Here is a 143,287-nt window from a genome sequence, read left to right on the forward strand (position 1 = left end):
CTTTTGGTGTTGTACATCCTATAGGTTTGGACAAGTATACAATGATATATTCCTCTCGTTATAATACCATATAGAGTATTTTCACTGCCCTGAAAATCCTCTGTGCTCTGCCTATTCATTTACTTTTAATATTAAATAATATTCCACTGGTTGGATGTACCATAGTTATGTATCCATTCACCTACTGAAAAATATCTTGGCTACTTCCAAGTTTTTGGCAATTATAAATAAAGCTGTTATGAACATATGTATACAGGTTTCAGTGTGGATATGTTTCCAACTCCTTTGGGTAAATACCAAGGAACCCAATTGTTGGCTTATATTCACTTTCTGCCATAAGGGTGGTATCATCTGCATATCTGAGGTTATTGATATTTCTCCAGGCAATCTTGATTCCAGCTTGTGCTTCTTCCAGCTCAGCGTTTCTTATGATGTACTGCATATAAGTTAAATAAGCAGGGTAACAATATACAGCCTTGACGTAGCCGCCGCCCCTACCTCAGACGTGGGGATAGCTCCTCCCAGCCGCTGCCCCTGACCTCGGACGTGGGGTAGCTCCTCTTGGCCGCTGCCCCTTGGGCATGGGGTCCTCCCTGCTTCTGCCCCTGACCTCGGACGTGAGGTAGCTCCTCTCGCCCGCCCGCGCTTGTGCGCCGTCGCAGCGACTGAACTGAACTGATGCTTAGTTTTGGAGAAGGGCATGGCAGCTCACTCCAGCACTTTTGCCTGGGGAATTGCATGGACGGAGGAGCCTGGCAGGCTGTAATACCTGGGGTCGTGGAGAGTCGGATGTGACTGAAGTGACTTAGCAAGCACACACTTAGTTTTGTAAGAAACTGCTGAACTGTCTTCCAAAGTGACTGTGCTATTTTGTATTTCTACCAGCAGTAAAGAGTCCCTGTTGTTCCACATCCTCAGCACCATCTGATGTTTTCAGTGTTCTGGATTTGGGCCTACAATTTTAATAGATGTGTGGCGGTTCCTCACTGTCTCAGTGTGTATTTCGCTGCTAACACGTGATGTGGAGCACCTTTTCACAAGCTTATTTTCCCTCTGTGTATCTTTGGTGAAGTGTCTGTTAAAGTTTTTGGCTCATTGTTTAACTGGATTGTTTCCTTATTGTTCAGTTTTAAGAGTTCTTGCACATTTTGGATAACAGTCCTTTATCAGATATGTCTTTTAACATGCTGATTTAAACTTACAAATTTGGGTCTTCTTTATTATTATTTTTTGATTAGACCCATAGCTATTAAGTATCATTTACTCTTTTTTTTTAATTTTTAATTTTTTTTAATTATGAAAGTATGATAACAGTTACAGGAGACTCAGAAAATACAGAACAACGTTACATGTAGTTCCACTGTATATTACAGTTACTTTTTTAAGGAGATAAATTAAGATTTTTAGTTGGAGTTTCAATATCAAACTCTCAAAAATTAATAGAATAAATATATAGAGAAGTAGAAGGATACAGTAGACCTGAAAAGCTCTGGGAACCAATTCAAGTCTCATTTACTCTTAAAGCGTTAATTTATGGTGCTACGTTGATGACTCCCAAGTATCTTTGTCTTAGACTTCTTCTGAGCGCCTCACTTGTGTGTCTCAACCCTTCTTACTTGTCATATCCAAAATGGAGCTCGTCATCTCCTAGATGGCTACTCCTTCAGTCTACCCCTTCTCAGTAAATGTACTCACTTTTCCCATTTGCTCAAGTCAGCTGGCTGGGAGTCCTTCTTGACTCCTTCCTTTACTTCTCCATCTCCCTTTGCTGTTGTTGTTTAGTTGCTAAGTTGTGTCCGAATCTTTTGCACCTCCTTGGACTATAGCCCACCAGGCTCCTCTCTTGATGGGATTTTCCAGGCAAGAGCACTGGAGTAGGTTGCATTTCCTTCTCCAGGGGACCTTCCTGACTCAGAGACTGAACCCACGTCTCTTGCATTGTCAGGCAGATTCTCTACCACTGAACCATCAGGGAAGCCCTCTTCATCTCCCTACCCTCCATCAATCACCAACTGCCGTCTACTGACTTCACCTCCTACAGACTTTTTTGATTTTTAAAAATTCAGATAAAATTCATACAACATAAAATTAATTATTTAAAAGCATACACTTAACTTGTTAATGGATAAACATCAAGGTCCTACAGCATAGCACAGAGAACTATATTCAGTATCCTATGATTTAAAAAAGGATTACATAAAAATAATGTGTGTATATATATACATACATATATGTATAGCTGAAACATTTTTGCTTTATAGCATAAATTAACACAACGTTGTAAATCAACTATACTTCAGTAAATAAAATCAAAGCATACAATTCACTGACATAGAAAAGAAACTTACACTTACTGAAGGGGAAGGTGGAGGGGATAAATTAGGACTTTAGGTTTAAAAGGTATACACGATGTGCGTGTGTGCGTATGAAGTCACTTCAGCAAGAACACTGGAATGGGTTGCCATGCCCTCCTCCAGGGGATCTTCCCAAGCCAGGGATCAAACCTGCATCTCTTATGTCTCCTGCATCGGCACGTGGGTTCTTTACCACTAGTGCCACCTGGGAATCCCCAAAAGATAAACACTGCTATATATAAAATAGATAAACAAGGACCTACTTTATAGCACAGGGTACTATATTCAATATCTTGTAATAACATATAATGGAAAGGAATATGAAAAAGATTCACTTGTGTGTGTGTATATATATATATATATATATATATATATATATGTAAAATTGAGTCACTTTGTTGTACATGTGAAACATTGAAAATCAAATATACTTCAGTTAAGAAAAAACATATAATCTGTTAGCTCTTAGTATATTTACAATGTTGTGCAACTATCACTTCTGTTTATTCTTTATAAGACATTTTCATCACCCCAAAAGGAAATTTCTTAACCATTACTCCTCACTCTCTCCTTCCCCTAGCTCCTGGCAATCACTAACCTGCTTTCTGACTCTATGGATTTTCCTATTCTGCTGCTGCTGCTAAGTCGCTTCAGTCATGTCCAACTCTGTGCGACCCCATAGATGGCAGCCCACCAGGCTCCGCCGTCCCTGGGATTCTCCAGGCAAGAACACTGGAGTGGGTTGCCATTTCCTTCTCCAATGCAGGAAAGTGAAAAGTGAAAGTGAAGTCACTCAGTCGTGTCCGACTCTTAGCGATCCCATGGACTGCAGCCTACCAGGCTCCTCTGTCCATGGGATTTTCCAAGCAAGAGTACTGGAGTGGGGTGCCATTGCCTTCTCCTTTCCTATTCTAGACATTTCATAAAAATGGGGCCGTGTAATATGTGACCTTGTGTGTCTGGCTTCTTTCTCTCTCCACGTGATTAATTCGAGGTTCATCCATGTGGCAGCATGTGTCATTGCTTTCTATGGGTGACTAGTAGGCCATCGTGCAGACACAATGTATTTTCTTTATCCCTTCACCTATTGGTGTCCAGTTGGGTTGTTTCCATCTACTGGCTACTGTGAACAGTGCTGCCAGGAGTGCGAACTTTTGTTTGAATATGTGTTTCAATTCTTTTGAAGGAATGCTTCGGAGTGGAATTGCTGGGGCCTTCCCAGGTGGTGCTAGTGGTAAAGAACCTGCAAAGAGTTTGACAGAACTGAAACAACTTAGCACAGCACACACAGTGACTAACTGGAATATATTTTTAATACACCTACCTTTCTCTGATCCACTGACTGGATCTTTCACCTGTTGCATTGTAACAGCCTACTTCACTGGGTAATTGTCGGTATTAAATGATTATAATTATATAATTGAATGACTATATACACACAAATCTATGTCTATATATCTATTTCTATCTACTGTTTTTGTTTAGTCGCCCAGTCGTGTCTGACCCTTTGCGACCCCGTGTACTGCAGTGAGCCAGGCCTCCCGTCCCTTACCATCTCCAAGAGTTTACCCAAGTTCATGTTCATGGTGATGCCATCCAGCCATCTCATCCTCTGACGCCCTCTTCTCCTCTGCCCTCGAGTTTTCCCAGCATCCGGGACTTTTTAAATGAGTTGTCTATTCACCTCAGATGACCATAATACTGGAGCTTCAGCTTGAGCATCAGTCCTTCCAGTGAATATTCAGGGTTGATCTCCCTCAAGATTGGTTTGATCTCCTTGCTGTCCAAGGGACTTTCAGGAGTCTTCTCCAGCATCACAGTTCGAAGGCATTAATTCTTTGACATTCTGCCTTCTTTACAGTCAAGCTCTCACAATCCTACGTGACCACTGGGAAGACCATAGCCTATGTGGACTACATGGACCTTTGTCGGCAGAGTAATGTCTCTGCTTTTCATCACACTGTCTAGGTTTGTCATTGCTTTCCTGCCAAGAAGCAATTGTCTTCTGATTTCTTGGCTGCAGTCACCATCCGCAGTGCTTTTGGAGCCCAAGAAGAGGAAATCTGCCACTACTTCCACCTTTCCCCCTTCTATTTGCCATGCAGTAATGGGATCAGATGCTATGCTCTTAGTTGTATTTTAATATTTAGTCTTACGGTGGCTTTTTCTACATTCACCCTCATCAAGAGGCTCTTTAGCGCCTCTTGGCTTTCTGCCATTAGAGTGGTATCATCCGCATATCTGAGGTTGTCGATGTTTCTCCCACCTATCTTGATCCCAGCTTGTAACTCACCCAGACTGGCATTTCTTATGATGTGCTCAGCGTGTAGGTTAAACAAACAGGATGATGGCAGACAGCTCTGTCATACTCCCTTCTCAATCTTGAACCAATCAGTTGTTCCATACAGGGTTCTAACTGTTGCTTCTTGACCTGCATACAGGTTTCTCAGGAGACAGGTAAGATGGTCTGGTATTCCCACCTCTCTAAGAGTTTTCTTCAATTTGTCATGATCCATACAGTCAAAGGCTTTAGTGTAGTTGATGAAACAGAGATAGATGTTTTTCTGAAATTCCCTTACTTTCTCTATAATCCATCGAATGTTGGCAGTTTGATCTCTAGTTCCTCTTCCTTTTCTAAACCCATCTTGGACATCTGGAAATTCTTGGTTCGCATAATACTGAAGCCTAGCATGCAAGATTTTAAGCATGACCTTACCAGCATGCGAGATGAGTGCTATTGTCTGATGGTTAGCACATTTTTATCCCTATTTCTATACCTATCCCTTTACCTATATTTATATCTAGGTATAATTATTTAGTACAGTGCCTGGAATATAGCAATCACTGTATGCATATTAGAAAGAAGGAATAAAGTGAAGATGAGAAGGATGGAAAGGTGGAAGTGAGGGAAAGTGTCCTCTCACCTGTTCTGCCCTCTCCCACTCTCATCACGTCAGGCTCCAGAGTTCCTGTCCTGACTCACGAGGCCCATCAAGCCTCTTTCTGGTTTCCTGAAGGCATCAGGCTCTCATTTGCACACTCCCTTCTGTTTGGCACATCCTTTATACCCCCCCTCCCCTATTCTCCCCACTTCTTTGCCTTGTTAACTCTTATCTAATCTTGAAGTCTTAGCTTATTCATGACCTTCTCACCACTAGGGCTTCCTGATTGCCCTGACGAGGCACCATAAAAGTGAAAGTTAAGTCTCTCAGTTGTGTCCAACTCTTTGTGACCCCGTGGACTGTAGCCCTCCAGGCTCCTCCATCCGTGGGATTTTCTAGGCAAAAATACTGGAATGGGTTGCCATTTCTTCCTGCAGGGAATCTTCCTGACCTAGATCGGGAACCTGGGTCTCCTGAATTGCAGGCAGACTCTTTTTACTGTCTGAGGCACCAGGGAACCCTGACCAGGAACCATGGGGCATATAAAATAAGATTTTACCTCCTAGATCTGAGCAAGAGAGCTCCTTACCCCCAGCCTCATGCTTTAGAAGGTACCACAGATTACAGCCACAAAAGAACTAAATCTACTAAAAACCTAGAGGTGCTTCTGTCCCTCGGGGTTCAGCTCTCAGTGCTGGTTCAGAGCATCTGGTCACGCCAAACACGCGTTTCTGAGACGAACACAGTTCGGGTCCCAGAGAACCACTTCTCTACACAAGTTGCTCTATATCTTCGGAAAAGAAAAGTTATATCTGAAATGTCCCAAAGATGTGGCATTGTGGGTTGTGTCAATGTGAACTTTGGAGATGACATAGCTTTGGAGAGCAAGGAGGAATTGAGCTGTCAACGTGTGCTTACCTAAGGGAAAAGAAAATTGACTTGTCAAATCCTTCCTCTCAGATAGCAGGACGGCAATAGATTTCTGTACAGTGTGTTATTTCCCAGGAGTGCTGAGCGACCACTTTCTTGCTTCTCTTTGAGTTCCAATTTCTGGTTCTGGAGGCACTCAAGAATTAGTGTAATTTTGCTGAGGACATTTTGTAGTATTAAATAACTTATAGCATTCTTAAATTTGTAGTGTTGACTTAAAAAGTCATGCACAACATGAGAGTTAAGTTTTATTTGGGGCAAAATAAGGACACTGCAGCCTGGAAGATAGAATCTCAGATAGCTCTGAGAAACTGTTCCAAAGAGGCAGGGAGAAAGGTAAGTATGTATGTGATTTTGGTCAAGGGGGAATACAAGCAATCAAACACATATTTTCTCAGAAGGTTTCTGCTAGTCTCATGAAGCTTTTGCTAGTCATGAGAAATTGTCATCACCATGAAGGGTTTTAGTGCTTTTCTAGATTTGGGAAATATAAGAATTGGGCTCATATCAATAAAATTGGCTCCTGAAAATATCTATCTGAGAACCTGTCCTGCCAGTTCCCGATTCCTCCCTCATACTGGTTGGGGGTGGGGAGTTGAAAGATACCGGGACACATCCATCCAGCATCTAGACACTGGGTGGGGTTTGGTTGGAAGATATCAAGGAATACCTGCCCAGGTGAAAGAAACTGGGGTGGGGGCTGGTTGAAAGGCACCAGGGTTTGCTCAGTTGTGGGAGACTGAGTGGTCTTGCCTGAGTGGTCAGGAAAGGCTGATCTGACACTTTTCCTCAATCCAGCTGCCTTAATAGTAATTTGTTAGGATAAAAGTGAAGATATTACATGAGAGCTCAGCGCTGAAGTAAAAAGATGAGACTCCTCCTGAGCAGTTACAGTTTTCTCAGGTGACTGAGAAATTTATGGGAGTGGTAAAGGCTGAGTCCTCACGCCATTAATGAATGGGTTTCCCTATGGGTCCTATAGGGAAACCCATTCATTAATTAAAGCACTTGCTCTGCTAGCAGAGGGTGGAGGCTAAGAATTGGCAATTCAGTGCTCTGAGTATCCTTGGTGGTCTTAGACTGCTGGAGAGAGAAAACTGAGACATGTAAGAAGAACTTGTTAGGTAGGTAGACTAGGGAAAAGAGTCCAAAATGGCAGTGGCTAAAAGACAAGGAAGGGAAAAGCCCGCGAAAATAGAACAAAGGAAGGTCAAAGGAAGGTCCGAGGACCAGAGTGAAGACTTCAGGTAGAACAAACAGCACTCCTGGCTAAGCCCAATTTGCATAGGGCAGGCCCAGGTGGAGGAAAAAAATATATAAAAGGAGGAGCCAAAGCGCTTTCTCCCTCTCTTTCTCTCCCGCGTGCGTGTGCTCTTTCTCTCTCTCCCCCTCTCTCACTCTCTCTCTCCCTCCCCCGCGCACTCCTCCACTCTTCTTCTCAAGTCTTTGGGTTGGCATGCCCTCACGCTTTGAGGATGGATTCTCCTGCTATCTTCTAAATAAAATAGAGTTGTAACACTGATTTGCCTAAGAGCTATAACACAGTTTGTCCAAGACCCGAAAGCTGTGACGCGCTGAGGGCTTTAATGTCCGTCGTTCCAAATCTTTGTTGTGACGAGACAAAGAACCGAGGAACATACACTCGTGTGACATCTATGGTGCTGTGACTCAGGTTTAACCTGGCTGAAACAACCTCTGCGTGGAAGAGGCCAAGCACAGCAGGAGCCCAACTCAGTGAAGCTCCAGCGCTAGAGGCGGAAGGTGAAGAAACCCAGCGCAGGGGAAGGCCCATCGTGCTGGAAACTGGGACAGCGAAAAATGAACTCAGCAGAAAGCTCACGTGGCCCAGTCTTAGATTCCAGAAGACCTCCGTTTAAGGAAAGAGGTCCTCGTTCCTATGGCTGGAGGGACCTTTACGACCTCTGGTTTCTTGTTTCCTCTAACCTCCCGCGAACAGGCGGGTGGCAGAGGGCACAACTGAGGGACTCTGGAGAGGCTACTCCTCAACATGTCCCAAAGGCGCTATCTGCTGAGCCCCAGTAGCTGTTACCCAAGCCGGTGGGGGTTCTTCTGTCCTTTCTCTTCTCTGTGCCAAGGCTCAGACCAGTGAAACTGAGCACCAGTCAGATATTTACAAATTTTCCGGCGGGCTATGAAGGGGATTCCTTGGCACGGTTTTCCCACTGCTTTTTCCTCCTGTCCTTCAGCCCTCTCCCAGGACTCAAGCCCTGCCAGAACTAATGAAACTCAGGCTCTGATGTCTCATTGCAAACATTCATTGAGAGACAAAGCGTAAGAGGTGGATTTGTTAGGATCCAGAGAGAAGCCACTGTTCAGGGTGTGAACCATTGCCGAGGGCAAGGGCTGGGGCCAAGGAATTAGGCCTGGCTGGGTTTTGTGAGGGGGTGGAATTCATATGCTAATGAGTGGGAGGATCATCCCAGCCATTGGGGAACCACCCACTCCTCCCTCTTTTGACCGTGCCTTGGAGCTGTCCTGCCACCTCTCGGTGTGTCTGTTGGCTTAGAGATGGAGGATCAAGGCTTACTTGAATTTGACTTGTCTTCTTGGATCCAGCTGATTTTAATTGGTTTACATTACACCCTTGTGCTATGTCATTCTTTCAAAGGTTGTGCTCTCCCCTTCCTCCTGTTTCATACTCTTCCTGAGGCCCAGCCAGACCCACAAGTTTGCCTCTGCAATCTTCTGGAGAGACAACCAGAAAATAGCTGGCCTTGGGAGGGAAATACTCTATAATATCCAACCCCCTAATCCTACCCGGTACTGGTCACACTGGAGATCTTGGGGATGCCCAACTTCAGTCCGGGGGTCCCAGGAGGTCATCACGCCTTGACCTGCCTAGGGATCTGGTCCTCGAAAGTTTTTCACGCCTCAACCTGCTCGGGGATCCGCCAGTCCCAGGGGTCCCAGGAGGTCGTCACGCCTCGACCTGCCCAGGGACCCAATTCTCAGGAGGCCGTTACACCTCGACCTGCCCAGGGATTCGATCTCTAAGGAGGCTGTCATGCCTCAGCCTGCCTGGGGATCTGCACCCTGACCCGGGGACGCCTGGTTCTCAGATTGCAACAGTTCTGGGTCGGATAAGCTTCAGAAAGACTCACCCCTAAGGAACTCCACGCATGAAAATCAAAAGAGGTCTTTTTCTTTTTTCCCTGTCACGACTGTCTTTCGGATGGGAAATAACCAATCCACTTCCCGGCAGATGCCCTTGAGATGCATCCTTGGTAACTGGAAGCTGTTCGACCCTCTAGCTCTAAGGAGAAGTTGCTTGAAATTCTTCTGTGCCACTGTGTGGCCACAGTATCCACTGGGGGAAGAGGAACACTGGCCTGAGGATGGAACTTTAAATTACAATACCATCCTGCAATTAGAATTATTCTGCAAAAAACAAGGGAAATGGACAGAGATCCCCTATGTCCAAATTTTCTTCCGACTAAGAGATACGAAGGAACTCTGTCTTAAGTATGGGATTGTTGTATGCCCTAGAAGTGAGCCCACTAGGTGTTAGGCACAGGCAACCAAGAAAAGGAACCCCCTCGTGAAGGCTCACCTCCCACAGCTCTCGAGTTGCCTGGTGCTCCTTCCCTGTATCCAAACGTGCCCCCATATCCGGGAGCACCCCCTCCACAAAAGCCAGCTCGAGTATGTCCCTTAGTTGAAACTGGAGAATTCGGACCAACCCGGGTCCATAAGCCCTTCTCCGTCTTAGAACTAAGACAGATCAAACAAGACCTGGGAAGCTATACAGATGACCCAGGCAAATATTTAGATACATTCCAACATGTTACCTTGGCCTTTGACTTGACGTGGAAAGACATCATGGTCATATTTAGTCAAACTTTATCTGACCCTGAACATACTAGGGTCTTAAAGGAAGCCCAGAGGTATGCAACAGGGCTTCACATGTCCAGTGATAGATACCCAGTAGGGGAAACTGCAGTCCCCTTCTCTGATCCTAATTGGAATTATAATGACCCTGAGCACATCTGGGATAGAGATCATTTTCTAATCTGTGTGAAGGCAGGACTGAAAGCAGCCCAACAAAACGTAATTAGCTATGCCCTGGTCTCAGCAATAACTCAGGAGCCCAATGAGAACCCCATTGCCTTTCTGGAAAGGCTAAAAGAGGCACTCCAAAAGTTTACCAATCTGGACTTAGACTCTTACGAGGGACAGGAGATTTTAAAGGACAAATTCCTGTCCCAATGTGCATCAGATATCAGAATTAAGTTACAACAGCTACAACAGCAGGACCCTGCTGCCTCTTTAGATGAGATGGTCCAGACAGCCACCAATATCTTTTATAACAGAGAACAGGAGAAGGAGGCCAAGGCCCAGGAGAAGGAGAGAAAGAAAGAGACAAGGCATGCCCAGATGCTGGCCGCCCTCCAGAGAAGCCCTATGGCAAACCCCGAGTCCTTGAAGGACAAGGCACGAGACAAATGCCTGATCTGTAGACAGGCGGGGCATTGGGCCAAAGAGTGTCCAAACCGTGACAAGTCTCCTAGAACGGCTTGCCACAAATGCCATCAACAGGGACATTGGGCAGCACTCTGCCCTCGGGACCCAAGAGCCTCAAGGTCAAGCGCCAAGCCTACCCTCACGATGGTTCAAAAGGACTGAAGTGGCCCGCTCCAGCCAGCCCGCCTGTCACAGAGAATCATCACGGGGCTGGAGCCAAGGGTGTGACTGGATGTGGCAGGTAGGTCCGAGAATTTCTTAGTTGACACAGGGGCTACCTACTCTGTCTTGATCTCCTACTCCAGAGCCTTCTCCTCCCAAAGCTGTACCATTTTGGGTGCTACAGGAAAAGCAACTACTAAAAGATTCACCCGAGCACTTCTTTGTTGCTGGGATGGACAAATATTTTCCCACCAGTTTCTGGTGGTCCCTGAGAGTCCTACTCCCTTATTGGGAAGAGATATACTCACTAAACCGGGGACCACCCTTGTGATGGGAAGTTTTTCAGCCTCTAGAGCTCTACAGCTCCTGGTTACTACTGAAGAACCCATTACACCTTCAGTAGAGAGGAACCAAAAACTATGGGAAGACAAAATTAACCCCCAGGTGTGGGACCAGGGGATTCCTGGACGAGCCCACCAAGCTGAACCGGTCATCATTGTCCTCCAAGATCCCACTCGGTTTCCTAACTGGAAACAATACCCTCTCAAAAGAGAGGCTCGGGAGGGACTACAGCCTTTAATAAATAAATTCCTTGCTTGTGGGCTATTGGTCCCCACCAGTTCGCCATGTAACACCCCAATCCTCTCAGTAAAGAAAAAAAGGCAGAACCTGGTGAATGGTTCAAGATCTCTGGATCATAAACGAAGCTGTAGTCCCCCTCCATCCCACAGTACCCAATCCCTATGTAATCTTGGGAGAAATCCCACCCAGTGCCAAGTGGTTTACAGTCTTGGATCTCAAAGATGCATTTTTTTGCATACCACTGGTTAAAGAATCCCAATATCTTTTTGCCTTTGAGTGGGAGGCCCCAGGAGAAAAACACCAACAGATGACTTGGACAGTATTACCTCAGGGGTTCAGAGATAGCCCCCACCTGTTTGGACAGGCCCATAGCCAGGATATCCTAGATCTGGACCTGGGACCTAATGGGAAAATATTACAATACGTAGATGACCTACTAATCTGCTCTCCAGATGAGAAAAGTGCCCAACAACATGCAATTCACGTTCTAAACTTCTTGGCAGAAAGGGGATATAAAGTCTCCCATGCTAAGGCACAGATGGTCGAGACAAAGGTCACTTACCTGGGAGTTCAGATTACACACGGGTCCAGGAGGCTATCCTCTGATCGGGTACAAGGAATCCTCCAGTTGCCCTCCCCCATGACTTGAAAACAATTTCGAGCTTTCCTGGGGCTAACTGGATATTGTAGAATCTGGATACCCAACTATGGTCTAATTGCCAGCCCTTATATGAAAGCTTAAAGGGATGAGATGATTCAATCCCACTGATGTGGGGAACTCCTCAAAAGAAGGCAGTTCAGTTCAGTTCAGTCGCTCAGTCGTGTCCGACTCTTTGCGACCCCATGAATCGCAGCACGCCAGGCCTCCCTGTCCATCACCAACTCCCGGAGTTCACCCAGACTCACATCCATTGAGTCAGTGATGCCATCCAGCCATCTCATTCTCTGTCGTCCCCTTCTCCTCCTGCCCCCAATCCCTCCCAGCATCAGTCTTTCCCAATGAGTCAACTCTTCGCATGAGGTGGCCAAAGTACTGGAGTTTCAGCTTTAGCATCATTCCTTCCAAAGAACACCCAGGGCTGATCTCCTTCAGAATGGACTGGTTGGATCTCCTTGCAGTCCAAGGGACTCTCAAGAGTCTTCTCCAACACCACAGTTCAAAAGCATCAGTTCTTCGCACTCAGCCTTCTTCACAGTCCAACTCTCACATCCATACATGACCACTGGAAAAACCATAGCCTTGACTAGATGGACCTTTGTTGGCAAAGTAATGTCTCTGCTTTTCAATATGCTATCTAGGTTGGTCATAACTTTTATTCCAAGGAGTAAGCGTCTTCTAATTTTATGGCTGCAGTCACCATCTGCAGTGATTTTGGAGCCCCCCAAAATAAAGTCTGACACTGTTTCCACTGTTTCCCCATCTATTTCCCATGAAGTGATGGGACCAGATGCCATGATCTTCGTTTTTTGAATGTTGAGCTTTAAGCCAACTTTTTCACTCTCCACTTTCACTTTCATTAAGAGGCTTTTTAGTTCCTCTTCCCTTTCTACCATAAGGGTGGTGTCATCTGCATATCTGAGGTTATTGATATTTCTCCCAGCAATCTTGATTCCAGCTTGTGCTTCTTCCAGCCCAGCGTTTCTCATGATGTACTTTGCATAGAAGTTAAATAAGCAGGGTGACAATATACAGCCTTGACGAACTCCTTTTCCTATTTGGAACCAGTCTGTTGTTCCATGTCCAGTTCTAACTATTGCTTCCTGACCTGCATACAAATTTCTCAAGAGGCAGATCAGGTGGTCTGGTATCCCCATCTCTTTCAGAAATTTCCACAGTATATTGTGATCCACACAGTCAAAGGCTTTAGCATAGTCAATAAAGCAGAAATGGATGTTTTTCTGGAACTCTCTTGCTTTTTCCATGATCCAGCGGATATTGGCAATTTGATCTCTGGTTCCTCTGCCTTTTCTAAAACCAGCTTGAACATCAGGAAGTTCACAGTTCACATATTGTTGAAGCCTGGCTTGAAGAATTTTGAGCATTACTTTACTAGCATGTGAGATGAGTGCAATTGTGCGGTAGTTTGAGCATTTTTTGGCATTGCCTTTCTTTGGGATTGGAATGAAAGCTGACCTTTTCCAGTCCTGTGGCCACTGCTGAGTTTTCCAAATTTGCTGGCATATTGAGTGCAGCACTTTCACAGCATTATCTTTTAGGATTTGAAATAGCTCAACTGGAATTCCATCACCTCCACTAGCTTTGTTCGTAGTGATGCTTTCTAAGGCCCACTTGACTTCACATTCCAGAATGTCTGGCTCTAGGTCAGTGATCACACCATTGTGATTATCTGGGTCGTGAAGATCTTTTTTGTACAGTTCTGTGTATTCTTGCCACCTCTTCTTAATATCTTCTGCTTCTGTTAGGTCCATACCATTTCTGTCCTTTATCGACCGGCGCACTAAGCTCGGCCGTGAGGAGCTACCCCACGTCCGAGTTCAGGGGCAGAAGCCAGGAGGACCCCATGCCCGAAGGCGGCAGCCAAGAGGAGTTACCCCCATGTCCGAGGTCATGGGGAGCGGCCAAGAGTGCCAGGCTGCGATGGCGCAGGAACGGCCGAGAGGAGCTACCCCGCGTCCAAGGTCAGGGAGGGTGGCTGAGAGGAGTTACCCCCCGTCCGAGGTCAGGGGCCACGGCTGGGAGGAGCTACCCCATGCCCCCACGCCTGAGGCCAGGGGCAGCGGCCGGGAGGAGCAAACCCCATGCCAGAAGCCAGGGGCGGTGGCCGGGAGGACCAACCCCATGTCCAAGGAGCCATGGCTGCCCGGGCGCAGGAGGGCCTAGAGGAGCTATCCCATGTTGAAGGTCAGGAAGGGCGGCAGTGAGGAGATACCCCTCATCCAAGGTAAGGAGCAGCGGCTGCGCTTTGCTGGAGCAGCCTTGAAGAGATACTGCACGACCAAGGTAAGAGAAACCCAAGTAAGACGGTAGGTGTTGCAAGAGGGCATCAGAGGGCATCAGGGCAGACACACTGAAACCATACTCACAGAAAACTAGTCAATCTAATCACACTAGGACCACAGCCTTGTCTAACTCAATGAAACTAAGCCATGCCCATGGGGCAACCCAAGATGGGCAGGTCATGGTGGAGAGATCTGACAGAATGTGGTCCACTGGAGAAGGGAATGGCAAACCACTTCAGTATTCTTGCCTTGAGAACCCCATGAACAGTATGAAAAGGCAAAATGATAGGATACTGAAAGACAAACTCCCCAGGTCAGTAGGTGCCCAGTATGCTACTGGAGATCAGTGGAGAAATAACTCCAGAAAGAATGAAGGGATGGAGCCAAAGCAAAAACAATACCCAGCTGTGGATATGACTGGTGATAGAAGCAAGGGCCGATGCTGTAAAGAGCAATATTGCATAGGAACCTGGAATGTCAGGTCCATGAATCAAGGCAAATTGGAAGTGGTCAAACAGGAGATGGCAAGAGTGCATGTCGACATTCTAGGAATCAGTGAACTGAAATGGACTGGAATGGGTGAATTTAACTCAGATGACCATTATATCTACTACTGCAGGAGGGATCCCTCAGAAGAAATGGAGTGGCCATCATGGTCAACAAAAGAGTCCGAAATGCAGTACTTGAATGCAATCTCAAAAACGACAGAATGATCTCTGTTCGTTTCCAAGGCAAACCATTCAATATCACAGTAATCCAAGTCTATGCCCCAACCAGTAATGCTGAAGAAGCTGAAGTTGAACGGTTCTATGAAGACCTACAAGACCTTTTAGAACTAACACCCAAAAAAGATGTCCTTTTCATTATAGGGGACTGGAATGCAAAAGTAGGAGGTCAAGAAACACCTGGAGTAACAGGCAAATTTGGCCTTGGAATACGGAATGAAGCAGGGAAAAGACTAATAGAGTTTTGCCAAGAAAATGCACTGGTCATAACAAACACCCTCTTCCAACAACACAAGAGAAGACTCTACACATGGACATCACCAGATGGTCAACACCGAAATCAGATTGATAATATTCTTTGCAGCCAAAGATGGACAATCTCTATACAGTCAGCAAAAACAAGACCAGGAGCTGACTGTGGCTCAGATCATGAACTTCTTATTGCCAAATTCAGACTGAAATTGAAGAAAGTAGGGAAAACCACTAGACCATTCAGGTATGACCTAAATCAAATCCCTTATGATTATACAGTGGAAGTGAGAAATAGATTTAAGGGCCTAGATCTGATAGATAGAGTGCCTGATGAACTATGGAATGAGGTTCGTGACATCGTACAGGAGACAGGGATCAAGACCATCCCCATGGAAAAGAAATGCAAAAAAGCAAAATGGCTGTCTGGGGAGGCCTTACAAATAGCTGTGAAAAGAAGAGAAGTGAAAAGCAAAGGAGAAAAGGAAAGATATAAACATCTGAATATGGAGTTCCAAAGAATAGCAAGAAGAGATAAGAAAGCCTTCTTCAGCGATCAATGCAAAGAATAGAGGAAAACAACAGAATGGGAAAGAGTAGAGATCTCTTCAAGAAAATTAGAGATACCAAGGGAACATTTCATGCAAAGATGGGCTCAGAGGCTACACTAAAACACGCCTTAACTCAGGCACCTGCCTTGAGGTTGCCAGACCCAGAAAAAGCATTCCAACTTTATGCCCATGAAAGAGAGGGAATAGCCTTGGGAGTGTTAACTCAAAAGTTAGGATCTGAGCCCCAGCCTTACTTATCCAAGAGGCTCGATCCAACCACCCGAGGCTGGCCCCCCTGCCTTCGAAATCTTGCAGCTATTGCAATCATGATAAAAGATGCTTTAAGACTCTCCTTTGAGGACAAACTATTTTTACCAGCCACCAAGTAAAACAACTCCTAAATGGGAGAAGCCATTTATGTATGTCTGATCAAAGAATCCTCAGATATCAAGTAATGCTGATGGAAAATCCAGGCCTCACTATATCCCCTTGTGAGGTTCTTAACACAGCTACCCTCCTGCCTACCCCCGAGGGCTCTCTCCCCTTTCACTCTTGCCTAGAAACCTTGGACCACTGGACAAAACCCTGAGAGGGATTATCAGAAGATCCTCTGACCAATCCTGAGGAAATCTGGTACACTGATGGAAGCAGCTTTGTCTTGGATGGAAAAAGAAGAGCCGGGTATGCAGTAGTCTCCAATTTTGAGGCCATAGAGGCTAAGCCTCTGCCACCAGGTACTTCAGTCCACTTAGCTGAGCTCATAGCCCTGACTCGAGCTTTAGAGCTGGGAAAAGGAAAAAGAATAGCCATTTACACTGACTCCAAGTATGCCTTTCTGGTGCTACATGCACATGTGGCTATTTGGAAAGAAAGGGGCCAGTTTACCACCCGAGGGTCCCCAGTCAAATATGGTGATCAGATTCTTCAACTCTTGGAGGCAGTCCATCTGCCCACTGAGGTTTCAGTCTCCTACTGTAAAGGACACCAAAAAGGGAGCACAGAAGTGGCACGAGGGAACCAAGCAGCTGATCAGGAAGCTAGGAGAGCAGCATTACAGAACCATGACCTAATAGGGATTGCCACCTTAGTTCCACAGGCTAATTTGCCAGAAACTCCTTCATATACTGAAGGTGAGACTCTTAAAGCTAAGAGCGAGGGCTTTCAAGAAGATCATATGGGGTGGTTCCAAAAGGAGGGACTCCTTTTTCTGCCTGGGAACCTCCAATGGAAGTTGGTTAACTCCTTACATGCCACTACTCATTTAGGAGAAAAGGCCCTCCAAAGATTACTAGAAATCTTTGTTTGTCCTCTGTCCTTCGGAGGAACAGGCTTCCAAACAACTATAAGACAGGTGGTCTCCTCTTGTCCCACTTGCCAATTAAACAACCCCCAAGGAGCTCAAAGACCCCAGCTGGCCCAGCCCGTCCAACGACGTGGGGCCTACCCAGGAGAGGACTGGCAGATGGACTTCACCCAGATGCCAATTTCTCAAGGGTATAAATACCTATTAGTCATGATAGATACATTCACAGGATGGATTGAAGGCTTTCCCACCCAGACAGAGAAGGCTGAGGAGGTGGTGAAAAAACTGCTCCCTGAAATCATTCCAAGATTTGGTCTGCCCAGGTCATTACGAAGTGACAATGGGATATCATTTACTTCTAAGGTCACCCAAGGCGTCTCAAAAGCATTGGGCATTACTTATTATCTCCATTGTGCCTGGAGGCCTCAATCTTCAGGAAAAGTAGAAAGAGCCAATCAATTCCTAAAATCAGCGATAAAAAAGATAACCCAGGAGACCTCCCTGGGATGGAAGGAGGCTTTACCAATAGCTCTCCTCTGCACCTGCATTGCCCCTAAGGAACAGGTTGGTCTTAGTCCTTATGAGATGCTATATGGGAGACCTCTTGTTTATGTCAATGACCTCTTCCTAGATCCAGAGGTTCAGACCCTCCAGTCTTATACCATGGCCATTGGGCAATTCCAACAGGATATATGCTTGTTGGGTATGAACCAGGACCCAAAAGATTCTAAAGAGTCACCACTATATGCTCCAGGGACTCAAGTCCTAATTAAAGTCTGGAAAGATGGGTCCTCAAAGGCTCAACTCCAGCCCACATGGACGGGCCCCTACCCTGTAACACTTTCTACCCCCACAGCAGTCAAGGTACCAGGACGTGACTCCTGGATTCACTACTCACGAGTCAAGCCGTGGAAGAAAACAGAAGAGGACACTCAATACACCTGTGAGCCCCTGGAAGATCTCGGATACCTATTCAGAACTACAAATGAGTGCCATTCCAATGAACACACCAAAAATCTGGTTTCTGGGGATAAGATTTCTCAGAATAACTCTAAAGAGCTAACACAGCTTGACAGAGACCGTACTCCTAAACAGACCCGAGATAGATCTTCTGATCCCTGAACAAGGAGGGACTTGAGCCATCCTGGCCATGTGAATTTAAAATTGACTAATGCCCCTACTAGTCCTTGTTATGCTATATTGATGATGCTTATGATTATTCCATGTACTGTCAATTGTCTAACCTGTTTTGTCTCTGCCCAGGTCAACCAGCTACAACATGCAGTGCCAGTTCAAGAAAGATATAAAACCACAGCCGACCACGGAAAATATCACACACCCTTAGATGGACACCGCTATAAGGACTCTGAGGCTTGAGACTAGCAAGAGGGGGAGGCCCAACATCCCTCGCCGTCCCAGTTCAGCAGGAAGTAGCCAGAAAGACCTTGACACCCCTATTCCCAAATAATTGGGCCTCCCATCTCTTGAGGGGGGAATGTTAGGTAGGTAGAATAAGGAAAAGGAGTCCAAAGTGGCGGTGGCTAAAAGACAAGGAAGGGAAAAGCCCGCGAAAATAGAACAAAGGAAGGTCAAAGAAAGGTCCGAGGATCGGAGTGAAGACTTCAGGTAGAACAAACAGCACTCCTGGCTAAGCCCAATTTGCATAGGGAAGGCCCAGGTGGAGGAAAAAACATATAAAAGGCGGAGCCAAAGCGCTTTCTCCCTCTCTTTCTCTCCCGCGTGCGTGTGCTCTTTCTCTCTCTCTCCCTCTCTCACTCTCTCTCCCTCCCCCGCACGCTCCTCCACTCTCTTCTCTTTGAGTCTTTGGGTTGGCACGCCCTCACGCTTCGAGGATGGATTCTCCTGCTATCTTCTAAATAAAATAGAGCTATAACACTGATTTGCCTAAGAGCTATAACACGGTTTGTCCAAGACCCGAGAGCTGTGACGCGCTGAGGGCTTTAATGTCCATCACTCCAAATCTTTGTTGTGATGAGACAAAGAACCGAGGAACATACAGTCATGTGACAAACTGAAATGTCTGGGGTGACGGCTAGAGGAGCTAAGCTCACAAGCAGCACAAGGGCCCACCACACAATTTCACTGGGGAATTTTACCTCTGACAAACTCAACTTAAAACGGGAAATAGAGGCTCTGAAATACACAAATAAGGCGCATCAGAGAGCCAGCCTTTAACTAACACCATAGCCAGGGTTATGTACATACAAAACTTAAACTTGCAAGTACCTACTTAATTTGGGGAAATTATACTAAAGGAGATCTCAACCTAAAATGACCAAATTGAGGTTCTTTTGATATTCCAAAATTGATAGTTTTGTGCACAAAGAAAATGTTGGCCACAACATCAAACACACTGAATAGAACTTTGATTGGTTCTATTGGTTCTTACTTTGATTGGTATCTAGAAACTTCTTTTGAAACTTCATCAGAATGAAAAAAGGCTGCTAGCAGTACTCTTGCCTGGAAAATCCCATGGACGGGGGAGCCTGGTGGGCTGCAGTCCATGGGGTCGAGAAGAGTCGGACACGACTGAGCGAATTTACTTTCACTTTTCACTTTCATGCATTGGAGAAGGAAATGGCAACCCACTCCAGTGTTCTTGCCTGGAGAATCCCAGGGACGGGGGAGCCTGGTGAGCTGCCATCTATGGGGTCGCACAGAGTCGGACATGACCGAAGTGACTTAGCAGCAGTAGCAGCAGCGGTCTGTCATTGACTTGTTCTTCCTTCAGCCCAGCATTTCGCATGATGTACTCTGCATGTAAGTTAAATAAGCAGAGTGGACAATATACAGCCTTGACGTATTCCTTTCCCAATGTGGAACCATGTCTGGTTCTAACTGTTGCTTCTTGATCTGCATACAGATTTCTCAGGAGACAGGTCAAGTGGTCTGGTATTCTTATCTCTTGAAGAATTGTTCAGGAGAAAGTTAGCCTGAAGGAAAAAGAAAATGTCCTGAGGAAGGAAGTCTGACTTAGGAGAACCTGGTTTTCACTCCCTGTGCCTTGAGACCAGAGCTCTCAGGATCACTTTATCAAGGCCATCTCTAATTCCTGAAACCAAAAAACAAACACCAAAAACAAGGAATGAAGCTAGATCTCTCATTGTGTCTGTCTGAATGTATGTATGTCTCAGCATGTATCTGTCTTTGGATAGAATTTTGAGGTTAATTTGCTAATGAGCTCTAATTTAATTTGCCTGAAGAAAAGTAAGTGCTTACAAATCAAACAATTCTAAATATAAGAAAAATTAAACTAAATGAATTTCACATTCATGTGAACTGGGAAATACTCAGTATTAAATTAGTACCTGTCAATGCACATGAGTTTGAGCAAGCTCTGAGGGATGGTGAAAGACAGGGAAGTCTGGCATGCTGCAGTCCATGGGGACACAAAGAGTTGGACATGACTGAGTGACTGAGCAATGACAACCTGGCATTAATGTTCAAGTCTGTTGATCTGATTAATACCGACATGTCTTAGAGTCATCAGTATAATACTTTCATTGTGCTTAGGTTTAATATAGACTAAATAAGATCTCATTGTATCTGTTACAAATTTGTCAGCAAGGAAAGGAACTTAATGTGAAGAAACTTTAAAGGAAAGAAAATGTAAATGAGATAAGAGCTTTCAGATAAGCTCCATTAAGAGTAATTATGTTTTAGTCTCTCCAGATTTTGAGAAATTGAATTACTAGGGTTGTGCTAAGTTAAGAGATGAAAGCTTATTGAATACCTAAGTCACTCCCAAATAAAATGAGATACTAAAACAGTAATTAATAATCACTGGCTTCCTCTTACAGAGAGACTAAGGATATTTTAGGCTATTCATGAATATGTGTGCTGCCATCTTGAGATATTCTCTATAAGAAAGGAAGTGTTTTTAGAAACTATCATTAGTATTTATGCTCACCAATCTACAGAATGCTAATACAAAGGTCAGCTCATGGTTGCTTAAGGAAAGTAGGATGTGTTTTCAGTAAAAAAGGCATGAAGAATAGAATTGCATTTTATTAAGGGAAAAAGAAGTAGGTCTGACTTACAGATGTCTGTTTCTGAGTGGGAAAATAGTGATGGTATAGAAAGTTATGGCTACAAAGAGGTTTGTGAAAAGTGGGCCCTGAGAAAAGATTTTGTGCATCACAAGTTTTCTTAAGATGCTGAACTGCCTTTGATAACAGATTTTAAGCTCTTTACTTTTAAGTGATCTGCTCTGTATTTGTCTTTGAAATTTGTTACTTTGGCTAAGTGAGTAACTATGGCTTCACAGGGACCTATGATCCTATCTGATTGAGTGTTCTAAATTCTTTTTGATAAAACTTCCTGTATCAAAATTTAATGAAGTCCTTTGACCTCTAGCTAACTTTGGTATGCTTCAAAGGGCCCCAGAAACATACCAAAGAGAGATGTAAAATAGGTTCATTTGATACATTAAATTACATTGGAAGTATTGTCAAATGAGAAATAGATCTTCTCAGGTTATATCGTATGGTAAATGTTACTAATATAGATATTCTGAAATTTATATGGCGTTCCTAAAATTCTGAAATGTCCTGGTAAGATGTTATCAGTCATAATTCTAATTATTATTTGCAAGTGTTATGTCACAGCAGTAACCATGTTACTTTGTCAGTTGCATCGTAATCAGATTTTAAATGAGCCTTGTCATTATAGACAGTTACGGTTTTATGCTGATGCCTTTGCAAAAAAGCTTCCTCTTCAAGAAGATTACAGAATTGGATAAATGTAAGTTTCTGACTTTTAGACCATAATGCTGAACTGGGTAAGAAATTAAAGAATCCTAAGGAGCAACTGAACTGAACTGAACTGACTGAAGGAGAAACCAAATAGGGAAAGGAGTACGTCAAGGCTATATATTGTCACCCTGTTTATTTAATTTCTATGCAGAGTACATCATGAGAAACGCTGGGCTGGAAGAAACACAAGCTGGAATCAGGATTGCCGGGAGAAATATCAATAACCTCAGATATGCAGATGACACCACCCTTATGGCAGAAAGTGAAGAGGAACTAAAAAGCCTCTTGATGAAAGTGAAAGAGGAGAGTGAAAAAGTTGGCTTAAAGCTCAACATTCAGAAAACGAAGATCATGGCATCTGGTCCCATCACTTCATGGCCAATATATGGGGAAACAGTGGAAACAGTGTCAGACTTTATTTTTTGGGGCTCCAAAATCACTGCAGATGGTGACTGCAGCCATGAAATTAAAAGACGCTTACTCCTTGGAAGAAAAGTTATGACCAACCTAGATAGCATATTGAAAAGCAGAGACATTACTTTGCCAACAAAGGTCCGTCTAGTCAAGGCTATGGTTTTTCCAGTGGTCATGTATGGATGTGAGAGTTGGACTGTGAAGAAGGCTGAGCGCCAAAGAATTAATGCTTTTGAACTGTGGTGTTGGAGAAGACTCTTGAGAGTCCCTTGGACTACAAGGAGATCCAGCCAGTCCATTCTGAAGGAGATCAGCCCTGGGTGTTCTTTGGAAGGAATGATGTTAAAAGCTGAAACTCCAGTATTTTGGCCACCTCATGCGAAGAGTTGACCTATTGGAAAAGACTCTGATGCTGGGAGGGACTGGGGGCAGGAGGAAAACGGGATGACAGAGGATGAGATGGCTGGATGGCATCACTGACTCGATGGACGTGAGTCTGAGTGAACTCCGGGAGTTGGTGATGGACAGGGAGGCCTGGCGTGCTGCGATTCATGGGGTCGCAAAGAGTCGGACACGACTGAGCGACTGAACTGAACTGATGTTGAGGTAGGTTCCTCTGTGCCCATTTTTTGAAGAATTCTAATCATAAATGGCTGCTGAATTTTGTCAAAGGCTTTTTCTGCATCTATTGAGATTATCATATGGTTTTTATCTTTCAATTTGTTAATATGGTGTGTCACATTGATTGATTTGCTTATATTGAAGAATCCTGGCATTCTGGAATAAACCCAACTTGATCATGGTGTGTGAGCTTTCTGATGTGTTGCTGAATTCCGTTTGCTAAAATTTTGTTTAGGATTTGTGCATCTGTTTTCATTAGTGATATTGGCCTGTAGTTTTGTGTGTGTATGTTGTCTATGTCTGGCTTTGGTATCAGGGTGATGGTGGCCTAGTAGAATGAGTTTGGAAGTGCTCCTTCCTCCGCAATTTTTTGGAAGAGTTTAGAAGGATAGGCCTTAGCTCTTTTCTAAATGTGTGATAGAATTCTTGTGTAAAGCCATCTGGTCCTGGGCTTTTGATTTGGGGGAGTTTTTTTTTTTTTTTTTTTTTTATCACAGCTTCAATTAGGTTGTAGTTGGGTTGTTCATAATTTCCATTTCTTCCTGGTTCAGTCTTGGAAGATTGAACTTTTCTAAAAATCTGTCCTTAAAAAAAATTATAAAATAAAAATAAAAATCTGTCCTTTTCTTCCAGGTTATCCATTTTATTGCCATATAGTTGTTCATAATAGTCTCTTATAATCCTTTGTATTTCTGCATTATCTGTTGTAACCTCTCCTTTTTCATTTCTAATTTTGTTGATTTGATTCTTCTCTCTTTTTTTCTTGATGAGTCTGGCTAAAGGTTTGTCAATTTTGTTTATCTTCTCAAAGAACCAGCTTTTAGTTTTATTAATCTTTACTATTGTTTCTTTCATTTCTTTTTCACATATTTCTGCTCTGATCTTTATGATTTCTTTCCTTCTACTAATTTTGGGGTTTTTTTTTGTTCTTTTTCCAGTTGTTTTAGGTGTAAAGTTAGGTTGTCTATTTGATGTTTTTCTTGTTTCTTGAGGTAGGGTTGTATTGCTGTAAACTTCCTTCTTAGAACTGCTTTTGCTGAATCCCATAAGTTTTAGTTGTCATGTTTTCATTGTCATTTGTTTCTAGAAATATTTTGATTTTCTTTTGATTTCTTCAGTAACCTGTTGGTTATTTAGAAACGTATTGTTTAATCTCCACGTGTTTGTGTTTCTTATAGTTTTTTTCTTGTAATCGGTATCTAGTCTCATAGTGTTGTGGTCAGAGAATATGCTTGATATGGTTTCAGTTTCCTTACATTTACTGAGGTTTGGTTTGTGACCCAAGATGTGGTCTGTCCTGGAGAATGTTCCATGTGCACTTGAGAAGGTGTATTCTGCATTTGGATGGAATGTCCTGAAGAAATCAATGAGATCCTTCTCCTCTAGTGTATCCTTTAAGACCTGTGTTTCCTTATTAATTTTCTGTTCTGATGGTCTGTCCACTGGTGTGAGTGGGGTGTTAAAGTCTCCTACTACTATTGTGTTATTGTCGATTTCTCCTTTTATGTCTGTTAGTGTTTGTCTTATGTACTGAGGTGCTCCTATGTTGGGTGCATAGACATTTACAATTGTTATGTTTTCCTCTTGGATTGAGCCCTTGATCATTATGTAGTGTCCTTCCTTATCTCTTGTAATCTTTATTTTAAGGTCTATTTTGTCTGATATGATGATTGCTACTCCAGCTTTCCTTTGCTTCTCCTTTGCATGGAATATATTTTTCCATCCTCTCACTTTCAGTCTATGTGTGTCTTGAGGTCTGAAGTGGGTTTCTTGTGGACAGCATATATATGTGTCTTGTTTTTGTATCCATTCAGCCAGTCTATGTCTTTTGGTTGGAGCATTTAATCCATTTACAGTTAAAGTAGTTATTGATATATGTGTTCCTATTGCCATTTTCTTAATTGTTTGGGGTTGATTTTGTAGATCTTTTTCTTCTCTTGTATTTCTTGACTATATAAGCCCCTTTAACATTTGTTGTAAAGGTTGTTTGGTGGTACTGAATTCTCTTAACTTTTGCTTTTCTGAAAAGCTTTTGATTTCTCCATCAATTTTGAATGAGATCCTTGCCAGGTACAGTAATCTTGTACTGTAGTTTTTTTTCCCTTTCAGTACTTTAACTATATCCTGCCATTCCCTTCTGGCCTGCAGAGTTTCTGCTGAAAGACCAGCTGTTAAGCATATGGGGTTTCCTTTGTATGTTACTTGTTGCTTCTCCCTTGCCTCTTTTGATATTCTTTCTTTGTGTTTGGTCTTTGTTAGTTTGATTAGTATGTGTCTTGGCATGTTTCTCCTTGGTGTCCTGTACAGGACTGTTTGTACCTCTTGGACTTGATTGACTATTTCCTTTTCCATATTGGGAAAATTTTGAACTATAATCTCTTCAAAATTTTTCTCATACCCTTTCTTTTCTCTTCGTCTTCTGGGACCCCTATAATTCAAATTTTGGTGTATTTGATATTGTCTCAGAGGTCTCTGAGATTATCCTCAGTTCTTTCCATTCTTTTTACTTTATTCTGCTCTTCAGAAGTTATTTCCACCATTTTATCTTCCAGCTCACTGATCTGTTCTTCTGCTTCAGATATTCTGCTCTTGATTCTTTCCACAGTATTTTTTATTTCAGTACTTGTGTTGTTTGTCTCTGTATGTTTGTTCTTTAATTCTTCTAGGTCTTTGTTAATTGAGTCTTGCATTTTCTCCGTTTTGTTTTTAAGGTTTTTGATCATCTTTACTATCATTATTCTGAATTCTTTTTCAGGTAGTTTGCCTATTTCCTCTTCATTTATTTGGACTTGTGTTTCTAGTTTGTTCCTTCATTTGTGTAGTATTTCTCTGCCTTTTCATTTTTTTTTTTTTTAACTTATTGTGTTTGAGTTCTCCTCTTCCCAGGCTTCAAGGCTGAATTCTTTCTTCCTTTTGGCTTCTGGCCTCTTAAGGTTGGTCCAGTGGTTTGTGTAAGCATCTGTATAGGGTGAGATTTGTTTGTTTGTTTTTCCTCTGATGGGCAAGGCTGAGTGAGGTGGTAATCCTGTCTGCTGATGACTGGGTTTGTATTTTTGTTTCGTTTGTTGTTTAGATGAGGCGCCCTGCACAGGGTGCTACTGGTGGTTGGGTGATGCCAGGTCTTGTATTCAAGTGGTTTCCTTTGTGTGAGTTCTCATATTTGATACTCCCTAGGGTTAGTTCTATAGTAGTTTAGGGTCTTGGAGTCAGTGCTCCCACTCCAAAGGCTCAGGGCTTGATCTCTGGTCAGGAACGAAGATTCCACAAGTGGTTTGTTATGACATTGAGATTAAAGCAAATATCCGAAAATGAGATGCCAAAGATGAACCCCAGGCAAATGGCAGTTACAAAATCAGGGAAATAATAATTAAAATAATGGAATATATACATATACACCCATGAGCAAAGTCAAAACAGTCCAACAAAAATAAAGTACAATATACTGACCCAGTGAACAAAGAAAATCAAAAAGTATATTTACCAGTTAAGAACAAAACTAACTAGAGCACAAACTGGAAAACAAAACTAAAGCAAGGTGCCAAGTGGGCAATAGAGCAATGAAAACAAAACTAACAAATATACCGAGAGGACAGAAAAGAAAGAAAGAATAGATATGCAAAGTTAAATAGAGGTAGATGAAGAAGATTTATACACATTGAAGATTAACTGCAAGGGGAAAAGAACAGTAGGAAGGCAAACAAAGGAATAAATGTAGAACAATAGGTATTAAAAATTAAAATTATAAAGAGAAAAGAAAAAAAAAAAAAAAACAGAAGAAGAAAGAAAAGAGGGGGGAAAAAAGGAAAACTCCACAAAACTACAAAAGCCCAATGTAGAGGCAGAGATTTATAACAATATTAAAAAATGTGACTGAGAAAAAATTTAAAAACTCAGATGTTTAATTAGATTTCATAGTGCCAATAAAATCAGCAACTACTATGGGGGGGGGGGAGTGGGAGGAGGAAAAAAAAGAAAAAATACAAAAGAATCCACAGAACAAGTCAAAACCTAAGAATAATAAATGTTTTTCTTGAGTCACTGCTCTCAGAGTCCTTTCCCTCGCTGGGAGTCACAGTCCACCTCACCACCCTAGGATGCCCTCCAACACTGTGCTGATCTCTAGACCTGCTATAGGGGCAGATCAGGTTCTAATCTGGTTCTACTCCTGTGTGTTCTTGCCTCCAATGTCCACAGCTATCAGAACTAGTGCATTTTCTTTTGTGGGAGCTCTCAATGACTTTTATATGTTCCATAGACACAGAGGCCTGCTAGTTGATTATGTGTATTTAATCTGCAGCTTGTACAGCTGGTGGTAAGGTTTTAGGTCTTCTTCCTTAGCCACACTGCCCCTGGGTTTCAATTGTGGTTTTATTTCCACCTATACATGTGGGTCGTCCACTGGGGTTTGCTCCTGTGGGTGCCCTGGAGGACTTGGGTTTGCCCCTGTGAGGGCCAGGTGTGGAGGTGGTGCAGCTGCTTGGGTCGCAGGGGTTCTGGCAGCACCAGGTACTCAGGGGAGTTGGCGGCTAGGGCAGCAGGAAATACAGTGCTCTAGAAGGGTATGGCAACCAGTAGTGGCCAATACGCTCCAGTATTCTTGCCTAGAGAACCCCCCTCCCTGACAGAGAAGCCTGGCAGGCTGCAGTCTACAGGGTCATAAAGGGTCGGACACAACCAAAATCCTGCACACATAGACACAAGACTTTTTTTGCCTGTGGCAGGTCTGCCCCAGTGAGAGTTGAGTGTAAAGGTGGCACAGCTACTTGGGTCGCAGGGACTCTGGCAGCACCAAATATGCAGGGACACGGACTGCTTCTGCCGCAGGAGTTATGGCCCTATCAGAGTCTTTTTTCGAGCCTCTTATAGCTGGCCATCAGAAGGCCCCTCTGGCCAGTCTTTCTCCATTGCTCTGCCATTCAGGCCCTTAGAGGGCTCCCTTGCCTGGGGTCCTTCTCTATTGTTCAGCACATCAGGCACACAGAAGGGGCCCCTGGCTGGGGTCCTACTCTGTAGTTCGGTGAGTCAGGCATTTGATGGGCCAGCCTCTGTATTGTTCAGCTGTGGATGCTGGCCTGTGGGGAAAGAGAGGCTATGGTGATGGCTCCACCCCCTACGTGTGACTCAGCAGTACTGCCTTGCTTCCATGGCTGCCTGGCTTTCCTCCACAGGCATTTCCCACCACAATCTCCTCCCTCACCTCCCCTCCATCTGTCTCTCCGCAGTCAACAGCAGCCCTCAAACTAGGATTACTCCTCAATCCCTAAACTCCAGCTCCCAACCACTGCCCCTTCCAGGAGACCTGCGTTCCTGCCCAGCATATGTATGGCTGCAACAAGGACTGTCTGATTCTCATTTCATTTATTCTCATTCCATTCTCTATTCCATTCCATTCTCATTTCAATTCCAGATCAGGTGTTTCACTCTCAAGCCTTAAATGTTTCTCCTCTGACCCAGACAATTGCCCTGATGTGGGGATGGGACCCCTGCTTCAGTTCCCCTCCCGCCGAGGGCAGGTCCAGTCCTTCTAACACTCCTGTTTTCCCCCTGATTCCTTCATCCTACCGAGTTTTGCGTGGGTCTATAAATTCTTTTCCTCTGGTCAGGTACTCCTGTCCACTCTCAGCTGGTGTTCTGCTTGCACGTCTGTGTCTGGAGGTGTATTCCTGATGTATCCATGGGGAGAGATGCACTCCACGTCCACCTACTCCTCGGCCATCTTGTTCTCTCCTGAAGTCCCTTGATTTTGATCGTAGATTGCTGTAAACTTGGCTATTCTCAATCCAGTATTCTTTTCTTCCAGAGGAAATAATAGAGACAAAGTTCTTTCTGAAGAGCTGGACACTTCTTTAATTTTTAAAATATTTAAACCTAATTAAATATTTTAATAAAAATGAAGCTATCTGCAATTTCTGTGTTCAGTGTCCATGTGGCTGTTAATAAAAAGCATAAGTATCATGTTTCATATGTGACATCTAGACCTACTATTGACTTTTAAAAATGCACAGCATGGGAGTTGCAAGTTAAATTTTATTTGGAGCAAAGTGAGGACTTCAGCCTGGGAGACAGCACCTCAGATAGCTCTGAGAAACTTCTCCAAAGAGGCAGAGAGAAAGATCAGTACATACGTGATTTTGGTGAAGGGGGAATACATGAAGCCAAGCACATATTTTCCCAGAAGGTTTCTACTAGTCTCATGAAACTTTTGCTAATCACAAGGAACAGTTGTCACCATGAAGGATTTTAGTGTTTTTCTAGATATGGGGGGATACAAGAATTGGACTCATAAAATCAGCTCCTGAAAACAGAAGACCTATCCTATCAGTTTTCCCCCCAAGCACAGAGTGCCTCATTTCTGCTCTCTATCCTGAACTCCTTTCAGTGGGTATTGAAGGTCAGCAATAGCAGCAGCACAATTTTATCACTGTAGAGGTAGATGGTAAGTGCCAATTTGTAGTTGACAGAGTGCCATCACAGCCATAAATTCGACTTTGGGAGGCATTTCATGACTATTTCACTATTTCATGGTGCAAGGAAGGCTCAATCCTAGGTCTGGTGAAGATTTTGAAGATAGGCTACTCACTCAGTGTGCTATTACTGAACTAGGTCTTATCAGTAGCAATCAAAGGACTCTGGACCAACCTGTCTTCATCTGTTATGGTCCAGGAAAAATTCCCTCTTAAGGTACCTTCCCGTATCTAGAGTTACACTATTACAGTCATTGATCATGTACAGAACTATATATTTGATCAACTGCTTCAAATTGCTTAGTTGTTATTATTTTCATTGGAGGTTCAGTCACACATTTGGTAATGCCAAAAACAACTATCTTGTAAAACAAACAAAGTACAAAAAACATAGCTAGCCATATTATTAAAGTCTTAAGTAAGAATGAAGCCAGAACTTACACTAGGTGCATCCCAGTATATTCTCAAGTCATCTGACTTAGACTATTCTGTACCAATTTTTATCTTTCAGGGAAATTTTATGTTGGCACTGTCCATAAGACTCCTAGCCCAGTTTCCTAGTGTGACTAAGCCTGGTTATCCTTAGTATAATTTAATTGTTCCCAAGATAAAGAAGGGGGGCTTAAACCTGAAATGACCACAATCTAGTGTTAATGTCATAAACCCATCCCATAATTGTGGGAGGTTTTATTCCTTGAATTTTTGCTGCTGCTCTGATTGAGCTTGAATAGCTTAGAGGAAAATTCATATTATGGCCAGGGTCAAATAAAGTGTTATTAATTCACCAGGTGAGAGAATTCCACCTAGTAATATCAAGAGTAGCCTAAATAGGACTGAACTTTCTTCCAGTTAGACTCTTGGAGTGGAGAAGTCCACCAAGGTAATCTAGAAATAATAGATGCAGATAACTGACCACAACTCAACAATTGGGGTTGATTTTTAAAACTAGCATAGGATCATATCCATGATAGAAAATTTTTTATTTATATGCAAAAGTCTAAGAAGTCAAGATCACACAAATCAGGTCCAGGATCTTGGTAAGCTGTCTACTTCTCATGTCATTTTCTTCTCTTCCTGGTGTAGGTGTAGTTTCCTCTATTTAAGCATCGTTTTAAGATGAGTTTGAGGTCAGCAGTACTCTCTCTAGGTCAGTCCAGTATAGGGTCTTTACAAGTGGGAATTCAGAGAAGGCAATGGCAACCCACTCCAGTACTCTTACCTGGAAAATCCCATGGACGGAGGAGCCTGGTAGGCTGCGGTCCATGGGGTCTCTAAGAGTCGGCACGACTGAGCGACTTCACTTTCACTTTTCACTTTAATGCATTGGAGAAGGAAATGGCAACCCACTCCAGTGTTCTTGCCTGGAGAATCCCAGGGAAGGCGGAGCCTGGTGGGCTGCCGTCTATGGGGTCACACAGAGTCGGACACAACTGAAGTGATTCAGCAGCAGCAGCAGCAGAAGTTGGGAATTAATCCAAGAGTCAATTTCCCTTCAGTTTCACTGTACATGAACTAGTTAAGAATACTTGATTTAAAAGTCCTTCCATCCAGGTTGGAGACAGCCCTTTAAATTATGTCTTTTCCAGTATATGTAATCCCCTGTTTGCAGGTCATGGAGCATCTGATCTTCATCCAGAGATTACCGAGATAAGCTTCAGAAATAAAACTTAGAGTGTCCTTTTAATAATTTGATTAACTTCATATTAATATAACATAACAATGAGGACCTATCTGGGAAGTGAGTGAGTAAATACAAACCCTCATTTACATAACTGGGATTTAACATTAATTGAAACATAATCATTTTAATCTCTAAAATTACTCTCATTTCTACCAAACATATCCAAATTAAGATTAATTTGTTTGCAAAATAAGCCTGGTCTCAAAAAATATATCCTGGCCTGATAATTTATATAACTATAATTGATCATATAGGCTTTTTGCTTTACTGAAATTGTTATAGGGAGTCTCAAATAACTTTTTTTTCCCCAAACTTAAAACTTCAAACTGAACTTTATAAAAAAACCTCTCAGGGCTAGGAAAATCATGCCAAGGGCTTATTACATGTTTCACCTTACAAATCTAGGTGAACTTCTCCCTTTACAAGGTCCCCAAAATACCTTAAGATTTCTGAACCTGTTGGTGAGGTAGCTTTCCTTTTGTTGAGCCCATCTTTGCATGAAATGTTCCTTTGGTATCTCTAATTTTCTTGAAGAGACCTAGTCTTTCCCATTCTGTTGTTTTCCTCTATTTCTTTGCATTGATCACTGAGGAAGGCTTTCTTATCTCTCCTTGCTATTCTTTGGAACTCTGCATTCAGATGCTTATATCTTTCCTTTTCTCCTTTGCTTTTCACTTCTCTTTTCACAGCTATTTGTAAGGCCTCCCCAGACAGCCATTTTGCATTTCTTTTCCATGGGGATGGTCTTGATCCCTGTCTCCTGTACGATGTCACGAACCTCATTCCATAGTTCATCAGGCACTCTATCTATCAGATCTAGGCCCTTAAATCTATTTCTCACTTCCACTGTATAATCATAAGGGATTTGATTTAGATCATACCTGAATGGTCTAGTGGTTTTCCCTACTTGCTTCAATTTCAGTCTGAATTTGGCAATAAGAAGTTCATGATCTGAGCCACAGTCAGCTCCTGGTCTTGTTTTTGCTGATTATATAGAGCTTCTCCATCTTTGGCTGCAAAGAATATAATCAATCTGATTTCGGTGTTGACCATCTGGTGATGTCCATGTGTAGAGTCTTCTCTTGTGTTGTTGGAAGAGGGTGTTTGTTATGACCAGTGCATTTTCTTGGCAAAACTCTATTAGTCTTTTCCCTGCTTCATTCCGTATTCCAAGGCCAAATTTGCCTGTTACTCCAGGTGTTTCTTGACTTCCTACTTTTGCATTCCAGTCCCCTATAATGAAAAGGACATCTTTTTGGGTGTTAGTTCTAAAAGGTCTTGTAGGTCTTCATAGAACCGTTCAACTTCAGCTTCTTCAGCATTACTGGTTGGGGCATAGACTTGGATTACTGTGATATTGAATGGTTTGCCTTGGAAACGAACAGAGATCATTCTGTCGTTTTTGAGATTGCATTCAAGTACTGCATTTCAGACTCTTTTGTTGACCATGATGGCCACTCCATTTCTTCTGAGGGATTCCTGCCCGCAATAGTAGATATAATGGTCATCTGAGTTAAATTCACCCATTCCAGTCCATTTCAGTTTGCTGATTCCTAGAATGTCGACATTCACTCTTGCCATCTCTTGTTTGACCACTTCCAATTTGCCTTGATTCATGGACCTGACATTCCAGGTTCCTATGCAATATTGCTCTTTACAGCATCGGACCTTGCTTCTATCATCAGTCACATCCACAGCTGGGTATTCTTTTTGCTTTGGCTCCATCCCTTCATTCTTTCTGGAGTTATTTCTCCACTGATCTCCAGTAGCATATTGGGCACCTACTGACCTGGGGAGTTCCTCTTTCAGTATCCTATCATTTTGCCTTTTCATACTGTTCATGGGGTTCTCAAGGCAAGAATACTGAAGTGGTTTGCCATTCCCTTCTCTCTCCAACATGAGAAGAGAAGCCTGCACACGGAAGCATGGGGGATGTTCATCAACCTAATCCTCCCGGACAGACCCACAAATTGTGGGTGGCCCTGTTTCCTGTGGTAACTCCCAGCAAAAGACCTCATTCTGTCAGATCTCTCCAACATGACCTGCCCATCTTGGGTTGCCCCATGGGCATGGCTTAGTTTCACTGAGTTAGACAAGGCTGTGGTCCTAGTGTGATTAGACTGACTAGTTTTCTGTGAGTATGGTTTCAGTGTGTCTGCCCTCTGATGCCCTCTTGCAACACCTACCATCTTACTTGGGTTTCTCTTACCTTGGGTGTGGGGTATCTCTTCATGGCTGCTCCAGCAAAGCGCAGCCGCTGTTCCTTACCTTGATAATCCTACAGCAAACATTATTTTCAGTGGTGAAAAACTGAAAACATTCCCCCTGAGATCAAGACAACAAGACAAGTATGTCCACTTTCACCACTATTATTCAACATAGTTTGGGAAGTCCTATAGCATTTAGAGAAGAAAAAGAAATAAAAGGAATCCAGATTGGAAAAGTAGTAAAACTCTCAGTTTGCAGATGACATGATATCGTACATAGAAAGCCCTAAGTGAAGTCGCTCAGTTGTGTCCGACTGTTTGTGACCCCATGGAATGTAGCCTACCAGGCTCCTCCCTCCATGGGATTCTCCAGGCAAGAGTACTGGAGTGGGTTGCCATTTCCTTCTCCAGGGGATCTTTCCGAGCCATGGATCGAACCACATTCCAGGCAGACGCTTTAACCTCTGAGCCACCAGGGAAGCCAAAACATTACTAGAGCTAATCAGTGAATTTAGCAAAGTTGCAGGATACAAAATCAATACACAGAAATCACTTGCTTTTCTATATACTAGTATGAAAAATCAGAGAAATTAAGAAATAAATCCCATTCATCATTGCAACAAAAAGAATTAAATATCTAGGAATAATCTTACCTAAGGAGGCAAAAGAACTGTACACAGAAAATTATAAGACACTGATGAAAGAAATCAAAGATGACATAAACAGACGGAGAGATATTCCACATTCCTGGGTAGTAAGAATAATATTGTGAAAATGACTTTACTACAAATGCAATCTACAGATTCAATGTGATCCCTATCAAATTACCAATGGCATTTTTCACAGAACTAGAACAAAAAAATTCACAATTCATATGGAAGCACAAAAGACCCTGAATAGCCAAAGCAGTCTTGAGAGAGAAGAATGGAGCTGGAGGAATCAACCTTCCTGACTTCAGATTATACTACAAAGCTACAGTCATCAAGACAGTATGGTACTGGCACAAAAACAGAAAATATTGCCCAATGGAACCAGATAGAAAGCCCAGAAATAAACCCATGCACCGATGGGTACTTTATTTTTGACAAAGGAGGCAAGAATATACAATGGGGCAAAGACAACCTCTTCAATAAATGGTGCTGTGATAACTGGACAGCTACAAGTAAAATACTGAAATTAGGACACTTCCTAACACCATACACAAAGATAAACTCAAAATGGATTAAAGACCCAAATGTAAGACCAGAAACTATAAAACTCTTTGAGGAAAACATAGGCAGAACACTCAATGATATAAATCAAAGCAAGATCCTTTATGACCCACCTCCTAGAGTAACCAAAATGAAAACAAAAGTAAACAAGTGGGACCTGATTAAACTTAAAAGCTTTTGCACAGCAAAGGAAACTATAAGCAAGGTGAAAAGACAATCCTCAGAATGGGAGAAAATAATAGCAAATGAAACAACTGACAAAGGATTGATTTCCCAAATACATAAGCAGTTCATAGAACTCAATGCCAGAAAAAAAAACAACCCAATCAAAAAGTGGGAAAAAGACCTATACAGACATTTCTCCAAAGAAGACATACAGATGGCTAACAAATACATGAAAAGATGCTCAACATTGCTCATTATTAAAGAAACAAATCAAAACTACAATGAGATATCACCTCACACCAGTCAGAATAAAGTGGAGTCACTCAGTCCTGTTGGACTCTTTGCAGCCCCATGGACTGTAACCTACCAGGCTCCTCTGTCCATGGGATTTTCCAGACAAGAGTACTGGAGTGGGTTGCCATTTCCTTCTCCAGGGAATCTTCCCAACCCAGGGATCAAACCTGGGTCTCCTGCATTGCAGGCAGATGCTTTACCATCTGAGCCACCAGGGGAGCCCCTAAAAGTCTACAAACAATAAATGCTGGAGAGGGTGTGGAGAAAAGTCAATGCTTTTGTACTGTTGGTGGGAATGTAAAATGTTGGTGGGAAAGTCACTATGGAAGATGGTATGGAGATTCCTTAAAAAATTAGGAATAAAACCACCATATGACCCAGCAATCCCACTCCTAGGCATATACCCTGAAGAAACCAAAACTGAAAAAGACACAGGTATCCCATTGTTCACTGCAGCACTATTTACAATAGCTAGAACATGGAAGCAACCTAGATGTCCATTGACAGATGATGGATAAAGAAGTTGTGTTACATATACACAATGGAGTATTACTCAGCAATAAAAAGGGATGCATTTGAATCAGCTCTGATGAGGTGGATGAACCTAGAACTTATTATACAGAGTGAAAGAGAAAGATAAATATTGTATTCTAATGCATATATACAGAATCTAGAAAAATGGTACTGAAGTATTTACAGGGCAGTACTGAAGTATTTACAGGGCAGGACTAAAGTATTTTGGAGAAGGCAATGGCACCCCACTCCAGTACTGTTGCCTGAAAAATCCCATGGATGGAAGAGCCTGGTAGGCTGCAGTCCATGGGGTCGCTGAGGGTCGGACATGACTGAGTGACTTCACTTTCACTTTTCACTTTCATGCATTGGAGAAGGAAATGGCAACCCACTCCAGTGTTCTTGCCTGGAGAATCCCATGGACGGAGAAGCCTGGTAGGCTGCAGTCCCTGTGGTTGCACAGAGTCAGACACGACTGAAGCGACTTAGCAGCAGCAGCAGCACTGAAGTATTTACAGGGCAGTACTCAAGTATTTACAGGGCAGAAATGGAGAAACAGACACAGAGAATAGACTTATGGACACGGGGAGTGGAGAGGAAAGGCTGAGATGTATGGAGAGAGTAACATGGAAACTTACATGACCATATGTAAAATAGATAGCCAATGGGAATTTGCTGTATGGCTCAGGAAACTCAAACAGGGGCTCTGTATCAATCTACAGGAGTGGGATGGGGTGGGAGATGGGAGGGAGGTTGGAAAGGGAGGGGGTATATGTGTACCTATGTCTGATTTGTGTTGTTTGACAGAAAACAACAAAATTCTGTAAAGCAATTATCCTTCAATAAAAAAAAATAAATTAATAAAAAAAAATCAAGGGTCTTCAGCCCAAATTTACTCCTTTCCCCTACTCTCTTTGCCTATGAATACTGTGTCTTGCTTCCAACCTTCGGGAGTGAGGTATGAATAAGATACTTGAGCCAAGTCCTTGATGGGAGTGTGCGGTATAACTGTGATTATCTGCTGGATCTCTTTCAGATGGATTTGGGGAGTGATACGTGCATGGAGTAAGGGTGGGGGAAAGTCCCAGGTTCATCGTCCCATCCTGCCCAGCATCATGTTATGTTGTTCTGGCCAGCACGTTCAACTGTTCTTTTCAGAAAACTTCAGAGGCCAAAGGGCTGAAATGTCTGTGTTCTCAGACCCAGGATTTGGAGCAGTTCCCTCTGGACAACTTCCCTCCCTGGGGGCTCGGAAGACTATTGTTCTGATGCTAGAAGAGAGAAGGGAGACCCAACAGGGACAGGGACCCCTTCTCACTTTTCCCCCAGTTATCCCACAGATCATTAGAGGCCTGGCTATCCCCAAACTCAAGAAGGGAGAAGAGCTGAACACAGAAGCTGAGGGTGGGAGTGGCAAGGAATGTTGGCAGACAGTGGGACAAGTGTGAATAGCAAGAGGTCAGCCAGGGGAACAGAGAACTTGAGCTCAGAACCAAATTCAATAGAAGAACTGCCTTTGTCCTTGAGATCTCCCTGAATCAGAATGAATGAGCCACACACCAGAGGTTCTTGGGGGCAGGCAGTGTAGGATGATTGAAAAAGCAGTGGATTTGGGGATTTTTGAGTTGCATTTGAATTCTGAGGCTGCCCCTTCAGAACTGTGTCTTCTTGGGCAAATGACTCTTCTGCACACAAGCTTTGGATTCAGATAGGCTCTGCCCCTAACTCCTGCATGACAAATTAGTTAACCTCTGAGCCTCAGTTGCCTCATTTGTTAAAAACAGGGGCAATAGCACCTTTGGAGTTGTTGTCAGTGTTAAATAATATTTAATCTTGTTAAAGTAGATTTCATCTGTCACATTGGATCATGGAGTAACATTGAGCTTGGGGCCAGAGACATGCATTTGAATCTGCCTCCAGCTAGACGTGTAATCTCTCAGAGAAACAATTTCTCCTCAGTGAGAAGAATGATGCCTCTTCACGTAGCTCTCATGGGGCTCCAGTGAGATAAGTGGGGCTGCCCAGGTGGCTCAGTGGCAAAGAATCCACCTGCCAATGCAGGAGCCGCAGGAGACTCGGGTTTGATTCCTGAGTCAGGAAGATCCCCTGGAGGAAGAAACAGCAACCAGTTCTTGCCTGGGCGATCCCATGGACCGAGGAGCCTGGTGTGCTACAGTCCATGGGGTCCTGAAGACTCGGACACGACAGAGCACAAATTGGGTGATACGGGTGTGTGAAAGTACTTTGTACAGCTCTGTACAGATGTGAAGAATCCTTTTTGTTCTTCAGCTCACACTCTAACAAAGGCTGAATTAAATACAGAATTGGCCAAAAAAAGGAGGGCGAGGGAAGGGATGTGACTCTTAGGGGGAGTAGCAGAGAACCTGAAATAATCCCTGCTGTCCATGTTGAACACTTTCCATTAGGCTCCAGCTCCTGAGGAGCTGCTCACACCCACAGGTGGGTGGGAAGGGGCAGGGGATTGCGAGAAGGGAAAAGAAGCTACTGTCCCACTGCTGTTAAACCCCAGGAAGACGAGGAAGGTCCTGTCTGGACAGGAGAAAAAGAGGGAATGTCGTCTCAAGTCCCAGCTCCGTCTGTGTCTCCCTCTGTGACCTTGACTCCCTTGTGATCCACAAAGCATAGCTCCCAGCCTCGAGCCAAGAAATGCTGCCTTTCAATGCCTTGCACCTGACAGCTACTGAGCAGATTCCAATATGCTCCGGCTTGGACCCCACAGAAAACAGACTGGAGCTTTGTGGTCCCCTAAGGGAGGGCAGCTGGCCCTTGCCCCACCCGTGGAGCAGAGTCTCTGTAGGCAGTCCCCTCCCCACTTGCCCTCCACTTTCCCTCGATAAGTCTGATCCAGGACACGATGGCAGGGCCAGGGCCCTGCTGCTCCTGGGCTCCAGAGAGAGGCTGCCTTTCCCTTGGGAGCTCAGCTCGCAGGATGTGCCAGGGAAATGTTTCCGCAGATTAGTGTCTCCTGGGGTGGGGCGGCAGCAGCAGGTGGCAGGATAGGGCAGGGGAGCGAAACCCAGGGCGCCCTTGGGAGGAGCCCAAGGACGGAGGTTGTCTTCTCCAGGCTCCAACCTCCAGAACCAGGAGGTCTGGGGTTCCCCCAAAGCCCCCAGCCTCAGTTTACCCCCAGTGACCAGACGGTGCTGCACAGACCACTTTATTTGACCAGCTGTTGTGGTAATTGTGGTAGTGACATAGTTACAGTCCTGCTCCAGGTGTAGAATAAATGGGAGGGGAAGAGGTGAGAAGCAGGGGGAGGAGGGGAGAGATGAAGAACCAGATAAACAATCCAAGAAGAGAGGGGGAAAAAAAGGAAAGGAAGTTACGACAAGAACAAATTTATAAGCCGAGGAAAAGGCAGCCCAACAAGCGTGCCTTAAATTAAACTTTTAAAAGGTAAAATCTGGTTGATATTTTTCAAATCTGTATTTGCTCAGTTAGGCCTTAACAAGGAGCAGTGACATGACCAGTGCAAGGCAGACAAGCCAGATACCTTCTATTATAAGAGAGGAAAAAGAAGGCAATAACGGATGGCAAACCAAGGAGGTCGGGAGGGAGGGAGAAGCCAGCTTCCTGCTGGTCCTCCCCTTCTTGGCCATGAGTTTAGGAGTGACCAAGGCAGGGGGGTGAGGTCATTATAACATGATTTTTGACCAAAAGTTTCATCAACACTGGCTTCCCCCCTTGGGTTAGTCCTGGTCCAGCATCAGGCATCCTTAATCCCGCTGGTCCCCAACCTCACAGTTCATGCAGGTGAGGAACTGGCTCCTCGTCTGTGTCACCATTCTGGATAAACTCGAAGACGAATTTCACCTGGGTCTCGTAGGCTTGGACCGAGATTTTCTCATTGATTCCGTGGATGCTGAGGGAGAGAAGTTTTGAGGGAGAGGCCATTGCTTTAGTACAAATGTTATTGCAGAGCACCTACACCCCTGAAGCCACTGGCCTTTGACCCTCCAGGGGTCAAAGTGGGTAGGAAGTGGGCAAGGTGGGAGCAGCCATTTGGAAGAAGTGAGATTTCAGATGACAGGTTGGTCACCTCTCCAGGATCTACATCCATGGCAAAGTGCAGTGGGCGCAGATGATAGTCCTGGGGGGTACAAATCATCACCTGCTCTGGAATCCATTTAATAATTTCTCCTCTGAGGGGAAATTACTAAAGTTATCTTTTAATTCTCTCTCTAAGGCTGGAGTCCCAGCTAGACTTATCCCTATGCCAGCCGCCTCTCCCCACATTATTAGGAGCACAAGTGGATAGGAACCCAGGCTACCTATGGGGTTCTCTGTTTCACCTCAAATTTCACTACCAGATCCGATGCCCACAGCCTGCCTCCACACAACAATACTACCGAAGCATACATGTAACCTTGAAGATGAAAGGAGATAAAGAATAGCTAACCCCACCTACACCCCTTAAAAAAACCAACGAACCCCCTTCCCATGAAATCTGTTCTTAAGTTCAAATTCAAATATATATTCAAACAACTTGACTTATGATGAGGAAATCAGAGCTGGGTATGGTAAGGAGCAGAGAGGTAAATGGAAATCATGCCCCTATATCCCAGGACTAAAAATTTGCTGAAGAACCCACAAAGTAGTAGTTCACACACAGGAGGTGAAACTGGTGAATATGTTTTAGATTCCCAAAGTATGTTTTGAGAATTCAAAGCATGAGTTCATCTTTGACCTCAAATGTGTCTGCAGTTCACTAAGTGGAAGTTGAGAATTCTGGAGTACCCACTTTTGGGGGAAATGAGATCCAGAGGGGAGGGCTTCTCTCAAAGGAAGGAAGAGGTGGGACTCAAGGGCCCTAATTCTACCAGGTTCTTTCCAGTCATCTGATTATCTCCATCCCTGAAAAACAGTCACTGATTCCACCAAATTCTGGGGAGTGGCAAGACTCTGGCACTGAGAAAAGCTGGCCAGTTGGGCTCCGCAGTCTCTTTTAGTTTGTACAAATTCCAGGTTTCCCCCATTCTATGGACTGTCAGGAGAATGAGTGGGAAAGGGACAGGTCAGATGTATCTCCTCTCTCCTCCAAGCTGTCCAAACCTGTTCCACTCACTCACCTACTGAAGTCCTGAGGTTGTAGGTAGATGGGGTTGAACCGGTAGATGCCAGTGGTAAGATTCAGATAGTGTCTGCTGTCTGTGTTGCCAATACAAGTACCTAGAAAGGAAGAATCCAGAGAAACAGAGCTTTATGTAAGCAGCCAAGCCAAGGAAGTGGTGGCAAGTAGGCTACCTAGAAAATTGGGACCCTTGTGTCACCACAGAAGACGTCTGGATCTTCCCTAGGAGACTGCAGCCAAGGATTTTTGTCCTTCAGCCTACCCATTTTCAAAACCTTTCTAAGATACCATTTCAGCCAAGAACATGGACTCAACTCCCAAGGGCATTAGAGAGACATCCCTTACATGGTCCAAGGCTAAGTGCCCTCTCTCCATGATGAACACAGAGGCCAGCGGCTTCATTTCATACTCATGGCCAGGTTATTCTATCAGTAGAAACCTAGATATCCAGAAATCTAAGCACCATTTCTTTATTGCCCAAGCTTTCTTGTGTATCACTCAGGTCAGAAACAAACACTCTCTGGGGGAGTTTTACTGCTGTAGATGGCAACCCTCTTAAAGTAGAACATGCTGTGCTGCTGTGCTTAGCCGCTCAGTTGTGTCTGACTCTTTGCGACCCATGGACTGTAGCCCACCAGGCTCCTCTCTCCATGGGGGTTCTCCAGGCAAGAAGAAAAGCAGAACATAATTTCTGGTTATTCCTGTCTTCTGAAGGAGGACTGTATCTTCCCAGAGTCAAACTTCAGGTCCGTATAGTCCCGGGATACTCTCTAGTGTCCCATTCTCCTGAAGGCAGTAGGTCGTCCCCCTCCCCAGCCGGGGCTGGGACTCCTCCCCATTATGAATGTTCTTTGAAAAAAGACTCCCTAGCTTATCAGTTAAAGTGTGGTGAGATGAATTTGAGATGGCAATTTGTGTTTTATTTTGATTGAGTTAACGCTTTTATTCTAGAAATGTATCCCATTTTTAAGTACTTTCAGGCGGAACAGATTTATCATGAAGCTATTAGGCTTATGCATAAAGATCCAGGGTCATAGCTCTGTATTCATGTAGTTGGATAGGTATTTTTAATAGTTTAAAAGTGACAGAAAAATTTCAAAAATACAACTGGCTGTTGCTTTATAGCAAACCTGGGATGACGTGCCGCACGCGCATTCTGTTTGAGCACCTTTTTAAAATCCAAGTATAGCTGACTTACAGTGTTGTGCCAGTTTCAGGTGGACAGCGAAGTGACCCAGCCATCCATGTTCAGATATACCTGTTCTTTCTCAGATTCTTTTCCATCACAGGTTATACAAGACACTGAATGTAGTTCCCTGTGCCACACAGTGGGTCCCCACCGCTCATCTACTTAATACACAGTAGTGTCTATCTGTTGTTCCCAAGCCCCCAGTCTGTCCTGCCCAACACCTTTCCCACTTGATAACCACACGTCTGTGCTCCGTGTCTTTGAGTCTGTTTCTGTTCTGCAGTAAGTTCACCTGTATCACTGCCCTAGATTTCACACGAGTGACACCATACGGCATTTGCCGTTCTCTGTCTGATTTGCTTCACTTAGTATGATAACCTCTAGGTCCGCTGCTCTACTTTCCACTCCTGGTTTCAAATGGGTCCCTTCACAATTCCTGGAGATTTCTGCCAGTTGATGTCTGCCTATCTTTATTCTGTACAAGCCTAACTGTGTTGATGAGATTATCATAGGTGCCCCACAGGGAGAGGGAAAGGGAGAGAGCCTCTGAGGCCAACAGAGGAGAACCTGGGAGCCTGAAAGCCAGGGTTCCTCGATGGCAGGGGCCCAGGTCCTGCTTTGTGGCAGGAGTCCAAGGAGGCAGGGAATCTCAGAGGTAATGTTCAGGGGAGATCTTGGATCCAGAGCTCTCACCCCCAAGACAGGTCAAGGAATCAGAGGAAATCTGCAACCTGAAGTGACCTTGTGGGCAGGATAATGGATGTCTCAGAGGCAAACACAAGGACTGATGACCACAGACTAAGGGATCCTGACGCTATGCTATTGCATGAGACCCTGAGGCCTGATTCAAGGTGCGGGTGGTGGGGTTGCTTGGAGGCTTCAATAATGCCTGAGGTTGAATTTCTGAGAAATGAGTTAGATTTAAGTTGATTAAAAACTAAGAGTGCTTTTTTTTCCCCCCCCAATACCCAAGGAGTTTATGGTTGTAGAATTTCACTATAATATCTTTAAGGTCCACGCCTAACAGGTCCTAAGAATTAGACTAGAAAAATGAGAGACTCCATGATTGAAGGTATATAAAAGCAAAGTGAACACAAGTCTTCACATTAGAGCATCTTTTCCTCACATCAGACCAGAGATTCTCAAACTGTGGTCAGCCATCAGCTGCTGTCAGAATCCCCTGGGATATTTGTTAAAAAGGCAGATTCCAGGGTGCTCTCCAGAGTTAATATACCTGAATCTTTGGGAGTGGGTCCAGGTAATCTGCATTTTAATAAGTTCCCTAGGTGATCCTCTTGTCCTCTTGAGTTTGAGAACCACCATCCATACAGCATAGATTTGGAAGGCATGCTGGAAGACTGGGGGAGGGGCATAGACGCACTGCTACTGGGAGAGGTGAAGGGGGCTAATTCCAATGGTACAGCCAGGAGAAGCTCCTGGGCTGCAAATTCTGAGCTCTGTTGCTGAGCTTTTACCTTAGAACAGATCAGAACCAGACTGCATAGGTGGAACCCAACCCCCTCTGTGGCTCCTCCAGAGGAAGGGGAATCTGAGCCGATCCTTCCCTCTAGGCCAGAGTGGCCGGCCTAGGTTAAGCCAGGACCCAGGCTTGGCTGACCTAATTTATTGTTTCTGATGCTTTCCTGTTTGCTTTCTCACTTCCACTTGGAGGGGAAAATACAGCTCCAGTCCCATCAGGAGAGGAAGCAGCCAGCTGTTTCCAGGCTGAACAGCTGGCATGGGGGTGGGGCAGTGGATATCAGATAGGATACAGTTCCAGCACACCCCCACTGCCCCCGCCAAACTCCCCCAGCCACAGCTGATGAAGTCATTACCTGGGGCAACAATGTTGACTTCCGGGAAGACAGAGTGTATGGTCTGGCGGAGCAGCTGGTAACCCAAGGCCTGATCATCAGAAGGGCTGATGGGCAGGGGGTCAAAGGCATCCAACACATGGAACTGGATGCGGTCATCAGCCACAATGTCCTTGGCTAATTTTAGAACCTTGAGAGAGGAAACAAAGAAAGTCTGATTTCTTATTGATCTGCTATTCAAATACTTTATGAATCTATACGGTCCTGATTTCTCTCCAGCAAGGCAGAGCCTTTACAGAGGAGATTCACTGTAGCTCTGAGACCTCAATTTCAGCCTACTGGTTGTAGGAGATAGAATGGCTGTTCTTCCTGGAAATCTACAGCATAGTAGATTTAGGTTAGATGCTTGGAAGGCTTGCCTTATAGCCGTGAGGCAGGTCAGGAACTACAAAATCAGGATATTGGGTAATTTCCCTTAGGCTGAGAACCATGGGCTAGGTGAAAATGTAGGAGACAGCACAGTGGAAATCTCAACCATCTCGAGGCAGAGGGGTAGATATGATGACCTCACTTCAGCCTGGGAGAGTCTCAGACAGGTGGTGACAGGTCATACACTTTCTTCCTTCTCTGGGCATCCCTGCTTCCTGTTTGTAACCATCTGCACTGGGGCCAGGAAGATGAGCTCAACAGACAAAAAGTTAGAAGTTGGGGGGCTAGTATTCAAGTTTTCTCTCTGAGCCTCCTTTCCTCAGGAAGGAACATGAGGAAGCTTCTAGAAATTTCAGTCTGAAGTAACTAAAGCTGAACTCAGCAAAAGTCCTGGTCCCAGGCAGGATGTAGACCAGACCCTGAGGATCAGATCACATGAAGCTGTGTGGGAATGGATTAGGATGCTGACAGTCTAGCCCCACAAACCCACCCAGCCATCTAGGGAAAGCTCCAGCACCAGTCTCAAGCTATCTGATAAACACTTGCTTTAGGATGGTCTCTGCCCTAGAAAGGGGAGTGTCTGTCTCATAACTGGGGGGCATTATCTCGGGAGGACCTCTTTTAGGTCAGTGTCAGGTCTGGAAAGGAAATGAGGGTTCCTTCTTCTGACTTAGAAACCATCATTTGAGGCAAAGCAAATTCTGTGCTGCTGGACTGAGGGGAGGGGCAACTCACTTGTCAGAGCTTATTTTCACTCCAGCACAGATGTCTCAAATACTCTGATAGAAGAATTAATATATAGTCTGGATATGTTCTTGACCCTCTGGAAGGCTCCTAAAGTCATCCCCAGAAGTGTCTTCTGTGCCCTACCCCACATTACTTAAAGATTCCTGCCTCCAGAAACTGAAGAAGGCACACAGACTGGACCTCAGTGAGCAAGTGGCTCAGCAGCAAAGGGTCTGCCTGGCGATGCAGGAGACACGCGTTCGATTCCTGGGTGGGGAAGATGCCCTGGAGGAGGAAATGGCAACCCACTCCAGTACTCTCGCCTGGAGAATCCCATGGACAGAGGAGCCTGGCGGGCTACAGTCCATGGGGTCGCAAAGAGTGGGACATGACTGAGCCCACACACCTGCAATGAGCACTACAGAGCTCAGGTTTCCCACCAGCTGCTAGGCTAGGTCCGGACTCAAAGGCCTCATTTCCTTATGTCTAGTACCAAGAATATAAAAGGTACGCAATGAATGTTGCATATATACATTTTACAAGATGTGAAACAATAATAATAATAAAAACAACAGGAGTTGTCTCATTAAGGAATTTGCCCAAGGTTTATAGAGGTGGCATCGCTGGGCTGGGCATCTGACTTCACAAGGATGGTTGTTTACTGTTTCCAAAGTGCCTGCAGGTTGAAATGGCATTGAGTAGAGGAGAAGGCAATGGCACCCCACTCCAGTACTCTTGCCTGGAAAATCCCATGGACGGGGGAGCCATGGGGTCCATGGGGTCACTGAGGGTCGGACACGACTGAGCGACTTCACTTTCACTTTTCACTTTCATGCATTTGAGAAGGAAATGGCAACCCACTCCAGTGTTCTTGCCTGGAGAATCCCAGGGACGGGGGAGCCTTGTGGGCTGCTGTCTATGGGGTCGCACAGAGTCGGACACGACTGAAGTGACAGCAGCAGCAGCAGCAGCAGAGCCAGAAAGAGGGTGGTGCTCATTTAAGACAGATTTCTTAGTGGTATGAATTTTGAGCCAGAATTTGAAGGCAGGATATGAGAATGATGGAGAAGAGGCAAGAGACAGTCTGAGCATGGAGGGGTCATGCACAGAGACTCAGCTCTGTGCTTCGTGGAGCCACTCACAGCTGTGTGACACTCCGTGAGCTCCTTAGCTTTTTGCGTCTCAGCTTGCTCATCTGTTAACAGAAGGATAACAGCAGCACCTACCTGGTAAGGTGCTTGTTACCATGACTGGATGCATGTAATATGCTTAGGCTGGTTCCTGGCACTCAATGTATGTTAGTTGTTATTTGCCTGTTTAGAAGGGAGGGACCACTCTGGGCAACGATCAGAGGCACAAGGACGGGACTAAGAGGAGGGATTCATCAACGGTAACGGGGACCTCAAAGGCAGAGCACATTGATTCCTCATTTCTCTGAGCTCCTACAGTCCGTATTCCCACATTATGTTGTTTTCTATTTTAGGCTAAGCTGTATTTTCTTCTTGAGTGAATAAGTTCGAGGGCAAGGACAGTGGGTACTTAGAGTTAGCAAGACCGGCTTCCACCCTACTGTGAGGCTGGTCATCAAAACAACCACAACAGGCTGTCACTGGCTTGTGCTTCAGTATCTCCAGCGGCAGAAAGCTCACCATCAAGTGTTTCAATCCATCTCATCTTTGAACTCTGCGATGAGCATCTTCTTAATGATGAACTGAGGTACGGCTTCCTGTAGCATCTAACCTGCTCATACTCTTTTATTTATTTTAAAAATATTCTGTAGAGTCCACAGGATAAAGTATCAATAGTACTCGAGCCATCAGCAGGATTTCACCTCTATTGAGAATAGAGGCCTGTGCTCTTGATGCCTGAATGCTGTTCCCAGGTCTTTGCTCCTTTTTGGGTTTTGGTGTAAATGCCTCACGAGAGAGGACTGTGTATGTGCTCAGTCATTTAGTCACGTACGACTCTTTGCGACCCCATGGACTGTAGCCTGCCAGGCTCCTCTGTTCATGGAATTTTTGAGGCAAGAATACTGGAGTGGGTTGCCATTTTCCTCCTCCAGGGGATCTTCCCGACCCAGGGATTGAACCTGCCTCTCCTGTGACTCCTGCATTGCAGGCAGATTCTTAACCTGCTGAGCCATAGGGGAAGCCCCTAAGAGAGGACTGACCATGGATACAAAGCTGCTTACTGCCCCAACCCCACTTCACAACCATTTCGTGACACCTTGTCCTATGATTTTCTTTGTGGTGCCTACTTCTCCCACTTGTTCATATATTTGATTACTTACAGCCACTAGCATGTAAACATCTTTAGAATGGGAATCTTGGCCTGTTCACCATTTTCCCAAGTGCTTGGAAGAATGTCTAGCCCACAGTAGCCATTGAATAAACAGTGAATGAATAAATGAAGGAAGACAGGAATTTTCTGTAAAACACTCTAGTTAGGTGGACATCCAGCCTCTGAGAAGCTCACTATCATGCGCGGTGCCATACTCCAAAACTCTGCTTTAAGTGGGGGCTCCCAGAAACATCTCCCAGTGGCCTTCTCTCTCCCCTTCGAGGGCCACAGGACAAGCCTTCCTTCCCACGTGGCAGTGTGTTACGTTTCTGAAGGCTCTTGTTCCTCACAGATGGGGCCACAAAGTTCATTCAGATCCTTCCTGGAAAAACTTATGGGTGAGACCAGGTAAAGATGGACGAAGAGGGCTCAGGGAGCCATTTAGAATCAGGGCATGAGGAAGAGGCGTGACCAGGACGAAGAGGTACTGTGTGCTCCTGGGGTGATGGGGGCTTTCCATTCCCCATGGGTGCAGGGGAGCAGGGGAGCAGGGTGGGCCTACGGAGCCCAGAGATCTCATCAGATTGGCAGGGAAGGAAAGCCACTGCGGCAGGGGACTGGAGAGGAGGGCAGCGTGCCAGAACCTGGGGAGATGAAAGCCCCAGCTGGTGGAAAACAGCCCTTGGAAAGGGCATGGAGTTGGAATGAGGCTGGAAAAAAACTGGTGGAAAGAAGCTCAGTGAGGGGAATTCAGTGATTTCCTGGCCCCATGAGCCCCCAGGGAGAGGACAAAGGCTGGCACTGGATGAAAAGCAGCAGAGCCCAGGGCTTACACTGTCCCAGCCCCCTGCCAATGCTGGGTAACTCTGGGCAGGCTGCCCCAGCCCCTGCAACGCGGGCACGCCCCCCAGCCTGTGCAAGGACACAGCATCCTCCATAGGGAAGGCCCCAGGCAGAAAGGACCATAGAAATTGAAGCGTGGCAGACCCCTGAGGATCCGCCAGGAGGATCATCAGGAAACACCACCTGGCCCTCACCTTGCTTAACCCTGGAATATAATGCTCATCTCATAGCTGTCAGGTGGGCTTTTTTGATCATTTTTGGAAGGATCAGATTTACCTTCTGAATTATTTTTAGCTCAACCTGATGTTTAAATAAGCTAGTCTTTCCTAGATATGTCAAACGTTCTGTGTATTTCTTCTCACCCTTTAGCTTTCAGCTCAGATATCACGTAGGGAAGTCTTGCCTGACTTGTGGACAGATTCTCATTCCTTCTTAGATTCTTCGATAGCAGCAGCCCCCTTTCCTCATAGCGCTCATCTTGGTTTGCAGTTACACATTCATTTTTCTAACTTTTAAATTGATGTTCATAGCAGAACATCACAAGTCTGTCTGCAACCTCGTCTCTCCAAGGAGTTACACACCCTTCCCATGGTATTTTATTGGCTCTACAGGTTTCAATTAATAATACTCCAGCCTCTGTCTCTATTATCTCTTTGGATCTAAGGAATTTATAACTGTCTATTAATATATTAGAAGCCTCTCAAATTTCTAAACCATTATATTTCTCTGAGAACTTGCTTTCCTCTTGAATTCCCAATCTTGGTTACAGGCACCAGCACCCGACCAACCACCATCACACACTGCGTCCTGACGAGCTGGCCTCTCACTCCTCGGCGGGCACCTACTCTACCCCACGACGAGCTACCATCACACACTGCGTCCTGATGAGCCCACCTCTCACTCCTCTGTGGGCATCTACTCTACCCTACGACCTACTAACATCACACACTGCGTCCTGAGGAGCCCACCTCTCACTCCTCTGCAGGCATCTACTCTACCCTACGACCTACTAACATCACACACTGTGTTGGGGGCCAGAGTGAGGTACTCCGCCCATGGCAAAGGTCATGAGGAAGGAGGCTCGACATACGCAAAGGCGGGATCGAGCCTCAGGAGTCCCCCTGGAAATCCTCAAGCATCTACCCCCATAACCAGAGCCTGCCTACTTTACTACTTTGTGCTCTCACCTACATCTCTGACTTTACGGGGGGCTGTCCCCCACGACCTCTTTGGGAGTTAACCTAGAGCTCCAGTTAATAATAATTCCTGGGTGTGATAAGACTGTTTTAACCTACAAACTCCTCTGAAGGTTCTCTAGCCTGCCTGACAGGCTTGTCCGGCCACATGTGATTGCTCACAGCCTCCCAACCGTGAGAGGCATGAGATGCTTTAAACCCTCTAAAAACAGGTTCTTTAGAGAAGTTAGAAAACTATAAGTATAAGTATAGTGGGCTAATTAGAAATTGTGTTGGTGAAGGGTTTTTCATTTGTTGAGCCAATGTTTGTTGCTAAGTCTCCATATCCCCTGCCCTTACACACATTAATGAATATATAGAAGGAACAAGTATTAACCTTTGATATTAATCACGTTAGACCTTAGGCTAAGTAAATTCTTTCCTTAACTAAAACCCACTACACCCTCACCCTGTAGGAATGTAACTTTATTTGGGTGGCGTCTGTTTTGAGAATAATCAGCCCTGGAGAAATAAGTGTCCTGATTGACTGACCGCTGTCACAAGGAGAGGGTTGTAAATTGTCAGCAGGCCCCCCTGGCCAGAAGATGATGTAACACCCCTAAGACCTCTGTATACATTTGTGTGAAGCACCTGACTTTAATAAAAGTCAGGACTGCTGTCCCCACGTGACTTTTGTATAACATCTCAGTGTATAAAAACAGACTCTGGAAAATAAAGAATTGGGATCAGTTTCTCGAAATACTGGTCTCCCCATGTCGCTCTCTCTCTCACTCTGGTTGAGTCTCCATCTGGAGCGCGGAACCCACCATGCTTACTAATTATGCCTGGGCTTCTAAGATCCGACCGGGGAGGCCTCAGTGTCTCCTCTCCTTCGGGAGAACGGAAGGACGCCTGCGGCCTACGTAAGTGGTGCAAACCTCTTGTCTTGAAGTTTTATTGGTCTCCCGCGTAAACCAAGCTACTCAGCCTCTTTTCTCCACTGAATTTTCCTACTGAGCTATCCTTATTCTATTACTCTTTATATCTTTAATTAATATCTAATTGAAGCTATTGTATCCTGATCCTCGCCTATGCCGTCTCTCCTTCGAATACCCTGGATCAGCCAGGGCAGGACCCCGGCAACACTGCGTCCTGATGAGCCCACCTCTCACTCCTCTGTGGGCACCTACTCTACCCCACGACCAGCTACGATCACACACTGCGTCCTGATGAGCCCACCTCTCACTCCTCTGCGGACACCTACTCTACCCTATGACCTACTAACATCACACACTGCGTCCTGATGAGCCCACCTCTCACTCCTCTGCGGGCATCTACTCTATCCTATGACCTACTAACATCACACACTGCATCCTGATGAGCCCACCTCTCACTCCTCTGTGGGCACCTACTCTACCCCACGACCAGCTACCATCACACACTGCGTCCTGAGGAGCCCACCTCTCACTCCTCTGCGGACACCTACTCTACACAATGACCAACTAACATCAAACACTGTGTCCTGAGGAGCCCACCTCTCACTCCTCTGCGGGCACCTACTCTACCCAACAACCAATCATGAAACACTGCATTCTGATGAAGCCACCTCTCACTCCTCTGCGGGCACCTACTCTACCCTATGACCTACTAACATCACACACTGCATCCTGATGAGCCCACCTCTCACTCCTCTGTGGGCACCTACTCTACCCAACGACCAATCATGAAACACTGCATTCTGATGAAGCCACCTCTCACTCCTCTGCGGGCACCTACTCTACTTAATGACCAACTAACATCAAACACTGCGTCCTGAGGAGCCCACGTCTCACTCCTCAGCGGGCACCTACTCTACCCAACAGCCAATCATGAAACACTGCATTCTGATGAAGCCACCTCTCACTCCTCTGTGGGCACCTACTCTATGCAATGACCATCTAACATCAAACACTGCGTCCTGAGGAGCCCACCTCTCACTCCTCTGCAGACACCTACTCTACCCAACGACCTACTAACATCACACACTGTATCCTGATGAGCCCATCTCTCACTCCTCTGCAGGCACCTACTCTACCCCACGACCAGCTACCATCACACACTGCGTCCTGATGAGCCCACGTCTCACTCCTCAGCGGGCACCTACTCTACCCAACGACCAATCATGAAACACTGCGTTCTGATGAAGCCACCTCTCACTCCTCTGCGGGCACCTACTCTATGCAATGACCATCTAACATCAAACACTGCGTCCTGAGGAGCCCACCTCTCACTCCTCTGCGGACACCTACTCTACCCAACGACCTACTAACATCACACACTGTATCCTGATGAAGCCACCTCTCACTCCTCTGCGGGCACCTACTCTATGCAATGACCAGCTACCATCACACACTGCGTCCTGATGAGCCCACCTCTCACTCCTCTGTGGGCATCTACTCTACCCTACGACCTACTAACATCACACACTGCGTCCTGATGAGCCCACCTCTCACTCCTCTGCGGGCATCTACTCTACCCTACGACCTACTAACATCACACACTGCGTCCTGATGAGCCCACCTCTCACTCCTCTGTGGGCACCTACTCTACCCCACGACCAGCTACCATCACACACTGCGTCCTGATGAGCCCATGTCTCACTCCTCTGCGGGCACCTACTCTACGCAATGACCAACTAACATCAAACACTGCGTCCTGAGGAGCCCACCTCTCACTCCTCAGCGGGCACCTACTCTACCCAACGACCAATCATGAAACACTGCATTCTGATGAAGCCACCTCTCTCTCACTCCTCTGCGGGCACCTACTCTACCCCATGATCATAGCCTCAGTTAAGACCTCCATACGCACTGCCTGAGATGCTGCAACAATTGAATTGTTTCTTCTTACTTCAAGGCTTCCTCAGGATCGCCATCAGCAGTGTTTCTCTAAGAGAACCTGAGTCTCTCACAGCCCTGTTTGAAGACCTCTGACATTTGTCCACAGATTAGAGCCCAAACTCGTTGGCATGCACACAAAGCCTTGAGCCCCAAACTATCAATACAACTCCATTTTCATCTTCCATCACTTTTCCCCAAATTATACTACTCTTTAGATTTCATTTTCCCTGTACCCTGAATGTCCTGCTGCTGCTGCTGCTGCTAAGTCGCTTCAGTCGTGTCCCACTCTGTGAATGGCCAACTTCTAGCAAATCCTATTTGTCCTTTAAGTCCTTTCTAGTGGTTGGAAAAGACTTCCTTTGTTCTTCGAGGTAGCATCAGCCCCCTTTTTTGGCTCAGGTTCTATGGTAATTTGTTTATCCCTAATTGTTATAATCCTAGTATAGTGTGAGGCTGAGAGCACAGACTCTGGAACTGGTCCTGGATGTATAATACTGGGCATGTTACTTACCTGCTGTCGGGATCTGTGCCTCCATTTTCCCTGTTAAATGAGGATAATACATTCCCCACTTCACAGAACGGCTGCAGGGGTTAAATGTGTATGTATAGTATATGTTTACTGTACATGTATATAGTATGTGTGTGTGTGTGTATATATATCCTATGTATATAGTATAGTATATGTATACCTGAGAACAGTGCCAAGAGCACAGCAAACCCACTATCTGTGTTGCTACTATTATCATTTCCTATTTATCATTAATTATCATCATTCATCTCCCACTCCTAAACTCCACGTTCCCTAAAGCCAGAGATCTCCTATCCCAGCCAAGCACCCGGCACATAGGAAGCCTTTGAAAAATCACTGAACAAATAAGGCCCTGGGCCAGGTCCGCCCAGTCCCAACGGACACACTTCAGTGGGGCTGAGCCAGTCCTCGGGAGCACATGGTACGTACCTCCTGAACAGTCTGTGCAGGGTGAAGTCGGAAGTTGATGATGGCCTCGGCCACAGTGGGGATGACATTCACCTGGAGAGAGAACCACAAACCTTGGCCTGAGCTGACCTCTAGTCCCTCACACCTGACCCCTGCCCAGGAAAAGCCAATTACCACCAGTAGAGGGAGAGGAAGCTGATTTGACTGAAGAACTCAAGGCTTAATATTTTTAGCCAGCCACTGTCTTCTCTGGGCCCTTGACATGTGGTTATGTTCAATGCTAGTGGCCTGTCTCTGCTTCAGGCCAGACCTTCATGTTTCTTGGTCCTGGAGGGCTCACAGAGAGCTGCTCAGAGCAAGACCGCTTTCCTGGGGCTGCCAGGATGCCTCTGTTTTGGCCTGTACAGTGCTGCAGGCGGTCTTCCATGTGCGCTCTTTCCCAGGGTGCCTAGGGCAGTTCTGCAGTGGTCAGAGTCAGTTCTCACTCAGGAGGGGCACCCCAGAGCCTCTGAGGCCCCATTAAGCCCTGAGGGGGATGATCACTATAACCGAGGGTGGTAGTGATTTTCCATATCCTACTGTGAACTTTGTTCTCTGTCTGATGAGGAAAAAACTCAGGACTAATTAGAAAAGAGGGTTGAGCTATGGAGGGAATTTCTCCTCAGAGCCCATGAGAGAGGAGATTCCCCAATTGTGTATCTTTCTTTGAACTGCTATGGTGCAAAAAAGCACGAGGCTAGGGCCAGGAGAACTGGGCTGATACAAACTGGCTGTGTGATTTTCAGATATGACAACCTCTTTGTGTCTCTGTCTCTCAGCTGGCTCCTCCTCTGTTAGGAGGACCAAATGGAAAAACAGATGTGAAAGTATTCTGGACAGATAAAAACACCATTCAAATGCAAGGACATAGTACACAGTACTATTATTTTGGTGAATTCTCTAGGCAGCTGGTGAAAACAGCTCAGGTCTGGCTGACATGCCAAACACACCGACCAGCCAGAGCAGAGATGAATTCTGAGGCACCATTCACTTATTCTCAACCTGGGCTGCACGTTAGCAGAGCTCCGCAAGGCTGCATTGGGTGAATGATCCTCCTTGACGTTGCACTGGTGGTACTGGTAGAAACTGGAACGGTCTAACTCCTTTCAAGATTTCAGAAAAGTCTCAGCCCTGGTGAGCTAGTGTGGCTAGTTCAAACAGAAAAGCTCCTTAGCGGCTTGGTCTAGCTGAAAGTAGACTGATTTGCTGAAAAATAGTTCTCAGAAAAAAACTTTATCAAAGTATTGGTTCACCTGAGACTTATTTCTATAAAAGTAAACCTTAGGGGTTCCCTGGTGGTCCAGTGGTTAGGAGTCTACACTCTCACTGTCAAGGGCCAGGGTTCAATCCCTGCTCAGGGAAGTAGGATCCCACAAGCCAAAAAAGTAAATCTCATATAGAATTTATATATTTGAAGGCCACCCAAAATTTACCTTATTTTGGAGAATGACAATGTATGTATTTTAAGGCTGTATACATCACAAATGTTACAGATTTTTAAAATAGTAGGTGAGTTTCTCTAATTCAACTCAGGGAAAGGATATTAATCATTCATTAAATTTGTGAGGTGAATAAAGCTTTCAAAACATGACAAAGAATAATAAAAAGGTGGTAAAGAGGTTGGGAATCTTTAGCCTACATGACCAAAATGCTAGGTGAATATATTACATGTTAAATGAGTACAGGTCACAAAAATTAACTCCCAAATAATGTCTCTTCACATCAGTGTAATGGTTATGTTTTTCAACGGGTACAGTCCCAAAGAACCTGAGGGAGGCCTCTGAAACACACATACATGAAACTTGGCCAGGAACTTCATGGAGTTTGCAGATGTCAGTTAGAACCCTTGCTCCTGAGGTTTACCCATCTGATGACATAGGACAGTTCAGCACTGAGCCTTCCTACTATCCAAACTGTAGCCAGAGAAGGAAGGAGAAGCCAAGAAGATAAAGCCAAGGGATGGAGGGGTGTGTGGGAGGAGTCAGGTGGCGTTACCTTGACCCCGGCATTGAACATGGTGAGCGCCGTGGTGGTCCTGACCAGCGAATTGGTTATGTAATTCCTCTCCATCAACCTAAGGCAAAAGGAAGAGAGGGTTGTAGGATACCCCCTTTCCTGAACCTTGGAGATCTTTAAGACTAGGAGGGATGTCCTGCGTACCAGTTAGATGTAGTGTCTGGTGGCTGAGGGATGGTTAGTCAGGCCTGGTTAAGCCAAAGAGAGGAGATGGGGAAGTGGGTAGGTTTGGGGTGGGGATGTGAGGAATGGAAAGATAAAACTTTACCTGCTTACAAGGGGTCGAAAGAGCCACAGGTTGTTCAAGACTATATTGGTAGGGAAGGGAAACTGAAAAGGAAAGCACCAGGTCAGAGGGTTTCAAAGGGGTCAGCATAACAGGCTCACTGTTTGGGACCTGGGCCTGTCCTTGCTTTAGACTCGCCTTGAGGGCCTGGGGCAGTAGCCTCAAGGGTGAGTGGGAGCCACCTCCCTAAGAGTGGCTGGTGTTGGGGCTCAGGTTCTCAGCCTGAGCACCAACAGCCCCAATGGACAAGCTGTGTTTTGGCCCAGCCAGCAGCTGCAAATAGGGGAGAATGGGCAGAGCACTGGTTATCAGTAGGGCCCCTTTATTACTCTGAAGGCGGCTTCTCCACCACACTTTCTTCCCCTTCCACAGCTGACCAGAGTCAGTGAGACTCCTCACACCTCATTTGCCAGTTGCTCCACTGCCGTCATCAATGGCCCACTTCCAAACATGTTCGGCATTGGTGTCTGCTCCAGTCTGGAAGAGAAAGGGAGCTTTCAAGACTCACCCAACTCAGCAGTCCAAGGAGAAGACGAGAGACAGGACATTTCCACAGGCCTGGCCAGGAGGTCTCCTGCTCACCGCCCCATCACCTCCACCATTCCAGATCTCCAAGCACAAGTGGGGCTACTTCTACTGCACTCACAGGAGCTGTCCCCAAATACCAAGTCTGAGAGAGGGCACCCCCGTCTCATCACACCTACCACACTGTAGCAAAGCTGTCAGCCTCTCCCACTAGCTGTTGAGTTCCTGGAGGAAAGGGACTGTCCGTTTCTTCCACCACCGCGTGCCCATTACTGGACACAAAGTCTCGAACATGGTAGATAGTTAAATATTTAGCTGAAAGAATATAGCTTTTCTTCCTACTCTCCAAGAAAACCAGCCAGAGGTAAGCTCTGCTGTTACAAACCCTGCTGTCCTCATCCACAGACAGCAGCCTTTGCTTATCTTGAAGTCATCTTGCTGGGGCAAGGGGAGAAATTAGATGGTTCTTTTCCAGCTTGTGATCTATCATTTCTGGCCTGGACTATTCCAGCTACCTAACCTAGCTTTTGTCTGCTGGCCCTTGCTTGCCATATGGATAGGTCCTTTTCTGACCTATAACCCTTGCCAGGGTACTGCTAGCTCTGTCCTCCCTATAACCTCCATCGTGGCTTCTCAGCCCACCATCAGGACAGGAAGCTTAACCTCCTCAACTCAAAGTGGGGAAGTGCCAGGTCTTCTAGCGGGAGTCTGGTGTGGGCAGCAAGGCCAGGAATTGCTTACCGGCTGACTGCGGCTGCGAGAATGCCTATGCTTGTTTCTTTTGGAGGAGCTGAAGAGTGGCCTGTAGTCGTGTTGACTTGCAGCATGAGGTTAATCGCACCCTTCTCAGAAACGGAAACCCTGTAAGAAGGATCAGAGAAGGCCCTCCTGACTTCCTGCCACCCTGAGTGACCCCCAGGCCCATCTGTACAGGGGTCTGGTAAGCCAAGAGGTCTGTTTCATGCTGCTTAAAGAGTTTTACTTTAGAAGAGATAGGGAAAGGAGAGCTCAGACTTGGTCAAAGCTTGGGGTGATTAAAGCAAGTGCGTGCCTGTGTATATGGCTCAGTCGTGTCTGATGCTTTGTGACCGCATCTACTGTGGCTCACTAGGCTCCTCTGTCCATGGGATTTTCCAGGCAAGAATCCTGGAGCAGGTTGATTAAAGCAAGAGGAGTAGGCTTATCGATAACCAGACTGAGGTCAACTCCCATGTGAGAACCTCTTCTGAGGTAGGGCTGGGGTGCTATACTCACATGGCAAAGGGCTTCTTGAGGTAGGGAATGAAACCGTCCAAGATGAAGCTCCCCTCATCCACCACGAAGGCTAGCTGGACACCCCTTGCCTGTAGCAGGGCTGAGATCTTCTGAGCCCCGTTTATCCCTGATATCTGCAGATATTAAACCCAGAGCCACAGTTCTCCTCAGTCAGATCTCCAGAGATAGCTCACAGAGACCCATTCAGCATAGCTGGGTGCTCCAGAGCCTCCCCATCCAGGCTCCTTCATGAGGGACAGGGCCCTCAACAATCCTGCCTCAAAGAATCTGGAATGTCAGAGCCGGAAGGGCCCAACCCCCTCATTTCCCAAACTAAGAAACCAGGACCCAGAGTATGAAGTGATTTGCCCAGGGTCAAAATAAGTGGCATCATTAGAAATAAAACACATTCATTGATCTGTCTGTTCTCTCTCTTCCCATTACACTGGTGTTTCTCAAGGTGTAGTTGATGGACTATGTGCCTACTGCAGATGTCACCAGGGAGTTTGTTAAACATTCAGATCTGTGCATAACACTGCGCGAAAGAAGCCAATCTGAAAAGACTACACTCTGTATAGTTCCAACTATATAACATTCTAGACAAGACAAAATTATGGAGGTGGTCAAAAGATCAACAGTTGCCAGGGTTTGGGGAAGGAGAGAGGGATGAATGGCAGAACACAGAGGTTTCTTAAGGCAGTGAAAATACTCTGTACGATACCATAATGACACACCATTATAGTGTACAACACCAAAAGTGAACCCTAATGTAAACAATAGCTTTGGGTAACTATGATGTGTCCAGGCAGGTGCATCAGTTGTCACAAATGTATGACTCTGGTGGGGGACGTTGATATTGGGTAAGGCTGTGCATGTGTGTGGGTTGGAGAAGAAAGGAAATTTCTGTATCTTCTAATTTTTGCCGTGAACCTAAAACTGCTCTTAAAAAGAAATAGAAAAAAAACATCAAGTCTGTGGCACAGAGCCCAGGCATCTACATTTTGGTCAAAGTCCTTAGAAATTTCTGGTGACACATGCACAGTGTGTGTGTACTCAGTTGTGTCCAGCTCTTTGCAACTCCTGGGACTGTGACCCACCAGGCTCCTCTGCCCATGGAATTTTCCAGGCAAGAAGACATATCCACAGAGAAGTTGGCAAACTGTGCAGCCAGGGAGCAAACCGGACCAAAGTGAAGCTTACTCCCTCCCCAAGGAGGGGACCCAGAGATAGGCTTAGGATGAAGGCATTCTACCTCCTCATCATGGCCCAGAGCAATGAAGAAAGATCTTCGGGGGATGTAGTTTCTGATCAGCAGAAGCTCCAAGGCCTGCAGGATTGCCTGGGGGACAGAAGGACAATGGGAGAAGAGAAAGGCTTATTATCTAAGTGGTGGTACCAAGGCATCAGAGATATTCAGCAGCTGGGAACAGGGCTAGGATGTGATTCCTTTTAGAGAGAACACATTAAAATGGCCCCAGGGATGGAATGGAGGGAAGCAGCGGGTGTATGCATGGTCAGTCACTCAGTTGTGTCTGGCTCTTTGTGGCCCCACAGACTGTAGCCCACCAGGCTCCTCTGTCAGTGGGATTTCCCCAGCAAGAATACTGAAGTGGGTTGCCATTTCCTCTTTCAGGGGATCTTCCCCACCCAGGGATTGAACCCACAACTCCTGCATCTCCTGCATTGATAGGTGGATTCTTTATCACTGAACCACCTGGGAATCCCTGTAGGGAAACAGAGCTCACATAAAACCATCCCCGCCTGGAGAAAAGCATAAATTTATCAATGTCAGAGCTGAAAGGGTACCTGGGATCATCTACTCTGATCTATATTTCACAGTTGAGAAATCAGGACCCAGAGAAGTGACCAACTGATGACTGGAACTCAGATCTCCTGGCACCAAGGTTTTCTCTACCAGAACCTCCCACCTCCCAGGGGTTAGCAGAGCACTCCCACCCTGGATCGATCTTTAGGACTCTAAGGCAGAGGGAACACAGCATTTCAGACCATAAGAGAGTTCTTGTTGTCCAGTGTGCCTCGACCATAGATGAAGCCATCACGCTCCAACCCAGAGAAGGGGGGCACGTCCCAGCCTTTGTCCGGGGCAGGCACCACGTCAATGTGAGCGAGGAGAATGTAGGGCTGCATGCTGGGGTCTGAGCCTTTGATAGTGAACAGGTGGCTGTAATTTCCTACGACCTCATGCCGGATAAAGCTGGTATGGAACACAGTAGGAAAGACTAGAAGCAAAGAGATGCAAAGCAATGAGAGAAAGCCAGATTCAACAGTTGCCTTTGGTTTTCCTCCTAACTGATTCTCCCTGCCTTTTTCCTCCCCTTTAAAACAGGCAGCCTCCTTTAGGAAGCCCTCTGGGCCAAAGCTAGTCTGATTCCTGATTCGCCCAGACAATCTCTGAAATATCTCTTCCTCATATTACAATGTGCTATTACTGTGTAATCACATGCATATCAAGACCGCATCATTTATGACAGATAAGAGCTCAAGATCTGGACTGACCCGACCTCTAATGTTGTCACAAATACAAGTTATAGAGTGATGCAGACTAGGATTACATTAAATTTTAAATATAATAGGCCCCAGTATCCAAATTATTTGGAACCAAACATGACTCTTATCTATATATATTAAAAAATCAGAAATATTTTTCCTTTGCAAAACAATACTCCTAATGTTTGTGTTATATGGAGATAAAAGATGATCCTGTCGAGCACATGGCCATACTTCCGTGTTCAAGTGTTCTCAGGGTCAACTATGCTAGTTACAGATAGGTAATAACACAGGTGGCTTTAGAAGCATGGGAGAAAGAACTTTGATCTCCCTTTGTGCTGTGTTGGAAGAATCCATACACGCCTCTGTGGATAACTGAAAACAAGCAAGCAGGCAAACAAACAAAAAACTAAAGAAGAATAAACATTTTTTCTTGTCAGCCTGCTTATCTAGTCTACTATTGCTGAACATTTCTTTCCCAATTTTATTTCATATTTAGTGAAGACTTTCAGCCTGGCCACTGGGGATTGATCCCAGATTCCCACCCCACCCCAATTGCCCATCCCAGAGTGTTAGAGAAGGGACTACTTGCTGTGCTGTGCCAGCCTCTCCCACTCCTGATGACTTGAGAGGGGGCTGTTTTTTATTTGATTTAGTAAAGTGGGCTCACTACTCTGCATGAGTTTTCTCTATGGGGAGGGAGAGCTCCAAGTCTCCTTTTTCCCCTTGACCCATCCTTCTTTAGCTCATGGACAGTGGGGTGAGAAGAGAGCAACTATGCGACAGTTTCAAGTTTTTGACTGCCTAGCAGCTCAGTGTTAGTAATGAATCTGGAGCAGGGCCTGGGTAGGTGGAGTGTGCCTGTGTGTAGGCTGTAGGTGTGTGTATGGAGGTAGGGAGGGGAGGAGCCCGTGGTGCAGTTCTGGAAACTTGCAAATGAAGAAGGAATTCCAAGTCCTATCTTTTTATTTTATTGACTGACATTAAAGGGCAAAAATTGACAGCCAACCCAATGGCTAAATTGCCTTGGTTCTTCAAAGGGTGAATCTAGTCTCTACTCTGTGTCTACTCTAACTCCTGAACTCTCCCTTCTATCCCTCCCCCTTGTATACAAACACATCCAAAGAGGCCCAAGCACACTAGGTTGCCCTCTGGTCAGTCACAAGATAAACTTCTTTATCACCTTGTAAAATCACTGTGTCTCCAGTGGTACCTCTCCTAACCCTTTCCCATGGTTTGTGGCTGACCTTTACGAATGTATTCTCCAAACTCAGCCAGGGCTGTTGTGTTGAGCTCCTTGGGGCTGAAAGACACTGTTGGAATCTGGATGGCACCTGTTGGAGTCAGAGATGGAAGATGATAACAACCACTGATTTTTCCACAGCCCTGTGTACATAAAAAGTTCTCTTGCACTCATTATCCTATTGTGGAGGGCAAAACAATCATTCCAGGTAGGGATTGTTGTTTTCCCTAATTCAAAGGTGAGGAAACAAGCTTAGAAGCATTAGGTGAGCTGCTCAACATTGTCCAGTAGAACTGGGATTTAAACTCAAGTCCTTTGTTTAGGCTAATATGGTTCTTAAAGGAACATAAAGTCCAAACTGGCATGGGGTGGGGGAGGTCAGACAGGAGTAAATTTTGATCCTAAGTGGGAAGCCGCTATAAATTGCTGCTAAGGCCTCACTCTGCCTGAAACCACCAACCCTTTGATGAATCCAAGGAGCCCACTGTCCTGGGTCCCTTTGCGAACAAAGCTTTGTATCTTTTTGTGTACAGTGAGTATGTGAAAGTCCCTCAGTCGTGTCTGACTCTCTGTGATCCCATGGACTATACAGTGCATGGAATTCTCCAGTCCAGAATACTGGAGTGGGTAGCCTTTTCCTTCTCCAGGGGATCTTCCTAACCCAGGGATTGAACCCAGGTCTCCCGCATTGCGGGCAGATTCTTGACCATCTGAGCCACAAGGGGAGTACTCTTTGTGTACAGAGAGTAGGCTTATTCCTCACAGACTGGTTAATCCAGAGTGTCATTGATCTCAGCCCAAGTCAGCTTTGGGGGCACATGATGCCTGGGAAGGGGGCGGGGATTTAGAAGCTCCCAAACAAGCTCCTTTGTCATAAACGATCTAATCCATTCTACCCAGAAGTCCAGTTCTTGAGTTGTCACTAGGTTCATTCCTTGGGGAAGGTTTTATATTCTTAGAGTTCCACTGTTAAATGCAAACAGTAGGGGGTGGGGGTGGGGTCATAAGATAATTTGATTAGAAAGTGAAAGAAAGTGAAGTCACTCAGTCGTGTCCGGCTCCTCTGTCCATGGGATTTTCCAGGCAATAGTACTGGAGTGGATTGCCATTTCCTTCTCCAGGGGATCTTCCCAACCCAGGGATCGAACCTGGGTCTCCCGCATTGTAGACAGACGCTTTACCGTCTGAGCCACCAGGGAAGTCAATCTGATTAGATGGCTATCCAAAAACAGTAGGAAGAAAAATACCCAGAGCAGCTTGATGTCAAGGGAGGCCTCTGACTTCTGTACTCAGTTTTGTGAAGAATCAACCCTGCACCATAGCCTACCAATAGGTGGGGAAGCCAAGGTTCAAAAAGACTAAAGGAACTGCCTATGTGAGATTGAGAGGCAGACTCAAGATCTGAACTCAGATGTTTTGCCCTCGGCCCACAATGCTGGAGACCCAGGTTCGATCCCTGGGTCGGTAAGATCCCCTGGAGAAGGACATGGCAACCCCACTCCAGTATTCCTGCCTGGAGAATCCCATGGACGCAGGGGCCTGGTGGGCTATATGTATAGTCCATGGGGTCACAGAGAGTAGGACATGACTGAGTGACTTCAATATTCCATATATTTGGGGTTCTAAGTCATGGTGCTATGAGGTCTGTATTTTAGTTTCTTATTTAGCTTTTGCTTTCTTTTGTGCAAAGAGACTCTGGTGAATGGCTGCCCAATGCCTTTCAGAGAACTCTTTACACTAGGATGCTTTGGGAAAGCCCTGCTCTGCCTCCCAGGCCTATCACTCCAGCACAAACACAGTTTATATTTAACAACAAGGGCTAGCTTTTGCATTTACCTGCAGGTTTATTTAGGCAGTTTCTTTCAATCCATTACTTAATGGAAGGGAAAAGACTGAAGGTAAGCCCAACGGTGAGGAAGGATCTCATTGTTTTCATTGTTGTTTATTCCCTAAGTCATGTCCTGACTCTTTTGCGACCCCATGGACTGACGCCTGCAGCCTGTCAGGCTCCTCTGTCCATGCGATTTCCCAGGCAAGAATACTGGAGTGGGTTGTCATTTCCTTCTCCAGGGGATCTTCCCGACCTAGGGATTGAACCCGTGTCCTTCCCATCCTTTCAATATTGAGCCACCACCTCTTTTCTCCTGGATAATGCAGACTGAGAAGGTAAGTAAGTTTTTAGCTTGGTTTGATGTCTAGGGGAAAGATGTCCTTTAATTGGTAGAGGAAATTAGGAACATCTCACACCTCAGCAACAGCCCCATACTTCTTTATGGAGCCATCTAGAACCCGCAGGATCCTACAGGCAACAGAGGCTGTCACCCAGTGCTTACTCCAAGATGTAGGGTCCTGGGGAAGATGGTTCAGCTGACCTAAACTTCAGTTTCCTCATGGGTACATAAGGTTCAGATCGTTTAGTCCTAAGAAACTTAACAAGTGAAGACTGCCAAAGGTTAAAGGCTGTAATGTTCCAGGCAAGCGGAGGTTGGTGTGGGGGTGGGGTGGGGTGGGGTGGATGACAGCCTGGTCAACCCGGGCGAAGTTGAAGCTTCCAGGGTAGGCAAGGAACGCCCTGGAGTCCCCAGAAGGCAGGTCTAGGAGCAGAGTGCGGTCTCCAGGGGCCGGAAATGGGTCCGGGGCTTGGTGGTGGGGTGTTGCGGAGCTCAAGCTCGAGGGGCGGACCTCTGCGGCAGGGGAAGGGAGTCACGGGTTGGCCCGAGGAGACGGGGACCTTTATCTGAGAATAAGCGGTGAAGGGGACCAGGGTTCACCTTTGAGCGCTTCCTTCATGGCGATGCGCTGCTCTTGGCTGAACTGAGAAGGGATTCGCGGCTCCCTTTGACTCTCCGTGCCCCGCAGGCCCTTCGATCTGGAGACGGCGGCGATACCTAGGAGCAGCGCAGACAGCGAGGCCAGCAGGCAGACGGACGGCCGAGCCATGCTCCTCTCACGTCCTCGCTGCCAGTCGGCGGCTGGAGTTTGGACCTAAACGCGCAGACCGAGTTCTTCCCCCTTTCACGGCTCCAATTCCCGCAACTGCCTTAGCCCCGCCCATTCCCAGAGCTGGCCAATCGCCGCTCTCCTGGAGACGCTGGCCCACCAATCCATGGACTGCCCTGCCCCAGGCCCGCAAGGCCTTTCGGGGGTTGTGGCCTCCAGCGGGTAGCGGGTCGCGGTGGAGCTGAGGTGTAGTGGGGCACCAGGTTAGTTACCCAGCAGGTCTTGCGTGCGTCTCACCCTCTGCTTTGAGATGCTAGTCAATCCCTTTCTTCGTGACAACAAATCAGATAAAAGGGGGAAGAGGTAAGTAAATGAACCAAGCTTATCAGACCTTGATCTCGCTTCCTCTGAAGCTTAGGGTTTGACCATTCTCCTAGGTACCTTGAGGGAGCTCTCCAACACTCGGCTCGGTTTCATTTGAATCAGGACAATATTGTTCTGTCCATGGACATTATTCTAAAGTATTTTGGAACAGAAGGATTGCTTCTGCTTAGGAATTCGCTGGAAGTGTTTTTGATATCAATGTTAAATTCCATTTTTGCAATTCTAGGCAAATGCATTTTGCCTGAAGGATTTTTAGAAAGATTATGTGTTATTAGACTTCCCTGGTGGCTCGGGCGGTAAAGCATCTAGCCTACAATGTAGGAGACCCGGGTTCGGTCCCTGGGTCGGGAAGATCCTCTGGAGGAGGAAATGGCACCCCACTCCAGTACTCTTGCCTGGAAAATCCCATGGACGGAGGAGCCTGGTGGGCTACAGTCCATGGGGTCACAAAGAGTCGGACACGACTGAGCGACTAAACTTTCACTTTCATGTATTACTAACTTCAGTGTGTCCAACAAACTGAAATGTGATAGCTTTCAGAGTAGAGGGTCATTCTGGAAAAAAAAAAGTCTTGTAAAATACACTTAAAATTAGATTTCTTGGAACCAAAAAAACTTTTCCTTTCAGATCCCTTGATGCAATTTAATATGATATCACTTTCACATTTTACAATTCTCTAAAAAAAACTCATAAGTGCCCTACGGTCATTAACTAGTCATGACCAAACTTGCAAATTCACACTCCTGGTGTTTGCAAAAGCTCAGAAAGGAAGTATTTTGCTCCAACTCTTTAACTTATCCTACTTGAAAAACCAAAATAAAAAAAACTCTGCAATCATATACTTGCTTTTCAATAGAATTTTGAAACAATATTATGAAAACTTCACACATGTAGAAAGATGTAAATATAATAAAATGAACATTTCTGTATTCACTACGCAGCTTAATCCCTAGAATATTAAAGATGGAATTGACCTGGGGTCCAGCTTAGACCCTCTAGCCGCCCGCCTGGCGCTTGGGGAGAGCGCAGTCTCCTTCAGCTGCTTCTTCTGCCACTTCTGGCTGTGGGTGGACTGAAGGGCCCCTGGGTTTCTGAATGGCTGTCCAAGGGGCTGGGGTGCCCTTTGATGGTGTGGAAGCTCACTCCCCAAGGGGCAAAACTTGGCAAATGGGAAGAGGGAGACTAGATGGAAAGTGGTCATTTCCCCTCTTTCCTCTTTCCTCAGCTGTCCTGGGGGTGTGGTCACATCTGCTGCAGGGCCAACTGTGTGACTTCTGGTGAACCAGGGCCCAGCCTCCACCCACACTCACTACCCTTTGGGATTGTGTCTCTCCTGTGAAATATTTGCCCCTGGCTCTGATTTCAGGGAACCAACCATGCATGTCAGAACAAGATACCCAGATCTTAGAGGCTTAAACAACTTTGTGTCTCATGATCTGTGGGGCACTCATTTGGGCTGGGCTCAGCTGGGGGCAGTTCTGCCAGTCTGGCCTGAGATCACACTGTGACCATTGTCAGCTGACAGCAGGCTTGAGTCTGGATGGTCTAACATGGCCACACTTAAGTTTGGCAGTAGGGCCGGGCCCTGGCTGGTGGGCTGGGGAGACTCAGCTGCTCTAGGAGGTCCCTTGTCACCCCTTCCCTGTCTTGCCTGCTGCTGGGAGTGGGCTCAAGGAGAACCATAGTCCTCCCGTCTCCCTGCTGGGATGGGGCCAGGGAATGCATTCCGCCTCCTGCCCCGAACCTGCCCTTTGTGCTATGGGCAGCTAATGGCGTTGGCCCTCTGTCCACACTCCCGGTAGGGTGTGTGGTCCTGTTTGTAGGGTCCCCCGCCCCTCCATTCTTAAGGCTCAAGCACATCAAGACCCAAGTCTGTGCTACTCTGAAGATGATAACAAAACACAAGTGAGGAAGTTCCAGCTAATCTGAACACCACTGCCCAGATCAGCACAGACCCTAGATGTGTGGCTTTCTGGCTACCTTGGCCCACTGCTCCCAGCTCTATACTGCCTCCCTCCAGGTTCCCACAAGGTTGACCTGGGGAGAGGGGAGGCTCTCTCCCCAGCCTCCCCAGCTCCAGCTCTCCGTGGTCTGTAAAGTGGACCTTCACCACATACTATACTCGTGCCACAGACTTGTGTTGCCATTTCTCACCAAAAAGAACTAGAAGCATCACTACAAACAAAGCTAGTGGAGGTGATGGAATTCCAATGGAGCTACTTCAAAGCCTAAAAGATGATGCTTTGAAAGTGTTGCACTCAATATGCCAGCAAATTTGGAAAACACAGCAGTGGCCACAGGACTGGAAAAGGTCAGCTTTCATTCCAATCCCTAAGAAAGGCAATGCCAAAGAATGCTCAAACTACCACACAATTGCACTCATCTCACATACTAGCAAAGTAATCTCAAAATTCTCCAAGCCAGGCTTCAACAATGGACCATGAACTTCCAGATGTTCAAGCTGGTTTTAGAAAAGGCAGAGGAACCAGAGATCAAATTGTCAACATCCGCTGGATCATGGAAAAAAGAAGAGAGTTCCAGAAAAACATCTATTTCTGCTTTATTGACTATGCTAAAGCCTTTGACTGTGTGGATCACAATAAACTGTGGAAATTTCTTCAAGAGATGGGAATACCAGACCACCTGACCTGCCTCTTGAGAAATTTGTATGCAGGTCAGGAAGCAACAGTTAGAACTGGACATGGAACAACAGATTGGTTCCAAATAGGAAAAGGAGTTCGTCAAGGCTGAATATTGTCACCCTGCTTATTTAACTTCTACGCAGAGTACATCATGAGAAACGCTGGACTGGAAGAAGCACAAGCTGGAATCAAGATTGCCAGGAGAAATATAAATAACCTCAGATATGCAGATGACACCACCCTTTTGGCAGAAAGTGAAGAAGAACTAAAGAGACTCTTGATGAAAGTGAAAGAGGAGAGTGAAAAAGTTGGCTTAAAGCTCAACATTCAGAAAACGAAGATCATGGCATCTGGTCCCATCACTTCATGGCAAATAGATGGGGAAACAGTAGAAACAGTGGCAGACTTTATTTTTTCGGGCTCCAAAATCACTGCAGGTAGTGACTGCAGTCATGAAATCAAAAGACGCTTGCTCCTTGGAAGAAGAGCTATGACCAACCTAGACAGCATATTAAAAAGAAGAGAAATTAATTTGCCAACAAAGGTATATCTAGTCAAAGCTATGGTTTTTTTTTCAGTAGTCATGTATAGATGTGAGAGTTGGACTATAAAGAAAGCTGAGCACTGAAGAAGTAATGCTTTTGAACTGTGGTGTTGGAGAAGACTCTTGACCCCTTGGACTGCAAGGAGATCCAACCAGTCAATCCTAAAGGAAATCAGTCCAGAATATTCATTGGAAGGACTCATGCTGAAGCTCCAATACTTTGGCCACCTGATGAGAAGAAATGACTCATTTGAAAAGACCCTGATGCTGGGAAAGATTGAAGGCAGAAGAAGGGGACAACAGAGGATGAGATGGTTGGATGGCATCACTTACTCAATGGACATGAGTTTGGGTAAACTCCGGGAGTTGGTGATGGACAGGGAGGCCTGACATGCTGCAGTCCATGGGGTTGCAAAGAGTCGGACACAAGTGAGCGACTGAACTGAACTGAAGTTGCTTGTTGGCCAGAGTCTGCCCTGAAGTTAGGCAGAGGGTTGGGGCAGGGGTGCAGCAGAGCTGTAGGTATACCTGTGCCCCAATCTGGGTCATAGTCCCAGCGGCGCCCCCGTCACGCCATGTTAGCATCTGTCCTTTCACCATGGGGCCATTATCACCTCCCCTGTCATCCCTCAAGCAAAACTACTCTGTGGAAGTACAAGGTCCTAATGGATATGTCTATTTTTTGCACCACAAATTAGATGAGATTTCTGAATGTGAAAAAAAAAATAGAGTTGAAATGATTTTTTAAAAGGGGACATTGACAGAATTTTTATTAAAAGTAGTTTAATTCTTACCAAACTTAATTTTTTTTTTTTTTTTTGACCAAGCTGCTGGGCTTGTGGGAACTCAGGTCCCCAACCAAGGATTGAACCCTGGGCCATGGCAATGAAAGCTCGGAATCCTAACCACCAGGCCATCAGGGAACTACCCCCCAAACTTAAAAATTTTAATTGTCAACTTAATATACATTTATGCTCCTGTGAACTATTTGGAAAACACAGGAAAGAGAAAGAAAAAAAAATCAGGTGCCATCCCGATATCCAAAGATATCCACTCATAATATTTTGATGTTGCCCAGTTTTTTCCTACGTTCACAAATATTCACACATGAAGTATGTTTAAAATGAAACAGATGCATACTATACGCAGAGTTCTATATTCTGCTTCTTTCTTTTGGCATTATCACGAATATTACCCTGTCCTTAAATATTCTTTAAATTCTCTTATCATGTAATATTTAAAAGTTAATGAGTATATGCAATGACTATGTAAAGCAAATAATAATGCAAACAACTGTGACCTCCCCACAATGGTCAATAACACTGAAGATGTGTATGTGACCCATTGCCTCTATCCCTCAATTCCTGCCCAAGTAACCACTATCTGAAATCGTGTGTGTCTATGTGTGTGCTTTAAATAGTTCTACCACATATGTGTGAGCCCTGACATATATGTATATGTATGAGAGGAGAGTTTGGTTTTGCTTGCTTTCATAAAAATGAGAGCATGCAATCCATAGTCCTATGAAAAGTTTTTTCACTCAAAATTTTGTTTGTGGCATTTATTTATACTGTTATACCTAGCTGTGGTCTATTCACATTCCACTACGCATGATATTGCATTCTGTGAATATATAAACATACATTGTACTTGTCCCTTGGGCTACAGGTGAGAGAGATTCTCTGGTGTATATCCCAGAGTGGAAAAGCTGGGTTGTTCTGTATGAGAGTATTCAACTTGAAATTCTGAATCATTTTCCAAGGCTACTGAATCGGTTTGTATTCCCATCATTGGGCTGTGCATAGCATGTAAGTTCCTGTTGCTTCACTTTCTCGCCAGCACTAGACACTTCAGATGAATAATTTGGCTTATTTTGTGGCTGGAAAATGATATCTCATTGTGGTGTTAATTTGTACTTCCCAGTTTATTAAGGAGTTTAAGTATCTGTTCATATGTTTATTTGCTATTTGTGTTTTCCCAACAAAATGGCTGTTCACTTCTTCTGCCCATTTTTGCTTTGAGTTGTTTTCCTTCTTATTGACTCTTTAGAGTATCTAAATATTGTGGATAGTAATATTCTGTTGGTTATATTTATGTTGCACATATTTATGTTCATTTGTGTCTTATATTTTCACTTTCTATATGTTAATTTGATGAACTGAAGTCTAATTTTAATGTAGGTGAATTTATCAATCTTTTGTTTTCTTGTTTAATGTCATTTCCTATTTAAGGTTATAAATATATTTTGATATGCTATCATTTTAAACTTTTGCCTTTTACATCAAAGATCTTAATCCATCTGAAATTGCTTTTCTATAAATGGTGTGAGGTCAGGTCTAATTTTATTTTTCTCCAACTAGATAGCAGTTTTCCCAGGACTGTTCATGAAACAGTCTATCCTTTCCTCGGTGATCTACAAGGACAACTTTCCTATTTACTAAGTTTTCAGTTGAATGAGCCCATTACTGGGCTTTCTATATTGTTCCATTGGCTTTGTTTATTCCTATGCTAATATGACTGTCTTAATTACTATAACTTTAAAATATATCTCAACATCTGGTGGAGCATGTTTCTCCTTTAGCCTGTTAATGTAATGAATTCTATCAATAAGTTGAAAAAATGTAAATCACCCTGACATTCCTAGGATAAACTCAACTTAGATAAACCCATTGCTGGGTCTTCTTTTAGGGTTTTTGCAATTCTCTTTTTAAGTGTGATTGGTCTGTAATTTTTCTTTTTTGGCTTTGGTATCAAGTGTATAGTAGAAATCTAGTTAGAGAATATTGTAGTGATTTCTAGCTGCCCCTATAATCGTTTCTCCTTCTTTCTAAGTAATAAGAACCCTGATGAACTCAACACATTGACACCCAGATAAAAAAACAAATTTCCCAGACCCACCCTTGTAGCTAGGTTCGCCATGTGACTAAATTTGGAGAATGAAGGATAAGTAGATACTCTCTGCTTAAATCACTTTCTCCAGTTTCACATGTGATGGCTGGCAGCTCTAGCAGGCACGCTGGACCATGAGGATCTGCTTTTATGGGGAGGGAAGGAGGTAGAGAGAGAGAGGGAGAGAGTTGGTTGTGGGTGGAGGTGGTGGAGAGAGAAGAAGGAGGAGAAGAAGAAGGGGAGGGGAGGGAAAAGAAAGGGAAATCTCGGCTTGACTTTCCTCCCACTTGTTTTGTTTGTTTGTTTTTTGTATTTTCTGGAAGAGTGTATATAAAGTAGGATCAAATATCTAAGATATTTTCTCATAATTCTAAAAAATAGAATAATTTGGACCTGATGTTGTCTCTGTGGGAAGATTTTAAACTGATGATTTCACTTAATAGTTACAGGACTTTTCAGCTTTCTACTGTTTTCTTGATTCCATTTTTGGTACATTATATTTACTAGCAATTTATTCATCACTTAAGTTTTCAACTTTATATTAGCTAAGAGTTTAAACTCTGGAGCCAGATTTTCTGAGCTAAATTCCTAGGCCTTCCACATTCATTGAGTTGTGCTGAATGATCTTGGGAAATTCACTTAACCTTTCTGAGCTTCAGTTTCCTCATCTGTAAAATGGAGATACTAACAGTATGTACCTCTTAGAGTTGTTAGGAAGATTAAATTAGTTTATGTACATGAAGGACTTAGAAGATCACATGGCATATAGTAATTGTTGAATGGATGTTAGCAGTTCTTACTGTCTCCTGTCTTTTGTTTTCTTTACATTTGCTTGTTTTCCAACTGCCATAGTTGAATATTTGGTTCATTAATTTTTGTCTTTTTTTCTTTTTTGATAAAAGCATTTAGAGCTATAAATTTATTTTGATGCACTCTTCCCTGTGTACCATGGGTTTTGATATTTTCATTATTGTTTAGGTCTAAGTGTTTTAAAGCTTCCATATAATTTCTTCTTTGTGAGTTTTTCAGAAGTGTTTTTAAAATTTTTAAAAATGCATACCATTTTATTCCCTTTTTGTAACTGATTTTTAACTACAATGCAGTGTCACAAAATGTGGACTGATACCTCTGTTTGAAATTTGTTGAGAATTGCTGTGGGGCCTAGTATATGAACACTTTTTGTAAATATTTCATGTGTACTTAAGAAGTGTGCATTTTAGTTGTTGTGTGCATAATTCTGTGTATATTCACTTCCTCAAGATTGTTTATTTTATTACTTAACTCTTTCATACCTAACTTTTAAAAAATCTGTATGAGTTCCCAACAGTATATTGAAATCTTCCATTATGTTGCTGGATTTGCCATTTTTTCCAGTTTTTAAAGTATCAATTTTGCTCTACTTATTTTGAGACTTCTATTGGGTTCATTCAAATTTAGAACTGTTGAAAATTTTATCATGACATAGTGGCCTTCTTTATGCTTCAATGGCCTCCTGGTCTTAAAGCCAATTTTTTGCAATTAATATAGCTACCTCATTCTTTTGGTTAATATTTGTCTTGTATATGTTTTCTTCCATTTTTGTGACCCTATGTTTTACAGGGTCTCTGAATTTAATTTTTAATCTAATCAGACAATTTCTTTTACTAGTGAGATTAGTTATATTTTTTGTGATTTCTTGTGTATTTGGGCTTATTTCTATCTTCTTTTTATTAGCACTACATTTTCTATGCTTCTTTCCCCCCATGTACTGGCTTTTTAAACAGCTTATTAAATTTTCATCATGTGCATTTTTTTATTATCCTATTCTCCTCTGCCTCACTGGTTTGGAAATTATATTCTTTGCTATCTTATGATTTACTATTGAAATTTTATATTCATACTTAATAAATTTGAATTTAATACTGTAATTCTTTTCCTTTGAAAAATAAGAAGACATTTGAACACTTTAACTCTGGTTGCCTTCTCTTTATATGCTCTTGTAGTTTGTTATTTTAATTTTTAAATTTATTTTAAAAAATAATATAGTTATTGCTATTATTATTATATAGACATTTCTTTATATTTACCAATATGTTTACCAGTTTTCTTGTTTAATCTTTCTTCTTGAATCTCAAACCTTACTTCCGGAATAATTTTTATTCTTCCCAAAATTCATTCTTTTGAAGCTACTTTACTGAAAGTCATGACAGTCAACTCTCTCAATTGTTGTCTATTTGAAAATATCTTTATTTTATACTCATTCTTGCAAGATAATTTTCTTGAGTATACAATTTTAAGTTGATGGTTGTTTTAGCACTTTGAAGACATTAATTTACTGTTTTCTGGCTTCCATTTTTTTCTGTTGAGAAGTTGGCTGATAATGTAATTATTGATGTTTTGTAGTGAACTGTTCTCTCTGGCTCCTTTTAAGGACTTCTCTTTGTTTTTAGTGTTCTTAAGTTTCATTACAAGGTGTCTAGATGTCAAATTTCTTTTTTTTTTAAGTATACAATTCAATATGTTCACAGAATTGTGCAACCATCACCACAGTCAATTTTAGAATATTTTCATCACCCCCTAAAGAAAACTTGTACCTTTTAACCATCATCCCTTAATTCCATTCACCTTTCTTCCTCAGTTCAGTTCAGTTCAAATGCTCTCACAGCACGCCAGGCCTCCCTGTCCATCACCAACTCCTGGAGTTCACTCAGACTCACGTCCATTGAGTCAGTGATGCCATCCAGCCGTCTCATCCTCTGTCGTCCCCTTCTCCTCCTGCCCCCAATCCCTCCCAGCATCAGAGTCTTTTCCAATGAGTCAACTCTTCACATGAGGTGGCCAAAGTGCTGGAGTTTCAGCTTTAGCATCATTCCTTCCAAAGAAATCCCAGGGCTGATCTCCTTCAGAATGGACTGGTTGGATCTCCTTGCAGTCCAAGGGACTCTCAAGAGTCTTCTCCAACACCACAGTTCAAAAGCATCAATTCTTCGGCACTCAACTTTCTTCACAGTCCAACTCTCACATGCATACATGACCACTGGAAAAACCATAGCCTTGACTACATGGACCTTTGTTGGCAAAGTAATGTCTCTGCTTTTCAATATGCTATCTAGGTTGGTCATAACTTTCCTTCCAAGGAGTTAGCGTCTTTTAATTTCATGGTTGCAGTCACCATCTGCAGTGATTTTGGAGCCCAGAAAAATAAAGTCTGACACTGTTTCCACTGTTTCCCATCTATTTCCCATGAAGTGATGGGACCAGATGCCATGATCTTCATTTTCTGAATGTTGAGCTTTAAGCCAACTTTTTCACTCTCCACTTTCACTTTCATCAAGAGGCTTTTGAGTTCCTCTTCACTTTCTGCCATAAGGGTGGTGTCATCTGCATATCTGAGGTTATTGATATTTCTCCCTAGACCTAAGCAATCACTAATCTACTTTCTATCTCTATATACATGCCTACTCTGGACATCTCATGTAAATGGAACAATATAATATGTGATCTTTTGTGTCTGGTTTCTTTCATTCAACATATTTTTCAAGGTTCACCTGTATTAGTACTTCATTCCTTTTTCTGTCCAAATAATGTTACATTATATGAGTATACCACATTTCATTTATTAATCTTTTCATATATTGGTGGACATTTGGATTTTCACTGTTTGACTATTATGAATAATGTTAGTATAAACCTTCGTGTATATTAAAGAATAGTTGATTTACAATGTTGTGCCAATCTCGGCTGTTCAGTGAAGTGACTTAGTTATACATGTATAAACAATAAGATCCTAATGTATAGCACAGGGAACTATAGTCAGTATCTTGTGATAAAGCATAATGGAAAAGAATATTAAGAATGTATAATATGGATAATTCATTGTGGGTTTGATTTGCATTTCCCAGGTGACAAATGATGATGTTGACATGTGCTTATTGGCCATTTGTAAATCTTCCCTGGAGAAATGTCTATTAGAATGTTTTGAGTTGTAAGTGTTTTCTAATGTTCTAGATACAAGTCACTGCTATCAGATGTATGATTTGCAAATATTTTATCCCGTTCTGTGGGTTGTATTTTTACTTTCTTGACTGTATCTTTTGAAGCACAGAAGTTTTAAATTGTGATGAATTCAGTGTACCTATTTTCTTCTTTTATTGTTCTTTTATAGTGCATTTGGTGTCATATCTAAGAATATTTTGCCAAATTCTAGGTCATGAAAATTTACCTCTTTTTTTTTTTATAATATCTTATATCTATATTCTTTTAATAGCTATTTCTTGAATAGATATTTCTTAATTTGCTGTTTTCCCTTTTAGGACCATTTATAGAGGCTTAAATTAAAAAAAAAATGTTACCAGTTTCACTGGGGAGCTGGTCAATGTAGTGTCTCACACTGTCATGAAAGACTGATTTTTCTCAATCCTTTTGTGACAAAAATGTGAAAAAAATTATAAAGTATATTTTCCAATACTAAAGTCAGAATTATGTTTAATGATAAAAAATAGAAACTTTAGCATTAAAGTCAGAGAATAAGAGAAGGATGTCTACTTTCACCGGTATTATTTAATATCATTTTTGCAGGAACTAGTCAAGACAAATAAATAAGAGAAAGAGATTAGAGGTATAAAGATTTGGAAAGGAGACAAAATTATAATTATTTGTAGACATAGTATGTATTGCTGACAAACTTGAAATATTCAATAGCCAAACTATCATAGAACTGTTAATATTGTAAGAATTCAGCAGGTACTCTGGATACAAAGTTAATATACAGAAATCAATAGCAAACAGCAACCAGTTAGAAAATACAAGATTACATTATATAAGAAAAAGGTAAAAAAAAAAAAAAACAAACTAGGAATAAACGAGAAATGTATAAGATCTATATGAGAAAACACTACTTAAATTATCAAAAGGAGATCTAAATAGGAAAGAATATTACATCCTTCAATAAGAAAACTATATCATAAAAATGTTGTAGGTGGGGACTAACCTTTCCAGATGTTAAAAAAATACTACAAATTCTCTATCTTCTATCTATCTAGAGGAAATGGCAACCCACTCCAGGATTCTTTCCTGGAAAATCCCTTAAACAAAGGAGCCTGGCAGGCTACAGTCCACAGGACCACAAAGAGCTGGATGTGACTGAATCACTAGCAAGAGCACCTGAGATCTATCTATCTAGTGTTGGTATAGTCTCAATTATTGTTTTTAGTGGTTTAAAATCCATCATTGTGTTTATTTTGGTGCCCCAATTACCATACATTTGGTTAGTAGAAGGTGTTTGAATCTGATTTCTGTGACCTTGTGATATGCCTCCATCATTTCTGGGGAGCAGTTTCTTGCCTCCTGGCATAAAAAGTTGTTTCAGATTCATTTCGTCCCTACCCTGCCCTGGCCCTGTAACCAGTCATTGCTCTGAGGGGCCCTGGTACCTCTTAATAACGAATTGTATTAGAGACCATGTTTAGGAATGCATAGTCTTAAAATACTCCATTCCATGGTAGAATGGGGAGATCATCTTATAGAATTAGAAGATTGAGATATAATTGATATATAATAATTTATTAGTTTAAGGTATACAATATAATGATTTGATATTTTTTAATATTGTGAAATAACCACAGTAAGTCTAGCTAACACAGAAGTTTTGACACTTCTTCCCTAAAGACTGCTAAAGCCATGTTGTAGTTTTACAACTAATGGTAAAAATGGGTTTTAAAGATAGGTTAAAGAAACGCATCTGATTTAGATGCTGCTTATATGCCACTCAAAACTCTCCTCTGAACCCTCTTGAGAGGTAATATTCTGAGCAGTCTTACCTACTGGCCTCTCCTGGAGCCAAGCACATCTCTTCCTTCCTGCCCTGGGGGGCTTTCCTGATGCCATAGCAAAGGGCCCCTCGGGAACTACTCTGTGCTCACGTCCTTGCAACCCATATAGGTCACCCTTGACCAAGATAAGCTGGGAAAGATGGTTAAACGTTTCTCCAGGTCAGTTTGGAGGTGCGCTTCGCAGCCTCCGGGAGCTTGGAGCCCCAGTTGCCCTCCGTAGGGGCTACCACAGTAACTCATTCTTCTGTTGGTTTTCCCTCCCTGCCTGTTTCACTCCTTCAGCCTTTCACTCCTGCTCCCTGGTGTCGCTTCTCAAATACCTGTGTGGGAGCTTTTGTCTCATGTTCTACTTTTAGTGGTCAGGCTAAGATAGTATCATTAAAAATACATATACAATTCAAAAGGGAGGGATGCCCATTGCCAGCTTACTCAGATCTTGAAGGGCATTTATATAGCACGGTGAGGCAAGATTAATTTATTTTAGATACATTGTTGTTTTGGAACTCAATGGCTTCTCTGCCTCTGCAACCTATCCTCTTCCTCCTTCACCTGTTTCTCCCTTTTCTAGTGCTCTTGATGTCTTTGTTTCCATACATCTATCCTGCTGATCGTCCTTCCTTCTTTGCTTTGTCTTATCTCTAGTTCTCCCTCTCTTGCCACTTCATCCTATTTCTGCCTCCTTCAGATAGAAGGAGTCTTTGCTCTTTTTCTGTGATTCCTCTTATTTCCTACAGTTAGCAAACAAAGTTCCTGATCAGCCAAGCTTGTTGGACACTTGAGTCCTTTGGCCTTTTGCTCCCTGCATTGTCTCACAAACAGGGGAAGGAAATGTGGGATTAGGCTGTGTGCTCCCCGAACTGGGGATTCTGAAAGCTCTGCTGAGTACTGATAGGATTGGCCCGTTGGAGAGACTTCTCATGAAAGCTGAAGTACTAGCACATGAAACAGTGGAAGTTCGACTTCCCTGATAGCCACAGAAATCACAAAGTTGGCTCTGGGAACGGGTCTTGAGTTGGAGGATCCCTTGGACCAGGTGTTTTACCCTGTCTCTGTTCTTCAGCTGTATCATGGGAGTTTATTCATTCCCAGGAGTGGAAAACCAGACCCCAGAGAGGAGCTGGGAGACTCAAGGAGAAGTCTTAGCTTTCTGTTTCTTTCCCCCCAGGGACTGGGCAAAGAAAGGCCACCTCTTCCTGGAGGTGACTTGTTTGTCTCTCTGTAAAACCACCTGAACACATGCATTCGTTCACATTTCAAAACCACTTTATTAGCAAAATGAACAAAAGGAGAATGGCATTTAAATTAAATAAATTACACAAATATCTCAAGAGTCCTGGTTCCAGGGAACCACATCAGTATCACTAAGAACATTCAGAAGTTTTGAAACCGTGGATGCTTTCTCTACCTTCCCACCTTCCCTGCCTCAGTCACGTTTGGTAAGTGGTCTGTGTGAGTTTGTGTTCTCGCTAAGGCGTTCCAGCAGTGAGTTCTCTTCCGGTTGTCTCTCTCCACCCCAGGTGTTTCCCACCTCACCTCCGCCGTGGACTCTGGTGGCACTTACACTCTTAGACGTGGTGCTGGATCCCTCCGTGAGCCCCCACTCGAGGCCCCTGTGTGCCAGCAATCCCCTTTATGTCTGGGGCTGGCCTGGGGGTTTGCAGTCACTTCAGCAAGTCCTCGAGGGTTCTAGACACTTGGTTCCCAAAGCACTTGTGACTTGGGATGTCCTGAGAGTCTGTGATCTTTCCCCCACCTCTTGGGCCTGAGCTGGACTTTGCAGGAGGTGGAGCAGGGGAGGTTGAGTTTTCATTGGCTACGGTTCTTGTCCTCCCGAAACTTGGCACTTCGGGTGCTAGGCACGGTGAATCCCAGATAACACTGTCCTCTGCCTTCCAAGTTTTGAGTTCCACTGGCAGCCAGATGGCATAATGAATTCACAGAGAAGCAATGCTTGTAGGCCAAGAATCTGTTGGCTCTTCACCAGCACCCCCTCCTTTAACTCTGTGAAGACTTGCTAGCTGACCAGCTCACGGTCAACAGACACACAATGCAGGTCAGGCAGAGATTAGGAACTCCAGCGTTTTCCCAGGTTGGGCCAGCCCAGCCTTTGGGCAGGGATCACTCACCGAAGGAGCTTGGGAGATGCAGTGCGGTGAGGCCAGAGCGTTTTCTGTGCACTTCCGTGGAAAATTTCCCAAAACACCTGACCATGGAACCTATTTATTTTCAAGTCAATAGTGGGTTTCTTCTACGTTTTTCTATAAATATGGAGAGCTTAACCCCTCTTCTCATCTTTCCTAGAAGGAGATGGCCTCAGATCCTGAATTTGTTATGGGATCCCTGTGGCGGAAGACTCAATCTGCATCAGCCCTTCTCCACACTGGGCACGCAGGTGGGATATGCCCTTGGAGGCATCTTCCCTCACCTGACTGAACCACTCAGGCCCCGAGTTGATAAGGGAGAGTTAAAACCATTGGCTCTTTCCCAAAGAAGAGGACAAGGCAGACTTCTCCAGTGGGGGAGGTGTTTCTAAGGTCAGGGGGGCTGTCAGGGCTTGGGCCCCACCAGTTGGCCCTGGACTGATGGAGCGTCCCTTCACCTCCATGTCTCCAGTACAGGGACTGCCCAAAGCTTTTGTGTAGAATAACTGGTATCTGTTGCTAGGCTGCCAGAGGGTTCTGCCAGCTACCCCCTGTTCCTCCTGGCTTTCTACCTGGTCTCAAGTAGAGGGGAGCAGCCCTCAAGGGTAGGGGGAGTGATAACGTTTCAGGAGGCTACCCCTGGGAAGGTACTTTTGGTGGCCGCTCCCCAGACTAGAGTCTGATGTGCCAAATAGCAGTGGGGGTCTCAGCAGCCTTGAGAGGAGGAGGAAGGGGGCACAGTCGCCAAGACGGAGATTCCTGGGTGGTTGGAGCCCATGGCCCAGGCGTACAGAGCTGCCGGGGACTGACTTGGGGTGGTGGGAGGGGATGAGCCACAGAGTCGTGGGCCGGCTTCTCCCTGTGTCCTGTGACAGCGTGACATGACCTGACGCCGAGGCGTGCGGGTCTCAGGGCACTCTCAGAGCTTGCGTGCTACGTCAGCACGAGCTTTCTCTCCATTCCCGAGTCACTCTTGGAGCCTGGCAGTGAAGGGTCCCCTCAGCGGCCACAGGCAGGGTGTGGGCAGGTGCAGAGCAGCCAGCAGGAGGCATGCTCATTGCGGGTTGGGGCCCCGCGGGTCAGTAGGAGGGCGAAGAGGTGTCTCTTCCTGCTGGTGAGATCGGCTAGCTCTAGAGGTGCCTGGGGGGACGTAAGAGTGAGAGACGAGGAGGATGGAGAGGCACCGGGGTTCCGGTGGAGGTGTTCTCCTCGACCCTCCACTCCCTGCAGTCCCAGGCTCATCCTTCACGGGCGTCCGAGGTGCTCTGGAGGCGGCCTGGGCCCTCACAGGGCAGTCAGGGTCTCTGCGTGAAACATGCTTCCGAACATCTCCTGCAGCGGCCACAGGAAGGGGCGTGGGGGAGAGAGCATTAGATCTGAGTGGTCACAATTGCCAGTTGAACCTACGAGGCCCTGGCCGGCGTTTCGAGGAAGGCGTTATGAGGAAGTGAGGGTGGGTGTGTGGATGTGTGTGTGTGAACAGTGGAGGGGCAGGGTCAGCCCAAGAGGTGAACTGGTGATGGGAGAAGGAGCTTGAAATCTAGTTTTGAATCACCCCTGCTGTGCTGTGTGACCGTCACAGGTCCCTCCCTCCTTTTTTGCTCTCCTTTCTTCATTAGGTCAGGTGAGGATTGAGATCAGAAAAGCTCTAAAGTCGTTTCTTGCTCCGACAAGCTGTTTTGTCCTAGCCAGGTGTTTGGAATGTGCTGGAGATTCTGTGGGGGCCCAGAAATCAGTGTGCCAAGTCTTTGCGGCCTGGCTCTATTCCCTGATGCCTGCTGCATGCCACCAGCACTCCCAGCGATGGGCTCAGAGGACCATCGGAACTCACGCTCAAAAGAATGGGAAGAGGCACAGAGTGAGCTGTTCTTTCTAATAGACCCAGAGCTGGATTTCTCTAAAGCTTTGGTTTCTTTGATTCAGGGCATTGGGGTGGGGCTACTTTTCATGTCGGGATCATAGAGTTCTATATGAAGTACACGCCACATCTGCATGGCTCGGAAGGGCTGCCCACCTGCAGTAGTATTTGTACCCCTGGAATTCATCTGTTCGGATATGTGCCCACCCTGGGACAGTGTCAGGCAAGTAGTAGGCACACCATTGATACCAGTTGAATTGACAAAAGAACAAAAGCATCCCTCACTAATCTTGTTAGGTAGATGGGACAGGTATTCCTCGTATTTCCCTTATTTTACAATGATAAACACTGGGGGCCTGGTGGTGTCACGTGGCTTGCCCAAGATCATGTGGCCAGTGCGTGGGAGAGGTAAGAATAGATGTTATTTCTCTAGGACTTGATCCAGTGACTCTCCTGTCCCCCATGATGCCTTTCAGGGAGTGAGAAGAATTAAGATCTGCTATTAAAAGAAAGGTGAGAAAGAAACATTATTGCCTTCAAGGTGACTGCTCTGGCTTCTGGTGGGAGAGCCCAGCCAACACTTTGGATGGGAGAGGGTCTCCTTCCTTCCCCTGACCCCCGCTAGTCAGCTTACCTGCTCTAAATCCCAGTAGCTGGGGCTGTCCTCCTCCGGCTCATACAGAGAAAGCTCAGGATCCACGGGCGCCTGGGTGGGGGAAACCAGTGCAGAGTGAGCTGCAGCGACTGAATGATGGTCTGGCACAAATGGTGGGCTCGGGGAGGGCATCGTGTGTTCTGATGTAACTCGGCCTCTTGTCCTTTCCCTCCCCTCCCTCATTTGCCTCTCAAAATATAGCACAGCCGCGGTTTCCCTCTTCCCTGTAGACAGGTGTGCATCGGGGTCGGCTCCCTTGGCGGGCACTTTAGAAGCAGGAAAGGTTTACCTAGCTCACCTAGCTGCCTGACCTGGGGAATCCATCTCCCTTCTCTGTAAAAGTAGGATGATCACACTCACTTTGCTGGCTCTCTGCCTTACCACGCTGTTGAAACAGTGTGTGTGTGTATATAATTTACAGATATGAACATATTCTGTAATATGTAATATGTAAATATACAATTGGTATAATATACATCTTTAAGAATTTAAACTGTAAAAACTGGGCATTATTTGTGCAGTTATGATGATGAGGGTTTCCCCAGAATCTCCCTCTCTTTGCTCTGCTGGCAAAGGGCACGAGGCCAGGAAGGCCACTGCTCTCACACAGTTTGCCTCTGTGTGTGGCGGGTGGGTGCCCGGCCCCGTGTTTCCCTGGACAGGCTTTCTGCACCCAGAACAGATGGCTCCAGCTTCATCAGTCTCAAAAAGCAAAGAGCAAATGGTTGCTCTAGGGCCAGAAAAGCCTTTCTTATGATCCCTGAGGGTAGAAGGGGTTTGCATCCTGGACTAGGGCACAGAAGCTTGGCAGGCCGAGGGCCGAAGATGAGTTGGCAGGGCAGCCTGGAAGATGGAGCTGTCTGGGGAGGCCTGGGCAGGAATGCCGATGGGATGGGCTTTTTCTGCCTCCCCAGCTTTCTGGAGTGTTATTTGTAGACACTGTTATTTGTAGCTCATTGGCATACCACTTACTGAGCTACTAAATTAAATGTCAAGACACTGAGACAAAACCCTGATCCACACTCTTCATCCGTCACCAGCCTGAAATCTCTAATCTCGGTTAAATTAAAACAGGCAGGCTTACTCCCCTCCCTTCTCCAAAACGTCTTGTAGAAAGAGGGAAGGAATAGGATGGTTGAGCCATGTCAGAATACCAGGCATAACCTACTGTGCTTCGGGTGTTTGACCTCAAAACTGATAATAATAAATATTTTGTAATATACAAAGCTCTTTCAAGTGACACAAAAGATATAATTACCAGTTAATCCTAAAACCAAAACAAAAGAAAGATCCTGTGAGATCTTTAAGGCACCCGTTCCACAGCTAAGAAAACAGGGATTAAGGAAAGTTAATTGATAGAACAGGTGTTGGAACGCAAACCGGTCTGTTGTTTCAATGCCCTGGGGCCTAGGATTCCCCAGGTGCAGAGGCCTTACCTCTTGGAAGTCGTGTCCCGGGGCCACTTCCGCGGCCTGCGCCTGGGCAAAGAGGACCGCATCGTGTATGCTGGGAAAGACGTGACTGCGCTCTAGACACCCGTCTTCAAAGAGGCCTCCGTGGCTGATGTCATTGTACACCTGGGCTGCAAGGAGGGAAAGGTCACCTTCAAAAGCTGACGCCACTGTGGCCTGGAGCTGGGGGTGGGGGAGACGGAGAGAGAGAGGCCTGGGGGTCGTGCCCTTGCTGCCTCACAGGGCCTGGGCCTTGGCCTTGCAGTATCAGTTCTGGACAGCAGAGGGCAACGTGAGCTTGAGGATGCTGAACCTTCAACCCCGGGCAGAAGGAAATAGCTTGATTCAGGGTTCCCCTACTTGGTGGTGAGGGAAAGCCGAAATCATGGGCCAGTTCTGTCCCTTGAGGGTCCATTCTTCCTCCTGTTCACCCAGACCTTTCCTGCAGAGCCCGGTGTGTGGCAGAGCCCTTACTCCGCCTCAGCCCTGGGGATGATTTCCTGAGGTGTGTCCAGTGAGGGTGGGCAGGGAGCCTCTGATTCCAGCTCTGGCGCACACACAGAGCAGGTGCGCATGCACACACGCTCAGAGCAGAACCTGTGCAGACTCTACGCGGGTGGAGCTTGCAGAGTCCGTGCCACGCGCAGGCCGGTGCAGGGGCTGGCTGGTCCTGCTGAAAGGCGCTGGCCCCCCGAGGGCAGTGGGGTGTGCAAACGTGTGCCTTTCCCTTTCTCCTGTGCGTCTGTGTGTTCTCGCTGTGTCCACATCCCTGTACTCCGCACACATGCTGATGAGAAGTCCACTGCTGTGTGGACAGGGACTGGGGGCTGTGTTTGTGGGCCCTGTGGAGATTGCATGTGTATCTTGTAAAACTACATGTGTATCTTCCCTGAAGAGTTATGGTATATCTGTGCGTTCTGCCTATTTATGGACTTTTGGATTTGGAGAAGATTCCCTGGTTCATCTAGTCAACCTCTTCATGTTATGTAGGTGGCAATCGATCCCCAGGCAGATGAAGTGACTTGGCCAAGGATACATGGCAAATTGAAAGTGAAAGTCGCTCAGTCATGTCTGACTCTTTGCAACCCCATGGACTATACAGTCCATGGAATTCTCCAGGCCAGAATACTGGAGTGGGTGGTCTTTTCCTTCCCCAGCAGATCTTCCCAACCCAGGGATCGAACGCAGGTCTCCCGCACTGCAGGCAGATTCTTCACCAGCTGAGCCACAAGGGAAGCCCAAGAATACTGGAGTGGGTAGCCTAGCCGTTCTCCAGGAGATCTGCCGGGCCCAGGAATCGAACTGGGGTCTCCTGCATTGCAGGCAGATTCTTCACCAACTGAGCTGAACATGGCAAATTAGTGGTGGGCAAATCAGAATCCTAGTTGCTGCTCCTTAACTTCACAATCCCCGCCCCCCAACTCTTTTATTGGGGCCGCTAGTGGTAAAGACGGAGAAGGCAATGGCACCCCACTCCAGTACTCTTGCCTGGAAAATCCTATGGACGGAGGAGCCTGGTGGGCCGCAGTCCATGGGGTCGCTAGGAGTCGGACAAGACTCAGCGACTTCACTTTCACTTTTCACTTTCATGCATTGGAGAAAGGAAATGGCAACCCACTCCAGTGTTCTTGCCTGGAGAATCCCAGGGACGGGGGAGCCTGGTGGGCTGCCATCTATGGGGTCGCACAGAGTCGGACACGACCGAAGCGACTTAGCAGCAGCAGCAGCAGCAGTGGTAAAGAACCTGCTTGCCAGTGCAGTAGACGCAGGTTTGATCCCTGGGTTGGGAAGATACCTTGGAGGAGGCCATTGGCAACCCCCTCCAGTATTCTTGGCTAGAGAGAATCCCATGGAGAATCCCATGGTCAGAGGAGTCTGGCAGACTACAGTCCATAGGGTCACACAGAGTCAGACATGGCTGAAGGGACTCAGCATAGCACAGCATATAGGATGTTATGCTGCAGTCTCTTCTGACTTGTGCCTGAGTTCTTGTGAGCAGGCAGTAGTTTAGGGGAACAGGTGCTGTTCTAGTTTCTACCCCCTCACTATTCGGCCTCCCACCCACCTAGTCCCATCCTAGGCCCTCGTCAGCCTTCCAGTCCCCGAAACATCCTTCTTCTCTTACCATGAATGTTCACCAAGAAGACCTTCACTCCGATCTTCTCATAGGTGGAGCTCAGCTGGAGGAGTCGGGAGCGAGTTGGGTAGGGAGACAGAAGGAAAGGAATGTTCTGAGTGGGCCTCCAAAGTGATTCACAAAACGCACTTGAGAGGGAAGCCAAACAAATAAGCAACCAGGAGAGCCCTGGCAGCCTGAGATAAAAATAGCAGCAAAGCACACCACTCCTCCCTGGAGTGTTGGCTGACCGCTCCTCTGGAAAGTGAGGCAGACATGGGGCTTTGCCAGCAAGGCAGCCACTTAGTGTTCCCGTGGCCCCTTCTTATGGGGCCAGATCTTTTCTTTCGATAGCTTAGAATCCCAGACCCCACCTCCTGCCTGCCTTTGAGGCTTAGGCTGAAGCCGCGGGGGAGGACCATGGCCTGGAATGGCTAATGCCTCAGCCACCTGGATCCTAGTAGACCCAGGCTGCGGGAGCAGGCTGAGCCCTTGTCTGGGGATGGAGCCGGCTGTGCGCTGGTTGACGAGGCCATCACCCTGTGTGTTCTTGTGCTCGGTTCTACTGTGCTGCCTCTCTCTGGGCCAGTCTGAGATGACTCTGCCATCAGAAGTGGCTGCTGAAAGCTATCACACGGATGCATTTATTCAAGCAGCCCTGTGAGCCGTCTGGCCTAAAGGTGAGGGCCGCTGATATTATTTCTTCTTCTTCCCTCGGTTGGCCAGACCCAGCTGATGCTGGGTGAGTGTGGGAAGGAGCACTAGACCATGAACCTGGGCCAAACGAGCTCTACTCAGAGGACCCTGGGCCAGGTTCCCGCGTCTGCTAGAGAGGGGTGCTAGGATGGGGTAGACCCGCGGGGCCTGGGCACGCATTGTTCTGTGCTGTCTGGGCCTGCTCTGCAGGCAGCATCCTGTCCTGGTGGCATCTGGGAAAAGGGATTTTAGGAGATGGTAGGCTCCCTGGTGAGCTTCCTCACTTAGTCGTTTGAAATGAAGGCTCCGGGGAAAGGGAGTGTGGGAGGGTAGGGGTGAGGGAGTCGGGGTGGGGGTGGGCTGGGGCTCCCTCTGCCTTGGGCTCCCTCACCTTGGCCAGGGTTTTGATGCCCATCAGATCCACAAAGCTGACCCCACTCATGTCAAGGATGAGAGTGTGGAAGGTGACAAAGGGTGGGACGCCGGCCAGTGTGTCACTGGGCTTAGCAGAGGCTGGGGGCTCGCAGTGGGCAGCGTTGGAGCGGTCAGGGCTGAAGGTGATGTAGGATACGCTGGCGCCGTTAGCAGGCGTCTGGTTGTTGTTGGGGTCGGTCGGGGAGCCGTTCTCAAAGTCCTGCTGCAGCTCCTGCAGGGAGACAGTCTGGAGGAGGGGTGGGAGGGCGCAGTCAGGGTCATCAGGCTCAATCAGACTTTGCTGTGGCTGAAGCTGGGGCAAGGTGCGTGCAGGTGGAGGTGAATAACAGGACTTCGTGGTGGGGAATCCAAGCCCCTGTAATCCCTGAGGACTGGCGCCTCCTAAAGCCTCCTCTTTGAGCAGGTCTGCATGTTTGGTCTCCGTAACGCAGGCAAATTTAGAGGACCCTTCTAAGAGAGCCACTGAAGCTTCAGTCTACTCTGCTCTGGGAGGAAGCCCTTTTGGAAACAACTGAGACCCTTTTTGCATTTACCCGTGTTTACCTTTTTCTCTGCAGAATTCCCACATTCACACCCACCTTCCTAGTTCTAGGTTGGCTGGGGACCCCAGGAAATTCACTTGCAACTCTTGCAACTTATGAGCAATCTGGGATTGCTCATAAGTCCATGGGTGTATCTCATCTTAGCCAGAAAATGAGGAGGGGGCCGTGGAGTTAAGTGGTTACCCTGGGAGCTGACGGCTCCTCATCCAAGGAGAAGATGCCCACAGACAACATCCACCAGGCAGTGGCCACAGAGGCTTGCTGTCCTTGCCTCTGAGGGTGCTGGGAGGTGGGGCACCAGGTGGCAAGGTCAGAGAGGGCAAGGGAGAGGGCGTGGGCTGTTTCTAGCCTCAGTTCACCTTGGTTTTCATGAACAGAGACTTCCTCTGTTGCTTGGGCATTGTTCTCCCCTTCTCCTGCTTCTTGAGGCTTTTTTGCTTGGCCAGCAACACTTTCTGGGGGTCCACACCTGTCTGGAGGAAGAGGCCAGATCTTGGCTCCCAGCACCCTTTCTTGCCTCTGCCAGGCACACTCTGTCCATTCCCTCTGGTCACCAGGGGACTGAGCCTTACCTTGGCAATGACTTTTTGCCTGAAGATCTCTGAGTTGGCAAAGTAGAGAGGAGAGCAGTAGGTGATGATCTTTATACCTTGGATTTCTTGGACCTGTGGCAGGGAGAGTCAGCTCAGTCAGCAGCAATATCTTTTATCGGTTTTTCACAAAACCCTTTTATGTGGGGTGATGTAGGGCGAAAGAGGGCGGTCATGAGCTTGGATTACCCACCCTATTGTAGGTCTTGGGATTCACGTAAATGTCAGTGTCCATGACTTGGGCCAAAGCACAGCCATTACGACTGGATGAAGAAGAAAAGACAAACACAAGAGGATGCTATTAGCAGACGGGCCTGGAGGGACGCTTGGGCTGGGGTCTGGGCAGAGGTAGGGCAGGAGAGGGTCCTGTCCTGATCCTGGGCTTTTCCTGTTTGTCTTTCTGCGCTGGAGACACACGCCTGGTGGCCTGTGGCTGGGCTATAATCAGAGAGATGGCAGGCAGCTCCCTGACATAGCTCCCAGGCAGGGGCTCACTGGGCAGGAAGGTGGAGAACACAGCGTAAGTGGCCCCAAAGCCACCGGTTCTTGGTTCTGAGTTCTCAAGAGGAGAAAACAGGTCCCTGACATTCAGGATCCTTCCTGCCCCGGACTGGATTCCCTGTCTGCTTCCCTTAATGTTTTTATGGGAGAGACTTAGCTGTCCTCTGGCCCACGGCTCCCTCAGGGTGGGATCCCATCTAATCTGGGGTCTGGCACACTTTTGGAAGGACACTGAGTCTCACCCGCTGGCCCAACCCCACTTCCTCTGGGCCCCCAGCCCTCTATGACCATGATGGGTTCCCCTGGGTTTTCAGGACATGGGAGTTAGACGGCCCAGCCTGTGCCAGCAGTCCCAGCTGGGCCGGGCTCTCCTCGGGCCTGGCAGCCCCTCCAGAGCCAGACCCAGCGGGCAGCGGGGCCCAGGAGCTGCGCCAGGCCCCCCATGGCAGCCCCTGCAGACCAGCTGGGGCCTGATGGCCATGCCCTGGGGGAGGGGCCATTACTTACAACTGGGTCTGGAAGACCACAACCAGGGCGGAGAAGGTGACCCCCACTGCCACACCGTAGGGCAGGCTCAGGAAGAAGGCGGAGAGGAAGCTCACCACCCAGACGCACTATGAGGAGAGAGACGTCAGAGCAGGCCTTGGGGGGCCTGCCTCACTGGGGAAGTCTTCCGGGGTCAGCCAAGGCCCTTCTCTGCTAGCCCAACCTTACACCACCCTTCCCTCTTCATGGCAATTTCCCAGTATTTCACGTAGGCGAGCTTCGGAGACACCCGCCCATTTCCAGTGGACTGAGGGTGGCTTCCTGGTCTTGTCTGGATGTTAGCAGTCAACCCCCGCACCCAATGGGAGCTGGCATGGCACGAAGACTGTGAGTCTTGGGACAGATACACCTGGGCTCCAAGTTTTGTTGTCCTACTTGTGAATATTCACTTACTAGCTATGTGAATCCTGGAGAAGGTCATGGCAGCCCACTCCAGGATTCTTGCCTGGGAATCCCATGGACAGAGGAGCCTGGTGGACTACAGTCCATGGTGTTGCAAAGAGTCAGACACGACTGAAGCAAGTTAGCATGCACACACAGCTATGTGAATAATAATACCAGCTTCATGAAAGGACTGAAGAATTAATGAAGATAAAGTCCTGCCAAGCCTAGTGATGGGTACAGTAACGTGAGTTCCATTCCTCCATCTGATAGAAAGTGTGCACTTGACCGGCACTCAGCTTCCTGACCTGATGGCCTGGGGCTGAGTTGTGTGTGTAAGCCGGGAGGGTGGGGGATGGAGAGCGGGAGGGTAAGATGGGAACCCAAAGCACGATGTGAATACCAGGACTATTGCTGTTGTGGAGTGATGGTTGGGATGCGGCAAAGCAGACCTTTGGGGTGGATACTGGGGCCTCATTTTTCTCCCCGTCCTTGTCCTTCACTCAAGGGGGACCCCAGATGGACCACTCATTTTCAGACTTTAAGGATTTCCTTCCTTACCATGTAAGTGTGCTTCCTCCCCCAGAAGACAGTACAGCTCAGAGATTTGGAGGCTAAGACTTGGGGCTCCAGCCCTGCCTCTGCCACTAACCAATTCTGTGGCCTTTGATGAATTACTTAACCTCTCTGAGGCTTGCTGTCCTCATCTTGAAAGGAGGCTAGGAAATCCTCTCTCACAGCTTACGTCGGGCTCCAGAGGGGTAAGCAGTGTGGTCAGTACACAGTAGCCTCATTTCTACTGCCCAGTGGGAGATGTGTTCGGAATGTGACTATCAAAGCAATAAGTCATGTTTGCTAAGTGTTCACGGCTACATGCTGCTTTCCAATTCTGATCTTGTTTAATCCTCAGAACCAGTGTATGGTGCAGCCATGAATATCACCCCATCACAGATGGGGAGATGGAATTCCACAGAAGTCTTAACCTGCCCAAGATCCTGGTCCACTGGCTTTATGTCCTAGGTTTTTTGTTTTTTTAAATGACTTCATTTTGCTTTTTGGAACTATAAAAATAATAACAGCTAAGTTTTATTGAACTCAAGATACAATTCAGACAATGTGTTCCTTACTTGTTTTATCTCGTTTCATAAGCATCCCTGCGGGTGGGGCTGCAGGGTTGGAGAGTATAAAATACCTGTGACCACAGATGAGGAAGCCGAGACTCAGAGAGGTTAAGGGACTTGCCATTGGTCACAGAGCCAGTGAACAGTTGAATTAGGATTTGAACATAAGCTGTCTCACTCCAAAACCTCAGCTGTTAACACTCGGTTATGCTAATTAGGGCTTCCAAGGTGGCTCAGTGGTAAAGAATCTGCCTGGCAATCCAGGAGACACAGGAGATGCTGGTTCAATCCCTGGGTCGGGAAGATCCCCTGGAGGAGGAAATGGCAACCTACTCCAGTATTCTTGCCTGGAAAATCCCATGGACAGAGGAGCCTGTTAAGCTACTGTCCATAGGGTCACAAAGAGTCTGATACAGCTTAGCGACTGAGTGCGTGCTAATTAGAGAGCAACTGACCAGAGGAACCACTGACAGAAGTGCCAGGCTTGTGGGGCTGGAGGAGGCAGTGCCTGGGGTACCAGGCATGACAGGCACCCGGGGCCGCCTGCTACTTACACAGTCCAGCTTGCTCTTCTTCCACAGGTAGTAGGGGTCGGCGAGTTGCTTGAGAGAATTCTTGAGGTTGACAGCAATCAGGGCTCCTAGCACAGACTGGGGAAGCAGAACACTGTTCCCCGTCACCTGCGGTGTGGCCCCTTCTCCCTGCCCTTCCTACAGACACCGGATGCTGGAGCCTGGCAGGACAGAGTTGCAGTTCCAGAACTGGCAGAGCCCCCAAATCTTTGCACTCAACCTTAGGGTTGGAAAGTGCAGGTGCTGGAGCCAGAGGGCCCTCAGGCCTGAATTTTGCCATCCCCTCCTCTTCCTTCATCCCCGGACAGCCTGTGCCTAGGGCCCTCTGAGCCAGGGGCCCACAGACGCTGTAAACGCTGACTCGGGTGGGGACCCTGAGGTCAGAAGGCCGGAGCTTGAGACCAGCCCTGTGCTTGTGAGCCTTGTCACCGCTTCTCAGCCTCAGTTTCCCTCACCTGTAAAATGGCGAGAGTAAAACCTACGTTAACTACTTCGCAGGCTGTGGCTAGGACAAAGGGTAACAGTGACGGCAGTCTGTAGCCTGTGAGGCATCACACAGCTCCTAAGGCCTGCTCTTCCTGGAGGTTCTCGCTGGCTTCTGCTCTCATGCTGTGCTCTTACCTTGGGGAGAGCATAGAGATAGGACCCCAGGACCAGCATGGTGATCATCACCACCAGGGACACACACAGGCTTGACACCTATCCAGAGAAAGAGATGGAAACACGGCGTAGGTGTGAAATTCTTGCTCTTGATTTTTTTCCCCAATAAATGCCTTTGGCGGAGTGGAGATTGAGGAGAGGAGAGGCAGGCTGGAGACCAGCTGACCTGGATTCTCTAGGGCAACTGTTCTGCTACGCCCAATCCCTTTCCCACTGCCCTGGTCCAATGCTCACCTGGGATTTTCCTCCAGCTCCATCCACGGCCAGAGTGACAGAGAGAGCACAGCAAATGACATGGATCTTAAAGAAGGAGCCGAAGAAGTTGCTGCAGCCTAGGGCGATCATCTCCTGTGGGCACAGGGGCAGGATTGGAAGCTGGGGTGGGGGCGGTGTGTGTGGGGGGCACACAGTACAGACCAAACATAGTCATTCAAGCTAGCTGGATCTTGAACTTGAGAATGACCCAGCTGCTATAAAGCCATACACTCCCAACCAAGTAGAAGTCAGCCAAAGAGCCCCTGACATCCCTCGTCAGGCCTCTGTGGGCCCTGGCCCATCCTGCTCGGCCCTGCTGGGAGTGGCTGGACCTACCTGGTTAGCATCCACGTCGTAGCCGTGCTTGTTGGCCAGGGTCCGGCCCATAGCCAGGTTGATGACATAGCCCACGATGGCCAGGGAGAAGGCCGTGCCAAGCATGTCCTTCCACTGCGAAACCACAGGCGACACAGGAGTGGGGAAACTGCCAAGGAGCCAGAAAGGAAGCAGGGCCCAAGGGTGTGAGGAGGGCACCTTGAGTCCTTCAGCGCCCACAGGGGGCAGTAGGGCCCCATGCAGTGCCAGGGCCTCTGCATGAACCACCACTTCCAAACTGGATGCTCAGTGTCACGCTGCAGGGCAGCTACCACCACTCCCCTTGACACCGCAAAGATTCGAGGCGTAGAGAACACAGCTTGTCTGAGGTCACCACACTAGCAACTGGTAAGGCCTCATTCGTTCACATCCAGAATTCGGACTCCTCACTCTCCCTGGTCCCAGAGCCACAGCCCCAGTGCTCTGAGGCCTTTTCTCCATTGTCTGCTCCAGCTCTGCCGTGTAAACACTGGTCCTCTCCTCCTAGGGCCCCGCACAGTCCCTGGCACAGAGTAGATAGCCGGTGAATTCTGTTGATCCTAACAGCTTTTTCCCATGTGGGTAGAAGAGCCAATGCATTAAAGCAAGACAAAGAACCAGAGAAGGGCTGATCAGAGAGGCTTCATCCATCAGATGAAACTTTTGAGGGGAGTGTGGCAGTTAAGGGGGCTTCCCGGGTGGTGCTAGTGGCAAAGAACCAGCCTGCCGATGCAGAAGATGTAAGAGACGAGGGTTTGATCCTTGGGTTAGGAAGATCCCCTGGAGGAGGCCATGGCAACCCAGCCTAGTATTCTTGCCTGTAGAATCCCATGGACAGAGGAGCCTGGTGGGCTACAGTCCATGGGGTCGTGGAGAGTTGGACACGACTGAAGCGACTTAGCATGCACACACACGGCTCACTGTTCATGAAACAGCCAGCGCTGTGTGGCTCTTCTCCATAATAAGTGATAGTAATAATTCATAGCTGGTCAGTGTCATAGAATTTATAACATACTTTAGAGTTCATCTCATCTCTGACTCTGAACCTAGGTGGGGAGGACAGTGGGAGTGGGCCAGGCTTCCCAGCCCCCTGGACTCACCCAGGTTGGATCTCTCCCACGATCTGCATGTGGTACTTTTTGGGCATCTTGTAGCTCCCGGAGATAGCTGTTGCCACCACTACCTGCGAATCCCAGATAGGAGAACAGGGATTAGCTCTAAATTGGGGCCAGGGTAGGGGTCCCTCTCAAGTCCCCCTTTTGTCTGGGGACCCCAAATCCCACTCCTCTGACTCTTTGAGAGGGAACAACCTGAGGATAAGGAAGAGTGGGAACCACACACAGGGGGATGGAGTGGGTTCACCCCAGACCTTCTGTCCTACCAGCTCACAGAGGGCAAGTGGGTGGGGAGGGATGGGTAGAGGGGCTCTCCTGCTTCTGGCTGGAGCTAGATTCCTTTTCAACAGCCTCTTGCCTGGGCCCCAACACCCCAGCCCTGGGCAAGGTCCTTACCACAATCATCTCTGTTGGGATGGGGAAGCGGATCTTGTGCATGTAGCGGGCATTGAGCTCCTTTACCAGCACCAGGACCACACCGCTGATAAGAGCGAAGATGAGCGAGGCGATGTTGGTGTGAGCGAGGTTTTTGCAAATGTCAATGAAGGTCTGGGGGAGAGAGCATCATGCTCATGGGCTCCCACCCCTTCCTCCTGTACCATCACCACCCAGCATCTGAGCCAGTGGAGGGATGTCATCAGTGCTCTGAGAGGCACAGCAAAGCAGAATCCAGACCCTACTCACGGTCCCACTTCCCACCCCTGTCTCCATGCTGGGATGGGAAGGCTGATTCCCTTCCTTTTCCTCTAGGAAGAGTTCAAGCTAATGGAGGCGGGATGGAGATTAGACGTAAGGAAAGACTTTCCAGGTAGGGAGGGTTTGAGGCACTGGGATGGGGTACTGATGGAGAGTGTACCTCTCCTTTTCTGCAGGAATTAACCACAGAGATTTAACCATACTTCGGCTACCTGATACGAAGCGCTGACTCATTGAAAAAGACCCTGATGCAAGGGAAGATTGAAGGCAGGAGGAGAAAGGGGTGACAGAGGATGAGATGATTGGATGACATCACTGACTCAGTGGACATGAGTTTGAGCAAGCTCCAGGAGTGGGTGATGCACAGGGAGGCCTGGTGTGCTGCAGTCCATGAGGTTGCAAAGAGTCAGACACGACTGAGCGACTGAACCACAATCACAGAGAACCTCAGCCAGCCGTCAAGGTCATGTGTTTGACCCTCCCTCCCCAAATGGAAACCTCTTGAAATCCATTCTGAACAATGGGTCAGACAGCCTTTGCTTGAGAACATCTCATAACGAGGTGCTCACAACTTCTTAAGACAGTGAACTCGGCTCACGTGTCTGCTCAAGACCCTCTCGCAGGGGCGCACTCATAGACTCACAAAGACGATGGACCCTGGGCCTGCGTAGGAGGGGACGGTCAGTCCGAAGATATACTTGAGCACGGAGATCAGGATCTGCAGGCCAGCGGCCGTCATGAAGCCCCGGATGAAGGACTCAGAGAGGTAGATGGCCACAAAGCCAAACTGCATGAAGCCCAGGCCCATCTGAGAGCAGAGGGGTGGTGGGGTCAGACCATGATGGGCCAGCCACTCCCACATCTGCCTGGCCCAAACCCAGGCCTGGAGTTCACGCAGCCCTAAGATAGTAGTAGCTCTAGGAAAACGAGTCCCTTGTGACCTTGTCCTGCCTTGTACTGACAGAGAAAGTCAGTCCCTCGGGGCACAGGCCTCTGACACTTGACCTCACTGGCTCCAGTCTCCTCCACTGTGCAGTGAACCTAGCACTCAACAGCGTTTGCCCTCCCAGTGATTGACACCCCCGTCCGCCCAGCTGGCCAACCCAGAACTTGGAAGTCGTCCCCCCTCGCCCTTCATTTCTAATATCCCAAGCCCTGTTTATTTTGTTCCTGGCAAAGCGTTCTTCCAGTCTACCCACCGTCTCCTTGCCCGTCACTCTGGTCTAGGCCCTCATCACTCTTGCATGGGCCTCTTCATAGTCTCCCAGCTGGCCCTGTGCTTTGATTCTAATCTACTTTCCATCCATCGTCTTCTCCAGAGTCTGACTGATCCAATCTGACTGCCAAATAGGAACCAAATTTGCTGCTTAGGGGACAGACCTCAGACTTCACTGACTGGCCCTGCCTACTTCTCTGGCCTCTTCTCTGGCCTCTTCTCTGGCTCGTTCTCTCAATGCCTCCTGCCCTCCAGCCACAGCAAATGCCTTGTTTTTCCATGCCCTGGTCAGTTCATGCTCTTTCAGGCCTCGGTGCTGTGGGATGCTGTTCCCTCTGACTGGACTGTCCTTCTGTGCCTCTTTCCTATGGTTACCGGTCAACTTCTACTCATCCTTTTAGACTGAGGTCAAATGTCACTTCCTCTCTTTGAGGAGAGGCCTTCCCTGACTTTCTCTTTGATGTTCCCAAAGCTACTCGTATATAGCTCTATTCTGCTGCTTATCTTACTGCCTACACATTTATTTGTTGATATGGCTACTTCCTCCGCTGGGCTGTGAGCTTCTGGAGATCTGGGCCTCTTTCTTACTTATCTTTTATCCCCAGAGCCTAGCCCAGTTCCTGGCCTGGTGAAACAACCAAAAAACCTTAACTGAATGAATCAATGAATGAAACTTCTGAGGCCCCTTCCTGCTCTTACATTCTGTCCTGCTGCATTTGCCTGCATGAAATCTAGCAGAGTCCTTTGCATGTGGCGGAAATGCAATTTATCTCATGCAGGAGGTGCTGTGGCTTGGAGCAGAGGCGGCTGGAGGGGGATAATGAATGTTACAGAAATGGAAAACTGCTGGCAGAGAGCTGGGCATGGGAAAGGGTATCGGAGAGAGGCCATGAGTCCTTTAGACAGTCATTAGCTCAGGACAGTTTTATTAAGTGTGGGTGCTGGTCTTAGGCATCTGCTGAGGGCAGGTGAGATACTCTGCATTTTTAAGGTCATTTGTGGTCTCCAAATGGGGAAGAGGGAGGATGGAGAGGCCTAAATCGGCTTTAAGGTCAAGGCTGGGCCTCTGTGGGAGGGGCGATCCGAGCTGATGCTGTACTAAGGGGGGGCCCTGGCAGAGACGGAAGCCGAGCTCCTCACCTGGATGACAGCTGTCAGGCAGGCTAGCGTTGCCGACACGTGTAGCCTGTCAGCCTCCATGGCCCCTGTGTCCACATAGCTTTCATTGGTGGTGGTGTTGAAGACCCGGAATTTCGACTCTGGGGCCAGCTGCAGACAGATGTTACCCACCAGGATGCTGATAACGGCAAAGGTACCTGCGGTGCCCCACCCAGCCAGCAAAAGTCAGAGGTTTGGGCGGCACCCATGGGAACCAGCAGGGGGCCCGGAATGCTCCCCAGCCCCCACAGGGATGGCGCTCCGGGCCTCCAGGGTCCTCTCTGGCATCACAGTAACCATTCGTATCTGATCATGATCCACACTCTTCCAGATACTTTCACCCCAACTGTTAATATGACTTTACTGGACACGAGAGGAAACAGGCTTGGAAATATAAGTAGAGCCTGCGTCAGAAACAGGCTTTGTGACCAGGCCTTTTTCCTCTGTCTCACTTCGCACCAGAGAACTCCGAATGTCCCTGAAGTGGCCTGCTGGATGATGGCTGTCGGACGGCCATTTCTCCCATCTGTTCAGCCCTTTACGGCCTTTCTTGTCCTGCCAAGTCTTCTCCACGTTCCAGGGAGGGAGACTCAGCGGCTCATGCTAACTGAGCTCACGGAAGCTCTATGGCTTCTCCAAGGTCACAGAAGACCTGGGGTCGACACTCATGGTGACGGTCCCTCCGGGACCAAGCAGCGCCAGCAGGAGGAGAATGCAGGTGGGAAAGCACCCGAATCCACTTTGCCACCCACCACCCATCCTCGCGGTCCAGGTCACCTGCCTGCTAAGAGGGGAGGGGCCTTACCTGGCACCATCTGGTGGATACCCCCCAGGAAGAAGTAGGTCAGGAGGGGGAAGAAAGAGGAGTAGAGGCCGTTGACTGCAGGAAGGTTGGCCAGCAGAGCGAATGCCATGCCTGCACAGGACACAGAGAGTCAAGGCCCGGGGGCACAGTTGGGTGACGCAGGTCACAGAAGATGGAGTGGGAAGGGGAATGGGCGTGGCTGAGGGGACCCCTGACCTTGTGGGACCTGGATGCATCCACCGCTGAGGCCGCCGAGAATGTCGGGGACAATGTAGTCTTTGATCTTGTACTTGGGGAGCCAAGAGAGAATGGGGAGCAGCCCGAACACTGTGGTTTTGATCTTGGCTGAGGAACATCTGGAGGGGAAGAGGGCAGGTTTTCAGTCAGCACTGCATTCAGAGTTGGGAATTGTTATAATATCCTGTTCTTGGTCATTCGTTCATGCATTCGTGCAAAATTCAGTGAGCACGCACACGATATGGCAGAGACTTTTCTCTTGAGAGCCTTCACCTTGCTCTGGACATTGGTTGGAGGTCTTCTGATTGCCCACTGCTAACCTGGGAAGTCTGCAGGACTTCTCTCAAAGGCATGGATTTTGTGGGTGCCTAGCATTCCGAGGCGTCAAGTCCAGCTCAGATGACCGTCCTCTGATCTGCCTGAAAACAGGCCCAGTCACCCTCGCCTGGGCTCCTATAGCAATACCTCGGGTTGTAATTCTTGCTTTTCATCTCTCTCCCCCACTACACAGTAAAACCAGCATGGAAAGAAGTCTGGTCTCTTGTCCAGCTTTGTGTACCTCCTGTATCACCCTGGGATGCTTAGTGAATATCTGTTGGAAAAATGAGTGAATGAGTAAGTGAAAGAATGGGCCTGAATCAGAACTCAGTCTGAATGGGGGCGGCTGCTGTATTTTTTGGAACTCTCCCTAAAGGAAGGCTCCTTTTTCCCCACAGGGTTCGCCTCTGCTGACCCACCATCCTTTGTGTGTGATGATTCCAATGCTGGAGTTCTTTCCCCTGTTAATTCATCAAAAGAGGGAAGAATGGGGAAACTATTTGTCGGTCAGCGCAGGGTGGGGAGCATTGATCCCTCCCCTGTTTGCTGAACACCTTGAGGTCCTTTCATCAGAAACTCAGAAGCGGTAAAAACAAGGGACTTCAATCTCAAGGATGACAGCTGGTGGATTGATGACCAGAAGAGGTGGGGAGGCCTTTGCTTTTCTTCTCCCAGCTAAGGGAATTCAAATATTCAGGGCCCATCTGGTGACTCACTGGCTTGCTGTGATTAGGCCTCCTTTCCTGCCCAGCACCGATTCCTGTTCTTTATTGTTGCCCAACAATAGTTTCCCTGACACTGGGTCCCCTGGATGTCACCCAAAACTGAAATCAACACAGACAATGCTTTGTACCCTTTAAAATCTGGGTAGATTTTCTGTCCCAACCAGCACTTCATGGAACAGCATCGCCATCGCCTTTGAACTCCCCAGTCCCCTCTGCAGTGGGTAGTGCCTCTCCCATCCCTGGGAGTTGGACTGGTAGTAAATAGCTTAAAGCATTTCTAAAGGCTTGTCCTGAGAGAGAACCAGCCCCCCAGGAACTCTCTCAGGTTTGTTCATGGCAGGGAAAACTGGACTCATGAATGGAGAGCTGGCTGGGGGAGAAAAACAACCCTCTCAAGGGCTTGCACATGTCCAGCCTTACTTGCAAGCCTGCCATAGTTGAGCAAAGCAGTCTGACTTCTCTGAAGTCTGAGAGAAGATCTGGAAACAGATGCTAAACACCTATAGAGAGGTTCCAGAAGCCAAGTGGGAAGAGGATAGTGGGAAGTGGATTAGTTTTCTAAACATTCATTCATTCATTAAACGAAAATTTATTGGAGTACCTTCTGTGTGCCAGGTACCGTTCAAGGCTCTCCTTCCCGCCACATGGGAATTGTTAGCTCCCTACATCTTGTTATGGTTTCCATCATTCTCATCTTTTAGGACAGCAGCAGATACCCTCATCCCTCCAGTGCAGAAACAACACAGACTTAAACTCCTTGGCACAAATGCTGACAAGGTCTTTATATAACCAGGCAGAGACGGAGCCTCCCAGGAGAGATAGGGCTGGGCTGATGCTTTTAGTGAAGACTCAAGTGGGTGATCCCCCAGCCTGAACCAGTTCCACCTGCATCTCCACTTCAGCCATTGCCAGTGACCTCAATTCAGGTAACTGAATCAGCTGTTTCCCCAGGGGAGTGGGGAAGTGACTTTTGCCCGGGACCACAGTGAGGCCTGAGGGAGGTCTACCAGCTGTCTGCGAAGGGTGGGGGGTGGGGGGGTAGGTAAAGTTCATAGCCTCAGGTTCCTCGAGTGCAGGTATAGGTCACGTCATGGAGTCCCCTCCTTATAGGTGTGGTTTCACTACCCACCAGCACAGTTCCAGGGATCTGAGGGTGCAACAAGCTGGTGAGACCACATCCTGGTAAGTATCATTTAGGGGGGCCCAGGAATTTAGGGGCTACCTTTGAGCATTGTCTGGACCTGGGAAGGGAAAGAGGATCCAGGAGAGAAAGAGGACAAAGTCCTTGGGGTGGGAGAGGCTTCAGATTTTCCTTGATGAGGAAAGGACAGGAGAAGGGACAGCAGAAGAGGGAGCTCTGACCTGCTGTGGTGACGCACCATTCCCCAGTGCCCTTGAGAACCCAGGAGGGACTTGAGTGGGCTGCATGGTGAGACCCCATGCAGGGGTCGGGACACCTGCCAGCCCCTCTGGACCTGTGAGTGGTCCTCATCCCCGTTCCCCATTTCCTTGAGGGTCTCAGTAAAGATGAGGTGTAGGATCTCAAATTCAGGGTTCCCAAGTCCCGTCTGAGGGACAGCGGTATAGGAGCCGTGCCCTGGTGCAGGGAGGGTTTGGTGGGGAGCAGAAGGGAGAGGAGTCTGGGCTTCAAGCCATGTTACCTGAAAGTGCTGCAAAGTTTTTCTCCCAGTGGGTACGTCCGGTCCTTCTTCTCAAACTCATCATCAAAGAGGGTGAGAGAGTATGCGGCTCTGTCTACCACGTAGCGGGGCCTGGGCTGGCTCATGTCTGGGGCATTTACAAGCTTTGGGAGAAACAGAGTAGGGAGGATGAGGGGCATCCCTTCTCAGCGCCGGCCTGGGCCATCTCTCTCTGGTCCTAGCTCAGCAGGGTTTTATGCTGTCTTCCCCGCCCCCAGCCAGCAAGGTGCCACCCTTCCCTCTTTCAAGTCTTTCCACCAGACTCACTTCTTCTGGTGGCCTTCCTTCCCAGGCACAGGTGATGCATACACTTGCCCTGGCTGTTTTGCTTGGCACCCAGCACGTGGTTGGCACTCCACATCTATGATATCACTGTCACCCCCACTGAACACCAGGCAACAAGGAGGCAGGAGTGCAAGGGCAGGAGTCACGGCTGGGATTCAGCGGGTTGATCCTCTCCTTCCTTCCCTTGCATCCTCCCCGCAACCCACGCTGGCCCCTGGTATCCTCACAAGCCCCTTCGCCCTGCCCTCCCACCTCAGTTTCCCGGGCGGAAAGGCTCATACCATCCTGTCAGCCAGCTTGGAAGAAAGAAAGCAGGCTGCCTGGAGGCAGGGGGATGGCCAGGGTGACCTTGGGAGGACCCTTCTTAAAGGAGCCGCCTAGGACTTCACCAACAGGTTTTCCCAGGGGGACAGCGGTGTTTGGGAAAATCAAGATGGTTTGCGCTGGCTGGCCCTCCCACGGCTTCCTGTGTCTAACCTTTCCCCCACCCTGTATACTGATGTCTCTCTCCTTGCTTTTTGCGCAACCTTGCTGACGTTCCAGGAGCTGAGCAGGGCAGAGCTAAGTGCCAGGCCCCCGAGGCCCAGAGGAGCTCCCGGTAGAGATCATTCCTCCTCCATCCTCCAATTGCTGGTCCCCTCTCCTGTCCCCTGCCCCCCAGCGCTGGGAGAAGCCTGCCTGGACGACCTCAGAGGAAGAAGGAGGGAGAGGAAAGAGACAGCATACGCTTAGAGGGAGATGATGTCTCCCAGGGGGAGAGTGTGGGATAGCTGTAGCCAGTTTGGCAAAAGATTTGAGAGAGAGTTAAAAGTGAGAAACCACACGGGGGACTCAAGATGCTCCTCCGCACGCTTCCCAGGGGAGAAGCTGGGTGAGTGACAGGTTGTCAGAGGGGAGCAGGCTGGTTGATGCTTTTTGTGGAAGACCACCCTGGGGGAGAGGAGGGAGATGCATTAACTAAGGGCCCAGAGACGGGTTCTAGTGCTGGCTTTACGGGTGAAGTGGAAGGGGCAGCATTCCTTTCTGAACCTCAGATTCCTCATCAGCAAAACCGGGGGCCATAACCTCACAAGGTTGTTTGAGGAAGAGATGAGTAAATGGACCAGAAAGGCTTGTGTAAAATGTAAGAGTGATATAAACGTAAGTTGCTATTGTGGATAAGACTGTGTCCAGGAAGACGAAGGTCAGGCTGGTGCGTCCCATTCCCTGGGTCACAGGACCCTCAGTTCCACCAGGGCCTGTAAGCACGGTGCCCTGCAGAACCCCCCAGATGCTACTCGGCTGGCAGGGCAGTTGTGCGTGAGCCTGCCCAGCCCTTTGCCTGGTGCTTAGTGTGCAGCCAACAATTGCTTGTTGAGTGATCAATAAATGTTCTTTTTGGAGAACACAGGGGTTGAATTGAATAAGAGTAAAGGCCTGTAAGACATTTCAGTGGGACAAGTAGAGAGACTGAGTGGCATAAGGAAAACAGCACAGGTTTTGGAGCCAGGATGACCTGGGTTCAGAGAGTCGGTTTCTTCATCTGTAAATGGGGATAATAACAGTCCCAGGCATTTGCCATGAGGACTAAATGAGATCATGAGTGTAGAGTCTGGTCTTCCAAGGGCACCCAGTGAATGGTAACGGCGATGATTACTATGATTAAGATGGGAGGGTGCTTCCTTCCTCTTGGGAGAGACTGTTCAGAGGCTTCCAGCCCTTCACCTCCAACGAGGCAGTGTGGCCTCGCTCCCCGCTCCCCACCCCACCCTCTCACTGGGTCTGGAAGGGTCCAACCTTCCCAGTGCTTTGCCTGGTGGGCTCTGTGGGAGAAATGAGTGGGGATCATGACCCTCTGGAGGGACCCCAAGCTCCAGCCTGGCTTCAGAGGAAGACTCAGAGACTTGGGGAGTCTATGCCTGGCCACCAAACGGACCACTTATAAAGGAATAGCTGGGATTTTCAAGGGGGCTGCACCAGGAGAGGGAAGAGGAGGCAATGGAAGATCTTGTTTCCATGCCAAGCAGCATGCAGCGATACCAGAGGCTCTGCATTCTAGGGGTATGCCTGTGGGGTGGGGAGAGGATGGTCAGTATCTGATCCTACAGAACCCACTCACCTGGCTCCCCTGCCTGCTTGGCTCCCTCATGTCCTCAGTCGCACCTTTCGCTACCCGGCATACTTGTCCCTGCCCTCTCCCTCCTGCAGCCTCCACATTTGATGGGCAGCAGCCCATCAAATCCCATTGCTATTTCCTTCCGGTGTCACTCCCAGGTCTTATCTCACACCTGGACTGTTGCATTAGCCTTCTGACCAATTCCCCAGCCCACACCCCCAGCTCAGAAACTCTCAGCTTCCTCGCGTCTAGGAGGGGATCGAGTCCAGACTCCTTATTTTGGCATGTTTGTCTGTGCGTCGCCTGACTCTGTTTTGGTGGACTCAGTAGATCTGTAGGTTGCATCTGCCCTCTGTATCTGGGCTGTCCACTCACCCCGCCTGAGCAAGCTTCCTCAGTTTTCCCTCTGGGGCTCCGTCCATACTTTCCACCTTACCTGAGATGCCCTGACTCATTCTGCCCTCACTCAGCCCTGCCCAGTCTTAAGACCTGCTAGGTTCCTCCTCCTCCCTCTCTTCCTTCTCCCTGCCCTCCTCCTCCTTTTCTCTGATGCCTTCCTGAACACCCTGGCCTGGGATCTCTTTCTCCTCAAAACCCCTTTCTTTGGACCCCTCCAGCCTGCACACCACTGTTGGCTTCTGGCAAAGGGAAGCAGGAAAGGGGGCATTGGTGCTGGAAATCCTTTCGAAAGCACAGATGAATTTGGATGACATGGGACTGTTTCCGCCCTTGTGGGCAGGCTTTATACAGATGGGGCTTAGATGTTAGGGGAGTTCCCATTGACAGAGGAGAAAAGATCCCTCCCTTTACTGGAATGTAAGATCTGTCTCTCTCCCCATATGTTGCTTGTCTTCATCTAGACATGGGTGCTGAAGGGAAGAAGGCCCTGGGAGCTTTCCCAATCCTGAGTGTCTATGTATAAAAATGAGAGCCCAGCAGCCTGTCAGCCTCAGAAAGCTTTGTTCAGAAGGGGACCTGAGGACCAGGCAGGTCCAAATCTCTCATTTTGTGGACGAGGAAACTGAGTCTCAGAGGTGGGACTTTGAGCTAGGCCTTTGACTCCAACTCAAGTGCTCCTGTTGAAAAGGTCCCAGACTTTTCAGAGATGACCCTGATTCTTCTCTGTGGCATCCCTGAGTGGTATCGGACACCCCGTGACCTTCCATCCCAGCCAGTGATACAGGATGTCCAGGTTCTGCTTTTCCTCCTGAGGGCTCTGTGGGAGGTTCTGGCTCCTCCCCGGGCCTGGACTTTCCCAGGACAGGGACAGACAGAGCAGAAACCTGCAACCCCCTGAGCTGCCCCAGCTCCTGGTGAGGAGGTGCCCCAGTCATACTTCCTAATTCCAAGACTAGGGGTTGAAGCTGGGTGGGGCTTCAGAGGGGAGGTTACTTCATCCCCAGCCAGTCCTTCAGGCCTGGAGGAGAGGGGGATGGGAGGGAGAGACGGAAAACGGTGAGCTGGCAGCGTGGTGGGAGCCACCCCTCCTAGATAGCTCCCGGGGTTCTCAGAGAGTCCAGGGCCTCCCAGGGACCCCCAGAAAGGGCTCCTACAATGCCTGGTTGGGGTACGAAGGTGAAAGAGGGAGCAAGAAAGGGAGGGGGTGTAGGGAACCCGAAGACTTGATCCCTGGTTAAACAAACACACAGCCCTGCCAAATGATGTCAGCATGGCTGAAAAAAGTCAAGTGCTCTATTGCCATAGGCATGTATCACCCAGCCTGCCTCCCATCAAACGGTGTGGGCCCCTCCAGAGCCCCCCATCCCCCACTGGATCAGGGACAAACAGCAGGTGCCATGTGACAGTATGGAGGAACAAAAGGGTGCCCCGCCCCTCCCCAGTGTGGAGGCACGGAAGGCAGGTCCTGAGTCACCGGAGGGACCTAGAGGGGGGCGTGGGGCTTAAGGGCAGCAGAAGGTGAGAAGAGAAGAGAGAGGGCAGGAGAGGTGGGTGTCTGGACAGTCCCCAAGGCTTGGCAGGGGACTGGGGTCACATCTGGGGCAAGGGGGATTGGGGGTTTTGCAGAGCTAAGGAGCTGGGGGTGGGGACAGGGGGAACTGGACTCCATCAGGAGTGCACAGACGGAGCAGACACTCCTCTTGGGTTCTTCCTCAGAATCTTAATCCCCCTGCAGTGAGCTCATTCGAAAGAAAGCCCACTGTAATCTCCTCCCAGTTGTATTTCTGACAAGGTCTGTCTACAGTGCCCATGGGAATACTGTGGGCTTGGAACGGTGCCCGGCCATGGTATGTGAGCAACAAATTTGCACTGTGCTTATAATCACTCCGATTACCCTGGAGGGGTCTCTTCATCACGCCTCTGTAACCTCAGGCAGGTCATTCTGCCTTTCTTGGGCTTCTTTTTCCACTCTGCTCTTACTTGCCTCCCACCCGCCCTTCCCCATGCCCTTATTCCTCCGAAAGTTTCCAGGACTGGTGAGAGGCAGAATGAAATGAAATGAAAGTCATTTCAGAAGGGCAGGACACCTGGGGAGCAGAGAGCTGCAGAGCCCGTCTGTGGGGTGTCAGTGGCCTGGGGGTGATCCCGTCATTGTGGCCCAGGCTGACTTCCTCCTCAGCCCTGCGGGTGTGTGTGTGTGTGACTGGAGGGGAGTCCTTTGATGTGCACACGTGCCAGGCACGGGAACAACCCCAGCTCGGCCAACCCACCTTGGTCTTATCACTGGTCCCTACTTGGGCGATCACTGTGTCCTGGGCAGAGGAAAGGTCACTTTCAGGCTTCCCCTTTGCTCTAGCTGCTGGTTCCTCCCCGTCTCACCCAGGGTGGGAGCCAGAGGGAAAGGCTGGGTGCTGGGGTGTGTGTGGTGGGAGCTGGGGATGGGAGAGGAGGGCTGGGGTCTCAGCTGGTGACTGCGTCTCTGGCATGAAGGAGTGTGGGTGGAGAGGCCTGTGAGTTTCCAAGACCTTTTATCAACATTCCTTTTATCTCTACTGCCTCCATGTTTCTTAGGCAAATTTCCCACCCCTTCTTTACCCTAGGCCAATTCTTTCACCAGTAGTGCTAGGGGAGAGCGTGAAATCTCCCTGTGTTGCCTTCTTGCTTTCCGGCTGTTCTAGGACCTGGCATCCCCCCCGGGGGGAATCCCTGCCACCCACCCCATCCCACTGTTCATCTCTAAGCTCGCGAACCCCCTCTCTGCTTTCTCGGCCCCAGACAGCTGCTGGGCTGAGGAATCAGCTCCAGCAGGAAGGCACTTCCCAGCAGTGAGACCTGACCAAGGTCATGGGTGCAAGAAACCCTTCAGGTCAGGCTCCTGAAGGTCTGTATGGAGATTAGGGTTAGTCTTGTGCACCTCTTGGAAGCAGCTGGGTGTCCAAGGACTCCAGTGAGGGGCCCGCTGTTCTGGTTTAAGAAATCTGGAGCTTCCTCAGTGCTGACCTGGTCACTCATTCCCTCGGGGACTTCCCTGGGATCAGATGTGGGTTGGTTGATTTAGCTCAACACACATTCACTAAATACCTGCTTTGTGACCATCCCTTGAAAGACTCTGGACACCAGGAGATAAAAATGAATCCTCCTCTGTCCCCCAGGCTTTCATACAAATGAGTCTTCAGGTTGGTCGCCCAGGCTTTGGGAGGCACCCACAGAGACCATCCTGGTGCTGAAGGAGCTGTGTGTGCCAGTCTTGGTGTTGCCCAGGGAGGGTCTTGCCGGATCCCGAATGCCAGGGCCGAGAGAGGCCGGGAGGGCCGTGCCAGAGGGGTGTCAGTGGGAGTGATGCCGTTGGGAGGAAGGCCTCTCTTGGCTTGCCCTACTTGGCATGCTGTGCCTCCCCAAGGGGCATGACCTTAAAGCTGGTCTTTCTCTGGTCCTCAGGCTCAGTGCGGTCAAGTGTAAGTGGGGGAGCTTGTGCTCAAATGACAGATTGGCTTGGCCGAGCCTGGGGACCCTGTGAGCTCATTGGAAGGAGTGGGGGTCCTGCCTGAGGGTGATTTGGGCCCCCTCCGAGCTGTCGGATGAGGAGTTAGGAGCTGGCCCAACCCGAGTGAAGCATTCACCAGGGAGTCAGGTTGCCGCTTCCTGCTGCTGCCTGCCTGCCTGATGGAGCCCTGCTTGCTGTCTCTAAGCCTCACTTTGCCCTCCAACCTCCTCCAACCTCTCAGGACTCAGGGGGCACAGGGGACAGGGGGCAGGTGCCTTGAGCAGGTGGAGAAGCAAACAAGTGAGAGAGAACGCCTTGGGGCAGAAGGACAGGGAGACAGTCGCACAGAGACTGGAGAGCCAAGCATTAAGAACCTGCTGCTTCCAAGACTTGCAAAGAAGGAGAGGTGCAGCCAGCAGCCTCGAAGGCCAGCGCCCCAGGGAAGGTCCAATATTTTTGGTCTTTCGTCTGCAAAGGGAAGAAGCCCGTGCAAAGCAGCCAGCTGTTTCTCCTCACCCCATCTGGGGGTCTGGCGGGTCTCTCCGCTGGAGCTTCTGTCCTGCACACTCCCTTGGCCCCTGGCCCTGCAGCTGAGACCTTCACATGGAAGTGAGGGCCCCAGGGGCTTCTCAGGGCTAAAGGGCTGGGCGCTGTTCTCAGACCCTGGGGGGCCGGAGCCTGCTCCCCACAGGTGCTCAGGTTGGCAAACAGCTGCCGCCGTGGCCAGCTGGTCCCTGTCATCCCTCCCCTCACGGACCCTCACCCCCGCCCCCCTCCAGGGATGACCCCAGTCCAAGGGGCGCCTGGCTGGTGCTTACCGGTGGGTGAGCAGGGCCGTCTGGGCAGGGCTGCAGGCGTGTCTGGGGAGCGGGCAGCCGAAAGGTGTGTGAGAGGTGTGCGAAAGGGCTCTGCTCAAATAATCCAGGGAGGCGTTTATAAATAACTTTACCTCAGGGCCGCGGGGTGAGCCCCGGCTTCCGATTGGCTCGGAGGGGAAGTGGTTTTGAACACTACACCATAGCTAAGCCTGGGGAGATAGGAAAAGGAGATAAGGGAAGAAAGGTCCCAAATGAACAGCCCTTTTTTTGTTTTGCCCAAGGAGCAGGGCTGTTTGATGGGAGCTTGGCACTTCCTAAATCCACCCTGGAGACAATAGGTCACATTCAGCGGCCCCGGCCCCACTGGCTCCCCTGGGCCAGCCAGCCGTGGCTGAGGAGGGGTCAAAGCAGACCCCTCTCCGAGCTTGCTGTCCTGCTGCTTCTGGGGTCAAGCCACATGGCCTCTTGGACAAGGGGACGCATTGAGGCCACCCAAGGGGAGGGGGCCTGGGGCTTCTTGCTTTGAAGGTTGGAGACTTGGGGTGTTACAGGGGGACAGTAGAGCTCTGAAAACCCCTGAGGAAGGCTGCAGGCCACTTTTGGGGAGGCCTGAGGGCCTTTGAGAGGTTTGGGGCAGTTGTGGAGACCTGGCTCGCAGGTCCATCCCCAACCTTAAGTCACTTGTAAGTTCTGTGTCTGGATTGATGCCCTCCTAACTTCCCAGGTAGGGTGTGCGGGGTGCATGGGGGTTTGGGATATGGTAAAGACCCTCAAGAAACTGGAGTGCCAGCAGTTATATGGTGGCCTGAAGACTTGCACATTTCTGTCACAGGCCTCTGTCACTTCAATCAATGAGTTAATGCCCATCGGTTGTGGCTCGGCTCATGTTGCCATGTGCCTTCTGGGTTAGAGCTGCCCACCCACTCCATGCCCACTGAGCATTGTTGAGAACCTCAGAGAGGGCAGAGAGGTGGGTTAGGGGAGTTTCTTGACGTATTTCCTGAGAGAGGGAGTCCCCAGCTGGTGCCAGAAGCCCCTTCCTTCTCATATCTGGGGCGGTACTGTGTTAGTCTGAATTGTCCTCTCATCTCTCCAGAAGACAACAGAGGCTCTGAGATGGGTTGGAATCAGTACAGGGGGTTTCAGTAAGTCCCCCTGGAAGCTAAGGAGAAAGTCCCACTGAGAAGATGAAATGAGCTAGCTGCAGCACATAAAAAGAATTCAATAAAAAATGTAGGGTTCTTTTTGCTGCATAGCATGTGAGATCTTAGTTCCTTAACTGGGGATCGAACCCATGCCCCCTGCATTGGAAGCAGAGTCTTAACCACTGGACCGCCAGGGAAGTCCCACGATAAATATTTGTTGAATGAATGAAAGAATGAATTGTCTGCAAGCCCAGCCCAAGGGAGAGTTTGCAGATGCATTGCTCTTGGGGATGAGGGTAACACCCAAGGTCACTCAGAGTTGTCAGGGTGTAGCCAGGGGCCTGAACGAAGCTGGCCTGAGAATGCCCTGCCACTTGCCGAAGGCAGGGTATGTGTGTGGACGCTTCCTCCAGCAGCCCTTCCCCAGGCCCCCGCACAGGCTTAGCTGTTGTGTTCCACGGTTCCCTCTGCTTCATCATAGTAATGAAGCACTGGTCACAATGGATGGAAATTATGTGTTCAGTTACTGTCTTTCTCCAAGGACTGTGAACTCCACGAGGAGGGTAGGGCAGTGCCTGTTCCATTCACTCCTGCATCCCTATCATGTAATGCAGTGCCTACCACTTAGTAAAAGTTCAGTATAGATTTGTGCAGTGGGTGAATGACTGTGTGATGAAATCTTCAAACAAAGCAGAGTCAGAGGTCCAGAACTGGCACATCCATCTCGTATTGCCCAGGGGCATGGGTAGCATGACCTGGTCTAAACTTTGCACAGATGAGTTATCAGTGTTAGTCGCTCAGCTGTGTGCAACTGAGACCCCATGGACTATAACCCACCAGGCTTCTCTGTCCATGGGATTCTCCAGGCAAGAATACTGAAGTGGGTAGCCATTCCCTTGGGATCTTCCCAGCCCAGAGATTGAACTCAGGTCTCCTGCACTGCAGGCAGATTCTTTACAGTCTGAGCTACCTTATCAGACTCTCCCTATAGCCAGGTAACCATGAGTACCAAGAATAAACAGGTAAGTTCCCTTGCTGGGATACCATGCCTGCGAGGGAAGTCTTTCGGTTGTACTTTGGTTCTTTTAGTGCAGAGAATGTACTGTCCAACTGTCTGAAGCATCTAGGACTGCCTGCCTGCAGGTACATTTCTCTCTTTTAAATGACCCACGGACATTTTGGTCTATCGATTGATCTAGTGTGAGTTTTGTTAATGTGAGTCAGTCTCTCCTGAATCTGATTGACTTTCGATAGTGACACTGGGCTTTCAGACAGGTTATCTGGTTTAATTCTCATAGCAACCATGTGATGTAGTCATGTTACTGTCATTTTTAGGAGGAGTAAACTGAAGTTGAAACTAAAGTGAAATAACTTGCTCAAAGTCACAAAGGCTTGGATTCAAGAGGCAGAAATCCAAACTGGATATTATGGCTTCAAATTCTATGCTTAGTCCATTTTATCATTTTAACTTTGACCTACAAAGCAAAGGATGACATTCACCTTTTAAGACTCCACCTTTTATACACTTTCAGCCTCCCCATCAGGTATATCTTCCAAGATAACTTGGATAAACATGGCTGAGGCCTACAGAATGGGGCTGGCAACTTGTTAACGCTCCTCCCTAATCCTTCTCCAACCGTCTTAGCAAAATTCTGGGAAGGTTGATCTTTTATAATAGTGACAGGAAGCATAGAGCCTAGAGGGTTCTCTGAAGTCACCAAGGGAGATAGACGGAGCCCTCAGAATCTGGGGAAAGCCAGATCAGAGGCTAGAGAAGCAGAGGACAGGAGGGAGAGGCAGATGGCTCAAAAGGACATCTTAGGGGTATCTTGGATGGAGTTAAATTATGAGACAGAGGGTAGGTGGGGAGAAAACAAAGGTGGGGAGAGACAGATGGCAGAAATGACAACACAGAGAAGAGGCAGACTCAGAAACCAAGAGCAAGAGGCAAAGAGCAAGCACATCAACATCCCAGCAGCTCACAGTCCTGATTGTTGTTAAATCATTGTCCATTTTTTATGGTAAAAACATTTCAGCATCAACCCTGTACTTTCTTGGAGCATACAGATTCTCCTTTGGTAACAACCTTACCCTTAGAGTTGAAAACTGTATTCATCCATCCATCCATCCATTCATTCACTTAACTTAACCATTGCCCAGTGCCAGGATGCTGCACTGGGGGTACGGAGATCCACGAGGCCCACCCCCTGCCCTGAGAAGATCTCACTCTGGGGGGAAGACAGCGAGGTGAAGAGACCCTCATCACATGCAATCACAGGAGCATAGCCATGCAGAGGAGAGGCTGTGGCGATGGTGGGGGGTGGTTGGGAAAGGCTTTCCCCAGGAGAGGACACAGAAGGGCCTATCGTGGCCAGAACCTGGGACTTGAGGTTTAAACCCCAGGTGGCCACTCCCAGGAGGAAGGGGGACAGGGACTGTCCTGGAAGCACTGTTTTTATAGAGGAGGGGTCCCAGCGTGTCTCCAAGCCTCTGACCCCCGACTCCATCCCAGGTTCTCCCTTTAAAGCCTATCCCTGAGTTTCCATCTGACCAGAGCTCCACCCTATTCTTCAGCAGATCTTAGAGCGGTGTGTGTATAGACACACATATGCTCATACCAAACAGATTTGGGGGATTTACTGAGTTATGCAGGTAAAGCCAAAGTAGTCACAAAGTACCCTTCTAACGATGTCACCTTGGAGCTGGTCCAGCTAAGGAGCAGCTAGTTTCCACACTAGTAAACTCCTCAAGAAGGAGACGAATCCTGCCACCTCTAGCCTTATCAGCACCTGCTGGCTTCTTGTACCTGTGCCCTGCATGGGGCCTGGGCCAAGCGTGCAGGCAGGATCATGTTTTGGGCAGAGCAGCCCAGCAACTTAAGCAAACACCTCAAGGCTGGAGTCAGAAAAATCTTCAGCACCTTGCCCTGCGGTGGCAGGATCTGACCTGGCCCTGCAGGTACCAGTTTCCAGAGTTCCCGGGAGCTGGCAGGGCTGCAGGGGTACCCACAGAGAAGCCAGCTTGCACCTCTCTCCTCAGGGAAGCCAGAGCACAGAGCGGTGAGGATCTGAGACGGGTCAGGGGACAGGGGAGGCAAGGCGAGAGCCGGGGACGCCAAGCTGTGTCCAGTCTTAACTCAGGGAACCGGAGCTTCTGCCGTGTGCCTGGCACTGTGCTATGTGCTGGCGACCAAGACTGAAGACTGCCAGGCCCCGTGAGGCCGCGATCCTGAAGAGCAGGCAGAGGGAGGCTTCCGAGAGCACACATGGCCACAGGGCTGGCAGGCAGTATGTCGGAAGGAAGCTAAGGGGGGCTCTGAAGGCTGTAGAGTGAGGACAGGATCTGTCTGGAGAGAGTCAGATCAGCGCTGGCCAAGACCCCCTAGCATCTGGGACCAGAGGAAGGGGAATGTTGCTGAACCCTCAGATGAGGAGCGGAAGAAGAAGTCTCAGTTTACAGGTGAGAGAGAGATGGGAGGGACCCGCCCAAGGTCACCCAGTGAGGCCGTTTCAGAGCCCAGGCTGAGCGCGACCCAGGACCCCAACCTGGCCCTCCAGCCTGACCTCTCTCCACAAAGGGGGTGGGAGGTGGCTTTGTGACCCTCTCTCCCTTGTCCGTGTCACCCAGGGGCTCTCCAGAGACACCGGGTATCCAGAGTGCTGCCTGCAGAGGACTTCCCTGCTCGTGGGGCCTGGACACTTGGCCGTGAGGTTTGGGACAAGCAGGTCCACAGCGTCGGGCCTGGGAGCCCTGGTGTGCTAGTCCTGCAGCTGCCAGACAGAGAAGATTCTGCTCAGGGCCAGACCTTGGCGGGCTGGGTGAGGGTGTTCAAGGCACTTCCCACTGCCCTGGGAACCCAGCGAATGAGGCTGGAGGTGAGGCGAGGGTGGGTTCCAAGTCTAGTCACATTGACCACAATTCTGGCTTTGGGGCCTTAAGCCAAGCGTGTATTAGCCTGGTATAGGGGTTGCCTCCAAGAGGAGTATAGAGGCTGGGGTATAAGAGGACCCAGACCCCCTCCCAATTCTAGGAGAACTGAGATAGCTGGAGAAACAAGGCACTGGCAAACTTGGCTCCAGGGTCTCGCCCTACCTCCAGGGTCTAGCTTGGGCAGCGAGACAATTTGATCACAAGAGGGGCTTGACATTGCAAAGAAATTGAAAATGAGGTCTCCACATCTCCCCTTTCTTATCCCACATTTTCCAGGAAAGAATAAAACCAGAAGGTACCTATCACTCACCAGCCAGTCCCGTCCTCCCAGCTCTTCCTTCCCATCACCGCTGACCACACAGGCCTCTCTCTGAGTGCTGACAGCTGTGCTCTCTGAACCCCAACTGGCCAAAGGTGAGGTGGTCTAGGTCTTCTAGTTACTGTCTCCCCAGTAGCTCTTTGAAGTCAGTGACTATGTCACAGGTACATGAGAGGCATCAGGATGTACTGGGAAGAACAAAGACTTCAGGCTGAGATTCTGGCTCTGGGTTTGCTGGTCATGTGATCTTGGGCCAGTTTGTTCATTTTTGAGGCTCAGTTTGTTCACCTGTAAAAGGGGATACGTGACAAAAAGGAAATGCTCTTGTAAGGCAAGTTCCTTCCCTTGGGGCATGACCCCTCGCCTTTCGCGCATACCCATTACCTCTCCAATACCTGCTACCCTCAGCCCTTTGGCCCCACCCCAGCCAGTGACACCCTTTGCCACCCTGCACCTCAATGACCCTGCTCCCTCGTCTCAGGAGTCAGGAGTGTTGGGCTCCCACTTGCAGGCCTTGCCCTCCTGGCCTCCCAGGGATGCAGCCAAGTGGCAGACTAGGTTCAAGAAGGCTCTCCTCCCGAGTTGCTGCAACAAAACATCAGGGCATTAGTCACACCTGGGCCTTGGAGCCCCTACCCCCTTCCCCTCCTACCTCTGGGAGGTGCCAAGCAGAGAGGGTGTGAGCGTGAATGTCGGTGTGCGTGTGCACGATGTGGGCGCTGAACAAGTTGCTTTTCTAAAACAGAGTGGGGCTCAGGGCATGTATACACCCCTACTTTTGCCCGCCCCCCCACCTCACAAACTCCCCAGTTACTTTCTGCCTGTGGTCTTTGCCTCACCCTGCAGCCTGTGGGCTGGTGGGCTAGGGTGGGTCCCCTCACCCTCTGGGTCCTGGTGCCCTCCTACCTGAGGAATATGCCTGACTCTCGAGAGCTGAACCTGCACAAGGTGTGGGCAGCCCTTGCAAGAACAGAGCCTTGCAGCTGGGACTCCCCTCAGTTCATGTTGGAGAGAGGGATGGTGGAGGGGAAGGTGTCTCCCCGAGTTTTCCCCCAGGGGCTGTGTTTGGGCGATAAGTCCAGAAAGTTATTCCCCAAATAAGCCTTCCTTGCTGTGTTTTCTCAGCCCTCCAAGGTCAGGTCACCTAGCATCCTGATTCTGCCCTCTCCTTGCCCAGAACCAGCCATCACAGGCTCAGGCAGAGGAGGGAGCATGCTGGGGTAGGTTTTCAGCCCCAGAGAAGAGGTTGTCCACTCTTGGTAGGGGGCTGGGCCGGCTCAAGGCTTCAGCCCGGGACATGCTCAGAGCTCCTCAGTCCTGAGCAGCCTGAACACCATCCCTCTGGGAGTCTGGGGGTTGGGGCGTAAGATATGCATGGAATTCCCTGAGAATGTGGGAGAATGTGGTCCCAGAGGGACGGATGGTGCAGGAGGGGGCCTAGGCTAGTGTGCTGGGACCTCGGCTGGGGCTGTTTCTCTGGGTCTCCCAGCACAGCAGGCAGAGGCGGGAATGACGGAGGCTGGCCATGAGGCTCTGAGGTCCAAGGCTCAAGAAGCACATGTCCTAACTCCAGAGTGCAGGGAGCAGGCCACAGCACGGATGGCTTTGGAGGAGTCCCCAGGACAAGTTGGTCGCTGGGGCTAGTTCCTGTCAGCTGTCCAGGGCTGAGCTCCGGCCCGGGCTGCTCACAGAGCCGCATTGTTCCCTGGGAACTGCTTGAGCGTTTAGCTCGTCTCATCCTGCTGGTACATTCGTTGGCTGTGATTCCCACTGAGGACATCTTCAGAGGCAGGCAGGGCGCCAGGCTTGCGGGCAGGCCCCGGACTGCTCCATCGAGCAGGGAGCTGGGAGAAGGGGCGCTCGCCAGCCTTCAGTGTGACCCTGGGGCTGTTTGCCAAGGGCAGTGGCAAGTCTGCCTGAGAAGTTCTGATGCCGCTGCTGGCCCTGCCAGGAGGCTGAGAGCAGACCCTGCTGCCAGCATGTCCCGGGGAGCAAGCTGTGTGACTGGGGCAAGCTGCTGAGCCTCTCTGATCTCCCGGCTTCCTCATCTCCAAGGTGAGAGCGATAGCAGCACCTACCGCAGAGTGATACCGGAAAGATTGAACAAGGTAACTCATGAAGCCCTTGGGCAGCAAGGAGGTCCAGCCAGTCCATCCTCAAGGAAATCAGCCCTGAATATTCACTGGAAGGACTGATGCTGAAGCTGAAACTCCAATACTTTGGCCACCTGATGTGAAGAGCTGACTCATTGAAAAAGACCCTGATGCTGGGAAAGATTGATGGCGGGAGAAGCAGGGGACAACAGAGGATGAGATGGTTGGATGGCATCACCAACTCAATGGACGTGAGTTTGAGCAAACTCAGGGAGATAGTGAAGGACAGAGAAGCCTGGCGTGCTGCCATTTATGAGGTTGTAGAGTCAGCTCAGATATGCCTAAGCAACTGAACAACAGCAACAATTCAGGAAAAACATTTATCACAAGATCTGGCGATTTCCAGAGGGCCCACCCCACCCACTGGTCCTTTCTCTTCTCGCCTGTCCCCGCCCAGCTTGAAATGCTCTCCTTCCTTCTCAGCTCTCCACGTCCTTCAGCTCAAGCCACCTGTCCCCCGTGCAGCCAGCCTGTTTGCTCCGACCGCGTTCAGACTCCTGCAGCTCTCGCAGGTGATAACCGCAACCAGACACTGGATCATGTGCTCTTAGGGATTTGGCTTTAATGGTTTACAAGGGACTCCCTTCCTGGATCATAGGATTTGGGTGTTTTGCTTCTATTGTGTCCTTCACAGACCAAAATGTTCTGAGCTTATTAATACCAGTGCTTACCTACGGACTGAGAGCCCATCCTGGGTCCTGTCTCGGGACGATTATAGGAGGACCATCGTTCATTGTGGTTTCAGCCTTGCTCTGTGAGGGTCCAAGCTTTCCAGAAGGTGTGTCATTTGCAGCCACGTCCCAGCAGCTGACGAGACCCAGTCGAGGGTCACGACTGACCCCCATTTTGCCAGCTTGTGCCCCATCCCTCTGACTGAAGACCCACTTCCCCTCCAGGGCTGAGGTTCCTGTGGGCAGGCTTGGGAGTCCCTGGGCATCCCTGGGTAGGTTTTTCTGCTCTTAGCTCATTCTTACTCTGCATTGCACACTGGCCGTGGAGAGAGGGCCTCTCTGGAGAGTTCTGCTCTGCTGCCTCCTGGGGCTCCCGCCCTCGAGGTCCAGTGTCTCACTGTGCCCTGTGACCAGCAGCACTCTGTGCGTCCCACAGGAGCACGGTGGGTGCTTCCCTCCAGGCTGTCTGGCACTGTGGTGGCCCAACCCCGGCGAAGCCATGGCACAGACTGCTAGCTCTCTACCACCAGCAACAGCATTGCTGTGGGCACGTGATGGCACGCTAGAGTCCATTTTCCAGCCTCCCTGACTGTGTGACTGAGTGCGCACTAATGCAACGCAGAGCCAGAGGAGCTCCTTCCAGGTCTGGGCCTTGAGATGCTGGGGAAGTCTCCACGCTCTTTCCTCCTCCAGCCATGCTGGTGACCCAGCATCAACCGTGCACAACGACAGTGGCCTGGCAAACGGGAAACAACAGATGGAAAGGCTCTGAGCTCATGAATGACCTTATGAAGCCGAGGGCTCCAGTAGTCTTGAGACTGCTGTAGGAAGAAAGAGCGACTTTATTCTGCAGTCCACTGTGTGGGGTCCTCTCCATTCATTGTAGTTTGGTCTTTAACCCACACGTGGGCCCCAAGTATGATGAAAACACTGCCCTTCAGCTTTTGCTTGTAGTCACCACGGCTTGGCTCAGGAGAGAGAACGTAGACGCCCATTTCCTGGGTTCTCCTCCTCTGCCCCGGAGACTTGACCACAGGAACTCTTCCTCTCCTGTAAATAGAGGTCTGGAGGACCTCTGATTCACCGGCTTATCGGATACACCCAGTCTCTGGATCCCAATTTGGGTCAGCTGGGACTCCCAGCCCTGTGCTTCCCAACAGCAGAATCATTTTTTTCCTCCTTTCCCTTTCTCTCTTTTTTAAAAAAGATTTTATTGAATTATTGATTTATAATGTTGTGTTAATTTCTGCTGTACAGCAAAGTGATTCAGTTCTATCTCTCTCTCTCTGTATGTACATATATATATATATATATATATATATATACATTTTTCTTTTTTTTTCCATTATGGTTGATCACAAGATACTGAATGTAATTCTCTGTGCTATACAGTAAGAACTTGTTGTTTATCAATTTTATATAAAGTAGCTTGTATTTGCTAATCTCAAACTCCCAATCCTTCCTTCCCTGACCCTGACTCCTTGGCAACCGGAAGTCTGTTCTCCATCTCCAACAGCAGAATCTTTATAGTTGATGCCCCCAGTTAAGGTGAGCCTTCCTGGATGAGGGCTCTACCCTCCTGCTTAGTTCACCTTTGTCTTCTGCTTAGAATGAGAAGATATGGGAAGGGCTGGGGGTCTTAGGGTTGGGAAAGAACCCCATGGATTGGTAGTTTCTAGTCTGCTAGGGTCTCCCTGGGATTAGCAAGTAGATAAAAAACGGAGTTGTGTTACTAACTAAGGTTAAGGAAAAATGGTGCTTTATATTTATAGAGCGCTTACAATTTATAGGGTGCTTTCCACACGCACCATCTCATCTAATTGTTGGCCACAGCCCTGTGGCGGGGACAGGGGCTATTCATCACTGTTTTGCATATGTGGAAACCAAGGATGAGTTACCCACGCCTGGGAAATGCCCAAGCTTGCATCAGACCTCTAGACCAGCTAGAAAGGGTTCCCGACTTTCTAGCTTTGTGCTCTTATGTCTCCACCCTGCCAGGCTGAAAAAAATGGTATGTTTTGATTTATGCTAAGGAAGTACCAGGCCTGCATTTCTTCTGAAAAGGGAAGGACTTCCTTGATGTGAGGGTAGGGGCAAGGGAGACACTTAAACCGGACTTGTCTAGAGACAAACAGTTGAATGGGATGTACAGTCCCTACTGGTGAACACTGTGAAGCCCCAGGACTTCCCTGAAGTTCCCAGACCAAATAAAGGGCTTGTTGTTTTTCCCTCACATCCTGTCGCCATCCAATTCCTGCCCTTACTCCAAGACTGCAAGGCAAACAGGTCTGCAGGCTTATATGGGGAAGGTAGGGTCTGGGCAGCGGGGAGAGATGTCCCAGTGGGATGAACCCCACTAGGCTGCTCCTGGAAAGTGTTAACTGAGAGAGTCCTCAGCCTAGGGAGACTTGGGGGGAGGGGGCAGAGATCGCTCTTTCACCTCCAGTGGCTCAGCCACACCAGGTACTTGGGCGGAGTGCAGGATAAAGGCCAGTGGAGAAGAAAGGTTGGCTTGACCCCAAGTGCTCCTGATTTTGCTGCCCCACCAATTACACAAACAGTCCTGAGCACCCAACATGAGCACACCCACATGTCTAGAACCACAGACCCCAGGTTCAGGCCCCGCTGGCTTCTTTAGTAAAGCAGCACACAGGATTTAAGTTAGACACAAAGGAGAACTTCCTGGAGTGAGGGTATTAGATCAGAGACTGGGCAGTGTGGAATCTTCTGAAGGAAGCTTGAGAGTCTCTGTAAATGTGGAAGAAATGTTTATCTCTCTGATTGTTGGGGCGAGGGAGACACTTCAGTTGGACTTGCCCAGAGGCAACCAGATGAATAAGATGTGCAGTCCCTACTGGCGAACACCTTGAGCCCAGGCAGAAGGAGAAGCAATAAAGGAACAAAGTAAAGAGGTGCACAGGACTCTCCCCCTTGCTTATTTCTGTACCTGGAAATGGGAGAGGGAGGAAATCTGGGGCTTGGAATACTGCAGTGGGGCACTGCTTGACTGCTGGACAGAAAGTTTTCAAAAAAGAAGACTCTTTGGTCCTTAGAACAGGGAAATGGTGAGGAGTCTGTGAGAAGGAACATTTCCCTGTATTCAGGAGGCCAGGGACATTGGGAGTCGTCATCAGATCGGCCTGGGCATGTGAATTCAGCAGGCAGAACAAGTGGGAAAGGGGTGAGGCAGGCTAGAGAAGGGGTGCTGGGCTCTCCGCTCACTTAGCCAGGCTCTACCGAGCCAAACCGACCGAGACCTGTGAGAGGGGCTCAGAAAGTCCTAAGGAGGTAGGATGATTCCTGGATACTCTAATTATTTTTATTTCCACATTTTATTAAGAAATATTTTAAACATACAGAAAGGCCGAAACACTTCTCCATTGAACACCTTATACCCACCACCTAGATTCTACCGTTAACATTTGCTGTATGTGCTTTATCACATGTCCCATTATCCATCCCTCTATCCATCTAATTTCTGGATGCATTTTAAAGTGAGGAGCAGGCCCTGAAAAAAATGCTAATTATTAGATACATGCAAATTGAAACTACAATCAGCTCACACCGCTCAGAGCTACCACCATCAAAAAATCTACAAATAATAGATGCTGGAGATAGTGTGCAGAAAAGGGAACACTCCTACACTGTGGGTAGGAATAGAAATTGGTACAACAGCTATGGAAAACAGTCTGAAGTTTCCTTTAAAAACGAAAAATAGAGTTACCATACGAGACAGCAATCCCACTCCTGAGCAAATATCTGAAAAAGATAAAAATTCAAATTCGAAAAGATACATTCACCCCAATGTTCAGAGCAGCACTGTTCATAATAACCAAGACATGGAAGCAACCTAAGTGTCCATCGACAGACAAAGAGTAGAGAAGGTGTGATATATGTATATGCATCATATATATGATATATATAATGAAGTATCACTCAGTTATTAAAAAGAATGAAATATTGACACTTGCAGTAACACGGATGGACCTAGAGATTAACATACTAAGAGAAATAAGTCACACATAGAAAGACAAACACTGTATGTAGAATCTTAAAAAACACAATACAACTCTATTACAAAACAGACTCACAAACAGAGAAAACAAATACATGATTAGTGAAGGGGGAAGGGGAGGGGGAGGGATAAATCAGGAGTTTGGGATTAATAGATGCACCCTGTATAGCACAGGGAGCTATATTATAAATCTTGTAATAACCTATAACAGAAAAGAATCTGAAGCTGCACACTTGAAACTAACACAATATTGGAAATCCACTATAGGTTAATATAACACAGAATTTTAAAAAGTGAGGTGCGGACATCAGTACCCATTTAGGCCAGTACGTCAGCATCATATCATGAACAAGAGGTCAATATTTGTTGCAGTTATTTTTTGTGTGTGTGTGATAAGGTTTACACACAATGAAACACACAGATCTCGTGTGCCAGGGATGAGTTCTGACAAGCGCATACACCTGTGCAACTCAACCCCCATCAAGCTACAGAACACGGTGATGACTTCAGAAAGTCCCCTCAGACCCCTTCCTAAGAAGTCCCACCCCCCCCAAAAAAAAAACCTCTTCTGATTTCTTTCTCCCGTAGATTAGTTTGGCCTTTCTGTAACTTTATTCACACAAATGAAACCATACAATTGGATTTCTTGGGAGGGCTTCTTTCCCTTCACATAGTGGATCCTGCATTCTTTGGAAAAGAGTCTGTTTTATATAAAGTCAGACTTTTTTTAAACCAGCAGGAAACACGTCCCCAAATCTAATCTTCGTTACAAGCCGGGACACTGTGTTTACGAAGGCATGCGCGACATCTCAGTGCCCATTCTGGGTGTCCTTGACCAGCTAAAGGTAAACAGGGCTGCTCCCACTGGCTCCAGAGAGCTGTGAGTGGGTGCGGGGAGGCTGGCAAGACTTCTGAACCCCCAGCCTACTCCTGCTGCTGTGAACTGAGCTGGCCTTTCGGGGTCCCCCAACCCTTATATCCTTTCCCCACTCTGGCACTGAGGATCCTGCCTTCTCACCCTCCCCTCCTCCCGAACCCCCACCAGGAGGATCTGATAACCAGTCATTTACACTAGATAGCTGATAGTCTGGTTACACTGTAACTGGACCACCTTCCACCGAGGTGCCGCCTCTACCGATATTGACTTGTCCCCTCTTTTATCTCCCAACGTGGCCGACAGGCTCCCGGTTCTGGGCCTCTCTGACTCCCACCGAGGCTCCCTAAGGACAGGCAGCCCCGCGGCCCCCACTGAGCTGCTGTGCTCTGACGTCATGGATTTTTAGTCATTCCTGGAATCAGTCACAGGTACAGCACAGGAGGCTCAACTCTGTGATGACACGCAGGCAATGCTGTGCAGGAGACGGAGGAGGGGCGGAATGCTCTGTCTGGGGGGCCAGTTCCGCGTCCTCCCCTGGGGGGAGACGGGTCACCATCCAGAGATGACGCACAAAAACAATCATCATAAATAAAGGTTGAAACATACTGAGATCCAAAGGTGGCTGCCGGAAGACTCAGGGAAAAAAAAAACAAACTAGGCAAGCAGACTGTGGGGACCCAAACAGTTTCAGAAGTGTCGCTCAAGGAGCATCTCCTCACAAGTGCATGTGCGTGAGGCATCCCACTACCCACCAGGTCTGGGTCCCACCCTTCCCATCCCCTGCTAATCCCCTGCAGGGTCTCTGCAAGGCTCTAGGATCTGGCAGGTTTCCCCCTCGCCTGGGGGGTTCTCTGACTCACCCAGCCCACCAGCAGGCCCTGGAGATGAGACTTGTGCAAAGGCATTTTAGGCACTGCTGGGAAACGGGATCTGAGGGACCCGGAAAATCACTCTGAGTGCATTCTGCTGGCCCCCGAAGGGAAACCAAGTTGTCTCTTTCAGCAGGACATTGGTTATGGGAGAGGGCGCTGAGTGGGCTGGAGCCCGATCTGCAAACCCCGCTCCCATCCCCACCTCTCCCCGCCAGAGCCTCTGCTTCTGGGCAGAGCGAATGAGCTGGGGATGCTTCTTTCTGGAACAACGAGTCCGGGTTAGTTCCGGACAAGCTCTCAGCATCAGGAGGCCACCTCAGAATGGGCACAGGACTCCTTCTCTCCAGGTCTTCCCTTCTCAGAGCTGGGCTCCCTGCCCTCTCCCGCCCTAGCACAGTGGTTCTTTGCCCCAGCCTCCATCCTCATCTTAATCACAGTTAGGTTTCCCCAACTGGTCTATACTTTAAACACCTGGAGGGTTCAAAAAATTCTTAGGCTTTGTCCCTAGATATTCCGACTCACTGTGTTTCCGGGGACCTGGTCATGAGTATTCTGTAGACTATTTAAATACTCAGCTAGGTAAGGGAGGCCCTACCATAGCCCTAACCCCACCTTCTTCCCTCCCTAGGCTCCCAAATATGTGTTTTGTCTCCTGGCACAAACGATGCGATTTTGGTTGGTAACTGATGATCTTTCACATCATCACTTTTAAAATGAAAAATTCTCTGAAATGTCCCTCTGTCTCCTGTGTCGTTTCCACCCTGATACTGACACCTGTCATCTCTGTCACCAGCGGTATCACTGAATGAGACATGTCCCTGTCTTCTGGAGGGTTCCTTATCTGCTGAGGCTCTGAACGCACACCTCCCTGAGGGGAGAGAGAGCGGATCCACCTAGTTCTAACCAAAAGAGAAGTGATCAGACTGGGGACTGGCTCTGAACCAAGCTCCTCCTCTGAAAGCTGACTTCTCCCGTTCTTTTCTTGGGAGACTCTTCACAGTTCTCAGTGGAAGGAGGGCGTGGATAAGGCACACCAAACTCATACCCCTGGTTTGTTCCCAGGCCCTCTCCACTTTCTGAGCTTTTTAAACAGTGGAACCAATAATACCAAATTGATCTGAAATCTCTGCTGAGAAAAATATGCACCACCAACAAACCTGCGTTACATTTTTGGGCTCTAACCTGATCCTAGCATTTGTAGTCGGGTGGGGGGAAGATAGAAGCTTTAGGAAGAGGATGAGCAGTGTCTAACTCTAAAATACAATTCCAAATACGAGTGAAGGAGATTGGATTGGATTGGACTCATTGCAGTCTCTTCGTATAGATTCTGCTGAATGGATGAACAAACTGTAAGCGTGTGTGTGTTTGATACACCTGAGTTATAGCTTGCAAGCTACTTACTCCTTCTCTGGCTAAGGACAAATAGGGAAAGAGCCTACTAATACTGAGGTTGTTAAAAAAAAAAAAATGACGTCTTCGAAAGGTCAATAAGATCAAAATATTTTTTTTGTAAGCGACCTTGTTTAAAGAGCTTCAGGCATTTTGTCCTTCACTGGTCTAGCCCAGTTGCAGGCCTGGGAGTGAGGTAGTGGAACAGAGACAGAGGCCAAGAGAAATACCCAATAGGAGCCTAGAACCCCCTGATGCTGCCAGTGGAATCACTTCTCTGCCTGACCTCAGCACGGTTCCCCGCCTAAAGGAAAGTGGGAGCTTTAACTGGGGGGCACCGGAGCCACAAGGAGCTCTAGCTGGAAGACATCGGCTCCAGCTGCCCTGAGCCTCCCCAGGAAAGGACTCGCCCAACGACTGAGCACTCCAGCTGCTGCCTGCAGGCTAGAGTCAACCCTCTACTGCTCCAGGCCCTGGGGACTTTTGACAGCTCCTTGCATTTTCTCCTTCAGTTTTACACTCGTCAAACGTTGTGCCTTTTCACTTCTATCATACACAAAACATTCTCGCCTTGTGTGTTCTTTTTTCTGCTAATGAAAATAATTCCAGCTCGTTGTAAAAATTTCAAGTGAAATAATGTGCAAATAAGAAAGCAAAAGCTTCCGTAATCTAATTTTCTGAGATAGCCAGCCTAGCACCTGAGGGTACACCCTTCCAGATCTTTCTCTAAGCATGCACAAACAGCGTACACACCTTTGCTCACGCTGTCTACACCTGCTTCCTGGAGCGGCATTTCTTCTCTCTTGCCAGACTTACCTCTGTACGTACTTCTGAACTCAGCCCACTTGCTCCACCTGTCGTCCCCTAGCCTGGACCAGGTGCCCCTCCCTGGGCTGCCTGAGCCCCTGTGAGCCTTATCAGAGCACCTACCAGGGTGAATATTCAAGTTCTAGTTGATGTGTCTATTCCCTGCCCGCCCCCACCCCCCAACTAGAATACAGGTCATGCAGGTTAGTGGCCAAGAGGTGAAGGCCAGGGAGGACCCTAGCCCCACTTGCAGCCCGGTCCCTCTGGCTCTGCTGACTGTCCTTGTCGCTCGAGCAGCCTCAGTGCCTAGCACCCTGCCTGGTCTGTCGTTGGTGCTCAGTAGTTGTTTGTTGAGTAAGTAAGTGAGTGAGTCAGTGGTTCTGGGTCACAGAAGCTGTCCCCACCGTGGGACTTTTATGCACAGGTGGAAGGCTACAGAAACCAGCCAAGAACAGCAGATCTCCACGTTGCCTGGTTCCAAGAGCTACCACTGGTTTACAGTGGTTGTATAACTTTGGGAACAGTCTTCTCGAGATATTGTGAAGGTTAAAAATTCAAGGAGTGAGGTTTCCTCCCACTGCCTACAGTGGCCACTCTCCCACTCCCACTTAGGAGGCCAAGGGCCCTTTTCCCTTAAGCCCAGTGAGACACAGAGAGCTCGGGTCTCTAACAGAGCTTGGTGTGACAGGCTCCGAGGCCAGAGCTCCAGACGTGTCAGCTGTGTGACCTCAGGCAGGTACCCTAACCCCTCTGAGCCTCACTCCCCAATATTAAAATTAGAATGCTACTAATTATACCTACCTCACAGGTTGCATGCCTGCGTACTAAGTCACTTCAGATGTGTCTGACTCTTTGGAACCGCATGTACTGTAGCCCACCAGGCTCCCCTGTCCATGGGATTCTCCAGGCCAAGAATACTGGGGTGTGTTACCATGCCCTCCTCCAGGGGGTCTTCCCCACTCTGGGATTGAATCGGTATCTCTCATGTCTCCTGCACTGGCAGGTGGGTTCTTTACCACTAGCACCACCTGGGAAGCTCTACCTCAAAGGTTGCTACTGCTGCTGCTGCTGCTAAGTCGCGTCAGTCGTGTTCGACTCTGTGCGACCCCATAGACGTCAGCCCACCAGGCTCTCCCGTCCCTGGGGTTCTCCAAGCAAGAACACTGGAATGGGTTGCCATTTCCTTCTCCAGTGCATGAAAGTGAAAAGTGAAAGTGAAGTCGCTGAGTCGTGCCCGACTCTTAGCGACCCCATGGACTGTAGCCCACCAGGCTCCTCCATCCATGGGATTTGCCAGGCAAGAGCACTGTAGTGGGTGCCATTGCCTTCTCCGACCTCACAGGCTAGAGGAGACTAAATGAGATACAAATGTGAGAGTGCTTTGACCTTTTGTAGCTCTTTAGCCTATATTCCTCCCCGTGGAGTTCACAGTCAGATCAGAGTGCTAGGAAATCGGGACTCTTTAGCTCTGTCCTTGTCCCCTGAGGTGACCTTGGGACTTTCTGTGAAGTGGAGGTGGGAAGGGACATGGGAACACATGGTCCCTAAGACCGCTTCCAACTCTAGAATTCTATATGCTCTGAAGAGTCAAATGCCCTGGATCCTCATACCACCATTTGGATGTGAGCACAAAGGTCTCTGCTGGTGGCCAGCATGACCAGGGAGGGTCTCTTTCTTTCACCAAAGCCCTTGAATAGGAATTTTGAAGGGCTTCCCTGGTAGCTCAGCTGGGAAACAATCTGCCTGCAATGCAGGAGACTCCAGTTCGATCTGGCGAACACTGATTGGCAGGCCATCACTGGGATGCCCCCAATCCTGAATTTCTATGGTGGGCCACCATCATACCAGCTGGTACTAGAAAATCCTCAGCTAGTTTCCAAGTTCCTAGAGAGGGATGGATTTGGGAATGGTGTGTGTGATGTGTCTTTTATGATATTTTTGGCTTCTTTCAGTTCAGTTCAGTTGCTCAGTCATGTCTGACTCTTTGCAACCCCATGAACCGCAGCACGCCAGGCCTCCGTATCCAACACCAACTCCCGGAGTCCACCTAAACCCATGTCCATTGAGTCGGTGATGCCATCCAGCTATCTCATCCTCTGTCATCCCCTTCTCAGCCTGCCCCCAATCCCTCCCAGCATCAGAGTCTTTTCAAATAAGTCAGCTCTTCACATCAGGTGGCCAAAGTATTGGAGTTTCAGCTTCAACATCAGACCCTCCAATGAACACCCAGGACTGATCTCCTTTAGAATGGACTGGTTGCATCTCCTTGTAGTCCAAGGGACTCTCAAGAGTCTTCTCCAATACCACAATTCAAAATCATCAATTCTTTGGTGCTCTGCTTTCTTTATAGTCCAAATCTCACATCCTTGTAGTCCAAGGGACTCTCAAGAGTCTTCTCCAATACCACAATTCAAAATCATCAATTCTTTGGTGCTCTGCTTTCTTTATAGTCCAAATCTCACTGGAAAAACCATAGCCTTGACTAGATGGACCTTTGTCAGCAAAGTAATGTCTCTGCTTTTTAATATGCTGTCTAGGTTGGTCATAACTTTTTTTCCAAGGAGTAAGCGTCTTCTAATTTCATGGCTGCAGTCACCATCTGCAGTGATTCTGGAGCCCAAAAAAATAAAGTCAGTCACTCTTTCCACTGTTTCCCCATCTATTTGCCATGAGGTGATGGGACCAGATGCCATGATCTTCGTTTTCTGAATGTTGAGCTTTAAGCCAACTTTTTCACTCTCCTCTTTCACTTTCATCAAGAGGCTTTTTAGTTCCTCTTCACTTTCTGCCATAAGGGTGGTGTCATCTGCATATCTGAAGCTATTGATATTGGCTTCTTTGGAACCTGATTATTTAAGGCTAGGATCAAACAGGTAAGTTGTAGAGTTTGCTTTTGGGGTACATGGGGTCTAGGTGATGAGAGAAGACTGACAAGTGACCCTGATGCAGGGAGCAGGCTGGAGTCTGCGGGCTTAGAGAGATGATCAGGGTTTGGGTATATAGAGGGAGCACGTGGGCATGGTGCAGAGGACAAGCCAGCTGAGACAGGGATATTGAGTCAACTGTACCCGCGCTTGACTGATCAAGCACTCATAGCCTTCTCAAGGGCACTCTGGAGGTGGGGATCATTAGCCCCACTTTACAGATGAAGAAATTGGGGCTCAGAAATGCCTGGAGGCTGCCCTAGCTCGACTCTAAATCAACCAGGATGCCCGGGAGGCAGGCAGCTCCCCTGGGGTGCAATGGGATTGCACAGAGCTGCACAGAATCAAGGGTGGATTGGGACTGCGGTGGAGGTCCTGAGTTTGATGGGTCAAGGGGTGATGGGGCGTGGTGTTTGCTGCTCCTCTGCGGGTGGGACCTGACGGGTGGTGTCAGGAAGCTCAGGAACCTTGAGCTGGACTGTCAGTTTCAGGGGCCAGAATGACTGCAAAGGGCAGGGAGGCAGAGACTGGAGGGACAACCGGACAAGCTCACAGGTCACTAAGGGGCCACTCACTCGGAGGGGGGAGGTAGACCATTGCTCCATATCCCCCACCCAGCACCCAGCACCCTTCATCAGCTAGGCACCCAGCCTCTGCCCGCTAGTTGCCCTGGGTGGAGGAAAGCCTCTGTCAGTGTGGAGGCTGCACAGCATTCTTCTCTTGCAGCCTTCCTGCTCCTGCCTCCACTGGCTTCCTGACGCTCTGGGCCCCGGTGGGGGGAAACCTGGAAGAGGGCTTCCCTTTCCACCACCAGGACCAGCTCCAAGGTCCTGGTTGCTATCCAGCCCCCACCTCACCATTTGCCTCATGCCTGGCATGGGCACCAAGACCAGGTCTGCGCTCCTTGTAGGAGCCACCCATCTCTCAGTCAGCCCTTTGGTCCCCTGGAGAGACGGTCCATGGGCAGCATTCCTGGGCCATCAGCATCTGGGGGGCTTGCTAAAAAGAAGCTGGTTGGGTCTCACCCCAGATCCTTGGAATCAAAGCTGCTGAGGACGGGGCTCGGGAATCTGCGTTCTGAATAGGCTCCCTCAAGGAGTTCTGAGGGATGGTAAAGGGAAAGATCCAGGGCCTGAGCTCATCACACTGTACCCTGCCAGGAAGGGGTCATCTCCCGGGGTTCCGGGAAAGAGGCTGGGTTGATGGCGCTAAGATAAGACTGGTTGAATGAACAGAGTTTCAGACACCAGGCAGGGAGGCAGCGCCCTGGCTGCGGGCCCTTGAAGCGGAAGATTGCTCTTACCTCCGGGTGCCCACCCCCTGCCTCAGGCTTCTTCACACAAGAGCTCTCTCCCCTGCAGAGGAATGCGCGGCTTTGGGTCCAAGCAGGAAATCTGAGGAAGGGCTTGGAGATGGGCCAAGCGGAGAGCCAAGGAAGTGATGAAAGATATTTTTAGGATTACTTATTCCAGAAAAGGCTGAGGGGGCACCTTATCACCATCCAAGAGCTTGGAGAGGCTTACTTATTAGACTCTTGACCCGACAATCGGAGATTCAGTGGCAGCTTCAAGGTCTGGAGTGAGATGAGAGGACCGGACTCCTGAGGGCCTGACATGGTCCAGGAAGAGGCTGTGAAAGGCTCCATCCTGCTGTTTTTTGAGGACAGTTCATGCAGTCGTCCCTCCGGTATGTTTTGGTGTTTGCTGTGGGCCTGGCCCTTGCTCCACAGAGGGGAAAAGGCGTGAACCAGGCAGCCTTCCCAAGCTGAAGGCTGTGGGGAGAGTCCCTTCTGTCTGGAAAGCCTTTCTCCTCATGAAGCAACTGCATCGAGGGCAGACTCCTGGGTGGCAGGCCCTGTCTCCTGACAGCTGCCCCCTGCTCCTGTAGGGAAACAGCCAGAGAGCTGACTGGCCGCCAGCTCTCCAGCATGTCGTCACAATTCCACAGAAGCCTCCTTCCATATGACTAAAGGCCTGTTGGCAAGTGAACAGCCCAGGCTGCCTCTGCGCCTGGCAGTCCTGTGTCAGAACCAGTGCCCCTGGCCCTGCTTGCCAGGCCTGTCAGGAACCTTCCTGCAGCTGCCAGAGTCACCTGGGCATTGCTGTCCACCTCTGGACGTCTGGGCTCCCAGATACCCTTGGTCAGCTTCTTTGAGGAGCCCGAGGGGATTAGGGAATCGTTTCTGCTTTGCTGTCCATCTCTCAGTATGTGAGCCATTGCACTAATTTTCGAAGGTTTCTATATAGCTCAGCACTACCAAGGGGGTAAGAGATACAGGAGAAACGTCTGTTGTTGCCCCACGGGGTGGCTGGATTTATACACACGAAGTAATGCGAGATGAGTCAAGTTCCAAACCATGAGGAAATGGGAGTAGAAACTGGGACAGCCCAGGTCTTCGTGCAGCCTTCCCTGAGTCACTGGTAACTTCTCGTAAGTTCCGGAACCGCTCTGGGATCGCCTTCTGTGAAACGGGAGGATGACCTCTGGGCTCCCCGAAACAAGGTGAGGGTGAGACGGGGACGGCAGGAACAGCGACTGTGTTTACGGGGTGCTTGTGAGGTGCTGAGAGCAGGGCTCAGTGTTTGCACAGTCATCTCATCCAGGCTTCTCAGCAGGCCTGTGCGGGGGCACCGTTTCCTCTCTGTTTCACAAAGAGCAACGAATAACTTGCCCACTAAGGGGCGGTACTCAGCCCCTGCTGTCTGACCAGGCCCCTCACTCACAGGAAGCGGGTGAGCAAAGGGGCTGGCGCACGCGCAGAGCCGGCTGGCTTTCAGGCTCTAGGGTTGCCTCCTGACAGTCCCAGGCCCAGAGACGCACGTGCTGCCCCCTGACCTGCGGGCAGGCTCCTCGTCTCCAGCCCGGCCCCTAGTCCTGAGTGACCTCTGGGCACCGACCCGAAGAGCCCTTGTTTCCGCTCGTGAGGCGTCCCCACCAGGCCCCTCCCCGGCCCCAAGCCAGGGTCTCACATTCCCCTCCCTCCCCCCACGTAATGCTCACACCTCAGCTCCGTTGCTGTGTTTGGTGCCTTCTCCTGCTTCACCTCGGAGAAGGCAATGGCAAGCCACTCCAGTACTCTTGCCTAGAAAATCCCATGGACGGAGGAGCCTGGTAGGCTGCAGTCCATGGGGTCGCTACAAGTTGGACAGGACTGAGCGACTTCACTTTCACTTTTCACTGTCACGCAATGGAGAAGGAAATGGCAACCCACTCCAGTGTGCTTGCCTGGAGAATCCCAGGGATGGCAGAGCCTGGTGGGCTGCTGTCTATGAGGTCGCACAGAGTCAGACACGACTTAATCGACTTAGCAGCCTGCTTCACCTTCCCAATGTTATTTTTCCCATTTGCCAGACGAGGGGACGGAGGCTCTGAGATCAGAGACTCACCCAGCGTCTCCTGGTAGGTAGACTCAGTCCCGTGCTCTTCAGTAAACAGAGGAGTCTCCATAGAAGGCAGCAAGAGATTCTTGGTCCTTTCCTCCTCAGGGCCCTTCGTGGTGCTAAAGCAGAATTCTGAGGACTCAGGACCAGGCATAGCCCACACCTGATTGAATTCATTCAGTCGTTCATTTGCTCAGCCGTATTCACTCGCCACGCTCTAAGGGCTGTGTTACGTGAGGTGCAATGATGAGCTGCCTTGGGGACCTCAGAGGCCTGGGTGTCGGAGGGATGAGGGAAGCAGAGGGTGAGCAGGCATCTATAATACCCAGTGTGAGCACTGAGGAAGGACACCTAAATTTGGGAAGCAGGGAAGGCTTCCTGGAGGAGGTGATGAAGCAAAGTCTAGGGTGAGACCAGAGGAATAAGTAAAACCAGCCCCTGAAAGTGAGGCTGAGGAGAGGGAGGGAGGAACGTTCCAGGCCGAGCTGAAGGAGGCCTGATGGCAAGTGAGCGCTTAGTGCCCCTGCTGCTGTGTCCTTGGCTCCATCCGTTTCCCTTGCCCTAGATCCTCCCATCTCCCAACTGCCTGGGACCCCTGTTCACCCCAAGAATGCCCAGCCCTGCTCTTCCCCTCGGATGGGCAAGCCTGGAAGTGGGCATCACGGCCTCCGCCCGCCCACCGCCTAGGAGCAGAGACGGCTGGTGTGAACGTGGGTCATTTCCCTTCAGGGGTAACTGGAGAAGAAGTGGCAGGTGAGGCAGCAGGTACGGTATTGAGGAGCATCCTGGTGTCGGCTCTGTCCTGGAGACCCGTGGAAAGCCTTTGTCCTGACGGCCTGTAATGAGTTTCAGGAGAGAGCTTCAATATTTGCAGCAAACAGAGGCACAAAGGATGTGGAGGGCTATTGTGGACTCTCCAAAGAGGAGCTAATCCTCAGGCAAGCTGCCTGGCCAGGAGGGGTTCAAGTGCTGGGCGGCCGCTGGGGGGGTGTTGTCATTTACGAGCAAATGTAGGAGACAATAGCAGAGAGAGACTCTCCACAGGTGGAGGGAGGCAGTGAGAGGCACTCCCCGCAGGGAGGAAGGGGAAGCACCTGTCCTGCAAGCTCAGAGCCCAGGTGATACTCCCCCACCCCCACCGTCTGAGCGCTCTGCTTCCTCCTGGAGGCCTGGGCAGCCTTGTCTGCATCCTTTGTCCAGGGCTTAGAAGAGTCTAGGCTGGGCAGGGAGGTGGTGGTGGTGGGTAGGATATGTGTGTGGGGGGGGGCGGCGGTGGGTGATTGGATGGGTGGGTGGTGTGTCAGCCAGGGTTCTCAGGCCACTCTTTCTTACTTTCCTGCTCTCTAGCTCACTCTCTGTGCCTCTTTTTGGTCCAGTGCACATAGACAAGACTTTTCTTGGCTCCAGGGGGCCAAGAAAAGAAAACCAATTGTATTTACATATCATTAGCATAAAGGAGTTCTATTTGCATGAATCTATTTTAAGCCCTTCCCTCCTTCAAACTTGCCCCATCGTCTCTAAATATGGTACATAAATATTCTGTCCAGGCACTAGGACAAAGGGTGTTTTGGGGAGGTAGGCATGGGCAAAGGCTTTCCCCAGGTCCCTTTGGGAGATGCCTTGTGGCCAGAGTGGAGGGAAGCAGAACTGAAGGAAGAAATCTGCAGTTCTGGGAGTGGAAAACTCAACTCTGCCAGCTTTGCACCAGCACAGGGGGTTCTGCCAGGATCCCCTCACCCCAAACACCTCTAGGGTACAAAAAGCTGAAGTTGGAAATAGAAGAGGAAATGTGACAGCGTACTGAGCTACACTACAATTAGCATAATCCGATGTAATTTGCATGGGTGAGATTACTCTGTTGTCCAGAAATGTTCAAATTCGATCTTTTTTGCTTCTTACAGTTTTTCTTTCTTGGCGTTTTCTTTCTTTTGCTTCTTCTTTTTTCTTTTTTAATTTAAATTTATTTACGTTTTAATAGAAGGATAATTGCTTTACAGAACTTTGCTGCTTTCTGTCAAACCTCAGCGTGAATTTTCTTTTGCTTCTTGGAGAGGACTGGCTAGGAACATGGTAAAGGGGATGGGGAGCAGAAGACAGGCAGTGTAGACATCTGAACTGGAGAAGGGGTGGTGTAGACATCTGAGGCCTCTGCTTTCTGTCTCCCCTTTCTGTTGTTCCTACTCTGTGGGATTGTCTTCCTACTCACAAATTCATGGCTATAGAGCAGCGATGAGGCTGGGCTGTCTGCCTATTTCCCAGAGGACAACCAAGGCTGTACAATAAGAACCGCGACTCCCAGACCACAATCTGGCCAAGACTGAACTGTATCTAGAACTTAAGAGTTTTGCTCCTGAGGAGAAGGGAATGGTCCTAAGAAGCATTCTCCAGACTGCTACCCAGGTCTCCTGCTGGGGTCCAGCCCCGGCTGATCCAGGGTATTCAAAGGAGAGACAGTGTAGGCGAAGATCAGGAAACAACTGCTTAATTAAATGTTAATTAAGGATATAAAGAGTAATAGAATGAGGATAGCTCAGTGAGGAAATTCAGTGGAGAAAAGAGGCTGAATAATTCAGCCAGAAGGTAAGAGAAAGAACGACATGGTGAGACCAAGTTTCGGTGAACAAGGCCCGCACTTTATTTTCCAAAGTAGTTTTTATACCTTAAGTTATGCATAGAGGATAACGGGGGAAGGGGTAGAGTTATGCAGCAAGCCAGGCTTTCTTCCTGCAAACTTATCATATGCAAAAGCTTAGGTGATTTGCATCATCTTCTGGCCCAGAGGCCTGTTAATATTTTAAGACCCTTTCTTCAGAAAACTTATTTTTCTCTAAAGGTGATTGGTCAGGCGCCACCCTCCAAAAGCATTAGATAAAGTTGCATTCCTACAGAGCAAAGGTGTGGTGGGCTATAACAAGAAAAAGAATTAACTCAAGGGTCCCAGGTTACAAACATTAAAGCTACTACTTACACCAATTATATTAATCAACACACTGCCAGGGACACAGCAGGTAAGGGATATGGAGACTTAGCAGCAAACATTGGCCCAACAAGTGAAAATCCCTTCACCAATACAATTTCTAATCAATCTTTTAACTGCTCAAAGGAATCTGTATTTAGACAGTTTAGAACATCTCATGCCTCTCACAGTTGGGAGGCTCTGAGCAATCACATGTGGCCGGAAAAACCTATTCAGGCGGGCTAGAGGACTTCCAAAGGAGTTTGTAGGTTGAAACACTGTCACACCCAGGAATTATTAACTGGAGCTGTAAGCTAACTCTTTTTTCAGAGAGGTAGTGGGGGACAGCCACCCGTAAAGTCAGAGGTGTAGGTGAAAGCACAAAGCAGAAAGTAGGCAGACTCTGGTTTTGGGGGTAGATTGCTCGAGAATTTCCAGGGAGACTCCTGAGGCTCGATCCCGCCTTTGCGTATGCCAAGCCTCCTTCCTCATGACCTTTGCCAGGGGCGGAGCTCGCTCCCCGCAGTCTCCTGCATGGCAGGCAGATTCTTTACCGTCTGAGCCACCAGGGAAGCCATTGCTCAGTTGTGTCTGACACTTTGTGACTGCAGGCTGTGACTGCAGCCTGCCAGGCTTCTCCGTCCATGGGATTCTGCAGGCAAGAAAACTGGATCTGGGTCTCCTGCCTTACAGGCAGATTCTTTATCATCTGAGCCACCAGGGAAGCTGCTAAACAGATAACCCTGCTCCAGACAGCAGCAGACAGATCCCCTCAGCCCTGGGGCGCTGGGCCACCTCTCTCCTTGGGAGTGGGAAGAGAAAGGGGAAGAAATCTGATCCCTCTCACAGCAGAGCTCTGGAAATCTATTTAGTTTTTTCCATTTACAGCCCATGATTGTTATATATAAAATAAATGAGGCTTAATTATGCTGAAGTTCAGATGCAGGGAAACACTTGCGAAAATCATTTGCTGAACTATCGTCCCTACTCCCTACTCTTTTTGCCCTTGTCGCTTGTCTTCTAAACATGTTTTTTAAATATTGTTATAATTAGTATCGGCAAACCCCAATTGCATTTAAACTACTACTACTAACAATGTCTTTTCTGAAACATACATCAGATCACATCACTCTTCCACTGGGAAACCTCTGAAGGTCCCCACGCTCCTCTCCACAGTCTCTGAGGTCCTGCTCCGGTGCAGATCCAGACTTCCTTTCCTACCTCACCTCTTACTTTCTCATGACTCTTCAGACCAACTCATTGCCCTGCTGCTTGGAGAACGTTCCCCGCTCATTCACACCTCAGCTTGTTTTCTTTGTTGGCCCTTCCTCCAAGATCTTCTGAAAGTCAGCTTCTTTTCATTTCTCAGGGCTCAGCTCTGCAGCCCCTGCCTCAGGTAGGCCTTCCCTCTCTCAACCTGGATAGGACCCCCAGCATGTCCAAGTGGGCCTCTCTTAGTTCTTTGTTAATGTATCGGTTCTGTCTTCTTTGTGGACAAGCGCACACCTGCCTTATCCATCTCCATGCCTCCAGCACCTAATAAAGCACTTAGAACATAGCAGGTGCTCGTGAAATATTTTGTTGTGTGATGGATAATCAGGTGATAGCTTGGGGTTGGTGACAGATCCCGGGTTTTGGAGGCAGGGAGATGAAAGCTCCCATCCTGGTTTGGTCACTCGCTGGTGAATGGCTGTGGGCAGGGCACTCACCTCTCTGAGTCTCTTCTGGTAATAGAGATAATATGAAGGTGAAGTGTGTGGCACTAGTAGGGGTTCACTGAATAGAGATTATTCATGTGGATAATTACACCTTTATTTCACACTTACTCTGAACGTAAATCTGTTGCTGCCATCAAAAATTCAGTTTATTGAGAGAAACAGAGACCTGCATGGCCAACCATGAAACAATGGTGAACATTCAGAGATATGAACCAAATACCACAGGAACAGGTATGAACAAAAAAGTCTAAAATGCCTGCATTAGAATAGCATTTTACAGTTTGTGTACCATGGACACTTCTGTGCTTTATTGGACTGACCCCTACACGTTTGGAGTAGGCAAGGACTCAGTAGCTCCATTTTACAATAAGAGCTTTGAGGCTCAAAGAGATAACATTATTGACCCATAAGCTCAGTTCAGTTCAGTTGCTCAGTCATGTCCGACTCTTTGTGACCCCATGAACAACAGGCTTACCTGTCCATCACCAACTTGCAGACCTTGCTCAAACTCATGTCCATCGAGTTGGTGATGCCATCCAACCATCTCATCCTCTGTCATCCACTTCTTCTACCTTCAATCTTTCCCAGCATCAGGGTCTTTTCCAAGGAGTCAGTTCTTCACATCAGGTGGCCAAAGTATTGGAGTTTCAGCTCCAGCCTCAGGCCTTCCAATGAATATTCAGGACTGCTTTCCTTTAGGATTGACTTGTTTGATCTCCTTGCAGTCTAAGGGACTCTCAAATGTCTTCTCCAACACCACAGTTCAAAAACATCAATTCTTCGGCACTCAGCTTTCTTTATAGTTCAACTCTCACATCCATACATGACTACTGAAAAAACCATAGCTTTGACTAGATGGACTTTTGTCAGCAAAGTAACATCTCTGCTTTTTAATATGCTGTCTAGGTTGGTCATAGCTTTTCTTCCAAGAAGCAAACGTCTTTGAATTACATGGCTGCAGTCACCATTTTCAGTGATTTTGAAGACCAAGAAAATAAAGTCTGTCACTGTTTCCATTGTTTCCCCATCTATTTGCCATGAAGTGATGGGACCGGATGCCATGATCTTAGTTTTTGTAATGTTGAGTTTTAAGCCAGCTTTTTCATTCTCCTCTTTCACTTTCATCAAGAGGCTCTTTACTTCACTTTCTACCAAAAGGGTGGTGTCATCTGCATATCTGAGGTTATTGATATTTCTTCTGGCAATCTTGATTCCAGCCTGTGCTTCATCCGGTATGGCATTTCTCATGATGTACTCTGCATATAAGCTAAATAAGCAGGGTGACAATATACAGCCTTGACGTACTCCTTTCCTAATTTGGAATCAGTCCATTGTTTCATGTCCAGTTCTAAATGTTGCTTCTTGAACTGCATGCACATTTCTCAGGAGGCAGGTAAGGTGGTCTGGTATTCCCATCTCTTTCAGAATTTTCCACAGTTTGTGGTGATCCACACAGTCAAAGGCTTTGGCCTTTGACTAGTAGTCAATAAAGCAGAAGTAGATGATTTTCTGAAACTGTCTTGCATTTTCCATGATCCAATGGATGTTGGCAATTTGATCTCTGGTTTCTCTGCCTTTTCTAAACCCAGCTTGAACATCTGGAAGTTCACAGTTCATGTACTATTGAAGCCTAGTTTGCAGAATTTTTAGCATTACTTTACTAGCATGTTGAGGTGAGTAAAACTGTGTGGTAGTTAGAACATTCTTTGGCATTGCCTTTCTTTGGGATTGGAATGAAAGCTGAATTTTTCCAGTCCTGTGGCCACTGCTGAGTTTTCCAAAGTTGCTGGCATATTGAGTGCAGCTCTTTGATAGCATCATCTTTTAGGATTTGAAATAGCTCAACTGGAATTCCATCATCTCCACTAGCTTTGTTCACAGTAATACTTCCTAAGGCCCACTTGGCTTTGCATTCCAGGATGTCTGGCTCTAGGTGAGTCATCACACCATCGTGGTTATCTGGGTCATGAGGATCATTTTTGTACCATTCTTCTGTGTAGTCTTGTCACCTCTTCTTAATATCTTCTGCTTCTGTTGGGTCCGTACCATTTCTGTCCTTTATTGTGCCCATGTTTGCATGAAATTTTCCCTTGGTAGCTCTAATTTTCTTGAGATCTTTAGTCCTTTCCATTCTATTGCTTTCCTCTATTTCTTTGCATTGATCTCTTAGGAAGGCTTTCTTCTCTTTCCTTGCTGTTCTTTGGAATGCTGCATTCAAATGGGTATATCTTTCCTTTTCTGCTTTACCTTTAGCTTCTCTTCTTTTCTCAGCTATTTATAAGGCCTCCTCAGACAGCCATTTTGCCTTTTTGCATTTCTTTTTCTTGGGGATGGTCTCAATCACCGCCTCCTGTACAAAGTCACGACCTCCATCCATAGTTCTTCACGTACTCTATCAAATCTAATCCCTGATTCTATTTGTCACTTCCACTGTATAATCATAAAGGATTTGATTTAGGTCATACCTGAATGGTCTAGTGGTTTTCCCTACTTTCTTCAATTTAAGTCTGAATTTGGCAATAAGGAGTTCATGACCTGAGCCATAGTCAGCTCCCAGTCTTGCTTTTGCTGACAGTATAGAGCTTCTCCATCTTTGGCTGCAAATAATATAATCAATCTGATTTTGGTATTGACCATCTGGTGATGTCTGTGTGTAGAGAGGTCTCTCATGTTATTGGGAAAGGGTGTTTGCTATGACCAGCGCATTCTTTTGGCAAAACTCTATTAGCCTTTGCCCTGCTTCATTTTGTACTCCAGGGATAAACTTGCCTGTTACTCCAGATATCTCTTGACTTCCTACTTTTGCATTCCAGTCTCCTGTGATGAAAAGGACATTTTTTGGGGGTGTTAGTTCTAGAGGGTCTTGTAGGTCATCATAGAACCATTCAACTTCAGCTTCTTTGGCATTAGTGGTTGGGGCATAGACTTAAATTAGTGTGATATTGAATGGTTTGCCTCAAAAAGGGCAGAGATCATTCTGTCGTCTTTGAGACTGCACCCAGGTGCTGCATTTCAGAGTCTTTGTTGACTATGAGGGCTACTCCATTTTTTCTAAGGGATTCTTGCCCCTAGTAGTAGATTAAATAGTTATCTCTATTAAATTTGCCCATTCTGGCCCATTTTAGTTCACTGATTCCTAAAATGTTGGTGTTTACTCTTGCCATTTCCTGTTTGACCACTTCTAATGTACCTTGGACGAGGGGTATCTCCTCACCGCCGCCCTTCTCACAGCGCAGGCTAGAGGAGCTATCCCACGTTGAAGGTCAGGAAGGGCGGCGGTGAAGAGATACCCCTCGTCCAAGGTAAGGAGCAGTGGCTGTGCTTTGCTGGAGCAGCCGTGAAGAGATACCCCATGCCCAAGGTAAGAGAAACCCAAGTAAGACGGTAGGTGTTGCAAGAGGGCATCAGAGGGCAGGCACACTGAAACCATACTCACAGAAAACTAGTCAATCTAATCACACTAGGACCACAGCCTTGTCTAACTCAATGAAACTAAGCCATGCCCGTAGGGCAACCCAAGATGGGCAAGTCATGGTGGAGAGATCTGACAGAATGTGGTCCACTGGAGAAGGGAATGGCAAACCACTTCAGTATGCTTGCCTTGAAAAACCCCATGAACAGTATGAAAAGGCAAAATGATAGGATACTGAAAGAGAAACTCCCCAGGGCAGTAGGTGCCCAATATGCTACTGGAGATCAGTGGAGAAACAACTCCAGAAAAGAATGAAGGGATGGAGCCAAAGCAAAAACAATACCCAGCTGTGGATGTGACTGATGATAGAAGCAATGTCTGTTGCTGTAAAGAGCAATATTGCATAGGAACCTGGAATGTCAGGTCCATGAATCAAGGCAAATTGGAAGTGGTCAAACAAGAGATGGCAAGAGTGAATGTCGACATTCTAGGAATCAGCGAACTGAAATGGACTGGAATGGGTGAATTTAACTCAGATGACCATTATATCTACTACTGCAGGCAGGAATCCCTCAGAAGAAATGGGGTGGCCATCATGGTCAACAAAAGAGTCCGAAATGCAGTACTTGGATGCAATCTCAAAAATGACAGAATGATCTCTGTTCGTTTCCAAGGCAAACCATTCAATATCACAGTAATCCAAGTCTATGCCCCAACCAGTAACGCTGAAGAAGCTGAAGTTGAACAGTTATATGAAGACTTACAAGACCTTTTAGAACTAACACCCAAAAAAGATGTCCTTTTCATTATAGGGGACTGGAATGCAAAAGTAGGAAGTCAAGAAACACCTGGAGTAACAGGCAAATTTGGCCTTGGAATACGGAATGAAGCAGGGCAAAGACTAATAGAGTTTTGCCAAGAAAATGCACTGGTCATAGTAAACACCTTCTTCCAAGAACACAAGAGAAGACTCTACACATGGACATCACCAAATGGTCAACACCGAAATCAGATTGATTATATTCTTTGCAGCCAAAGATGGAGAAGCTCTATACAGTCAGCAAAAACAAGACCAGGAGCTGACTGTGGCTCAGATCATGAACTCCTTATTGCCAAATTCAGACTGAAATTGAAGAAAGTAGGAAAAACCACTAGACCATTCAGGTATGACCTAAATCAAATCCCTTATGATTATACAGTGGAAGTGAAAAATAGATTTAAGGGCCTAGATCTGATAGATAGAGTGTCTGATGAACTATGGAATGAGGTTCGTGACATTGTACAGGAGACAGGGATCAAGACCATCCTCATGGAAAAGAAATGCAAAAAAGCAAAATGGTTGTCTGGGGAGGCCTTACAAATAGCTGTGAAAAGAAGAGAAGCGAAAAGCAAAGGAGAAAAGGAAAGATATAAGCATTTGAATGCAGAGTTCCAAAGAATAGCAAGAAGACATAAGAAAGCCTTCTTCAGCGATCAATGCAAAGAAATAGAGGAAAACAACAGAATGGGAAAGACTAGAGATCTCTTCAAGAAAATCAGAGATACCAAAGGAACATTTCATGCAAAGATGGGCTCAATAAAGGACAGAAATGGTATGGACCTAACAGAAGCAGAAGACATTAAGAAGAGATGGCAAGAATACACAGAAGAACTGTACAAAAAAGATCTTCATGACCCAGATAATCATGAGGGTGTGATCACTGACCTAGAGCCAGATATCCTGGAATGTGAAGTCAAGTGGGCCTTGGAAAGCATCACTACGAACAAAGCTAGTGGAGGTGATGGAATTCCAGTTGAGCTATTCCAAATCCTGAAAGATGATGCTGTGAAAGTGCTGCACTCAATATGCCAGCAAATTTGGAAAACTCAGCAGTGGCCACAGGACTGGAAAAGGTCAGTTTTCATTCCAATCCCAAAGAAAGGCAATGCCAAACAATGCTCAAACTACTGCACAATTGCACTCATCTCACACGCGGGGGAGCCTGGTGGGCTGCCGTCTATGGGGTCACACAGAGTCGGACACAACTGAAGTGACTTAGCAGCAGCAGCAGCACACGCTAGTAAAGTAATGCTCAAAATTCTCCAAGCCAGGCTTCAGCAATATGTGAACTGTGAACTTCCTGAAGTTCAAGCTGGTTTTAGAAAAGGCAGAGGAACCAGAGATCAAATTGCCAACATCTGCTGGGTCATGGAAAAAGCAAGAGAGTTCCAGAAAAGCATCTATTTCTGCTTTATTGACTATGCCAAAGCCTTTGACTGTGTGGATCACAATAAACTGTGGAAAATTCTGAAAGAGATGGGTATACCAGACCACCTGATCTGCCTCTTGAGAAATTTGTATGCAGGTCAGGAAGCAACAGTTAGAACTGGACATGGAACAACGGACTGGTTCCAAATAGGAAAAGGAGTACGTCAAGGCTGTATATTGTCACCCTGTTTATTTAACTTCTATGCAGAGTACATCATGAGAAACGCTGGACTGGAAGAAGCACAAGCTGGAATCAAGATTGCCGGGAGAAATATCAATAACTTCAGATATGCAGATGACACCACCCTTATGGCAGAAAGTGAAGAGGAACTAAAAAGCCTCTTGATGAAAGTGAAAGAGGAGAGTGAAAAAGTTGGCTTAAAGCTCAACATTCAGAAAACGAAGATCATGGCATCTGGTCCCATCACTTCATGGGAAATAGATGGGGAAACAGTGGAAACAGTGTCAGACTTTATTTTTTTGGGGCTCCAAAATCACTGCAGATGGTGACTGCAGCCATGAAATTAGAAGACGCTTACTCCTTGGAAGGAAAGTTATGACCAACCTAGATAGCATATTCAAAAGCAGAGACATTACTTTGCCAACAAAGGTTCGTCTAGTCAAGGCTATGGTTTTTCCAGTAGTCATGTATGGATGTGAGAGTTGGACTGTGAAGAAGGCTGAGCGCCAAAGAATTGATGCTTTTGAACTGTGGTGTTGGAGAAGACTCTTGAGAGTCCCTTGGACTGCAAGGAGATGCAACCAGTCCATTCTGAAGGAGATCAGCCCTGGGATTTCTTTGGAAGGAATGATGCTAAAGCTGAAACTCCAGTACTTTGGCCACTTCATGCGAAGAGTTGACTCATTGGAAAAGACTCTGATGCTGGGAGGGATTGGGGGCAAGAAGAGAAGGGGATGACAGAGGATATAATGGGTGGATCGCATCACTGACTGGATGCACGTGAGTCTGAGTGAATTCCGGGAGTTGGTGATGGACAGGCAGGCCTGGCGTGCTGCGATTCATGGGGTCGCAAAGAGTCGGACACAACTGAGCGACTGATCTGATCTGATCTGATGTTTTCATCCGCACCTGATCAAGCCCACCAAGGCAGAATGGACTTTAAGGGAGAAACAGTCTTGGACCATGTGGCGTTCTGGTTAGGCCTTGCTGACCAGCAGTTGAAGACACACAGATCCTCCTTCTCCATCTGGGATCTGGCAGGATTTGGGCGAGGATGACCTGCCCCTCCCCCATACTGGATGATGACGCGCCTGCTGGCCCAGTGCTCCACCATGACTGGAGGCCGCCTTAATGCCCGATCCAGGGCCAGGTGAAGTTCCTGCAAGCAGCTGCTGCTCCTCCACCAGGTCTCCCAGAGATCATAGGGCTGCCACCTCGGCGGGCTCCGATCCCAGTGGCAGAAACCTCTGGCCAACACTTCCAGGATCCTGCTCCAGCTGAACTGCCTAAGCTATACCCGCTTCTCCTGGTGAGTACTGACAGGAAGAGGAGGGAGAGGTTGGAATTAAGCAGAGAACGCGCTCTGCCAGAGAGCCAGAGGGAACAAAAGAGAACAGACAAGAGATTTGCTGGTCTGGGAAAGTCTATCTCCGGCCCTCCGGAAAACCTCCTCTACCCCAGGGACAGAACAGTCCTTCAACCGGTCCCAATGGAGGCCTCGGGCCCCATTACAGCCAAACCAGTGTGCCTGGTGCCGAGCTTTTGGCCACTGGAAAAATGAATGACCTAAGACAAGGAAGGAATAGGAAGCTCCCGCAGTTGTGGGGCTTGCTGACTTGGAAATTTAATAGGGCTGCTGGGGCTCAGAGATATCAGGTCTCCGAGAGCCCGTGGTAACCTTAAAAGTGGGGGACCAAAACATTGACTTCATGGTGGATACAGGAGCAGAACTTTTGGTAGAAACAAAACCTGTGGCACCACTATCCAAAAAGACTACTGCTGTAACTGGGGTATTGGGAGAAGAGATGATTAAATCGTTTTGCCAGCCCAGAAAATGTCAGATGGGGGGGGCACCAAGTGATTCATGAATTCCTCTACATTCCTGAGTGCCCAGTACCCCTGTTGGGAAGATACTTGCTCTCCAAACTAGGAGCACAAGTAACTTTCTCCCCTGAGGAGAGACCCAACTTTCCGGATGGGCACTATGACTTATTTGCTCTCTCAATACCACCCCAGGATGAGTGGAGGTTGCATGAGCCTCCAAAGGAAGAACCGGGTGGGCTGGAAGAGCATGAGAGAGAGCTAACTCAATTATTCCCTGAGGTCTGTGCAGAAGACAAACTCCCCTCCCCCCAGGCTGGCTAAATATCAAGCCGTGGTGATACTAGAACTCAGACCAGGCACCATCCCGGTTAGAAAGCGCCAGTACCCACTATCTATAGAGGCCTGGGCTGGCATACTGCCCCACATCAATAGATTGAAACAAGTGGGCATTCTAGTAGAGTGCCAGTCGGCTTGGAATACACCGATCCTGCCAGTCAAAAAGGAAGAAGGACAGGACTATAGGTCTGTACAAGATCTCAGGCTAGTCAACCAGGCTACTGTGACTTTACACCCCACTGTTCCAAACCCCTATACCTTACTTAGCCTCTTCCCGCCGAGGACTAAAGTTTATATTTGCCTAGATCTCAAGGATGCCTTCTTCTGCATACACCTTGCCCCGGCGTCACAGCCCATCTTTGCTTTGAATGGGAAGATCCAGTCGGGGGCACCAAGCTCATCTGGACTCCCCAACCATCTTTGGGTAAGTCTTGGCTTCTGACCTGGACTTGTTCCATCCAAAAGAGTATGGATGTTGGCTCCTACAATACATGGATGACCTGCTGCTGGCTGCCGAGACCAAGGAAAAATGTTGGGAAGGGACAAAAACATTGCTCCAGCAGCTGATGGAAGCAGGTTACTGGGTGTCGAAGAAGAAGGCACAGATCTACAAAGAGGAGGTAAAGTTTGTTCTAAAGAAGGGCACAAGGTTCCAGACCCTAATTGGGTCCTATATACTGATGGCACTAGCCTGATAAAACAAGGACAATGGCTGTCAGGTTAGCCAAAACAAAAGGGGCCATCAAGACTGAAAAGGGATGGTGGGAATTGCCAAGTGGCAAATTATTGGTACCGGAGGAGCTGGCACACACTCTGGTAAGCCAAACACACCAAGCAACCCACTTAGGCCATGCTGCCTGCTCGCAGGTTAATGCTGCCTCTTGGATATTCAGGCAAAAACCTCCGGGTATTCAGCGGAAAGGCACGCTGCCCCTTGAACACCTGGGAGTGGACTTCACTGAAATGAAACCTCACCGACACTACTGTTACCTGCTGGTCACGGTATGTACGTTCTCGGGATGGGTAGAAGCTTTTCCTACCTGGACTGAAAGAGCATCAGAAGTAGCCCAGTGCCTGCTTAGGGAAATAGTTCCCAGACTTGGATTTCCTACCAGCATTGGATCAGACAATGGCCTGGCTTTTATAGCTGATTTAGTACAACAAGTAAGCAAAACTTTAAACATCAAATGGAAACTGCACACTGCATATAGGCCCAGAGTTCTGAGATGGTGGAAGGAACCCACCGGACACTTAAAGAGACTCTCCAAGTGGATCATAAAGACTGACTGCTCCTGGGTGGACTTGCTTCTGACGGCTCTGCTCAGATTCAGGATGACCCCACAGTCCCAAGGCTATTCTCCATATGAAATTGTGAATGGGAGGCCCCCTCCCATAATAAAACAGGTGTCAACAAATTTGCCTCAGGTAAGGGGGGATAAGATTTCACAGCAGATGGAACTGGGTAAGGTAATAAATCAGGTAACCAAGTTTGTACAAGAAAGGGTGCCGTTCCCCCCTGGGGAACAGATTCATGAGTTTACACTTGGTGACCAAGTATGGGTCAAAGATTGGAAACTTGATTTACTAACCCCTTGGTGAAAGGGCCCTTATGTTATTCTAACTACCGCTACTACAGTTAAAGTTGCAGGTATTGCCCCTTGGATCCATCATATGAGGGTGAAGAGAACATACCACACAGACCCAGAAAACGCTGAGTGGACTGCACAGAGGGACCCCACTGACCTTTGAGAGACTAAGACCATCCTTAAGAAGAAGGAAAAGAAGATTCCAGATGAGCTCCTTGAGGATGAAGCTGCATAATCAACTCCTGCTGCTTGGTCTCATCAACATGCACATTCCTACACCAACTTCCACAATACCTCCAACTGTTGGGTGTGTGGGGCTATGCCTCTGTCTGTGATGGATGGACTTCCCTGGTGGCTGTCACCACTCTGCCAAGGAGCTTTTAAACCACTCTGCTGTCTTCTGGGACACAATCATAATCTCTCCCTATTCTCTGGGTATAAGCCAGACCTACAGTCAATAGACTTGAGTCATAGGGTTACATTTGATATAAATGCCAGTGTAACAAAAGCCTAACCTACAACAAGCCCCGGTAAATCTACCTTATTTACATGCTAGGTGGACAGGATCTGTGTTTCAGTGGTATGAGTATATTGTTGCCTTATTTGTACCCTCTATAGGGAAAACAGATATTATGATTAAAGTAGAGGC

General features: G+C 47.7%; 2 protein-coding genes and 1 long non-coding RNA gene across 5 annotated transcripts; 1 reads left to right on the forward strand and 2 right to left on the reverse strand.

The window, feature by feature from the left end:
* Nucleotides 1–38,691: 38,691 nt before the first annotated feature.
* On the reverse strand, nt 38,692–63,770 carry PM20D1 (peptidase M20 domain containing 1). Its single transcript, NM_001038100.1, is given in 13 exon segments — nt 38,692–39,409; nt 40,617–40,716; nt 43,643–43,811; nt 52,912–52,983; nt 54,925–55,003; nt 55,214–55,275; nt 55,633–55,708; nt 56,498–56,617; nt 57,011–57,144; nt 58,263–58,349; nt 59,018–59,250; nt 60,766–60,852; nt 63,533–63,770. Coding segments are annotated over 13 exon segments (1,512 nt in total). The 5' UTR covers nt 63,702–63,770; the 3' UTR covers nt 38,692–39,285.
* A 34-nt stretch (nt 63,771–63,804) lies between these two features.
* LOC101904265 (uncharacterized) lies at nt 63,805–115,723 on the forward strand. 2 transcript variants are annotated; one of them, XR_009490809.1, is made up of 7 exons: nt 63,805–64,064; nt 92,832–96,686; nt 96,788–97,034; nt 97,908–98,040; nt 98,225–98,296; nt 110,668–110,926; nt 111,247–115,723. It is a non-coding gene; the product is annotated as an uncharacterized lncRNA (long non-coding RNA). The 2 variants fall into 2 exon arrangements; XR_009490808.1 differs by having other exon boundaries at nt 110,668–110,915.
* On the reverse strand, nt 77,216–106,197 carry SLC26A9 (solute carrier family 26 member 9). 2 transcript variants are annotated; one of them, XM_010813049.4, is made up of 21 exons: nt 105,896–106,197; nt 98,776–98,918; nt 96,051–96,190; nt 95,835–95,945; nt 95,012–95,187; nt 93,299–93,463; nt 92,356–92,508; nt 91,945–92,027; nt 90,827–90,974; nt 90,470–90,583; nt 90,197–90,274; nt 89,558–89,653; nt 87,463–87,569; nt 86,648–86,717; nt 86,437–86,529; nt 86,224–86,337; nt 85,279–85,548; nt 84,201–84,255; nt 82,061–82,206; nt 80,604–80,675; nt 77,216–79,443 (listed from the first exon to the last, which is right to left on the reverse strand). In XM_010813049.4, exons 2-21 carry the CDS (start codon nt 98,898–98,900, stop codon nt 79,396–79,398), a joined length of 2,364 nt encoding a protein of 787 aa, XP_010811351.1. In that variant the 5' UTR covers nt 98,901–98,918; nt 105,896–106,197; the 3' UTR covers nt 77,216–79,395. The 2 variants fall into 2 exon arrangements, with proteins under 2 accessions (XP_010811351.1, XP_015330512.1); XM_015475026.3 differs by lacking the exon at nt 105,896–106,197 and having other exon boundaries at nt 98,776–99,723.
* Nucleotides 115,724–143,287: the final 27,564 nt, after the last annotated feature.

This window comes from Bos taurus, chromosome 16 (assembly GCF_002263795.3).
Source record: "Bos taurus isolate L1 Dominette 01449 registration number 42190680 breed Hereford chromosome 16, ARS-UCD2.0, whole genome shotgun sequence".
NCBI lineage: Eukaryota > Metazoa > Chordata > Mammalia > Artiodactyla > Bovidae > Bos > Bos taurus.

Coding starts and splice junctions, on each gene's coding strand:
- SLC26A9 (XM_015475026.3), bottom strand. CDS start 98,954: ATGCCCCTCATCCTCCCTACTCTGTTTCTCCCAAAGCTTGTAAATGCC. Junction 96,191..98,775: donor AAACTTTGCAGCACTTTCAG/GTAACATGGCTT, acceptor CTTCCCCTCCAG/ATGTTCCTCAGCCAAGATCA. Junction 89,654..90,196: donor ATCTCTATGCTCTCCCCAAG/GTAAGAGCACAG, acceptor CTGCTTCCCCAG/TCTGTGCTAGGAGCCCTGAT.